General features: G+C 37.1%; 2 protein-coding genes across 3 annotated transcripts; one reads left to right on the top strand and one right to left on the bottom strand.

The window, feature by feature from the left end:
* Window positions 1-18861: 18861 nt before the first annotated feature.
* On the bottom strand, window positions 18862-84766 carry GRAP2 (GRB2 related adaptor protein 2). 2 transcript variants are annotated; one of them, XM_032221535.1, is made up of 8 exons: window positions 84542-84766; window positions 50646-50741; window positions 42311-42402; window positions 39599-39718; window positions 33288-33474; window positions 23460-23582; window positions 22169-22285; window positions 18862-19373 (listed from the first exon to the last, which is right to left on the bottom strand). In XM_032221535.1, the coding sequence occupies exons 2-8, from the start codon at window positions 50721-50723 to the stop codon at window positions 19197-19199; spliced, it is 894 nt and encodes a 297-aa protein (XP_032077426.1). In that variant the 5' UTR covers window positions 50724-50741; window positions 84542-84766; the 3' UTR covers window positions 18862-19196. The 2 variants fall into 2 exon arrangements, with proteins under 2 accessions (XP_032077426.1, XP_032077425.1); XM_032221534.1 differs by lacking the exon at window positions 84542-84766 and adding an exon at window positions 52724-52801.
* Window positions 84767-97130: 12364 nt separating this feature from the next.
* ENTHD1 (ENTH domain containing 1) lies at window positions 97131-136504 on the top strand. The gene is made up of 6 exons (XM_032221148.1): window positions 97131-97570; window positions 99735-99932; window positions 101730-101839; window positions 117537-117663; window positions 131448-131894; window positions 135778-136504. The coding sequence occupies exons 1-6, from the start codon at window positions 97222-97224 to the stop codon at window positions 136383-136385; spliced, it is 1839 nt and encodes a 612-aa protein (XP_032077039.1). The 5' UTR covers window positions 97131-97221; the 3' UTR covers window positions 136386-136504.
* Window positions 136505-137412: the final 908 nt, after the last annotated feature.

Below are 137412 nucleotides of genomic sequence, written 5' to 3'. Positions count from 1 at the left end.
TTCTACGGTTATCTTTAACGAGGCCACTGATGTTGGTTTATAAACTATAATGTGAATTCAGACAACTCTGCCTTGTTCAGTAAACTATGCCAAATATAGAAGTTTACTGTGTTGTGTGAAGCAAAGTCTGTGTAAGATTCACTTTGGCATCTAAGGAAACAACTTGCACCCACGCTAAAACCACATTTGCCTGATAAAACAGTGTTGTGGTTAACATAATATTCACTTGATATCCCTACACACCCAAGGGATTTGTAATTGTAATGGCAAAAAAATCACTAAAGGTTGGACAAATTGCCTTCTATAGTTAAAACAGTTCTTTTTTTTTTAGTATATTTTATTTTCATTTTCATACACTCACATGTATACACCATACAATATTAAACAATAATTGCATCAATTCCTCTTGTCAACAGTGCCCCAGAAAATAAAAGCCCAATATACCTCTTCCATTCTCCATACACCTCTTTCTTCCACCACCCTCCAACTTTCTATCTTCCCTCCATCATCCCCCTCTACCCTACTTCCCCTCCCCCTCTACCACTCCTCTCTCCAGATCTGCTCCCCCCTTTCCTTTTCACCTCCCCCCCACCCTCTCTCCCATCCCTCTCTACCCATCTTTCTTCTTTCCTACTCCTCCTCCCCTTGGTGTATTTCTACTATATGTTAATGTACTTGGCTTATCCTATTTTAAAAAAAAAATTAAAGAAAAACAGTATACATGTGAAGCCACATTGCATTGAGATCTAACACATTGTGTCCAGCCTAATATATATCCCTCCCTCCCCCCACCCGACCCCCCCGACCCCCCACCTCCTTCCCCCCCGACTTCCCAGAACCCGTACGCGGTATAGATTTTTAACAGTCTAAAATCTATTAAGAAAAAAAAAATAAAAAAAATAACATCTCTACATTGATCTTAGCTTCTTCTTGCTAAGCTAACTTTAAACAATTTAAATCATTCTTGATCTTAAGCATAGGCTAACTGGAATTTCTTGGTCCCGTATTTATTTTGTATATAGTCAATCCATTTTTTCCAGTCTCGTTTATATCTCTCATTTGAGTGATCTTTAAGATATGCCGATATTTTAGCAATCTCGGCTAAATTTGTAACTTTCAATGTCCATTCTTGAGTTGTAGGCAGGTCTTCCTTCTTCCAGTATTGTGCCACCAACAGTCTTGCTGCCGTTATTAAGTGCAGGATCAAGTTAGTCTCTACCGCTGTAAAGTCAGTACTTATACCTAGCAAAAATAACTGAGGAGTAAACTTTATCCTTCTTTTAAAGATATTTTGCATAATCCACCATATTTTTATCCAAAATGCCTTAAACTTTTGGCAAGTCTACCATATATGGAAATAGGTAGCATCGAGAGAACCACATCTCCAACATTTGGGTTGTAAATTCCGATACATAGAAGCCAGCTTTTTAGGATCTAAATGCCATCTATAGAACATCTTGTAAAAGTTTTCTCTCAGGTTTTGAGCTTGTGTAAATTTCACATTTCTTACCCAATTTTTTCCCCATGTATCCAACATTATTGGTTCTTCAATATTTTGAGCCCACTTTACCATACAATCTTTAACTAACTCTGTTTCCGAATCTATCTGTATTAATACATTATATAGTTGAAACAGTTCTAACAGCTGTATAAAATACTATAGTGGAATAGTATAGTATGAGATTAAACATGTTTGTTACATTCATTTTTTAGGTATTAATAATTTGGGAAAGATGAAGATGAAAAGAAAAAATTTAGGAAGGGTTTGGTTATGCCAGATTATTAGCAGTTTACATGCTGTTCTGACTGTCTTGGGGAATAAAAGATACCAATGTAGATGAATTAGGAGTCAAAATATTAATGAGGCAGTAAATGAATTTGATGGATGCAGTTTATTGCACTGATTTACAGTTTGTCAGAAAGACTGCTATGTAAATTATTGTTTATACAATAAATATCATGCAATCTGCATTTAGTGTAATTTAGATCCTTTCCTAGTTTTGATTTTTGGTTCACTAGGTTTTGAGAAAGGGTATATTTATTTCTTCCAGAAGGGAAATAATGAATCACTAGTAATTCAAGTGCAATTGCTAATATTTACCATGCTGAATTAAGGCTATAAATGAGGGAAATCATGCATTTCAGTTAATTTATTAAAGACAGTATCTCAGTCTTAATTGCTCACAAGTATTTAACAAAAATTTAGTTTTGTTTTTATAATTATTTTAATATTTTCTAGAAAGCTTTCTTTACCATTGTTTAAATGAACATTTCCAATTTGTGACTGTCATCTATTTGACATGTTTGCATGAATTGAGTTGCTGCAGTTAGTTAGGTTTTGTTGCTTTCTCTTGTGAAATTCATTAAAGGAATCTTATTTCTGAGTAGTTCACTTTTAAGACAGTTTTCTCAAAACCCAGCCAGTTGCTGGGAGTTTCACAAGAAAAGAAGTTAAGAGTTGTTGTTTTTTCTGAATTGGTTTGAGGGAAGCAGAAAGAAAAAGATGTTGTAGGACTGAGTTTGAGGAATCAGATCTAAAACCAAGGAAGGGGAAGCAGTAAGGTAAAATTGGCAGAAAACTTTTATTTAGTTGTCTGAAGATTGCCTTCTGCGGTTGTGGGTTCTTCATAACTGGAAGTTTTCAAAAATAGATTGGACAACCATTTGACTGGGAAGGTGTGAAACTCCTGCCTTGAGCCTTCCTCCCCATGATACTGTGATTGAAAGATTGTTAATTGAAGGATGTTTAAGATTTGTTGTTAGTTCTACTCTGTGCAGCACATTTGATTCTTGGGTATTTTTGAGGCATCTTCTCCAATTCTTAATCCCCCCCTCTTTCTCCCTCCCTCTCTCTTTCCCCCTCCCTCCCCCCCATCTTTTATCCAATCTGCTGGTTTTAGGATGCAAATCTTAGGCACAGGCAATCTATTGCATTAAACAATCCCAACAATATTATTTTTATTCAGAAATCTCTGATAAAACTGGGATGGGGTGGTGCAACTCTCCTAGTGCTTCTTGAACTCTTGGTGGCTTCCAACAACAGTTACCATGATACTCTTTCGAATGAATTTCATGGTTTATGGACCAGTTGTATCTTTTGTATTTTTAATTCTTCCTCCCATTCAAGAACAGATAGGTGTACTCTAAACACATACCTCTGGAGGCTAGCCATGAGATCCTAGGAAACGGCACATGTGTTTTAAGGCATTGCTGATAAATACAACATGATCACCTTTGCCTGCTCAAAGAAGTTGTTTTCATTGAATCCAAGTGTAAAGTACAGAGTTACTCAGTAATAAATTAGTTAACTTTAAAGTGCTATAAAACTTCAACCCACGTTTCAACCCACACATCTTAAAGTTATCAAGTTTGAGAAATATTGATTTAACTCTTCTAAACTGTTCATCAACGACACTTTTCTCAACATTTTCTTCTTTGTCTTCCTCAGGTTCAACGTTGCTCTGGTTGTCAGAGAAATAAGAAAGAATACTGGGAGACAGTGACGTGCGGTAACGGTTACCGTTGGTGAGGCAAGACCGCAGCAGCGGCGAGAAGCAACGTCCCCGGCAATGTGTCCGACAGGCATCTCGCATTTATGGCGGACATAAATGCGAGACGCCTGTCGGACACAGTGGCGGGGGTGTTGCTTCTCGCCGCCGTCGCGCTCCACCGCCTTGCGCCCCCGCCTCCTCCGATGAACAATCCTGCTACCCTCAGCCTGCAGCCAGCCCACCCACCCCTCGCCCGACCTGCTCCCTGGGTGTCCCGGCTCCATCTGAGATGCTTCTCGCCACCGTCGCGCTCCACCGCCTTGCCCCCGCCTCCTCCGACAAACAATCCTGATGCCCCGGCCTGCAGCCAGCCCAGCACCGAGCCTGGACTCACCGCTCTTCTCCTCCTCCTCCTTGTCCCCGCTCGGTGCTGGGCTGGCTGCAGGCCGGGGCATCAAGATTGTTTGTCGGAGGAGGCGGGGGCAAGGCGGTGGAACGTGACGGTGGCGAGAAGCATCTCAGATGGAGCCGGGACACCCGGAAGTCAAGCTGGCACTTCGGCATGCCTTTAAGTGCCGGCTTGTCTTCCGGGTGTCCTGGCTCCATCTGAGATGCTTCTCGCCACCGTCGCGTTCCACCGCCTTGCCCCCCCCCCCACCTCCTCATACAGACAGTCACAATCCTGCAGCCAGCCCGCCCGACCTGCTCCCTGCTTGGACTCACCGCTCTCCTCGTCCCCGCTCGGTGCTGGGCTTTAAAGGGGTCTCCCCTCCCCAGCCAGCCAGCCCACCCAGCCAATTCCTCCCCCCACCACCACTGTGTCCAACAGGCTAGGTGTCTCGCGTTTATGGCGGACATAAATGCGAGACGCCTGGCCTGTTGAAACACAGCGGCGAGAACGTCCCTGCCACTTCCGTGCTCCGCCGCCTCGCCCCCCTGCCTCCTCCGACCCCACCGCTGTGAAGAAAGAAAAAAAAAACACACACAAACCTCACAATAAAAAATTATTTTTTTTATTAAATTACAAATTACAAATTAAATTACAATAAATTTGAACCCCCCCCCCCTCCCTCCGTCTGGTCCACCTTTTCCAGCTGTGGAAACTCTCTCAACTCTCCTCTTGTCCGGCCAACGTAAGCGTGCTCAACGTAAGCTCATAAGGCATGATTCGCTGCTCCCCGATCAGGAGGCGGGAGAATCAGTGCCTCTTTTGCATATGAAAGTGTTCGCTTGTTAACTCTGCCTTAACTTTTAAAAGGCGAACAATTCCTTAGGCAAAAGAGGCTCCGAGTTCTCTCGCCTCCTCCCATAGTTAACACTGAGAGCAGACACCAAGCCACTGTGACTTTGAATCTGGTAGCAACTACCCTGGCTTTAATTATTTAAAAAAAATTATTTAAAATTCTTCCTTTCCCTCAGGAGACTGGTGAGGCCCCGCCTCCCCTGCCTCTAGTGACTGCACGTCCCTGCTGGGAGATAATTTCTTCTTTTTTTTCTAGAGAAGCTACAACATAAAGAGAACCAGTGTGTGGCTTAGCTATGACCTCAGGATATAGAGTTCTGTGGCCTATCTTGTTCCAACTGCATTGTTCCCCCAGTGTTTGCAGAAATAAGGACATTAGCCACAAGAACAAAAATGAACTACTTGTGCCTTTTAAAAACAGAACGTGTGAAACATTTTGGAATTCATGTCTGAAATAAATGGAAGAAAATAACTGTCTATGTCTCCCCTTCTTTCAGATCCTGTCCAGTTCTTTAACATACAATCAACTTATCTCTGTATCTGCAATTCCCACATTGTGTATGCTGGAATTCTGGGAACTGTAGCCCAGCACATATAAAGACCATTTGATTGAGAAAAGATGCAATTTTAGTACAAGCCAGCATAAAATTTGCTGCCTGTTTCCACATTCGTGACTGCACGAAAGAATGTTCTCTGCCTAAAAACCTGTGCAAGTCATGAATTTGCAAAGCTGGCAGCCTTTATAAGTAAGAAATGTTTAAAACTTTGCTCTGCAGATATATTGTCTTGTTTCATTTTTATTTTAACTACCATCATGATTGTTTCCTGTTAAGGCCTACAGCCAGCACCACTGTTTTCATCGAATAAATATACGTTTGAAAATAACAGGTTTAGATATGGGTCTCTTAGGAAGGCAGCAAAAATGTGTCCCTATGGTACCACTTCTATGTCATTCAATTTTCCTTACTGTGAAATACAAATGGATATGAATGAAATGCAAATTCTAGAATCTAGAATTAGCATTTGGCATTAGTGTCAGAAGTGACTGAGATGCCTTTTAAACTGTTGTGATTATTTTATTTTATTTGTCAGTTTTACATGATGCCATCTTCTTGTGATAGCAGGCACTTGTGGAAAAAAAATCAGTATGTCTACTTTAATAACTCAGAAGATGAAACCTATATCACTGAGAAAATAGCTCACTTTGGAATATTAATAATTACCACTGTGTGGTGCACTGTAACATAAAACTCTGGGCTCCAGATTTCTACTGAAACATTGATAACAGAAATTTATGTTAAAGTTTAGATCAGGGAAACGCTCTCAAGTCCTTAACATATAAAACTCCTCTATGCTTTTGTGAGAGTTTCCACTGAGGACAGGTCGAGAAAGGGATTTGCAGTTATCTCTCTTTTATTAAAAGATTGTATAGGTAGTCCTTGACACAGGCACACAATTGAGACCAATGTTTCTGTTAAGTGAGTTTTGCCCCATTTTACAACCTTTCTTGCCACAGTTGTTAAGTGAATCACTGCAGGCATTAAATTAGTAAAGCAGTTGTTAAGTGAATCTGGCTTTCGCATTGACTTTTCTTGTCAGAAGGTCACAAAAAGTGATCACATGACTCTGGGACAGTGCAACCGTCATAAATTATGAATCAGTTGTCAAGAGTCTGAATTTTGATCACATGACCAGGGGGATGCTGCAAAGGTCGTAAGTGAAAAACGGTCATAAGTCACTTTTTTTCATTGCCGTTGTAACTTTGAACAGTTACTAAATGAACTGTTGTAAGTCAGGGACTACCTGTACTAACCTATTTTCTTTTGTGGCCTGTCTCCACATTACAGTTCCTTGCTGATAACTCAGTATAGGTAGAAACTGAATTTGGGGCTCTTATGATAAATAGAAGTACATGGTACTGTACAAGGAGGAATTTCTACGCCCGTGATGGCAAACCTATGGCACGCATGCCACAGGTAGCACGCGGAGCCATATTTGCCGGCATGGCAGCCCTCAGTTCTGGTGCACATGCGCATGCCGGTCAGCTGATTTTCGACCTTCCGGAGGGCCGGGGAAGCCATTTTCGCTCTTCTCAGGCTTCAGGAAAGTCTCCGGAGCCTGGGGGAGGGCCCTGAAAATTCCCCCCCTGCATGGGGTTGCTCGCACATGCACAGTTGGGAGGTTGTGTGTGCATGCACAGGTGGATGGTCACCTTTGTGCACATGATAGCATGCACACACACACAATTTTGGCATACCTTTTAGCCATCACTGTTCTAGGCAGATCCTCCAGCACCTCAGTTCCCTGAAAGTGAGCGATTGGGATTTATGCCTATTTATGCATTTATATCCAGGAACTAGAATTAAATAGGAGGAATAGGGAAGGAGGAAAGAAACACATGTGTATTCAAACAAATGAACAATTTAAATATGTAAATAACAAAGAGGGGAAGAGAGGCAAAGAATTAAATGATCCGTGATTCTTAACCTCCCTACAAAAAGCAGTCATGTTTGGTTGTACAGAGGCCGAGATGCCGGTACTGTAGTCATTGTGGTGCAACTCTGCCAGAGGGCCAAAAGATGGCAGCTTTATCTCACTGTCATAGTTATTCCTTTTCAGAGTCTCCCAGGATTATTAACCTTATTAACCTCCCTGCACTGCTGCATACCTCCTTATGGCAGTCTCACCCTGATAAAAAAGGGCTGCATTTTGAACAATTAATTTAAAGAGTTTATATGGGAGAAAAAAAAGGAGAAAAGTCAGAAGCGTTCTCTAAAAATTAGGCATAAGAAATGCATTTATTTCACACATACACAGGTAAGGGGGGGGGCTTGAATAGACTACCAATAACTATTTAAATTATACTCTGCAACATGTGAAAGACAAATTGAAGAAGGACAAAAGCTGTCACACTAAAAGTTTGACACTAAAAGGCTTTTCTCCCCCAAGTCAGCTTGTATTCTGAATATAAACCTGCACTGACAGGAATGAAACCAGAATTATATACATTTATCTCTTTTGCTTTCAGTCATACATTGACAAATCCACATCCAGAGTGACATTGGATGAAATAGTCAAATATGGGTATTGAAGGCTCAAGTGTAAAAATAGAAAAGAAAGGGAAAAATGCTAATTAATAAAAAGTGCCAGCTAATTTAGTTTGTCATTTTCAAAGAGAGATATTATTCTCCTACCTCATTTTGTATTTGGTTTCATTCTTTAATACTTTTAATCCTATTGCCTTTGACAAGAGCTGTGTTGAATAAAATAGGAAATTAAAAAGGTTCTTTAATGCCCCTATATTATGCTTGATTTCTCTTGAGGCAAAGTTTGTTTTATGTTTTTGGTTTTTTTTCAGGTATATTTTGAAGTCGTTACAGTAGATTTAGAAGTAACAAATGCTTCAGTTTGGAATTTTCCCTTTATACCCATTTGTTATCTTTGAACTTACTTTCATGAAATGTCTCCCATATACATGTTGGTTCCTGGGCCCTAATTACTTCACTTTTTAGGGCTTTGCAGGTCATATGCTATATAAAAGATGTGGCAGCTTATATTTAAGGTTTAATTGTAGCTGTGTTTGCCTCTAATGTGTGTCCTTTGCCAACATCTGCCCCATAATTTCAGTCTCTAAATAGATGGTCTCTTGGTATAGTTTTAGATAAATTTCCTAATGTTTTTTCTCCTTGCAATAGCAGCGTCTCTCGCAAATACGTACTTTTAAATGGTTCCACCACAAATCCGCGAAGCCCTTATCTTTTTTCTAATGTGACCAAAATGCAATATTCCAGGTGTGATCTTACTAAGGATTTATAGAAGTATTAATACTTCATGTGATTTTGATTCTATGCCTCTGTTTATACAATCAATGATTGTATTAGCTTTTTTGGCTGCTGCCGCACACTACTGGCTCATATTTAAGTGATCATCCACCAGGACTCCAAGGTTCCTCTCACAGTTACTGTTTTTGACTCAGGTTTTGCCTAATTTGTACTTGTACCTTTGGTTTTTTCTGCCTAGGTGTAAAACATTTTTCTATACATTAAATTTCATTTTGTTGGATAGGGCCCAACAAAATAATAAACAACAATAAAATAAGAATACTATTTTGATGTAAGTAAATAAGTATATTTCATATTACAGATAATTAATGCATATTACTTTCTTGGTTCACCGATAAAAGGGCGACTGACAAAAGCGCGCCTGACGAAACTGTGGTGACAAAACCGCGAGTTCTAAACCGCGCCAACAAATGAGCGCTGAAGCGCGCCGACAACAGCGCATCGACAGAAGCGCACTCTAAACCTAACCCTAAACCTAAACCTGACCCTGACCCTAACCCTTACCTTAACTTAAATCGCGCTTCTGTCGGCGCGCTGCCAGCGTGCTGTTGTTGGCGTGTTGATGACATCGCGGTTTTAGTGCCGCGGTTTTGTCGGCGCACTTTTGTCATGCGTGCATTTGTCGGGTCACGTACTTTCTTGCATACATACATAAATCAATATTTCTCTTATTTGAGAGAAATCTGACAGAGATGACTCTGGAGAAACTATGTAATGATAGTTACAAAATCATGCTTTAAGCCTGAGAAATGAAGAAAACATTAGAAAACTCAGAAATCAACCTCCCATTGATTTATTAGGGCATATAAGGAAGGGAAGGGAAAACATTCAGGCTTTCGGGATTCTGTTACTGTAGCTTAACTCAATAGAATAGAGTTGCAGCGTTCTTGTGGAATCTGTTTCCTGACCTGGCCTATCTGAAAGGGATAAAAACTCCTTCCTGGTTCTTTCTGTGGTTGCCTTTCTATAAATAATCCTGTTTAACCTGCCCCCCCCCCCATGCTTCTATCATAAAGCAGTTTCATCCCATCTATGTTTGTGATTGCTAAATATTTATTTGTTGTGAATAAACAAAAATTATGATTTTAAAAATAGACAAATATACAGAGTTGATAATGTGAACTGGCTAGTAACTAGCATTACGCACATTGCACCAACCCGTAATAAAACATTTTATGATTAGTGAGCTATGTGAACCCAGCCACTGTTTGTAAAGCATGGCATATGATGTGTCTCTCCCCCCCCTCAAAAAAACCCGGCATTGGTTCAACTCCAAATCCTGAGTTAACCAAGTTACTGCAGAGCCAGTGTTTTCAGATTATAGCAATACAGGAAATGTTTCTTTTTCATCATAAGATCAAGAGCCCTGAAACGTGCCCTCTGTGAACCTATGAGGATAAAAATAATCTTAGTATTACCCTTGCACAATGTTATTGCAGTCTTCATAAGCTTTGTAGTTTGTGAAATATAGTAATCCTAAATGGTGATGATATGGAAATACGATGATTCTAAATAGGTAGCAGAATTTTGGTCACTGTCATCTCCAACTTTCAACATTTCTATTATATACTTCCATGGCAAATTTCAGATGCACCTTTTGTTAAAAGTCACATTTTAAAAAAATGGTTAAAATTAATTTTTAAATACTAAATGAAAACTTAAAACCAAAGCAATTCACACCAATAATATAATATAACAAAAGGTAAAAAAAGTTTTTATATATGGCCCTTCAACTTGGATATTGAAAAATAAATAAAACATCCCTGCCGTGCATCAATCAAAGTATCAACAAAAATAATTCTACTCACAAACCACCTTGATTTTTTTAAAACCAAAACTATAAATAACCATTGCGAGAATATAATCATTTTCTCGATGTGTATTTTGAAAAATATGCCACTTCATGACACCAGCTATGAGATTTTATTCAGCCTTGTCAAAACAGTTAACCAACTAAAGATATTTTCCATTATGACAATATGCCACAAACACTTTTCCCCCCAAGGTAGACCTGTTTTGGGGTTGAAAGACACACAGTTCCATCTCCACATTTAGACTGCCAAGAATAAAAAGATACAGATTCTGTGGCCTGTCTATCAAACCTAACATTAATCTTTGCCAGTGGGTGAATCATGAAGGGCCTAAAAATCTCTGAATGGAAAAATATATATGACATTGTCATTTTAAGTGAATTGTTACAGCAGGTTTTTTTATGTGCCATTGCTCACCAAAACAAATCCAGAAATGCTGATGCAGGTTCAGCCTAAGTCAAATATATGTCCTGTCTTGCTCTTTCCTCTCTATTTATTTTAAGTTTGTCATTGTTGAGAAAGTTAAATAGGTCATAGCTTGGATCTCACTTTGAATCAAGCATAATTGCTTCCAGAGCAAATTAGGCATAAACATCTGTGCAATCGGTGAATTAGAACATGCAGCAAACTTGTCTGAGAACTGCCAGTAGCTGAATGACTCAGCTTATTATGAAACAATATAATGTAGCACTAATATAACATAATGATTATGCATCAAGCATGTCAAATTGTATACAGACATGTAATTGTTTTAACCCTTTTCTTCCAGAATTAAAAGATGTTAGGTCACATCCAAGGAAACAAGGTATTTTGCTGGGTCAGCTCCCTTGTTGTTACCCCCTTAACACTTTTATGGGTCATTCTCTCTAATAAAGGAGAAGACAGAACGTCCTCTCTCAGGCAGCATTGAAATATCTGGAAGGGGAAGGAGAAAGACCTGCTCATTCTGGGTGATGAGTCCCAACATTCCATATTAAAAAAAAAATGCCTTTTGAAATTAGGCAAAGTTTCTATAGGTCTTCCGAAGCTTATATAGGAGAAATGCATATCTTATGGCTAAGCTACTTCAGTAGAAAGAAGGTGTAATTTTTATGGAAAATAAAAATATCAGTAACTATGAATAGAGATGCTCAAGGCATATATCTACTTTGCAGGACATTGCATGATATAGGATTAACAATCAGATAAAGCAGATTAATCCTTATGCTGTTATATACAAAACTTCTATCATTTAGATGTTTTGAGCCGAGGTGGCGCAGTGGATAGGGTGCAGTACTGCAGGCCACTTCAGCTGACTGTTATCTGCAGTTCAGCGGTTCTAATCTCACCGGCTCAAGGTTGACTCAGCCTTCCATCCTTCCGAGGTGGGTGAAATGAGGACCCAGACTGTGGGGGCGATATGCTGACTCTGTAAACCGCTTAGAGAGGGCTGAAAGACCTATGAAGCGGTATATAAGTCTAACTGCTATTGCTATTGCTATTGAGAGATAAGATTTTCTCAGTTAGGTCTTCACAAAATAATATGTCCACAGCATAGAATTAAATTAACTATTTTATCTTTTCATTAAAAAAAAACAGCAAGACAATCTTTACATCTCAATATATACAGTACTGTATATTTAAGCTTTATAACAAGCATTATCTTCAAATTATTAATGTACTCTTAGAACATTGCTATACAACAAGTAATTAAATATCATTATTCCTCTTTTTACATATGAGAAACTGTAAAATATACACTTGTTGTACACCCGCTTCTGTACATTAAAACTTGTGCTATCAATTAAATGAATACTATGAAATCAAAGTAGAATTTCACCCAGTGGTGAAAATATGCAGAAAGCATTAATTCAGAAAAGACAACACAGGATACAATATGTTTCATGGCTGCTCAAAAGGCAGTCTTGAATAGTTTCATCACTGTATTTCTCTTCTCTTCTTTTTGTTTTAAAAACTCAATACAAGCTTGACAGAATCATTACACACTTTGAATCAGACCCCCGATTTGTAATTTGGAAAAAAAGCCAATTTTTAGGGCCCCCAGTCTAGATATCTGAATTTTTGTCACACCCTTTCATATATCAATCTGTACCTTTAACTGTACAACTGTACATGGGTTATTTATACTGATTACATATGGTTTGCATTTATAGAACTAGTTGCTGTTTTTGAAAGGAAAAAGTTTGACAAATTTCCAAGAGGCAACTTATTTATATAATTAATGTGTGTGTTACCTCAGTCACGTTCAATGCCAGACAGGTTATATATCAGAATTAGCAACTTTGACAAACTTATATCTAACAGCACATTGGAAAAAAGGCAAGACACAATATCAAATCTAATCTAATAAGCGGGAGGAGATTATAATACATACAGCCTCTGGAAAGCCATGCCTTTAAAAATTTATGAAAGATTAGTAAATCCATCCCCCAAATCCTGCTGTGCTGCTCAACATGATGGTGGGTGATGGTGTGTTCTTAGGAAGGATGAGTGAAAACCCCGGGACTGCATAGCGATAGTATATATCCCCCAGGCTGATCCCATTTGCCAGTTAAAGCAAATAGGCACCTATATTCTGCAGTAATTATATAGGAAGATGTTAGAGGCAAATTATCGTTTTAGTGACAATGGCAAATGCATCATTTGATATTGCATGGGAGAAAGTCAAGATAAACTACTCCATTTTATTTCCACCCCTCCTCAAAATGTGGATAGATAAGATCACAGTGTCTTTCAAACCTGGCAACTTTAACACATAGGGACTTCAACTCCCAGAATTCCCCAGTTGTCTGAAGCCAAGTTTGAAAAACGCTGAGATAAAGCAATTGTCAATATATTACCACATTACGATCCCCTCAGGCCTGATGGCATTCAAGGTGCTACTGAGAAGAGGCTGATCATCTTTCAGGATATTAATGGTTATATGACAAGGCTACATTAAAGTCTTCAGAACTCATTTAGAAGGAAAACATCAGGTGTTTATTTGAAATCATGAACCTCCTTGATACTGAACTAGTAGAATGAATTTAAACACAGTGGATATAAAGGTTTATACACCCCTGTTAAAATGCCAGCTGTAAAAAGATGTTTAAAAAAATCAGACCAACATAAACTACTTCAGAATTTTTTCACCTTTAATATAACACATAAGCTGTGCAATTCAATTAAAAAACAGACCTTTTTTGAGGGTGGTAAAAAAACCCTTACAATAATGTGGTAGCATAAGTGTGCATACCCTTCAAATCTGCTGCTTTAAAGAATCTTCTCAAAGTTAAAGTGTTTGTTTAAAAGGCAGCATTTTTTCAGGTTCAAACAAACACTTAAGAAAGTTGGGCTTCTTTAATGAATAGTGAAGAGCCATGCTTGTGTGAAGTCCAGTGAACTTTTAATCGTTTTCAAAACATGCTAAGTTCTGCAAGTCTTGTTTTTATTCAGAGTATGGCAGAATAAATTCAGTAGGACCTAATCCAAATTAATTGTGTATATGATTGCAACTGAAAACTCATAACAAGTGAATTAAGTGCCTTATCTGAACCCAGGCAGCAGTTGTAGGTATTTTACCTTGATTTGTCATTCTACATCAGAAGTTACAATAAAATATTAGAGATGTAGCAATGTTTTTGGAAAGATGACATTATTTCAAATCCCAGATGATAATCTCTAGGTATAATCTTGCTCATGCTTTGTGAAAACAACTGGAAGGACTTTTACAAACTGATCTGGAGAGATAGATGCACCCTACCCAGAATGGTATTGTCAACCAGAAATACTGGTTTAGCATGTCAAAAGAAGAATCAGAATTATAATACTTTGAATAAATAGAATTTGGAGTACACACTTATAGAAATACATTTCAAATTCTACTGGCTTGAATTTGTGCTTTAAATAGAATTATAATGCTATTGGGGTGCTATGGTATTAGGGAGGGGACTGTGGTGGTAGGGCTACCATACCAGGCCGCAGAACACCAGTTGATCATTTTAAGTTCCACAATTCTACAGCGTGTAGCTAGTGAAAGAAAGTTCTAGGAGCTGAAATCCACATGCCCGGAAATCACTATGGTGATTTATCTTAGAGATTGACTTCCCTTTTTCTTATCCAATCACAATAAAAATGAAAATGACACCATGCAAAATCAATAAAACTATAGTTTAGAATTGTTTAGAAATGTTATAAAGAATCACTAAAGAATTTAATATATCAAACTAAACACCTAAACATTTGCCTCAATAGTATTTATATATGTACATCCTATTTAAAAATGTCTGGAGTATCTTTTAACGTGGATTACATTTTTAAAAATCCATATAATAAAATAAACAAATAAATACAGTCCATTGGCATCAACATCCATTAGCATCAATCTGCAGTTTAGACAGTACAAACATTAAAGATACTCAAAATAAGAGCAGTTCAATTAATTATAATCATGAAGAAGCTAAAGTAAAAAAGGGTTCCCTGCCCCCTGAGATTTCCTAGCAGCACATCCTGATTAAGGTCTAATGACAGAAGGTCTATCAAGAAATAACCAAATATATGCATTCATATGCATTGGTTTTCCCATTGCAATGTATGGCTGTGAAAGTTGGACCATAAGAAAGGCTGAGTGCCAAAGAATTGAGGCCTTTGAACTATGGTGCTGGAGAAGACTCCTGCGAGTCCTTTGGACTGCAAGGTGATCAAACTGGTCAGTCCTAGAGGAGATCAACCCTGACTGCTCTTTAGAAGGCCAGATTCTGAAGAGGAAACTCAAATATTTTGGCCACCTAATGAGAAGGAAGGACTCACTGGAGAAGAGCCGAATGCTGGGAAAGATTGAGGGCAAAAGAAGAAGGGGACAACAGAGAATGTGGTGGCTGGATGGAGTCACTGAAGCAGTAGGCATGAGTTTAAAAGGACTCCAGAGGATGGTAGAGGACAGGAAGGCCTAGAGAAAGGTTGTCCATAGGGTCGCGATGGGTCGGATACGACTTCACAACTAACAAATGCATTCATAGTCTGGAACCAAAATCAGGGAAGAAGTCTTCCATTGGGGATAACACCAATCTACAGTTTGTGAGAGGGTACCAAAGAGAACCAATGGAATTTCTTCTACTTTTACTTATCCCGATTACTGCATATGCCCAGTAAAACTTGATCTATGTATTACTCTTAACAATAACGTGGTTTGTTTTACTTTAGTTTGTTCAATCTATTAATTTAGCCATTACAGTTTGTAAACTGAGAGAAGAGAGTATCTGTAGCTCAGGATTGAACTGTGGGGTCCTTGGTGTTCTCTGAGCTTGGTTGTTTTCTTGCAGCCACGTCATTTCCAAATTGGGTAACATAATGATAATTTGTGGCTTACTCAGTAAGCCATGATTAAACAAATTATGGGTTAACATAATGAATGAACTTGATTTCTGTATAATGGTGGGTATCCAGTGCTGAATGATCCTTAAACTGGAGGACGGCACCTCCTTCAGGAGCACTATATGGAGGATTTGCATTGGGTTAGGGGCTGAAGTTCTATAAAAGGCTAGGGAAGGACAAGTTTCTGAAACAATTCCTGCCTGCCTTCCTCCCTAACAAAGCCATGAAGCACTGTTACCCAGATATGTTTGGTTTACAGGTCACAGAATTCTTAATCAATTTATAGAAAGCTTTTTAGCTGGGAATTTTTAAAGTCTTAGTCCCAACACAGCAGGGCAGCACTATTTTGGGGAAGATAGTTCTAGTTTCCTGACTAAGCAGGGGGTTCCAACTTTGACAAGTTTAGAACAGGGGTCTCCAACTTTGACAAGTTTAAGATGTGTGGACTTCAACTCCCTTCTGGGAGTTGAAGTCCATGGGTCTTAAAGTTGCCAAAGTTGGAGACCCCTGGATTAGAAGACCTCCAAGTTCTCTTCCAACTCTGTTATTCTATTCTTCATTCTATGTATGGTTTAGGGTTAGGATTAACATTCGGTAAATAGGTATTTGTAAACTGCAGTAAAATATATAATACATCTTTGAGGATTTGCATTCACTTGCAGAACAGACTATTGATATTCAGTAATAGTTTGGGGAAGATGGACACACTGTAGATAGAATGCATTATAAATATTTATTCAGTCAAAAAACAGTAAGGAAACTGGAGCTAATGTTCCTTATCATATAGTGGGACATTTATGCAAGGTATTCTACATTTCTTTAATTGGCTACCTATAAAGTTTTAATGAGTGGAAAGTTGTCTTTTGCTTTTTGCAGTACTTATACTTTATCCTTTGTAACATTTTGGAGCATTATTTCTTCTTAATGCAAGCAATATTTTGACTCTATATTTTGCATTTAAATTCATGGTGAGTCCTTTATTTGTTTGTTTCCCCTAGTAGCTGATATCTACATTTACAGTTCTTTCCAGTTGCTGCTTCTATTAATGTAAATGGAATCTTTTATGTTTCATGCAAATGAGACCACTTCAAAAAGCTTTTACTTACATTAGAGACTCCTCTGATAGTGAAAGGAATAGGCAGTGGTTTGTCAGCATTGTTTACCATGATGATATTGTACTTGTATTTTTTTAAATGATTTTTTTTTGTAATCAGGATGACTTGGCTGACATAAGTCATTCAGAAAGTTCTGTTATCATTCACAAGAGATTACTGGTTATCTATTTCTGCAGAATTATTTTTAAAGTCAGTTAAACCAGTCATCAGAATTACAGTAAAGTAATGCTTTTGTAAAGTTGAGTTGCAAAGTTTACTCCAAGTTTTTTTTGAGAAAGTGGAAGGTTTCAATAATACGAGAAAATGTTCCACCCAGATTTTGCTACAGCAGTGGTAAATATATTTCCTTGCATACAAAGGGTTTTATAAAAACAACAAAACATATTGGTATTTGTACTGGAAGAACAGAATCCAGGGCCTGTTCTAATGCTTGTGAGTACAAGAGACAAGGAAGATAGGAAGAAACCTTAACTAGTATGAATTATGGCCTACTCTATCTAAGTAGGCTAAGAAAACATAGGTGATGCAATTAGAATATGTAGCCCTATCATGCTACCCATTTAAATTCATCATTAAGAGCCACAGTGGCACAGTAGTTAGAGTGCAGTACTGCAGGCTACTTCTACTGCCTGCTGGCTGCCTGCAATTTGGCAGTTCAAATTTCACCAGGTTCAAGATTGACTCAGCCTTTCATCCTTCTGAGGTGGGTAAAATGAGGACCCAGATTGTTGGGGGCCAATATGCTGTAAACCGATTAGAGAGGGCTGTAAAGCACTGTAAAGTCTAAGTGCTATTGCTATTGCTATCATACCCAATCAAGACTAATGTGAACAAAGACAGTATATTTTGGGAATTTAGATTGCTAAAAATATTATTTATTTTTATTGTATACTGCTTTTATATTAAAGTACTTCTTTCTTTAAACACCGTCCATTGAAGCATCTCTTAGCAGCCTAGGAGAACTTATTCAGGTGTTATAACAAATTAATAAGTGTACGATGATTTTTTTTTTTGACATGAACAGCTTATGTAAATATCACTAATAAATATTTTTTTTATCATATGTGCTTGATTTCACTTAGGAGGAGACAGGACGAATCTTAGGTTAATAGTATATTTATTGTAATTGAATTTCCAATATTCTTTGAAGGAAGTTATTACTATCAGATACAAAGCTGAGACATGTTTACTTTGTGGATTTCCCTGTGAATCAGCTATGGAGTTATGTGATGTTAAGAAAGAGACATTATTAGCATAATGGCGACAATTCAAATTGTTCAACTGGTTGCTTGTTTTTTCCGTGTATCAGGAAGTAGAAATTTACTCTAAAATGAAACATTTTTTCCAATTCCATGGCACAATGTTAATATTCTCAGGCATTTGTTCCATGAAATAAGCATGTAGACTTTACAATATTAGGAAGAACAATCAGAGCGATTTTGCAAGCTGTCTTACTAAATCTTACAAAAAGTAGGGAATCATCGTATGGAAAGACAACTCAAACCAAGATAGAAAGAGCACTGTATTTTTCTCAACTGGGCTGAATCAAATTTCTTCAGAAAACTGAATGCAAATGATAGGTGTACAGATCAACAAATTGAATACTATTTAATAATTTTCTTGGATCCCCCCCCCCTTTAAAAAAAATTAAAGTTCTGCATGTACATTTGTACAATGAAATATAGGTAGTTTTTGATTTACAACAGTTCATTTAGTGACTGTTTGAAGTTTCATAGGCACTGAAAAAAGGGACATGATTGTTTTCCACATTTATGACCATTGCAGTATCCCCGCAGACACGTGACCAAAATCCAGGCACTTGGCAACTGGTTCATATTTATGATGGTGCCAGGTTATGTGATCACCTTTTGGGATTTTCGGGCAAGCAAAGTCAGTGGAGAAACCAGATTTATTTAGCAACCATGTTATTAACTTAACGACTGTAGTGATTCACTGAATGACTGTGGCAAGAAAGATCATAAAATGGGGTCAAAACCCACTTAGCAACTGTCTTGTTAGCAATAGAAATGTTGGGCTCAGTTATGGTTGCAAGTTGAGGACTACCTATATCTACTTTGTAAAATTGTAAAAGTACTGAATGAATTTAAGAGTTGAGACAGTGGTCCAAAAAGGACTTTTCTGCTATAATGTTTCAAATGAATCAAACCTACCCATAGCTAGTTTCCTGAAATGTTAGCTCAAAGGAGATGGTGTGTTTAAATAATAATTAATAGTGGTTAAGATTAAGGAGCTATGAACAGTAACCAGATATTTTAAGAGTATCTTCTATTTATACAATGGCACATTCCTATTAAACCCCCATGAGAAACAAAGACAGTTTATTAGTTCATTGGTTGCACATAGTTGGCAGGAAAGAGACCAAGTGTTCCATGTAAACAGCCTTTCCACCAATGTTCATCAGAGCTGTCGACGACTTCTATGATGTCTCCAGTGCAGAATCCTAGCTCATCGCCCTCTGCCGCCTCAAAATCATACAAGGCCCGAACCCATTTTGGCCTCTAGCAATAAAGAGAAAGAAATGCATTAGCCACAAATACAATCTTGGAGATTATAGTGAAATTTGCTATCACCAAATCATAATGACCTAACTTCTTGTAATGTAGAGATGTTGTACCTTATCCACCTCATAAATTGTTCATTTCTCCACCCCCTCAATGTTTTTCCTTAAAAAAACCCATGGACCTCAGATTATTTTCATACCAGTGGTAGGTTTCAAATTTTTTTAGAACCTCTTCTGTACGTGTGGCCGGCTTTGTGGGAGTGGCTTGCCAGCCATGTGACCAGGTGGGAGTGGCTTGCCAGCCATGTGACTTAGTGGAAGTGGATTGGCAGTCATGTGACTGGGTGGGCGTGGCCAACTTGTAAAATGTGGTGAAACTCACTTAACAACGCTCTTGCTTAGCAACCAAAATGTTGGCTCAGAAACTCTGGCATTTGAAGCACACAAGTCTTAAAGCTGTCAAGTTACAAGACCCATGCACCCCTAACTCTTTAGAATAAAAAACCCAGGGATGTTCAAACTTGCCATCTTTAAGACTTTAAGGTTTAGATAGGACTCTTAGAGGCAGGCGGGGCGGTTGGTGAGCCAGCCAATCAATGAGTGGAGGGCAGGGTAAGCGTGGTGCGGATGGGCGGGGGGAGGGAGCTGGAACAGCACGGTAGATTTGTGGAACCTCTTCTATAGAAGAGGTTAAAACTGGCAGGAACCCACCCCTGTTTCATACCCAGTTGCATGTTTTGTGTCCCATATCTCTAATTTCTTTAATTTCTGATGACCATGCCAAGACACCTTCTAATTTTGAGAACACAGGCAGTTACAGAAAAAGAAAAAAGTCTAAACTCTTTAGAATTACCTGTACACCAGAATGTAGATTTTGAAGGAAAAAGTATAGAAAAATCCAGAGCAGATAAATGGAGATGGAATGAGACAGTATAGTTCTGATGCTGGGAAAGAGTGGGTTAAGGAGAAAAAAAATAGATTGTAGTATAGTAACTGTCAGCCTAGGCAAGAAAAAGAATATATTGGGCCATTCTATCGTTAAACAAGTGAAGAGAAAGAAAAAAATAGCAGTTCAGAAAAAATAGTATCAGAGCAGAGGTACCTATAATTTATATCTATTAGTATAGCTTTAATGGAAGAATACAGACGCTTGGTTATTATATACATAAACATTTAGTCACTAGAATAATTGTAATTACATTTTACACTAGGTTGTCATAATAATAAATAGTACTGTGTTTAATTTCTTAGCTTTCTATGTGTCTGGCTTTACACCTATCCATACCCACACTCTGATCCTTCTAAAGATTATAACCCATTGGCATTTTACTAGTATGTCTGTTGCAGAGCTTCTCCTAGCAAGGTGGACTGGCACTTAAGGATACAAAATGTACTGATATGTAGATTTGTTGTAAAAATAAAAACTAAGAAGACTTTACCAAAGAATTCCAGCAGAGGGATCCACAGATTGTGGGAAAAGAAATCACTGCACACATAAAAAATAGGCACAGCTTCAATCAGACTGTCATGGCTGCCAGAATGATGTTTTCCGTCATTTTTGGATGGGGAAGGAGAGTAACTGATAGATTTGTTATCAGGCTGCTTATGACTATAGGAAGTCCTCAACTTCTGTTGCTAATTGAAACATTTGTTAAGTGAGTTTTGCCCCATTTTGCAATCTTTCTCGCCACAGTTAAGTGAATCACTGCAGTTGTTAAGTTAGTAACATGGTTTTTAAGTGAATCTTGCTTCTCCATTGGCTTTACTTGTCAAAAGATCACAAAAGGTGATCACATAACCCTGGAGGACTGCAACTATCATAAATATAAACCAGTTGCCAAGCGTCCGAATTTTAATTACATGACCATGGGGATGCTGCAACAGACATAAGCGTGAAAAATGGTCATAAGTCACTTTTTCAGTGCCATTGTAACTTCAAATGGCCATTACAGAAACTGTTGAAAGTCAAGGGCTACCTCTATGTGAACACTTGTTCTAATTAACAAAGTTAATTGACAGAAACCACAGAATTATCTCTAAGTTTATTGGTCTTCATAGGTACCATATTACCAGGGGTGGTATTCCACCAGTTCAGACTGGTTCAGGTGAACCAGTAGCTCCAGTGATCAGCTGGGAGTGAACCAGTTCATCCCGAGAATCAGATGGGCCCCCCGCCTGCCCACACTATTTCCCTACCTTTATCTTTTCAGCTGATTTGCGTGACAGGCTGCTCTGCCGCGTGAATCAGCTGTGTTACTCTTCCAAAGAAACCCAGAAGTGAAGATTTCTTTGATTTGCAAATTGCGTGATCACCGAACCAGTTGTTAAACTGGGAGGATCCCACCACTGCATATTACATTATAAACCAAAAATTCATACACATACCCAGCTATTTCTGGGTTGAAGGCTGTACTTGATATTTAAGAGCTATGCTTTGTTGCACCAAAAAATAGTGTGTGGGATCAAGACAGCAACTATGATTGACTTTATTTACACTTAAAATGAATAAAATAATATAATTAAAATGCATACCCACCAATTATTTACATTACTTCAATATTGAAATTATTAAATAGCTCCCATCACATTAAGTATTGTTCTTTCTTAGCCATATTGGAAGTTCCTGAGAGCTTCCCCTAAGCTTTCCATTTTGCTTAATGTTATTTTTCTCTTCCAGTGAAATACATAGAAAAAAATAAATTGATCTATTTTTAAAAAAAATAAAAGTTTAGCTATATTACCTGTCAAATTAAATTCTCTCTCTGAAAAAAAGATGAGTGTACTTGTACTTACCTGTACTTGTTGTGCTGGATCAGTGTGTCTCCGGGAAATAGATGTTGCACTTGGCTCTTTACAATCCTTTGGGGCCCTAGGTCGATCTTGAATATCCAAGCTTCTGCCATGTCTATTCTATGAAGCAAAAAAATATAACATTACCACTATGAATATGATCCAAGATGGAATTCAAATTTTCATGGTCACGTATTAAGAGGGTGTCTTGGTACAATATAAACAGAAAACAAAAACAGCAAAGACACTCAAGTGGCCCCATCTATTTCACAGCAAGGCCTGGGAGATAACAAGAACTGCAAGGCTTTTATGGGACAGCAACAGAATGGGAGCCAAACAGACCAGCTACCAGCACAGCTTGCAGAACAGAAGTGTCATATAATCATATTGAAGCATACCCATCACCACTCAAATGTTAATGTTCTGGATCATCTGAAGATTCTGAATGGTTTTCATGTAAAATACATTGCATTAGTGAGTCACCCTTGCATCACCCTTCAGGTGATTAGGGCATGACTGAGTGTCTCAAGGGCCTCCTGATCCAGAAGATGGAGCTGACGGAAGTCTCCCTTGGCCATAGCTGCCACTTCTTTTTGAACAGTAATTCCAAAAAGACCCTCATAATTGTGCATCATTCTTGAGCAGGGAAGTGCTTCTCCATCCAAGAGTATAGATGGAAAGTCCTGGATACAGAGTCCCTAATATCCACAGCTATTCAGGCTTTGTAACATTGAATCAAATTCAGTTCTTCCCCAACCAGGCCTGTGTAGTTTCCAAGTACTCATTTGTCCAGTCTAAAGTAAAAAGATGTAACTGGGTATCATCAACATACTGATGATGATACTGAACGTCAGACCCCTCTTTTAATGGCTTCCTGCACACATTAAACTAGAATGGACCATATTAAAGTCACCTCACATCATAGGGTCTAGGGGACAACCTTTTCTTGCTTGCTAACACTGAATGGAGGAAACCATGAAAGATGAGAATAATCCCTCCCTGCAGATGGTTCATAAGGATACGGTGGTCAGTGGTGTCAAAAACTGCTGAAAGATTAAAAAACATCAGGATGGATGCATTACCTCTATCCTGGCTCTACAACAGTAAAGATAACCGATGCCGAATCCCAAATGAAAACTAAAAACTGATTGAAGCATCCATCTCCCGAAGATAGGTTCGTGATAGGTAATCATTTTTATTGTTATTATTGTTAAAAATTCTGAGAAACAAATCCTTCTTGATATATCACATAGAACTAAATCTATTTTCTGCCTATCACTGATTATTGTATTACCTGCTTATGATGCCAAGATGCAAAAGGATCCTCATATTTATTGTGCTCTGATGATTTTGCATCTTTTATTGATGGATGGAGTGCTTCCAACCCCTTTTTATATTGGTTCTTATCACATGCTTCCTGGAAAGAAACAAATTTTCCCTGTTACACTGCATATTTATTCATAAGTAGTCCTTCCCATAAATGATGCCCTTGTTTTCAAATTAGACTTTTTGGTATGTTTTCCCACAGTCACCAAACACATGAATCTATGATTCAACAAGAAGCAACGAAGAGTAAGGTCATGTTTAGAAACTGGTTTGTGAACTAAACTTTGTGGACTAGAAAAGCTTTTAAGAAAGCTTTATTAATGTGACTAGTCCCATTTATCAGTAAGCAAACCATTGATAAGCCATGCTATTTCTAGCATTTCAAGAGGTTTTCTGTGCTTTTCCTTCCAAACAAAAATCTGAGCTGCAGTTCTTCATTACTTTTTTTTTTTTTTACTTTCTAAGACATTTTTGGGGTCCAGAAACATTCTTGGAAATAAAAGATTATATTTGAGAATTGGATTCTCCTTTGTAGCATGTTACTTTCCCCAAGGAAAAAATTCAGGGCTGCAAAAATACGTACACTCTGACTTTATATATTCTTTACATGGAATGTCAGAACCATGAATCAAGGCAACTTGATGGTGTCCAAGTAAAAATGTCAAGATTGAACATTGACTTTCTGGGAATCAGTCAATTGAAATGGACTGGAATGGGTCACTTCTCATCAGATGAACAATATATCCATTGCAAACAAGAAAGATGAGAGTGGCACTGGAATAGCTGTCATTATTATTGATATTTGTTTAGGTTACAATAAAAAATGATATCAAGACCTCAGTCTGAGTCAAAGGCAAGAAAATCAAAATGATAGTGATCCACGCCTATACTCTAACTACACATGCTAAGGGAATAGAAATTAATTCTGTGATGACATGCGAACCTTGTCCACAAGCATTTAAATAGTCACACTAATTCCTGGCAAATAGAATGCTAAGGCTGGAAATGAAAAGGCATCTGGAAATCATGGGAAAATTTGGCTTCAGAGTACGAAGAAAAGCTGAAGATGAATAAGTTTCTTTGAAGAAAATTCAATATTTATAGCAAATATTGGATGGCAGTACTTGCAATTGAATTTATCTCTGTCTTGGAAGATAGCATTTGAAAAATCATAAAGGATTTCTCTTTTATTACTTTACCTGCTGATCTTTTCCCTTTCTTTATATTATTCTTCTACCCCATTTCTTGTCCTACCTTATTGCTTGAAGAATTGTTTTTTTAACTATTGGTAGCTTTCTTGTTTCATTTAAGAACATTGTTGTTTATACTTTCCTAAAAAACACCTTCCTGGATTCTTCTTTGTGCTCAAATTACTAGCTTATGCCACTTTTAATAAATATAATAAATATATTTATATAATATTTATATATAATACTTTAATTTGCAAGGATCACACACAGACACAGAGGGATCATTTTTTAAACATCTGCTTTACATAAGGATGAAAAGTTACTTAAATACTAATTGACTAGAATCTTTATTCATATTACATATAACAATCACACAGAATATACTCAAGTCATTTGAAGTCTGCCATACAAATAATTTGGAAAGCTATTTTAGGAAATGACCAGGCTGAGCCCATGGAAGAAGAAGAGGTCAAATGTGTCATCAGTCTTGCGTCCTTTCGCACCCACAAGAGATCTAAGTCCAGCCCACCTTGAATTCTGTTGACTCTTATCTACCCCCAATTTGCTTTTACTGTTAGTAGTTCAGATTCTTGTAGAGAGCATAAACTTGCAATAAACTTATATATTCATTTGAACTGCCTGGATTCCTGATTTCTGACACTTGACAGCTGCATTGTGAAATACTGTGAATCCATGTGTTAAAATTTCCTTATCTGGGTTGCAAGAATTGAAATGACCATTAATTTTGGCAACAGAAAGGTTGTTTATCTTTGTTTCCATCTAGAGGTCATCTGGAGTTTTGCAACTCAAATATGGTAATCCTACCTTACTATCATCTGAAATTGACAGCAAGCAGTGAGGTTTACCAAAGCAGCAACAAAAATCTTCAGTTCCAATTGAACTGAATATATTACAAAAAAGTATCTGCTTACAGAGTAGCATAACTATTCTATCTTTAAATCAAATATTTGTTTTTAGAGTATTCATAGCACACATACTGTATATTTATGAATGTTTTTAATTAAAAAGGAACTACTTATTATTTCATGTAGCAACTTGCTGCTATGTCCATTTGAAAGGGAAACATATGTCTCAAAATACATTGAGTAATGGTTGCATTATTTTCTTTTAAATTATGCTCTTTCCAGCAAAATCCCAGAAGCTGTTTTTTTCTAAGCTCATGCACTTTATGTTTAGATATCTGTCAATCTTAAAAACTGAACTTTTTGAGAGAGTGGCTCTACAAATTTCTACACTTTATGCCATCCTGCAAATAATGGAATTGAAGATCCCAACTTTTTGTTGATTTGGATTTATTTAGCTTTATAAAACTTTCAGTCATGTTTTACGCCTGATTTCACTTTGGTGCTTAAACCTGTTGGCACCCATTTATATGAACATACGTTCATTGCTAATTAGTAACAAAGGGATTTTTATAATGCTGGTAAATAATTCAAAACTGCAGAGATTTTATAGCTAAACACTGATTAATTTCTTTTCTTTGTAATAAAAAGGTACTAAGAAAGAGAACAAAACATTAAAGCAGAATTCAGAATATACATTCCAATTTATACTGGATTGTCTCCTAGGACTTTCTTTAAAAGCAAACAAAAAGTTGTGTCAGGTAAACTTTTTTGCTTCATTGCATGACTGGAACCAGTCTTTCTAGCATGAGCTGAAATTATAGTCTGGAATCTCTCCAAAATAACCTATTTTCTTTTGCCTTTTAAGTTTTAAGTATCAGTATAGTGAAAAATATCCCTTTGTTGCAAACCTCAAATCCTTATTTGTATACTTAGATGGATTGCTTTATGGATTGCTCTAAATGTGTTCCACAATTATTTTTTGTCCAGGTGGAAATATACTTCGTATCAGAGGTGGGCTGCTCCTGGCTTTACTACTGGTTTATTTTGCACATGCTTTGCAGAACCGGGGTGGGTATGGCCTGCATGTGACGTATCCTGCCCACGGGCTGTTTGTTTGACAGGGCTGCTAGAGCAATTAGTTTTTCTTACACCTTAGTTCTGTAGATATTTTAAGACATTCTGCTGTATGAAAAGAATACATACAAATACAATGAAATAATCTAGATTGTACTCCTGCATCTGTCCTACAACCAGCCCCAGTCTTTCTTTCAAACTGTTCACAGGTATAAATAGTTGGTTTATACTTCTGACAAACATGTCTGACAGTAGTTGAACATAAATCAAAGAATATTTCATGGAATTGAATCTGATACTATTTGATATAAGCCCTCATAACATACTTTTTTAAAAACCTCAATCATGGCCTAAATAGCCAGCCTGTGTTATAATACTGCAGCTGCCCTGCCAGTCTAAATGCAAGAGAGTTATCTAAGTCTGAATAAATATACATCCTGAGACTTTCTATTTACAGGTAGTCCTCGACTTGCAACAGTTTGTTTAGTGACTGTTCAAAGTTACAATGGCACTGAAAAAAGTGACATGATTATTTTTAACACTTATGACCATTGTAGCATGCCCATGTGATTAACATTCAGATGCTTGTCAATGACTGATACACAGTATATGACACTTCCAGTGTCCCAGTCATGTGATCCTCTTTTGAGAACTTCTCACAAGCAAAGCCAATGGGAAAACCAGATTCAATTAGCAATCATGCTTCTAATTTAACAACTGCAGCGATCCACTTAACAAATGTGGCAAGAAAAGTCGTAAAAGGGGGCAAAACTCACTTAACTATTTTCTCATTTTACAACATAAATTTGGGGCTCAACTGTGGTTGTAAGTTGAGGACTACCTGTATTTAGGAGATTCTCCCAGGATCTCACTGTAATAGAGAACATGTGATGTTCTTTAAAAATTAAAAGCAGAATCTCAGATAATTGGAGAAAAATATTGCTAGGCCTGAGCTGGGAAAGATCTTTCTCTCTGTGTGTGTCCAACTTCTCAATGTTTGCTAAAATCTATGATTGCAAATAAATGTTTAAATACAAACATCTCTTCGATCATTCTGGTTGGAATTACCCCCCAAAGTTTGGGAGGTTTAGGAAAAGAAGCAGAAAATGTTGCTTTGGGATCCAGGCTGTCTTCTAAGAAATCAGTAAATATTTTAGGCTGAATGTACTTTAAATTTTAAATTGTTATTGGTATGTGCAAAAGTCCATTATTCTTACATCTCTATGCTGTAATTATGTGCTTTAAAACAGCCTGGTACATCAGATATGTTCTAGAAGATCTTAGCATTTTCTTTTTTAACACGATAATAAGGGAGGAGCTTGTGATGACTTTGTTGGCAGTAGAGTATTCTATTAGAATGCTCTACTCATTCATGCCAGACAAGTCTTAATGGAAGAATCAGTCTAAATGTATCCATCAGTCCATTTAATATGGTAAGAAAACAGAAAAGAATCTTATACTGGATCAGTCATCACCTAGGTCAGCAGAAGCCAGACTCAAATATTACTGAACAATAATAAACACATCAAAGGCAATAAATAATAGATCAATAATAATAGCAGAAATTGTTAAAAATCAAGTGAAAATGATTAAAAACTGGGTATCTCCTGGAAATAATTAATTCCCTTCAGTGGTGAAATTCAATTTTTTTTACTACCGGTTCTGTGCGCGTGGCTTAGTGGGTGTGGCAGGGGAAGGATACTGCAAGATCTCCATTCCCACCCCACTCTGGGGCCAGCCAGAGGTGGTATGTGCCGGTTCTCCAAACTATTCAAAATTTCCGCTACCGGTTCTTCAGAACCTGTCAGAACCTGCTGAATTTCACCCCTGATTGCATTGCTTTTGGCCCAAATATCTGAGTAGCTTACATTCAATTATAGATAAATAGCTTAAAGAAGTCTTGCATAAAGGAAACATCAACAAATGGTTAATAACTTTTCTGGCAAAACTTATCAGATTCAAAAAGACCTGGCAAAAGGGACATAACAGGAAATGATAGGTCAATAAGATGCTTGCCTGCAATGTTTAAATTACTCATAGGGATAACAACAGACAACATCCAATATTATTTAGGATAAAATAACATGCTTCAGGCAGAACATAAAAGAAAAAGCAGAGGTATAAATGATCAACTTCTGATTAATAAAATTTTGGAGAATTACAAAAGAAAAAAAACAACCAAAACAGTTTAACTGGCTTTTGCTTGGTATTGATATAAAATGGTATTTGATTCATTACACATAATTGGATCATCAAATGTTTGGAAACTGGCATCTGTACAAACATTAGAATGTTTATGGAAAAATAATGAAGCAGTAAAAGTCAGAGTTATTGAAAATAAAAAATATCAACACTAGGAGAGGCATCTTCCAGAGTGATTCATTACCACCCTTCTTTGTCATTGGTCTGATCCCATTTTTATTGATTTTGAAAAAAAAATCTTGGCTACCAAAAAATGCTAATCAAACCTCACCTTTCTTTTATATGGATGGTCTGAAATTGAAATCTTGATTTTGGCTTCTCAAGAGCAAATTAATTGTATCAATGCAAACAAGGTCAGAATGGAAAATGATTCAAAGTGTAGAGTGTGCAAAGAGGCAGAAGAAACAGATCCTAAACTTAGCTTGTGCAAGAAGTTTGCACAAACTGATTATAAACAGTTACATAACACAGTTGACAGAATGTTTCACTGGAATATCTGTAAAAATTATCATGTGCCAGTAATGAATTATTGATGGGAACACAGTGGAAAAAGTAATTGATAATGAGTAGTTAAAATATTGTGGGATGTCTTTTTTTTTATAACACCAGATTTAATTGTAGTGGAAAAATGAAAATATGGATAATTGATGTAGCAATTCCAAGAGATAGTAGAATGGAAAACAAATAATTGGAGAAGATCACAAAATATTTGTTCAAGAGCTGAAAATTGAAGCTGAAAGATTATGGTATAAACTGGCCATGGCAATTCCAGCAGTTATTGACATATTTGCACACCAAAAAATCTTGGATGACACTTATAAAATGTGCACATTTTCAAAATTTTCATCTGTCAATTGCAGAAAGTTGCACTGCTTGGATTTGCACATATACAACAGTGATACATTATTATGACATTCTAAGTTCTTGGAAAGGATTCAGTGCAGATGACGGCCAACATCAGCTAAAGAATTGGCAGCTGTGACTTCACATTGTTGTGAACAAATAATAAACGCAAAGTATTACAGGGGGAATACACAAATAAAACACACATGTAAAGCAGATAGCAACAAGTCCTGGCAATGGCTAAGAGCAGGAAAGTTGAAGAAAGAGACAGGGGTGTGTGTAATTCTGGCTGCACAAGACCAAGCCTTAAGAACAAAGCCAGAACTGAGTAGATAGCAAAAGACAGCAAATACCACATCTTCAAAGAAGCTGAAGAAGCCTCGTCTGCAAGATGACACAGCGTGATTACAAACAGTGGCATAATGAAATAGCAACAGTTGGAATATCTGCAAGAAATATTTATTTACTATTTATACAGCCATGGTGGCACAATGGTTAGAATGCATTATTGCAGGATACTTCTGCTGACTGCCAGCTATAAGCAGTTTGGCAGTTCGATTCTCAGCAGCTCAAGGTTGACTCAGCCTTCCATTCTTCTGAGGTGGGTAAAATGGGGACCCAGATGGCTGTGGACAATACGCTGGCTCTATAAACCACTTAGAGAGGGCTTTAAAGCATTGTTGAAATGCTATATGTGTAAGTGCTATTGCTAGTGTTAAGTACTATTATCAAATTTATTTGCCACTCGTCTTATGTCAAATAACATTTGCTTGAAAGCAAGAACTATTGGGACTACAAAATAGATAAAGTAATATAAAATGAAGAAGCTAAGATGCTCTGGGACTTTAGACTTCAAACAGAAAATAACACCATAGTTTTAACAATTGTTGATAAGAAAGAGAAATAGTCTAGATAGTGGACATGGCAATACTTGGTGATAGCAGAATAGAAGAGAAAGAACTGGAGAAAATCACAAAATACAAAGACTTCCAAATTGATGTAAAACAACTGTGGCAAAATAAAGCAAAGTTAATGTCAATAGTAAAATCCCCAAAAATCTAGACATCACTTGAATACTGTTGGCATTGACAAAAACATCATCAGTCAATTGCAAAAGGCAGTCTTATTTGGAACAGGTTACATCTTGTGACAATAACTTTAACACCATCAAATGCCTAACCTGGGTCCTAGAAAAAATGCCAAATCTAGTCAAACATCTGTCTGACTCTGAGATGAATCATCATCATTAAAGAAAAAAACCCAGAATAATGACATCTTGTGATCAACATAGTGCATTATACTGACAGTTGATTTCACTAAACTTGATTCTTGTTAAACAATGAAAGTTTGATTTTTTATTTTTAAAATTAAAAAGAATTGTTTATCAATAATGTGGTTCTGGTTTAGTTAATCTCTTATGAAATTGATTTGTCTCTCAATATGGGAAAGGAAGGCTTAAAACTTCTAGTTACATGCCTTTACATTACAAGACAAGGAGCTTGCCTTACAGGATTGTTTAATTTTTCTCCTTTATTGCCAGCAATGCAATTTGGATGGTCAAGCCCCTTTTTCTTATAGGGAAAGAATAGTAAGTAGGAAGTTTGGAAGTTGAGTCATGACAACTGGACTTCTTTTCTTATTGGTTCAAAACAATTCAGTGCTCATCTAAGTAGCTTCTTAAACCTGAGCTTAAGGTTGAGGGTTCTACATATGTCCTACAGGGAGATTTCATTTTTCATCTAATATGGCTAGGCTCATTTGGTGAATAGGCAAAGAGTCATTGGGATGTAAATGTTCCAACTCCTAGGTTCTTTACCCTAGGTGGGTCATTAAGTGTGGTGAACCTGGTGAGCCTGTGAAGATCTCTTAATCTTCCTGGAACTGATGAAAGAGCAGCATAAAAAATGGGGGACAGGTTGTGTCTGAGGCCTCCACCTGTGTCGAGGGAAAGATCTTCCACTTTGGCATAAGTAGATTTCTCCAATTGTGTCTGAAACCAACTATCTTCCCTGTCCAAAATGTGAATATTATTGTCCTCAAAAGAGTGTCCTTTTTCTTCTAAATGAAGGTGTACTGTTTTGATTCTGATCCTGTGATGTTGCTTCTCCTGTTCTGGACCATCCTCTTGTGTAAAGGCTGCTTGGTTTCGCCAATATAAAGCTCTGAACACTCCTCAGTGTTCTGGACTGCATATGCAACATTACTCTTATTTTTTGGTATCCGCTCTTTAGAGTGGATAAGCCTCTGTCTCAATGTGTTGTTGGGCTTGAAAAACACAGCTATGTGATGTTTTCCAAATATCTGTTTTAGCATCTCTGATACACCAGCTGTGTAAAGAATGACCAGATTATTCTTTTGAGTCTGAGTACCAGCTCTGTCTGCCATTTTATGTTGAATCCACACAGTGATTTAATAAAGACCCAATTTGAATACCTACAGGTCTTAAGAGCTTTCCTTAGGTGCCTGTTTTCCTTCTTTTGGGCCTCACTGGAATGGGGATGTTTTCTACCCTGTGAGGAAATGTCCTGATATGGTTGGTGGGAGTCACAGCAGCTATTAGTCTCTCTGTATGGGTTTCCTTTAGATCTCTATTACTAGGTTGTCCCAGGTCCCAATAAATGCTGGATAACTAAAGAGGTCATAACAACACATGAAACAGCCATGTCTATAAAACAGCATTTTCCCTTTGGGATTTTGTGATTTTTGTTTTGCTTATTATTGCTATTGAATGTTTCTGGATTTGGCTGCTAAAAGGAGTCTGAATTTGTTGTTTGTTTCACTCATATGGTTAACAAAATCATCTGACAGGGCATTTGCCTTTTTTTCAAATAGCTGTAACCACATGGTTCCTGTAATTAGTATTAATTTTTCACTTCATTATACATTATTTTTGAAACCTCCTACAATCCATTACTTCACCTAAGAATACAGAATACCAGAGTTGGAAGAGATCATGGAGATTTTCTAGTTCAACCCCCTGCTTGAACAGGACACCATATACTGTTCTGGACAAATAGCTGCCCAATCTCTTCTTAAAAACCTCCAAAGATGAAGTATCCACAGCTTCTGGAGGCAAGCCCTTCCACTGATTAATTGTTCTCATTCTCAGGAAATTTCCTCTTTAATTCTAGATTGGATTTCTCTTTTTAAACTTCCATCTGTTACTTCTTGTCCTACCTTCAGGTGCTTGGAGAATAGGCTGCCCCCTCTTCTCTGTGGCAGTTCCTCAAGTACTGGAAGACTGCTATCATATCTGGCCTCGTTTTTCTCTTTCTTAGACTAGACAGAACTGCTCATCATATGTTTCAGCCTCCAGTCCCCTAAACATCTTTGTTGCTCTTCTCTGAATTCTTTCTAGAGTCTCATCATCTTTTTTGTATTGTGGTGTCCAAAACTGAATGCCATAGTCCAAGTGTCATTTAATTTAATGCCCCTCGGGATCCCTGTGTTAAGGCTTCTATAAAAAAAATGATGAAAGGAGGAAGAACCAACTAGAAACGACTAAGGAAAAAGTTGATGGGGTGGCTAATTTCATGGCAAAAGTCACCTTGCTGGCTTACAAGTTTTACAAACTTTACTGGATTACATTTTTTTTCTTCTCCTCTATCATAAAAAACTGACCTCTCTAAGGTTTACTTGTGATCCTTTCTTGGTTTCTTCTCTCAGGAAAATCTGTTTGTTTTTGGAGATGGAAACATTTTTGTAATACTCCACAAGTTTGTTTAGTGATTGAAACTTTTCACTCCATAGAAAATAATGGCTGTTTGTGTCCTTCATCACTTTAAAATGCTGGATATCCTCTTCATGCCTGGATACCAAGGGAGAATACAAAACATTTGGCAATCCAATCTAATTTTTAAGTTGCATTATTCTATTTGTACTCTGTATTAACTTTTACAAATTGGCATGCTTCAGATGAAAAACATTATTTGAATTATTTGTGAAAATACGTATAATTATTATTCTATATCATTCTTCATAAATGGTTCCAGATGGATTATGTTTAAAAGTTTTAAATGCACTAAATGTATTAAAGTTAATGCCATTCACATTAAAACATATTAAATAGCTTACATTTTAAATGATTAAATTATTGAAAGCCTAACAGAAAAGAAAAGTCTGTAGAAACCTAATATCTGCACACTGAGTATTCCACAAACTCAAGGCCTAGTCTCAAGTCACCACTGGAGAAGCTGGTGATTCTGATTCTGGAGATGGATTAATGAGGGATGAGGTTACATGCAAAAAAGACATTTTCTCAGGTAACTGAGGTCTAAGCTATTTAGGATCTTAAAAGTGATAGTCAACCCCTCAGTTGGCGTGGGGTAGGGAGGAAAGATCTGCCCAGAAGACTCTATTTTGTTCAGCACCTCATTGCTCTCTCCATTCCTCTTTACTATCTATATGAAACCAGTTGGGGGAAATTATCCATTAGAGCCGTGGTGGCGCAGTGGTTAGAATGCAGTACTGCAGGCTACTTCTGCTGATTACCGGCTACCAGCAGTTCGGCAGTTTGAATCTCACCAGCTCAAGGTTGACTCATCCTTCCAAGGTGGGTAAAATGAGGACTCGGATTGTTGGGGACAATATGCTGACTCTGTAAATCGCTTAGAGAGGGCTGTAAAGCACCGTAAAGTGGTATATAAGTCTAAATGCTATTGCTATTAGCATGAGGTCTGGTATCAGAGTGACGATACCCAGCTATACATCTTGTCCACCTGCCAGGTACATTGAATTGCTCTCATGGTTTGGATAGAGCGGAACAGATTTTGACTGAATCCTTCCAAGAAGGAGTAACTTGGGATTTATAGACCTAAAAATTTCAAGGAAATACAATTTTTGACTTTGAATGAAGTTGTGTTCCCCATTCAGGTAAGTTTTATTTATTTATATTCCACACTTCGTAACCACCCATCTCCCTCAGATTGACAGTTTGGATGTTCTCCTGGACTTATAGCTCCTGTATGATGAGCAGGTAGCAGTTGTGGCTTGCAAAACTTTTGCACAGCTACTTTAATTGTGCTTCTTACTCAGGCTTTAGCCACCTCCCCACTTCTGATACTGTAATGATCTTTACATAGGGCTGCCTCTGAAAAGCATTCAGAAGCTATTGTTAGTACAAAATATAACCATCGTGACATCAATGGCTATATTCCAAAGTACTTGGGTAATTCCAGTATTTTAAAAGCTGCATTGGTTGCTGGTTGGCTTCATCAGTTATCATCTTTACATCTCTAAATGACTGTGGACTGTTATATTTTGCACTACGTTGTCCCATATTCATCTGTCCATCTGATCAAATCAGATCCCCATCTTCCAGGTCCAGGTCCCATCATTAGAAAATTGTTATCTTATACAATAGCAAAGTTGGAAGGGACCTTGGAGGTCTTCTAGTCCAACCCCCTGCCTAGGCAGGAAACCCTATACCATTTCAGACAAATGGCTATCCAACATCTTCTTAAAGACTTCCAGTATTGGGGCATTCACAATTTCTGGAGGCAAGCTGTTCCACTGATTCTAACTGTCAGGAAATTTCTCCTCAGTTCTAAGTTGCTTCTCTCCTTGATTAGTTTCTACCCATTGCTTCTGGTTTTACCCTCGGGTGCCTTGGAAAATAATTTGACTCCCTCTTCTTTGTGGCAACCTCTGAGATATTGGAACACTGCTATCATGTCTCCCCTTCTCCTTCTTTCTATTAAACTAGACATACTCAGTTCTTGCAAACGTTCTTCATGTTTTAGTCTCCGGTCCCCTAATCATCTTTGTTGCTCTTCTCTGCACTCTTTCTAGAGTCTCCACATCTTTTCTACATCGTGGTGACCAAAACTGGATGCAGTATTCCAAGTGTGGCCATACCAAGGCATTATAAAGTGGTATTAACACTTCACGTGATGTTGATTCTATCCCTCTGTTTATGCAGCCTAGAACTGTGTTGGCTTTTTTGGCAACTGCTGCAGACTGCTGGCAGGGCTTTGAAAATAGTCATTCTAGAGTGCTGTCCCCATTCTTTGGAATTGTTCCTCTTGAAGGTCCAGTCTGCTCCTTTTTTCTTAAGCTTTAGGACAGCAGTCAAGATCTGATTGTTCAGTCTACTCCACTGTGAAAGTTTGTTGTGAATGAAAGTTGGAGTCCAGCAGATGCACCTCAGCATTTTTTGTTAAATTTTGTTTATACTTGAGGGAAATACTCATTACTTTTGTGGGAACTTCATTTATTCTTTATTTTGCTGTAGTAAGACTCTCCACTAGGACTGGGATGATCTGAATTCTAGTGTGTCTTAGGTACAAAGGCAGCTGAGTTGCCGCTTGTCACACTCTCAGCCTTAAGAAGCAGCCATGATAAACCACTTCCAAAAATGTTGCCTAAAAAACCAACAGTGAATATATGATTTGACTGTTCATTCCATTTTCTTAATTAAATCTTATACAAATTTATAGCAAGTTATTTGGGTAAGATTTGGATCACAGAATTCTAGACGACCACTAGAGGGCAGAAAAGAATTACTCTGAAAAAAAAAAGATAATTTCTCTGTTGCCATTTTGTGGTCATCTTGATTTTTGCAGTGGGGGTTACAGTAGCCCACTGCTTCCACATGAGGATTTAATTATTTGACTTTGTAATAAGGTTAAGATGCTTTTGTTTTTTTTTAAATTATGATTTTAAAAAATTATAGCAGCTTGAGCTTCATACAGGTCTAAGGTTGAATGGGTAGGTTCAAACATCATATTAAGTAGAAATAAATTACATTGTAGAATGCACATAATCTTTTTACACTTGGAAGCATCCCCTTGTTCCTGGGCATTTTATCTTTATACAAGAAAAGTCCTTTATGGAAGGAAAAAATAATTGCTGCACAGCAATTTGTGTTTGGGAACATTTGAAAGACTTCAAAAATGAAAAAAAGGTTCTGCCTGAAATCCTGGAAATTCCATCTCATAAGTTTATGAAACCATGATGATAACTTCTTCCTTTTTGTTGTTCCTTTATTCATTTTTTTGACTGACACTTGCATAACATGGCAGGGCGCCAGCCAGTGTAGTGGTTAAGGCACCAGGCCAGAAAGTGGGAGGCAGTGAGTTCAAGGCCTGCCTCAGCCATGAAAGCCAGCTGGGTGACTTTGGGCCTGTCACACTCTGTCTCAGCACAACTCATGTTGTAGAGAAAATAAGAGGAAGGTGTGTTGGATATGTTCTCCACCTTGAGATATTTGTAAAAACAATAAAGGTGAGAAATAAATAATAAGTAACTAAATAAAGTTCCACAGCTTCCAACCAGCCATAAACATAATTCAGTCAAGCACTTAGTTAAATATGGAATTATTGAGCAATATTTGCTTGATGTAAAGCATCTCCGTTTTCCAAATTTTCCTTGTTGGGCCCTTCAGCTATTTCAGTTTGAAATAGGTATAGGTAATTTCCACCCCACTGGTTTCACAAAGTCGGGGAAATCTCTTTTAGCAAGCTCTATCTATTTGAAATAATAAGGCTACTATATCTGGAGTGCAAAAATATGGACGCTCACTAAATAGGAACAAAGACATTTTCACAGTCATCTGGTTGTTATTTTGATTTTTGTAGTTCTGTTGTGATAGCCCCAGAAGTAAGCACCGTGATCATGTATAAATCTGAATTAATAACACTATAGTATTGCCTCTGATAAATTATTTACTCAGCCATTTTGAAAAATTAGTTTCTGGGATTTTCAAAAGTGTAAGTCTAGATAATAGCTTTTTATTTGTCTACAGCAGGTGTGTCAATCTCACGTCGTCACAGTGATGTATTGAGACTTTCCGCCCCTTTGCTAAACCCGGTGTGGGCATGGCCAGTGCGTGATGCATCCGCCCTCTGGGCTGGAAGTTTGATAGCCCTGCTCTACAGGTACCAATGTGGGGTATTTGTGATACAATTGCTCATGCTTTGTGAATGGTCTTAGTGCATTTTTATTATTATTACTACTGTGTTTGTGCCTTCAAGTAAGTTTTTGACTCCTGCAGACTGCCTGGACTAGTCCTTACAGTTTGCTTGGCAAGGTTTATCCCAAATGGTTTTCTACCGTCTCCCATATTCTCCTGAAGAAAATGGTTTCATGCCTAAGGCAGCATTAGAATTCAGAATCTCCCAGTTTCTAGTCTGATGCCTTAACCACTACACCTAACTGGTTCTTGTAAATCATTTTACACTCAATGTAATGTTAATTTTCCCAGTCTGTGTTTAATCTCCACCTAAAAATTGCATTCTGCCTCTGACAAATTAGAGAGTAGGCATCTGCCAATACACGATGTTTCATGCAATAAAGGAATAAACGTTAAATCACAAAATATATTTAATCTAATAAATTGAATAGAATTCTATGTTACATTCTCTGCAATAGATTAATGCAAGTAAATTCATGGAAAGCTTTAGTTTTAAAATATTTGTAACAGCTTCTACCTGTTTGTTTTGAACTGTTTTTCTGATTTGGGACTGTTTTGTATCTGCTTTTGGTATTTTTGGTAAAATCCTATATATTTTTACTTAAGGGAAACTCCATTGAGTAATTTACTTCTCAATAAATAATGTACAGTATAATACTAAATTCTTACTAATCAAGTATTGGATTTTATTACTAGGTTTTGGAAACAGCTCTTTCCAAACTGGAATATTAATATATTTTAAGAGCTACATTGAAAAGACAACTGTTGTGGGCCACCCAGAGGCCATTATGATGATACTGAACACACCTTGAAATTAACAAATGGCCTTTGCACACATGGAACAAAAACCTGTTTTAAAATATCTATCAAATAAATGGATATGTCCATCTTTCCCATATGGAAATATTAATTTTGTAATTAACATCAATCAGAGGATTTGTTTGTCAATAAAGGATTTTCTGACAGATAGGCCACAGTCAGTAAGGATGAGATTTCACCATTCTTCTACTCTGATATTAAGCACAGGAGCCCCACCCTCACCCCGGGTTGTGTGCTAAGCCCCTTCCTTTATTCTTTGTACACACATGACTATACTTCATTGTATAACACCAATGCAATTATTAAATTTGAGGATGAAACAACAGTGGTGGGGCTCATTAATAAGAATAATGAGTCTGCTTATAGGAAGGAAGTACAAGGGCTAACATTGTGGTGTAAAGAAAATAATCTTACACTTAACATCAAAAAAGCTTAATAACTTATAATTGACTTCAGGAAGAAGAGAGACGTACATTTACCATTGTACATTAATGGTGAGGTGGTGGAGAGAATTGGTAGTTTTAAATTTCTGGGCATTTATATCTCGGAGGACCTCTCATGGACCATGAATGCTAACATGCTTGTGAAGAAGGCACAGAAAAGGCTGTACTTCCTGAGAATGCTAAGGAAGATAAATCTATCTCAGCATCTACGTCTGTCCTACTATCGCAGCACTATTGAGAGTGTCCTGACATACAGCATATTCTTGCATGGTATGGGAGCAGCTCTGCAGCAGACAAAAAAGCTCTACAGAGAATCATTAAAATTACCCAGAATATCATCGGGCTCCAGCTACCAGCCCTGGATGACATCTTCGCATCTCACTGTTTGAAGAAGTTGCATTACATTCTCAGAGACTCTTCCTATCCTGCTTACAATCTTTTCAGACTGTTGCCTTCTGGCAGAAGATACAGAACAATTAAAACTAGGACCACACGTCTTCTGAATAGCTTTTATCCCAGAGCTATAATTGCACTCAACAATGAACTAAAGGGCCATCGTCAGTGAACTATTAGACAGCACTACTTGGTCTTTTGTGTGGATGCTTGGGTGGTTTAGGGGCGGGGAAATTTTTTGGTGGTTGGGGGTGTGTTTGGGGATTGTTATGTGTGTTGGGCCTGGTATCTGGGTGTTATGTGAATTTCGTTGTATGTGCATACTGTGTATATATGTACAATGACAATAAAATAAAGAAACATACCTGACAGAGATAGAGAAATCTCCTTGGGCGTTCTGACTAGCTCGGACTATGAAAGCACCAACTCCTTTATCCCTGAGCATCGTCTCAGCCATGTGGCGGGATACTTTCTCTTGGAACCAGCTGTCAAAAGCAATACATCATAAGTAAGTATAATGGAAAATCAATTTGAGAGAGAGTAAGCCAGATTTTTAAAGTATACAAGGGTAAGAGATGCCTCAAAATTTATTCTGAAACAACACAATATTCATCTTCTTCTTCTTCTTCTTCATCATTATCATCATCATCACCACCACCACCACGACCATCACAACCACCATGACCACGACCACCACCACCACCACCACCACCACCACCACCACCTCTTTCTAATTTGTTTCTATCAATATAGCACAAAATAATGGAAGCTCCTGTCAAAATTCAAAGTGCTTTTGAATAAGAAAATAAGAATTTTATGCAGAGCACAGAAATGACTATAAAGTCATAAGCAAAAAATATAAAAGCAGAAGATAAGAGGAAAGAAACATTTGTACTTAAATCTACTTTATTTCAACACTATTCACTATTCACTGTTACTGTTCCATACTTTTTTATCCTTGCAAAGTGCAAACCATTCTTGTTTCTACTACTTCCATATCCCAATTGATAGAATGCCTTTTTTAAAAAAATAGTTAACTATTGTGGCCCAACAGGAGCCGTTGGAGCTGCCACCAGAGTCCGTCAGCGAGGGCCCCTATGAGTCGGCTCTTGAGGATGTGGAGGACCCTGGACAGGGTTCCGACTCCGAGCAGGGCACAGAGAGAGGGGTTGGCCACCAGGTGGCATCTGAGCCTTGGACCAGTGGGAAGGAGACAAGGGACAGTGATCGAGAAGCCAGCAGTGATTTGTTCCTGGATGCACACCATTGAAGAGCTATGAGGCGTCAGGAACAATTACGCAATTACAGGAGGTAATCGCGTTCAGCTGGTGGTCATTAGGCTCCTCTCCAGACTATATAAAAGACTGCTGGTGCACACGGGCCTCTTGCAGAAGTCAACGCAGGATTGAATGTTGGAGGACAGTAATGGGAGCTTGGAAGGCTGGATTGCTGCCAAGCCTTATCTGTGTTTATTGCTGCCAAGGTTTGTCTGAATTGCTGCCAAGATTTGTCGGACTTGCTGCCAAGATCCTTATCTGTTTGTTTGCTTGGCTTTCAGCCACCGAGATTCTGGTCTTGCTATTAAAGGACATTCTAATTAAGCTTGTCTCGGCTTTCGTTACTGGATGGAGGAGGGGGTCAGAACATTAACAAACCACTGTTGCTTGGTTAACAAGAAGGGAGGAGGAAACACCCACAAAACTCATGGTTTTCCTGCTCTAATTTGCAAATTTACAAATGACTGGCTCCGTGTGCTATTTCCCTTCTGGATAAGTAGTGTAATGCACAGGACAGAAAAACAATGAGAAATACAAAGCTGAGGAAAATTCTATTCTATTTTTAATTCTATTTTTTCAAATTTCTCTTTCCTTTCCTCTCAATTAATTTACGGTTTCCATATGCAATATTTGTCTTGCTATTTAATCCTTATTCATTTTCTCTGTGATGAAGACATTTCAGCATGCTTCTTTTCTACTGGGAACTGATTTTTGTGTACACATTCATTTGATATCCATGCATTCTTTTTGTTTTCCACACACACTTCTCAATCTATTTTTATATTATTTGATTTATATTACTCCTTACAAACTCAAATCCCAGTTTTATATAAAAAGTGAAGTGCACTTTTGTAGATAGTCATTTTTGCTGTAATTTCTTGCAACAGATTACCCACTTCGTTTTTATCAGAGTTTATATGTCTCAAAATATCTCCATTTAGTTTCCCAATGTTAGCTAACATTCTACTGAAATCCATCCACTTGCGTTAATTTTTTTCTATATATAAACTTATACATGCTACATCTATTTTGAATGAATCATGAATTAATTCAGAAATTACAAGTATTTTAGAAGAAATTCTGAGTTTTATATGTTATATGTGCAACTTTTTTTTTTGGCTACTCTTAAAATATTCCAACTGGATATTGAAGCATCCGCTTGGAACAGTTCATATTTTTGGCAAATAAGATTGTGTAATTTGGTATGTCAGGATAATATTAATCTCTTCTAGCTTTCTGAATATTTGTGTATATGTATGTTTTTGTATGTGTGTGAAAGTTGCTGAAAAGTCACTAGGAAAGTATTCAGAGTTCTGAATATTTCTGGATTGAACATGAAAGGGAAGATAGCTAAAAATGTCAGAGTTTGTTGTAAAAATCAAATCCAGAAAGCACACATAGATAACTGATTCAGCAGGATTGATTTAAATAAGAAAATTCTTTATATACAAGAATTTATATATATACAATACCAACAGCAGAGAACAGTTTCATTTCATTTCAGATCAGCAGACAAGTCAAGACTAGTTTTGTTTCAGAGCTCAGAGCTTAATACAATTAAGCCATGCCCAAACTTCTTACTTAAGTTTCTGTTTCCAAATAAGCCTCATTGGCTGACCTTGTTATCATGTCTCTACCAGTTCATGAATATTCTGACAAAAAAAAATGGAAAAAGAACTTTTTTCCAGAAATTTGCTTTCTTTTTTCTTTTTTAACCCATTTGTTAAATTATTTCTTAAATGCGTACACAGAAGTCAATATTATAAAACATGGACATAAATGTGTAAATTGTATACTTACCAGGGAACCTGAAAATCAATATAATTCTTTGGGACATATCCCTCCTCATTGTTCAACTCAGCTCTGTACCAATTTTCCTGAGAGCTTAAGATCTGTAAATCAGAAGGAAAACTGTAATTACTTGAAGGTATATGTGTGTCTTCTGCTAGCCTACGTTTTGAAGATGTTATGCCTCCTTAACTCCTTTGCTATGCTTCCTGCTATCAACTCTTATCAGTTTTCCTCCAGAAATCTGAAACATGCTGCAGCCATCTTTTTCTTGAAAATAACTCTGTTCTCTTACCTCAGAACAAATGGACTAGCATAGCAGGTGTGCCAAACCAACTGTTAAGAGAAACTGATAGCTCCTGACTTTCATTTATTAGGCATTGACATGTGCAGGAAGAAAACCTATATGCAAACACTTTCCTTTAAGGGAAAAAAAAACCCTGATTGCACAGAATTTTAGTTTCAGAGTATGCTTCAGCACCTCAAAAAGTCAAAAGAAAAAAAGAGGGTGGATGTAAACAACTATGTAAGCATAACAACAACAACAACAACAACAATTAGAAGTTGTGTTGATGGTTTGGATTCCTTCCCCTACTTTGTTGCTTTGGTTAATTGCTTTATAAAGAATAAGTCTTATCATATAAAATTTATTTGAGAGCCAGTTTGGTTTAGTGATTAATGTACCAGGCTAGAAGCCAGTCATTCTCTTCTCAGCCTAACCCATGTCACCTGGTTGTTATTGTGAAGAAAAATAGGAGGAGAAAGGTAAAAGTAAAGGTAAAGTTTTCTCCTATCCAGTCATGTCTAACTCTAGGGGGCGGTGCTCTTCTCCATTTCTTAGGGAGCCAGCATTGTCCGAAGACATTTCCATGGTCATGTGACAAGCATGACTATACAATGAGGAGCATAGAACACTTATATTACCTTCCCACTGAAGTAGTACCTATTTATCTATTCACATTTGCATGCTTTTTGAACTGCTAGGTTCAAAGTGCTAGGAGCTGGGGTAACAGGAGCTCACACATTATGCCATGCTTGGGTCTCAAACAAGCTTAGGATCTTTAACCACTGAACATCTTTAACCATTGAGCCATCATACCCCCAGGAGGAGGAAGGAGTATTAGGTATATTTGCCACATTATTTATAAAATAAGGATGTCGGAAAAAGGATGTCGGAAGTGAACCATCAGAAGAAACCAAGGAGAAGCCAGAGAGCATCTTATCTGAGGTCTGAGACCAAGGAGACGGGCCTCTGAATGGGCAGTTGCCTACAGGCAACCTAGTGCCCAGGGCCCTTTGGTTAAAGATGTTCAGTGGTTAATAAAGGTGAAATTTTCAACCAAAGTGTCTCTTTTCCTTCAATGTGTGCATGACAGGTGTCCAACATAACATTGGCTTCTGAGGTATTATATTGCTCCTCTTAAAGATCCCTCTTAGAAAGAGATAGTGGATCAATGAAATGACTCTGCTGTCCCTTAAGAGTCTATCTCTGTAAATGGCTGCAAATACTAGCTAGAAGTGAAGTCATCCCATAAATCTTGCAATTTATTATTTATATAATTTATAATTCTTCCTTGTGAGGAAATAACTGTTTCATAATCAAAAATAAAAACAAACAGGGAAACCAAATGGTTTTTGGCCAGGTGTGATTGGATACACAAGGAATTTGTCTTTGATGCATATGTTCTCAGTGTACATGAAAGGAAATAAAGAAAAAAATACATTCATCAAGAATCATAAGATACAACACTTAGTGATAGTCATAGGCTACTAATAAGCAATCAAATCATACTAGGAAACAAACAGAACAAATCATAAAAATACAAGCAACATTGTTAATGTCATAAGTGGGAGGAGATAGATAGCAGGAAATAGGAAATATAAGTAAAAATAAATAAAGTAGTTTGGGAAGATTATGTAGCGTGGATTGAGACTATGGAATTGCTAAAATGATTTTAGAAAACAGTGAAAGCGGAGTTTGAAAATATGTTTATGAAGCAAGCTAATGAATTTATAGTAGAGTTGGGTACATCAATTCAGGAGACATAGAAAATTAGTAAATAAATAAAAAAACAATAACAACATTTGTCTATTCCATGTCCTTGGAAAGGACTTGATAGATGGATAGAAATACCAAATCCATTCTAAATACCTGGCTGACTGTGCAGTGAATCATAACAATAATAAAGCTTAGCTGCTCCAAGAAGATCACACGGACTGAGTATAAGCAATGGTATGACAAAGTAGCAACAATGGTACATTTAACTATCTGCAAGAAATACCATTTGACTGCAAGCAAGAACAGATGGCTACAAAATAAACTAAGTAATAGAAAATGAAAAAAAAACCAAATTACTCTGGGACTTTAGAATTCAAACAAATAGACACTTGCCACATAACATCCCAGACTTAACAATTGTTGATAAGAAAAACAAAATGCTTGGATAGTGCATGGCAGTACCTGGAGACAGCAGAATAAAAAAGAAAGAACTGGAGTAAATCACAAAATACAAAGACCTGGAAATAGAATTAGAACAACTGTGACACAAGAAAGATAGCACCAATAGTAATGTGTGTGTTATCAACAAATATTAAGATAGTAGTAATTGAAGGTTGACAATACTACTACTACTACTAATACTACTACTAATATTACTATTACTACTACTACTACTACTACTACTACTACTAATACTAATACTAATAAGACTGTGCAAACCATTCAAACCACTACATTAGCTGAAACAAACCAGATGATGTATGCAGCAGCCTTCATAACTACCAAAGAATTGGGTTTGAAAACACAAAAGAACCAAAGAGGCAAGAAGAGGAAGCCTAAATGGAAAATTCAGTTGGAATTGAAAATCAAAAAAATTCGTGGAGACTTGAGCAACTTGAAGAACTTAAGGCAAGGTCAGCTAAATAACAAGCTGGTCAAAAGCAGCCTGGAAGCAAGATACGATTTGGAGAATAAAGAGATTGCGATAGTAATTGAAGAACTGAAGTAGAGGGTTGTTGCCGTTGCTGGAAAGATTAAAAGATATGAAAACCGAGTAACTCAATTCAAGGAAAACTCACAGTTCAGAGAAAATCAGCACCAGTTTTATAAAAGCTTAGAATATGGAGATGGAGTAACAACAAATTAAAAACCTGATAAAGAGAAAGCTCTGAAATTCTGGAAGAATTTGTGGGAAAACAACAAGAAATGCAAAATGGATCAAACAGATTGAGGATTCTATTTTTGTGTTCAAAAGTTTTATTTCTTTTAAAACAAACATTTCATCATTCCTCAATCAGTAAGACATCGAAGTACAATTTTTTGTATGTCAAAATAATTCTAGTTTACCACCAAATTCTTGTCTAGCCTAATGCATACCCCTCCTTCCCTCCCCCCAAACCCCCTCCTCCTCCCCCCCCCCCGACTTCACAGAACCCGTACACGGTATGGATTTTTAACAAACACAGTCTAAAATCTATTGAAAAAAAGAAATAAAGAAATTAATGACATTCTACATTGACCTTAGCTTCTTCTTGCTGAACTAACTTTAAACAATTTAAATCATTTCTAATCTTAAGCATAGGCTAACTGGAATTTCTTGGTCCCGTATTTATTTTGTATATAGTCAATCCATTTTTTCCAGTCTCGTTTATATCTCTCATTTGAGTGATCTTTAATATATGCCGATATTTTAGCCATCTCGGCTAAGTTTGTAACTTTCAATGTCCATTCTTGAGTTGTAGGCAAGTCTTCCTTCTTCCAGTATTGCGCCACCAACAGTCTTGCTGCCGTTATTAGGTGCAGAATCAAGTTACTCTCTACCACTGTAAAATCAGTACATATACCTAGTAAGAATAACTGAGGAATAAACTTTATCCTTCTTTTAAAGATATTTTGCATAATCCACCATATTTTTATCCAGAATGCCTTAACCTTTTGGCAGGTCCACCATATATGATAATATGTAGCATTGAGAGAACCACACCTCCAACATTTAGGCTGTACATTCGGATACATAGAAGCCAGCTTTTTAGGATCTAAATGCCATCTATAGAATATCTTATAAAAATTTTCTCTCAGATTTTGAGCTTGTGTGAATTTCACATTTGTTACCCATATTCTTTCCCATGTATCCAACATTATTGGTTCTTCAATATTTTGAGCCCACTTTATCATACAATCTTTAACTAATTCTGTTTCCGAATCCATCTGTATTAATACATTATATATCCTCTTTATATGCATTAAGCCTTGATCTCTTATTTGTTTAAACAAATTATCTTCAGCTTGGATAAAACCAATTTTTTGATCTATCAGATTGAGGATTCTATTAAAGAGCATAAAATGGAAGATGTGAAAATAACAAAAGAATTGGTGCAAAGACAGTCAAGAAAAGTGAATAACTGGAGTGCACTTGGACCAGATGAGTTACATGGCTTATGGTTAAAAGCACTTACGAGTGTCCACAAAAGATTGGCAGCCCAAATGAACCAGATCTTAAAAACACCTGAAAATGATGAATGGATGACAACTGGAAGGACATTTTTGATACAAAAAGATAAAAAAAGAAAGGATTCTGGAAACTATACGCCAATCACCTGTTTGCCAACAACATACAAGCTTCTTACTGGTATCATTGCAAACCAAATTTATGGATACTTGGAAAGAAATAACTTGCATCCTATAGAACAGAAAAGATGCTGCAAAAATTCAAGAGGATCAAAGGATCAACTACTGATTGATGAACTATTCCTAAAGAATTCAAAGAAAAGACGAACTTGGATAGACTATAAGAAAGCATTTGATTCAGTTCCCCATAGCTGGATCAAGAAATGCCTGAAAATCTTTGGCATCAGCAGCAACATACAAAAATTCATGGAAACTTCAATGAGCCTCTAGAAAACGAAGCTTATAGCTAATGAAGAAGTACTAGGTGAAGTTGAAATTAAAAGAGGCATTTTCCAGGGCGATTCCCTTTTACCCCTACTTTTTATATTCTCAATGCTACCATTGACAATCATTTTGAAGAAGATGAACTATGGATACGAACTTGCAAAGAAAGAACTGAAAATTTTGTACTTGGTGTACATGGATGATTTGAAGCTGTTTGGTAAAACAAAAGCTGAACTGAATTTATTAATTGAAAGCACAAAAGAATTTAGCCAAGACATTGGTATGCAGTTTGGAATTGACAAATGTGCAACAATGGCAACCAAAGCAGGCAAGGTCATAGAAGAAAATGGAACAGAACTTGAGAATGAAGAAATGATAAAGGCAGTAAAACCGGAAGAAGGCTACAAGTACTTGGGGATTTTAGAGGCCTCTGACTTAATGCATAATAAAGTCAAGGAATTACCTTCAGCCAAGTATATTCGATGAATTCGCAAAATATTAAAGTCCAAACTGAGTGAGGAAACATCATAAAAGCCATAAATACCTGGGCTATACCTGTGATCCGATACTCTGCAGGAATAATTGACCGGACCCAGATGGAGTTGGACAATTTGGACCGAAAAACAAGGAAGCTTATGACAATGAATCATGCTTTGCACCCTAAAAGTGATGTTGACTGATTATATCTACCAAGAACAGAGGGTGGTTGAGGACTCCTATAAGTAAAACAGACTGTGGAAGAAGAAAAACACAGCTTGAATGATTACATCCAGAAAAGTGAAGAACCAATGATTAAGGAAGTAAAAAAAACGAGGCCTTTTAAAGACAACTAAGTCAAAAGCTGAATATAAAAAAGAAGTAATTGAGAAGAGAGCTGAAAATTGGAAAAACAAAGGTATGCATAGCCGATACTTGAAAAGTATTGAAGGCAAAGCTGACCAAAAGCTAACTTGGAACTGGTTAAGATCAGGAGCACTGAAAAAAGAAACAGAAGGCTTTATTTTGGCAGCTCAAGAACAAGCCTTAGCCACAAACTACATGAAGGCAAAAATTCAACATTTTACCACCAACAGCAAATGTCACCTCTGTAATGAGAAAGTCAAGATCTTGTGGGACTTCAGAATTCAGACTGACAGGCACTTAGCCCACAACACACCTGACATAACAATAGTTGAAAAGAAAAAAAGTATGGTTCATTGACATTGCAATACCTGGAGATGCACGAATTGAAGATAAACAGCAAGAAAAAATCACAAATTACCGGGACTTGCAAATTGAAGTTGAGCGACTGTGGAAAAAGAAATCGTGTATTGTCCTCATTGTAATTGGAGCCCTTGGAGCAATACCTAAAGGGATACCTTGCTATTTGGAAATTTTAAATTTATCAGACTTGAACATTCTGATTCTACAAAAAAACCACCCTACTTGGAACAGCTTATATCCTCCGACGTTACCTTAACAGTTCCTAGGCCCTTGGTTAGGACTCGAGCTCTTGAGCTACCAACCAGCCCCAAAGGCTGTGAATCTCACCAAAGATTAACCAAACAACAACAACAACAACAACAACCTTCTAGTTTAAGTAGAGGACAGAGGAAAAACTATATAGAAAAATGCACACACAACTTACATATGACATGTATCCGTGTGTAATTGAGAATAAATGTTAATATTGCGTGAGCGATGACTCTAAATTCATGAGGTGAGTCCATACACTGTTTCATTACTCGTGGATTTTGACAGTATGTATGCTTAAGAAAGCCAATATCTGTGCTGAATTGTAGAAACTGTGTTTAGCATTATCTCTTCACACTTACTGAATGTTATGTCTTTTCCTAATTACAGTAGATACCATTTTAAATGTCATACACAGGTTAAATGTGGAAAGTCTATTAAATTAGCAAAATAATGACTTCTACTTCAGAGAAATCTGAAAAGAATGCTACTTTTACTCATCTCTGCAACCACAAATTAATATTTCTATAAAGGTTCATAATATTATGTGAAGTTAGATTCCCAAAAAGTAGTGTTGTCCCAGCAAAATTGCATAATTGCAAAACAACCTGCTGATCTCAATTTTTTTACAGCCTATTGATTACAATTTTTTTTCTTCTTCCAGTAGACAAATTGTGAAATCTGAATAATACAAAAACTCATATGAGTACTTCTATAATTGGAATTACATTTCCAGAGAAATAAATAAATAAACAAATTCTCTGAGATAAAGTCTTCAGATAATATCTTTTTGAGAAGAGGTTCATGTAGAGATATAGATTTCTTCCTTTCAGCGGGCCTCATCCTTCCTGATTTGTTGATATCTATATTTTGCCTTTTGAAAGCAATTCTGCATTTTGTAAAGTAGTATTTTTTAATTTAATATTTTTCAGGCAATGTTAGTTTTGTTTAAAAAACGTCCAAACTCCTGAAAATTTGCTGTGAATAAATTTTGGGGTTTTAGTCTTCAGTGTCTCAAAGAACCCTATCAACGTCTTGTGGAACCCAGTGTGAAAAAAACTGTGTGTAAAAAAGGTGTTTCACATTTATGATCATACTAATTTCTTATGAACTCTTACAAAATATTTCACATTTAGGGAACCTCATTTTTCTTATATCAATGTTTTCCCCTGGAAATAAAAGATTGCTTTGCATTTCTTTCAGAATTTGCAATGGAGTAATATCTGGTGCTAAATCCAGTTATTTTACTCTTTACTTCATCTTTGAAATACAAACTAAAAACTTGTAGTAAAGAAGAAAAAAGTTTATTGGAAAACTTATCCTTCAATCTTTTGGCTAGAAATAATGTTTTTAGAATCAATTCTAGTTTATGGTTGTGTCACTGATTATTAACAGTATAAATGTATTATCTCTTCAGAGGAGACACTTCCATATGTAGTCTTTTCAATGTTCCAAAAATCAGCTTTGCATCTATGTGACCTGGCTATCTTTGTTTGGCAGCTGAGCCAATTTATTTCTGGCTTGCTTGCAATGTATTCAGAAACTCTTTTCCCACTGGAAACGATGAAGCTGTTTAATATTTTGGGCATACGGCTTCTCTGCTGGCGGAAACCTGCTGCTTGACTTTTCATTTCAAACCAACTTCTTCCTCTTCCCTACAGAATTCAGCATCAAGCTGTTGTTGTTGCTGATTTTTTTTTTAAAGGTAGCCAAGGGATATTCACTTAATGGAGTTGCAGCTTCCCTTGTTGCCTGTTGCCTCACTGTTTTGGAGAAATTACCAGACAATTAATACTTCATTATTAACACGGGTGAGCAACAGCTGAATGCCACTCTTTGTGCTATCTTAGTAGTCATCTGGAGTGAACAATGATAGTGTTTCAGCACTTTGAGTTCACTGGCAGGGAAGAAAATTATTAGTTTCAAACTGCTTTTGAGGATTTGGGGAATAAAAAAAGGTGATGCTCTGGAAATATCTTTGAAGACATGTTGATTGATACATACCTTCAGAACATCTCGTGCTTGGAAACTTAGCTCATCCTCTCCTGATGCCTTAAAGTCAAATTTTGCAATGGCTTCCATGGTATCTCCTGTTATCTCCTGTTATAGTAAAGTAGAAGATAAATAACATTATTTATAATTTCTCTATAGTCTGATCAATGATAACTTTTGTTATCATCTGTTGTTCAGGAATCTTTGGCTGAACTTGTAAGGCAATTATACTGCCATTTATGGCAAAGTTCCCCAACCGCTTAGGCTTTGTGGACCACTAGGAGTGAGGAGAGAGGATGGTTCCTTGCAAGTGCGCATGCAGCTTCATTTGCATGCGTGGGGGGGCATGTGCATCTGCTGCTCATGCAAGTGGTGTATGCGAACATGTGCTTGCCTGCTGCTCAGGCAAGAGGGGTGCACATGCATGCTCAACCACCACTTCTGTGGGACCCCTGATTCCAAACACCTCAGGGCCTAATAGTGGGCCCCAGGTTGGAGGTTGGGGGTCCCTGATTTATTGTATCAGCCTTAGAAACATTCCAGTCATCTGGTTTCATTGAAGTGGTGGTTTTGCTGCAACCAGTATCAGTTAACACAGCACATTCTTAAGTGTAATTAACAGCAGACTCAATAGTATAATAATCATAGAAACAAAAGCTAAGTGCATTAACACTAGGAGTACTTTCCCAGATTCCCTGAAAAGTATTATTGCCAATCTAATCAGTGTCTTGGCTGCAGATCAACCCAAGGTAAAGGCTAAGCAGTTCCGCTCTGTCATTCGTCCTAATATTATTCTCTTCCATGCGCAATGCACAATGTCCAACTATCATCCATCAGAGTCCTGAATGATGGTGAATCATATTCATGAAACTGTCATGGACACTGCCCTGCAGTATAGGTAGACCTTGACTTACAACAGTTCATTTAGTGACCTTTCAAAGCAGGGGTGGGTTCCTGCCAGTTCTAACCTCTTCTATAGAGGTTAGATCCGTTTAGATCCGGTTCCAGCTCCCTCCCCCTGCCCATCTGCACATCATCAAGATGAAGAGCGAGAGGAGGAATTCTGGGAGTTGAAGTCCACAAGTCTTAAAGCTGTCAAGTTTGAACACCCCTGCGGTTTTTTCCCCTAAAGAGTTAGGGGTGCAAGGGTTTTGTAACTTGACAGCTTTAAGACTTGCATGCTTCAAATGCCAGAGTTTCTGAGCCAACATTTTGGTTGCTAAGCAAGAGCATTGTTAAGTGAGTTTCAACACATTTTACAAGTTGGCCATGCCCACCCAGTGACATGGTTGGCAAGCCACTCCCACCCAGTCACATGGCCAGCAAGCTACTCCCACTCAGTCATATGGCTGGCAAGCCACTCCCACAAAACAGCCCACACCCACAAAACAGCCCACACCCACAGAAGAGGTTCTAAAAAATTTGAAACCCACCACTGGTTCAAAGTTACAACACTGAAAAAAACGACATGACCATTTTTCACACTTATGACCCTAGTAGTATCCCCATGGTCACACGATCAAAATTCAGACACTTGGCAACTGACTGATGTTTATGATGGTCCTGGAATTATGTGATCACCTTTTGTGACCTTCTGACAAGCAAAGTTAATGGGGAAGCCAGATTCACTTAACAAAAATATTACTAACTTAACGACTGCAGTGATCCACTTAACAAATGTGACAAGAAAAGTCGTAAAATGGGGCAAAATTCATTTAACAATCATCTCTCTTAACAACAGAAATTTGGGACTCAACAGTGGTCATAATTTGAGGACTATCTGTAATGCTGAACCTTTACATTCATTTAAATATAGCATTCAGCAATTTCCCCAGCAAAGAATACTGTTAGAAGTTTAGAAAAAGGCAGCTGGCCAAAATTATGAAAAGAAGAAATAAAATTTCTACCAAAACTGTTTTTAAGAAAGATAATTAAGTATAAAAGCTATCAATCTGCATATAAAACTGGAATTTATATTGATATCAGCTACATCAATTTTGTTTATGATGGACCCTATATGCTTTACTACCAATTGTCCTTTTAACTTGTAATAACAGATCAAACGTACAGACAATCAACATATATCATACCGTAGTACTGGCTGAGTGAATCTTGTTCTGTTGCTGAAATAGATATAAGGCAGTCTCACCATTTCCTGCTAACATGACTGTGATAAGATCTGAAAGGATGATCAGAGCCAACTTCAACTACATTTATCTGCTGCACCTCCCTACTGGGGCTCCCAAATATAACACAGGAAGTGGCTCAGTTTAAAGAATTAAAAGCAAAGCTATAGTCTGAGCAGATAAGAAATACACAACCTGTTCACAAAAATCTACAGAAGAAGCCTTTATTTGTTAAAGCATTTCATTCTTTGTCAAAATATCTTTATCCTTTTTACTAATTGATTGCTTTATATAATATCATTAGGCAACTTTTACAGCTTGATCTTACTCATTTTTTAAAAAAATATTAATAATAATCATGCTATCCAAATAATTAATTCTATTGTTTCTTGCAGAAATCATGCAGGAATAGTTTACAGAACAGGTTTTCAGTAGGCTCCCACTGGGAGGAATGTAGCAACTTAGATGCTTAACACATTGATTTTGCTAAAACGGTCGATTACATCAACTCATTCAATTTATATCCGATGATGTATCTGATTAATGTATGAGTGTCAGCCCCATGAGGCAGAACAAGATCATGAAAATGATTTCACAGGATGATTAGGGATATATTTTTTAATGTGATAAGCCACAATAACAGAAGTTTGTAAGTCTGATTGTGCTTTACAGTGCAGTGTCCCAGGGTCATGTGATAATCTTTTATGACCTTCTGTTAAGCAAAGTCAATGAGGAAGTCAGATTTTCTTAACAACTGTGGCAAGAAAGTTTGTAAAATGTGGCAAAGACACTTACCGGTAATTGTCTTGCTTAGCAATGGAAAATTTGAGTTCAACTGTGGTCATAAATCAAAGATTACCTGTAGTGAGCCTTAGCTTAAGTCCACTTTCTAACTTCTATCCAAAAAGTCTGAATATAATTCTGGTGACTTCTGAAGCAAATTATGCAATTTTATTTATGTATTTATTTATTAGATTTTTAAAAATTCTGCCTTTATTACGTTATAAGTAACTCATGTTGGCAAACATACATAAATATCCTTCCTCCATTTTCCACATACATTCCTGTGAGGAAGGTTGGTTTGCAAATGAGTCTATGGCCCAAAATTATTGAACTGGTTTTCACGCCCAAGGTAGAACTAGGATTCACAGTCTCCTGGTTTCTAGGACAGCACCTTAAATTTCTCCACTAAACTGGATCTTACTCTTCTTTATCCTTACACTTGTCTTACTTTTCTTTTTTGAAATATTTGTAAGCATTCTATAGAAAAGCATTGTAGTCTATAAAAATATTTTTTGAAGTAGAGATGAGGAGAAATAGTCAACTTGATTAGTGTTTTATTTTGTATTTTCAAATTGATTATTAGCCACATTTTCATTGATTAAAATAATGCAATTTCTACATTATTTTAATCATAACCTGCATATATGCTTAGAATAGAATAGAGTTTATATCATAGAATTGCAGATAGCAATAGCAATAGCAGTAGACTTATATACCGCTTCATAGGCCTTTCAGGCCTCTCTAAGCGGTTTACAGAGAGTCAGCATATTGCCCCCAACAATCTGGGTCCTCATTTTACCCACCTCGGAAGGATGGAAGGCTGAGTCAACCCTGAGCCGGTGAGATTTGAACCGCTGACCTGCTGATCTAGCAGTAGCCTGCAGTGCTGCATTTAACCACTGAGCCACCTTGGCTCAGTGGTTAAATGTGGATTAAAAGTCCACGTATCAAAGAGCAGGTTAGTTGCAATCCTGGTGACAAAATATTCTGGGCAGCTGGTCTTCCACAATAGCAATCAGTATCTTTTAACCAACCATTTCTTTTTCAGAAGTTAAACTTCAGATCCAGATAATTACTTTTCATTTGTAACTAAAATCCACAAGCATTGGTTTAATGAAGCTGTTCAGTACAAAGACAATAATTGTTGTCAGTAATATATCGGATGAAGGAAAACAAATTGATGCTTAATATAGATAACACAGAAGCACTTCTAGTAGGAATAGGAACTTAACCTATGCAGAATTAATCTTTGCATCATTCTGAATGCCTATACATTCTATTAACTCCAAGTTTACTGGCCAAGAAATGAAGGTAATCCTGCTATACAAATTTCTCAAGATCTGAGCTGTGTATTGTGGTAGAGCTATTGCCAGCCTACTTATCAAATCTAAAAAGAAAAGGAAACCTGACACTAATAATAAATGTTTCCCTTTTCTTTATTTTGTATTTTACATTTTGTATTTTTAAAAAATTGTGGATTAAAGAAAAGGAAACCTGTGTTCTGAACTGCGCAAAGAGGCTCCCTCAAAATCCAGTTGCGCTCCATTCTGCTACAGTTTAAAAGAGCTGTGAAGACCTGACTCTTCACCTGGGGCTTTAGCGAAAAGGAACGAGGCCCCGCACTTCACAGCACTTGCCATCTTTTCTTTATTTTATTGTAATTTCTTTTATTGTTGTGAGCAACCCAGACTTATTAAATTTAATTGCCTAGTGTAGTTTAGCTATATCCTCCATGGGATATTATAATATGCTTGACATTGAACTGTTTTGGAGGCTTTACTAATTCTCCTCTATCAGATTATATAGTGAGTCAGATGAGGAAGAAGAGGCAGTATCAATGTTTTAAGGGCAGCTCAGAATAGAGTGATACATACAAAACTGGGATTGGAAGATGGGTGGAGGGTGGAGATGGAAGTCTGGAGTGGCAAAAGCTACAAGGTAATTTTGTGTTCATATAAATGTTAAAAAAAAAGTGATAATATGTATGTGTACTTAACTCCTTCATGAGTGGGGATAGGCTCTGTCAGATCATCAAAATTAATGCCTTTAACCTGTGTAGGTTATCTACACAGTTTACTTTGTAAACCAGGGGTGTCAAACTCAATTTTATTGAGGGCCGCATCACGGTTGTGTTGGACCTTGGGGGGCTGGGGTGGGCATGGCCAGTGTGGGCATTGCCAGCTTGACATTATTTTTGTTGAGGGCGCCTGTGGTGGTCCAGTGAAAATGGGCTCCCGAGCTCCATTTTTGACTGCAATGGCCTTCTGCAATCCTCTGCTAGTGAAAATGGAGCTCAGGAAGGCTGCACACGGCAGTGTGGGGGGTCCTTCACTGTCAGTTCTATGGCCCAGATCTAAGCACCCTGCAGGCCGGATACGGCCCATGGGCCTTGAGTTTGACACCCCTGGTGTAAACTATAGGTAAACTGATATTGCAGTGTAACTGAATAATCAAATTAAGAAGATGAAGATTAATTGATTAGTTAGCTAGTTTCCTCCAAGGAATAGAATCAAAAGCTGCCTTTAAGTTAATAAAGCTAGTAAAATGAGCTACATTTGGAAATTTATAGTATTTTTTTGCCAAATGATGCAATATTAGGCACTGATTTACAATATTATTGAATGTCCATCTCCAAATCCTTCCTGTTCTGGCACCATAATGTTATCAGAAAACAGCCAATCCTATAATTTGTGGCATGGAAATCTATCATAAAGTTTACTAATTACAGAGAGAACACTAATTGGATGACAGTTGGCTGGAACAAAAGATCTGTCTCTTTTCTTATATATTGGGAGAATAATGAAAGTAAGCCAGGTTTGGGGAACTACCAAAAAGAAATTTATAGCAATAGAAAATGGGGTTAACACTGAAATTTATCATGAAAGATTTCATTTTAAGAAATTTGGAGAAATTAATTCTGAACCAGGAGCTTTAATACTTTTTATATTTCCATATGGGTTACTGATGATCAAACTGTAGAATAGAGTTCTCTACATCCAAAATACAATCCTGTGTAGGTAAAAAAATACTTTAAAATGTCTGTACCCAAATCTATAGGTGGATTGATTTAATATCATTTTCTGGCTTTGTGTTAATTTTAGATTTTGATTTTAGAAGCCCAAATTTGTTTGTGACATTCTGCTAATTCTCTGTTCAGTATTCCTGGGCATTTTATTCTTTTTTTCTCTACTTTAATAGTTTCTTATGTTTCCTTTTATTCTTATAAAAGATGTCATAGGAATTATTAAGCTAAACATGTCCTCTTATATGCCTGCATTCCTCGCTTTTAACCAAAGCATATTCTGTATCAAATCATGGTTTAGATTTTCCAAGTGGTTGATGCATAGACTATGATGCTGTAGGTTGGATATAATTTTGGGTGACCCTAGTAGGACTGTAAAAGGCAAATGCTGTTCCTTTATAGCTACCTGAAGTCATAGAGACTCTCCTAAGAGGACAGTTTGCAGGACATTAAAGAACTAGAATGCAGCATATTGCTTATCCATTTTGACCTGATATAACAGCAGATAAGGGCTTAGGAGCAGAGGTGTTATTCAGTAGGTTCTGACCAGTTCTGGAGAACCGGTAGCAGAACTTTTTAGTATTTCGAGAACCGGTAAATACCACCTCTAACTGGCCCCACCCCTATCTATTCTCTGCCTCCTGAGTCCCAGCTAATCGGGAGGGAATGGGGATTTTGCACTAACCTGCCCCTGGAGTGACGTTGGGATGGAGATTTTACAGTATCCTTCCCCTGCCACACCCACCAAGCCATGCCATGGCCACAGAACCAGTAGTAATTTTTTTGAAATCCCACCACTGCTTAGGAGGATCCTGTTGTTTATTCTGCTTGATATTAGCCAGGGTAATGAGGCTCAATAGTAGCAGGTGGTCATCCCAAATATCACTCTAAAATCCTTGTACAACAATAGGTTGCTTTTCGATATTAACATATAATTCAGGCTAGATACTCATCGAGAGCCCCAGAAGCTGAACTGTTCTGAGTTATCAGGCATATAGCCTTTAAAAGCCTTTATACATCAGATTTTACTGTCAGTAAATACAGTGTACTGTAAATACGCCCTCCTTATGATAATGCCAGTATCTTTTGTCTTCTATGAAGGGTCTCCGTAAAGAGAGAAATATGAGGCATTAAACGTTATAAAGCTTTATCATTTCTTCCAATTCTGATATTAAAATCACCAACCAACTGCGAAGTAAAATCAGGATGTTGCACAATTAGCTCACTAAGCCAGGTTTCAACACAGCCCCAAGAATCATTAATTGGGTTATTAGTTTTGTGGTAAAATATAAACATTTACCAGAACAAATTTAATGGAATTAATTAGGCTAGAGATTGCTATTATTACCATAGTTGGTCACATCTGAAGACAGATATTATCTGGATGTGCAAGGAATCGGGTGGTAGGATACAGAAACACCCTAAAGATTAGCTTCCTTTCAGATATGGGTGGGTTCGTAATGAATGAGACGAGACACCTCTAAGTTGTAAGGATTCAATATCCCGTGTCTCTTGTAGAAATATTATTAAAAATTGATTTATAAATTCTACAATATGGTATGTAGAAAAATTAGACATTTCAAATAGTCTGCACCTGTGCTATTCATAACTGCATTTTTTTTTGTTTCTTACATGATTTTATCTTTATAAGACTCTGGGTGGCTTATTGCTTAATTAATTAATTTTTAATAAAAAACTTAGCCCAGCACAATTCATTAAACAGTTCAATCAAATATGTCAATTATTAATCTAACCACTTGGTTTTAGAAAAACACAATGTAAAAACTTTTAAAAATAATAGCAGCTTAATGACATGGTAGCACCTAAGGCTCAAACACAAAACAGAAAAAGCACCATCTTTGCTATTTTTAAGAAGCTAACAAACACCTCAGGTTTTGTAGAATTTACAAATCAATTTTTAATAATATTTTTACAAGAGACATGGGATATTGAATCCTTACAATTTAGAGGTGTGAGCTACTCCAGCTCTACAAAACAGTGTTAGGAGTTACTGGTACTTTCTATGAGTTCAGATGAATTCCTCTGTATCTTGGCAAATATGACATCTCTGGGCTTTGAGATCTTCAGTAGACACACTCTTCTCTTTAGGGAGGCATTTTTCAGTGAAGGTAAGTTTCTACAGAGGTGGTTATGTTGGCTATCTTGTGCAGGGCTGCTTATAAGTTATGTCATATTTGTCATGATACGGATGAATTCATCTGAACTCACAGTAATTAACTCAGAACACTGTTTTGTAGAGCTGGAGTACCTCACAGTTTTTCTCTGTTATTGTTCCACTTTTGCAATAGGAGTATCCTTGGCTAGATAACTTTGAAATGTTTAGAAATGTGTTTTTTTAAAAAAAGTGATAAATATCATAAAGGCCTTTGCTCCAACATTTTTTTTTCAGCAGATAAAATGATCCCTCCCAAAATAAACCAAGTGAAAGAAAACCAAAATTTAAAAGGGACCATTTCTCCTTCAAGGAAACCAGGTCATCAAAGAACAATGTATCTGGACACCATCAAAACTGACACCAACCAGAGCATAGAAAGACTCAAACTGGAAGATGTGGAGACAGCTGGCCAATAGAATTGCCAAGAGCTGGACTTGACTGAATGCATAACATAATCATCATCATTGGACATGATGATTGAACAAGCTCCAATATCTAACATTTTCCCTATTTTCCTATTCCAAATACCAAAAATTCCCAAAAAATCCACACTCCAAATAGTAACTTACCCCATTTAAATACATATTCTGTATTTCCACTCTGAACTATAAACACATCCATATTTTACAAGTAATCTCACTCTCTTAATATAAACAAAAGACCAAAATTTAATGTAATGAAGAGAAACAGTTTCTCCTTTAACAGACAAGTTCCCCAAACTCCCTTGTTTTGAATTGAAAAAACAATCAGTTCAATGCAAAGTATTTATGCTATAGTTTAAGTACTATAAAGGCAGGATTATATATAGCAACTATAGGCGAAAAGACTTTACACCATATTAAATGCAAACAAATCTAGTATACTACATTTTTCCAATTAGGATATTAATAAATCCAAAAAGAACAACCCAGAACAATAACATATCCCATTTATCCCTGATCAAATAAATTGATTTTGTAGTCATTTTTTCTATACAGAATTCCCCCCCACCCCCAAACATAATGATCTTTCTTTTTCTTATTCAGATAGTTATTGATTCTTGTTACAGTTTCTTTAGCACTTTAAACAGTCCCTTTTGTGAATCTAACAAAAATAATATTTCAATTGTTCTCTGGGATTTTAATTTTTATTTCCTCCTTAAATTTTAAAACCTCATTCAGTTTTTTCTTTATATCTGGTGGCAAATTCATATAGAGTTTTGTTCATATTTTGCTGTACAAGTTGTTTTGTAACGTCTTTGGGATCAGACTGTTGTCAAAAACACACAACCTAGCTGACATTATTGAATCAAATTTTTGACACAGATCTTGGTTCAGTTTGTCAAACATATGTTTGAATGCCATTTTAACTTATTAGTCTTATTGTGTCTACAATTTTTAAAAAAATCTTCCCCATAAATGTACATTTACTCTTTAAAAAGTTTCAAAGTGTTAATATTCAGAGTCCAAAATGCCAAAGTTTTTTGATCCTTTAAAATTTTCTGTCGACATAATGTTGTCATGCTTTTTGCTTTTATTTTAAATTCTTAAGAGTTATAAAAATAGTCTTCATATTCTTATATGGAGTATTGAAGACACTTACCCGTTACTTCCAACCCTGTCATTTTACAGGTGTCTAACCACTTTGAAGCAGTCATCAGCAATTTCCTGAAGTAGTTAGCTGTGAACTTAGCGCCCTTTAAAAGTGCTCCATCTGCAGTTGGAGCAAACATGACAAATTCTCCCATCTCTTGATTCTCCTTGCCTCACCAGAGATCGCTTTGTATGTTCTCTTCATGAGGAAAAGGAACCACAAGGAACAACAGCTTGGACCATCTCATCTCTCTCTCTTTTCTCCAGAGAGAAACATAGAAAACTATCTACTCATCATCTACCTTGTTAATACTGCAAATGTTGATTCCACTTTTCCATGGAGCTGTCTTCAGCCTGCCATCTTCCATATGCTATGACAGTGATGGCTAACCCTTTTCAGACCGAGTGCCCGAAGCGTGTGTGCCCAACCCCCAAAATGCAATGTATGCACCCCAATGCATGCATACGTGCCCCTACATGCACCCTTCCCCCCTGCACATGCATGCATGCCCCTCTGCATGCATGGCAGAGGCCCAAAGAGGCCATGCTGCATGTATGGCAGAGACCCAAAGACCAGCTGGCAGATGGGAGGCAAATGTGTATGCACGGCAGAGCTGAACTGGGGCATGGCTCGCATGCTGTCACAGAGGACACTGTGTGCCACCTCTGGAATACGTGCCATAGGTTCACCATTACAGTGCTTTGATATCTGAGTGGTTATATGAGAACTTAATTGGAAGGGAGTATGCATTCCAAAAAGAGAATAGAGAATCTCCATACAGTGGATACAGCAACTGTAGATTGTCCATCTATAACCCGGATCTTAAACATTTTTATGTTATCATTTTTATTTAAAGAAGTTTTCAAGCTCAATACTTGGCATTGCCAGACTACCTAGAATACGCAGTCTGAAATAGAGGAAAGCACCATCTCTCAATGTCAACAATTCTCAGGTAGATGGTTGACTGAAAATAAGGCAGCGTCTTATGTGCAAATATCTCTGTAGCAGTGACATTTTTAAAATGATAAATGCCCCAAGTTGAAAAACATGAAACATGAAATTAGATTTGTTAAAAGGAATAGCTTTGGGTAAACACTAAATGGTGAATTTTGCTTAGAAAAGGTTGATTTCAATATTTACAACCCCAGTTGGAGTCTGTGAAACAAATCATCCTCAACAATCTGATGGATTAATTTTTTTTGGTCTTCTGCCAAGGATTGGTTGTATAAGTAATAGAAGCATCCTGTGTCAAATTTTAAAATCTCATTCATTTCTCTCTTTATATCTTTGATTTGATTTGATTGATTGATTGACATTGTTTGACTGACACATCGTTGTTAAATTTTCCCTTTATGAACATGGTTGAATATTTTTGGTTAGGAATTTTACTTATGAGACACACCCTATATTTTCATCATATAAAGTATAAGCAATTTGTAAGATTTTCTTATATTTCCCAGTCATCTCTGGGCTCACCATGAAAGCTTTTCTGATAATGGTTCATTCTTCTTTAAATGTGTGGCAATGTTCCCTGATGTTTTTAGAGACTGATTGCTCCCTTACATTTATCTTACATTTTTCAGAAGCTTTTTATCTTTCTGGATATTAAGGCCTCTTTCAAACTGTGAATGAAATTATGCTTTTTGTTGGCAGATATAATTCTATCAGCTTTGAACGGCTCCAAAAATATAACTGATTGATAGTATGCTATGTTTAGCTTTGTACAGAAACTACTATTATTTTTCACAACTAGCATAATTTACAAGAGTAAATTACCTAAAGGGCATACAAAACAGTAAAAATAAAGATTTTAATATTAGATTATATACAGATATTTTTGTGATATGTAGGTACACTAATGGATACACTTAAGAAATTATTTTTGATACACCTATAGTTACATTATATCACACTGCACCTATCAGTTCTCCTCCTAACCTAAGTGACTTTCCAGACAATGATTTTCTCATGGCACCAATATAGGCCCTCTCCCAGGAACGTGTCCTCTCATAAACATTCCAACAAGAAAACATAATAATTCTTATTTTGCACTTTCCAAATCACTTTGTTTGCATACTAGTCCCTTCCCCTCTGAATTTATCCATGTCAGGTCTTCCACCTATGGAGAAAAATCTATTTTGATCAATCAGTTGTGATTCAAGTATGGGTAATGGTTTTTCTTCATTGTCCAACAAGAATAGTTATTTGTTTCTGAATTTCTGTTCCTATTCTAGCCCTTACCACCTCATTTTTGCCATGTCCATAGGAGAGTCTGACAGATGTTTTTACAATTCAGCAGCTGCTTAAATTAAAAGAGAAAAAGTCTCTTTCAAATCAAGCTTGCCTCGTGGTGATTTCCAAGTAGTTCTTGATAATAATATGCATTGCCAATTGTTTTCTTCTTGGATGTTCCCCCCTCCCCCATATTTCCAATTTAACCTGATGCCCTGAGATTTTCTGAGATTTTCTGATAAAGTTCTCTCTTAAGGTTCAGTACTGTACAAACATGAATTATCTCATAGGAGAAGACTTAGTAAGGACTATAAGGAAAGCAAACATTATATCCCAGATGTCAAACTCAGTTATATCACGTGATGTCACATGACATATCACAATGGGTTTTGCCTTTGTGGAGCCAGGGTGGGCATGGCCTGTGAGCGATGCATCTGGCCCGTGGGTTGCCAGTTTGACACTCCTGGACCATTAAGGTATTCCAGAAGCATCCCAGGATTCCTCCTCCCTGTGGCCTACCCCCCAAAGAAAAGATTCTGAAGTGCAGAAGCTAAAGAGAGGCATAAAGTACTGCCTTTGGTTTTGATTCCAAATTTACAAGATTTAGACAACTGCATTTTTAGTTTGCAAATAGTCTAAGACAGTGATGGCTAACCTTTTTGTTATGTGCCAAAAGCATGGGCCACAGCGGCCATACATGCTCACACCCATAATTCAATGCATATGCAATCACCTATGCCCCCTGCCCCTTACGCAGGTGCATGTGACCCTCATGCATGCACGCGTGACCCCTCCATGCTCCCCTGCTCCCCATGAATGCTCCTCCCCCATACCCAGTTTTGGCTTCCAGGTTGGTGCAGGTGGTTTTTCAGGCCCAAAATGGGGCGCAGGGGGCCTTGTGCGGTGCCTCCGCACCCAGTTTTGGCTTCCAGATTGGTGCAGGCCTCCTGAATCATTTTTTTTTCCTACAGGGCAATTTTGTCCAGGAATTAGGGCAAGAAACTCAGGGGAATGGAATTATTTGCCATCAGTCTCCATTTTGATGAAGGTTCTGCTGCTATTCTATTTCGTTAATCGTTAATCCCTGAACTGTAATAATAAATATACTTTAATATGATTAAAAAGTGCCAGTCCCTGAGTGAATGTACAGTTTTGCATTTAGTAATAACTTGTTGCAATTTAATTTAATAGGGAGAGAGTTAGTATGGAAAAAAATAATAATGAAAGTCTCCTTATAGGATATTGATCAGTTTAGTGAAACTTGTTTCAACAAATTATGTAAATTAAACTAATAGACTGGATGTAAACCGTTTACTTTTTATAATGCAATAGATTTTCAAGCACTTTCATTTTTATGACTGTATTACATAATACAGACTTGTGTTCCCATCAAAATTATTAGAGTCAAGGGCAATACAAATTATGCAGTGATACATTGATTCATCCTCTGAAATATCAATTCCTTTATATTTGGTTAGTCAGCCTCTCATATTCTTACATCTAGCAGCTATGTTGGGATTGCAATTCCAGAATTCCCTTCAGCTCTGCTAGTGGGGAATTCAATTTGAAAATAATGGCATTACTACCTAGAATTTCTTTTGACAAATGTTAATCTATAGCTATAAAACTGGGCTAATAATATCTTTATACCACCAGTTCTTTCAGAGCAGTTTCCAGGATCTCGATTTCTTGGCAAACTATGAACATCTGGAGAGAAGCACTTTGCATGTGTTGCTTTCCACACCTTCAGTTCTCTGTCATGAAGTATAAAATAATCATAAAAATGTAGGTGGATTTGAAGAGTAACAAGATTGGAACTTTTGTTCAGCTCTAATTTAGTTAGCATTTGAGGTTAATTGGGGTTTGGCTCTGGCTGGTTTTTTCACACTTAAACTGGTTCAACCTTTTCCTAATTAGTTTGGCTCAAGAAAGCAGTGCTGTCAAAAACTGAGGAGACGGTGCACAAGAAGGTGTAACCTTGGCATGGAGGAGAGTTTCAGTTGTCATGTTTTGTAGTGAACGTCAATTAATCAACCAGTGGATGAGACTATAACTTCACAAGAAGGGGAGAGTTATGAATGGGAGCTGTCCAGTTTTCTTAATCTTCCATCTATTTCTGTCTCAGATGTGTTACACATAGAGCAATTCATCCTTGTGCCTGACAAAAGACAGGTAGTTTAAGATATATGTAATGGCAAGTCATTAATATGGTGTTATTTCTTTAGAGAAGCATCAACACAGGGCAGGTGTACCTTTCTTTACAGAATCTTACCAATATATCTTTGTCAACACTTGCTGAGCTGCTCTGATCAGGTTATTTCCTCAAATCTATATATCGCTCAGGTTCATATAATGCATTTATTTGTACCAGTCACTGTACTGCAGTAGTATGTGTATTTAGCTCCAACATTAGATATAATGCTACAGCATTGTAACCCTCAGAGTTAAGTCATCCTCTTTAATTTTTAATAATAATAAACTCAGTTCCATAGATTTTAGGGAGGAGAAAGGAAGATTTTTTTGTATCTTATAAACCACATGCGAACACTACTTCTGTCCATGAATAATGGCTATTATGAATAAGAAAATGTCAGAAAATCCTGGTTATCTATGGCAACAGGGAAAAAGTCTTGGCTAAAAAAATGTGAAGAAGATGAATGACCAGGAATTAACATATGTATTGCTTCAGGTTTGATGTTTAAGAGAAAAACAAATGCTTTTAATACTTATGGTTTTGAAATTTTATTTTAAACACATCCAAGAACAGGCACAAGAATCTTCTTGCATTCTCTATTAAGGATTACAAAACATTGTTTTAGTATGAAATGTTTTGAATTTGAAACAAAGTTTTCTGACCGTTGCATTGAAGGGCTTTCGCTTTTAAAGAGCTTTGGTTTGAATTCAAAACAAGTTTTGCTAACTTGTTTAAATTTGAAACATTTCATGAATAAATTGTAGAATAATTTGTTTTAGTTCTGAATAACAGTATCTTGTTAGGTGCTGACCAAGTTCTCTGTGGTCCTATTAGGCCCAACACAAGTCTGGAACACTGTGGTCTTGTGGTTCACCAATCCAGTTACTATGGTGACTCTTTTAAAATAAAATCCGACGCGATTGGCTATATAGTCTGGGTTTAAACCTCAGTCACATGTCACATCATTATTTCCCCAGATATACTCTGGTAAATGAGGCATCTTGGTGAAAGGAAGATGCTGGATGTGACTACAGCTTTGATCATGCTTAAAATTCCTCTGGAAGTATATATATATTTTAATGTACAACTGTGGTGGGAGAAGAATAAGTACTGGGACAGAAAAAGTGGCGAGGGAAGGAAAATTTACACATGGGGATTGGGGAAAAGAAAAAAAAGAATGACAGCAAGCACTGGGATAAGAGATTAGAATAGACAAGGCAGGGGTCCAGTGGTGGGATTCATTTTTTTTTACTATGGTTCTGTGGGCGTGGCTTGGTGGGCGTGGCATGGCTTGGTGGGCATGGCAGGGGAAGGATACTGTAAAATCTCCATTCCCACCTTACTTCAGGGGAAGGTTATTGCAAAATCCCCATTCCCTCACGATCAGCTGGGATTTGGGAGGCGGAGAATAGATGGGGGCGGGGCCAGTCAGAGGTGGTATTTACTGGTTTTCTCAACTACTCAAAATTTCTACTACCGGTTCTCCAGAACTGGTCAGAACGTGCTGAATTCCACCTCTCCAAGGGTCCCAGAAATAGGAGTAGTTCTGTTCTAACCCTCAACCAGAGGTATTTTCAAAGAGGCAAAGGTGGTCGAAATGAGGAAAGCAGAATTATGATATCATAATTCCCGCTGCATTTCTATGTCCGTCATAATATCCCACACAAATCCAAAAGGATGCAGTTTGTGGCATGATATTGCAATGCTGCCTTAGTCATGAGGACCTGTAGTTGTACTTCCCTCAGCCCCAGCAGCCCCTTTAGGTAACCCTCCAGGAACTCTTCAAGGATTGCGTACCTGCTTTAATAATCATTATTAATAAAATCATACTACAGAAAAGCCTTGGCTTTATTGGTTAGGTTTCCCTATGTTAATGATTGAGAGTTCATTGTTTATAGAATTATGTACAGTTTTTCACCGTACATAAAATAAAAAGTGGTTCACTCATCATATTGGGTCATGGCTCATTTTAACCGGTTTGTAGAATAAACTATTATATCTGAATTTACACAATATATTAAGCCAAAGTGAATCATCACATTATGGCTAGCTATGATGTGTGAACCAAACCAATATTTTCTCAGTGTTTGAAGTTCCATTTTTTAAATAGCAGACTGATAGCAAAGGAGAGGAATCATTAGAAAGAGCGAGTAATCTTGTGCTACTGTTTTTGCGGGACAAAGAAAGGAGGAAATTTACATAAATAAGAGTAATACACATTAAAAAGAATATATCTATTACCAATGTGAAAGTCTATGTATTTCAATAGTGACTGTGATAGTTTATATGATTTTCCCTGATTAGCTTCTATTAACCTAAGCAAGTGAGAAAATTGCCAGTAGAATACCATTAAAATGTGCTACATGGGTGGTTGATTTCCTTAGTAAGAGAGAGAGAGAGGGAGAAAAACTCAATTGATCTAAAATTCTAATGAGACTCATTTGATCATACATTAATTTTCGGGATGCACACTATCCTTTTGATAGTATTCCAGGAGATCTTTTAAGCACCAGAAAAGAATTTCTCCTAAATCCCATTTCTGTTTCTGCTGGTTTTAATGATAATCTATTTGAGTCACTTCATGTGAATGTTTATGAAGCACCTTAAGCTACTTAATCTATGATGGGCTTGTTTCTAACATCACAATGCATAACTTGCTATCTATTACACGAATGCTAATTTAATAGGCACGGATCTTTAATTAATGCTATCATGGCATAGTTTCCTTCTCCACTTCCCCCTCTCCTTGAAATTAGATAACAGACAAACATAATGGGTGCCTTGGGACTGTGAAGATCTGAATGGATCAAAACAAGATCAGATTGGCTCTGATTGTTTAGAGATTAATCCTAAAAGTTATAGTTCCTGTTGTTGGTGATCAATCTGGCCTTAGCTCAGTTGTAATATGGACTCTAGATGGGGTCACAAAACAACTTAAGAAAAGGCTCCACTGTCTGGGGATCCTTCTGAGCTTGCTAATCTTTCTACAGCCACAGATAGAGGCTGTGGCCAGAGGGCCTTTATCAGTTCTGGCTAATGTGTCAGTAGTGGATCTTGGAGCTGGGGCACCATGGCAAAATAACTCATGCACATCATTTTATATATAGATTCTTGTAATGCACCATACTTGGGTTGTCTTAGAAGATGAATTGGAAGCTCTATGTGGTCCAAATGTAGTCTGCTAAAACAGCAGAGTCAACAGTGTTATATATTTGTTGGCAATTGTTGCACGGATTACCAGTTCAAGACACTGGACGCTCCCCTTAAAGCCCTTCAGGTTGCCCAGGCATAAATGGGATCACCTTTCCTGACTTGATTCATTCCATCCTATGTGATATATAAAATATGTTGCCTCAGCCTTCTCGGAGGATTTGTTATTCTCTAAGACAGTGTTTTTCAACCTTTTTTGTGCAAAGGCACACTTTTTTCATGAAAAAAATCACGAGGCACACCACCATTAGAAAATGTTAAAAAAAATTAACTCTGTGCCTATATTGACTATATATAAAGTAATTTTCCCACGGCACACCTTACACTATGTCACGGCACACTAGTGTGCCGCGGCACAGTGGTTGAAAAACACTGCTCTAAGATAAGGAATTTCCCTCCTCCTCCTTCATCTTCTAGCCTTCAAAAAATCCCTCTTACTCCACAGCCCATATAGGCACTGTTGGGTTCCTTTATATACAAAAATATTCAAATAATGTTGAACAATGACATTAAAGTTTTGACTGAGGACAGAGAATGTTTTAAGTTAATATTGTTTGATCTGGGTGCAGAAAAAGGGAATGGAAGTATTTTTGGTTGTCTCTTGGAATGAGCTCTAATTTCTATTCCCGCTTTTTATTTTACTACTAACATACATATATTTTGAAGAACAGTGTCAGCGTTCTGGAAAATATCACTCCAATGATACTCCGAGACTGGCATTTTCTCAAAGCTCCCATTTATTAGAATAGGTATACAGGCACATCTGGGAAAACCCGAATCTGAGATTTCTGGGCTTTCCCTTAGTAAATCAAAAGTCCAAACCCATCCCTTCACCCATCAGTCTATCACCTCATCCAATCCCAATCCATCCCAACTCGAGACATCACTCCAACCACTCCTCCTCCAGATGCAGGAATACCATGACTCTGACCGAACAGAAGAATGCTATTTTGTCTAACTACATTCCCTCTACTAAATCCCTCCTCCTATTTCCCGAAGCATAAGAATGTGGCAGCCTGGAAGCGTCCGGTGTTAATATGGCTTCCAAAGCTGACAAACAGAAGCTGGTTCTTGGTTCTATTTTTCAAGTGTCTGGTTTATTTATTCCATTAAAAATATGCTTAGATTTTAAAATGAGTTTTTGTTTCAATGTACATCTCTGCACAAACTTAGTAGTGTTAACTTAAACTTAACTTAAAGTTATAACATAGTTTAAAATCTACTGCACAGGACTAGAAGAAAAAGCAAAGACCTGGGGCAATATGTGTGTGTGTGTGCATGTGTGTGTGTATTTATGTATGTGTACATAAACACACACACACACACACACACACACACACACACACACACACATATATAATGGAATGGTTTGCAATTGCCTGACAATACATGAAGACAAGGGTGGTCTGGTTGTCATCTACCAGCTCAGCTAGTTGTAGCTTTATTGTGTAACTCAAGCACATGCTACAGAAATAACCACCAATCGACCATTTTTATGAGAATTTTATCTGCTGAGGATCTACAGCAGGGAGCCACAAAATCTTCTGACCTATTTGTTAGAGTGCATCTAACAGTACTTGGAGCTTTGTGCAAAGTGTATAAATGAGTCATTTGACAGTTTCAGGTTGACTGAAATAATTCTGCTACACTTATTTCTAAACCCAAAGTACTATTCACAAATTTAACACTATAGGAAGAAAATATTGTATATTATTACTATTCAGTGGGTGTAAACTAGTTCCAAACAGGTAGCTTTGGAATTTTGAGAAGTAATTTTGAGAATTGTTTTTTAGCTTTTAGCTGTTAGGAAACTTTGGAATAATTTCTATAGCATCAGGTGAGCTTCCTTCAATAATTAGCAAAATAAGTTTTAAATATCAGTTTAAGGACTTCAAAAAATCTTGTTTTGGAATAAACAGGCAAAAGGGTATTAAACATTGATTTTAGAAACAGACTAGGGATCCAGATGGATTTGAAATAAGATTTTAAAATTAATTATAAAAATGCTTTCTGTGGGAAAATGTTGATGTTTTGAATTCTTAAAAAAATGACAGAATGGGACTTCGAAGGTTGGACATTAGATGGAACCAGAATACTACAAATAAACAAGAGCACTTAAACGGGACTTACTCATACAGAACGGAGCAAAATATTTAAAAATTGAATGTACTGAGGGATATTTGTGAACCTACATCCCAGAAATTAACTTTAACTCTGACTCTATAGATAGACTGCGCTTAAAAAATATTATGGAAGAAGAATACACACTAAGATTGATTTGAAAGTAGATTTAAAATGACAGATCACAAGAATGATATAAAATAAGATGCTATACGGGGTATACAAATGAAATTGGCTGATGTCTTAGTAATTAAAAGGGATATATAAATAATAAACCAAAAAAGTGACCTGGATAACTTTCCTACATTGGATATACAAAAGAAACTTGTTAAAGTTTTGAAATATTTTGTGAGAAGAGACAGAGAAAAGAAATGAAATCAAGTCCTACAACATTATTTGAAGGTATTAAACATCAAGATTGTTAAAAGAGGAAGACATATGAAGTTGGTTTATTTGTAAGGTGAGCAGATGTCCCGATTTCAGCGGGATGGTCACGCTTTATAACAATTTATCCCGTGTCCCGGGCCGTTTTAAAAAAGTCCCAATTTTCTGGCTTCATGTTGAAAGCCCAGTGGATTTGCTTAAGAAATCCTAACTGGCGCAAGACAAAAGACACCCTGTCTAATCCCTCTCTGTCTCTGTCTCAGTACTTTCAATGAAGATATTAAAACATTAAAGCAACAAAACGGACCCCCCCGCGCCTCTTTTATTCACTTTTATAAGAAAAAATGACCAAGTACCATAGAGCTCCAGGAAACACTTGGCTAGAGAGAGAAGCGACTGTTACTTCCTGGATTTTCCGGAGGGGAGGGGCACGGAGGTTGGAGATCTGCTCCAAAATGGTGGCAAAGTTTCTTTGAAAAATATTTCCCTGACTAATTTCACCATTTCAATTTGCTCAGTTCTTTGTATTAACATCTACATCATTCTGGGTTGACTTGTAGTGCAAGCCTGCTGGTAAGTGAGCTGGGTTTTTTTCTTTTATTTTTTTAATGTATTTTAAAATAATATTTTATTTATTGTGCATAGGATTTTTTAAAATTCTGTGTGGATTCTTTTTTTAAATTGTCTTAGACTATTTAAAAAAAGATTCTATCCAAAATAAATTGAAGTGAAACCATGTTTAAAAATTCTATGCACAATACTTTGAAATATATTGTGCATAGAAAGAATAGTTTGAAATGTTTTACTTCAATTTATTCTGTGTGGATTCTTTTTTTAAATTGTCTTAGGCTATTTAAAAAAAGATTCTATCCAAAATACAAAATATCAGCTGCAGTTATTCACTTAAGAACTGTGGCAAGAATGGTGGTATAATGGGCTTAGTGACCAAAGTTACAATGGCATTGAAAAAAGTGACTGATGACCATTTTTCACACTTAGCGACCATTTTCACACGTAGCGACCGTTGCAGCATCCTCATGGTCACGTGATCAAAATTTTGATGTTTGGCAACAGTTACAATTTATATTTGTAAATTGTAGTTATGTTGAAATAAAAAATATATTACAATACTATTTTTGCGTTGTATGAAAATTTTTGTTGCTCCATATAAAATTTTTAATCAACACTCCCCCCTCCCCCGGTCAAAGATGTCCCTCTTTACCAATCTGAAAATCTGGTCACCTTATTTATTTGATAGTAGTGTTTTCCATTTTCTCCTGACATAATTCTCACCATGGAAACCATTTAGTCAGCTTCATCAACCTAGCTGATGAGACAGTCAGCGATTTGGAACTGCCAAGGTTCTACTGGCTGCTTTAAGGTTGCTGCAGAGCACTATTCTCCATAGCCATTTTTGCATAGACTGCATCTGCCTCCCTAACAGTCAACACAACTCTACCTAACTAATCTATACCTGCCATTGTGATAATTCATTCTCTGCCATCAACAGTAAGACTCAAAATAAATATATAAAGAAAGATTGACAGGAAGTCTCTCCTTTTGCCGTAACCACCACTTTCCCACTCAACATTTCTTTTTGCTAATCTTGGTTAACTGCTGCGCATTTATGTCAGAAGCACCAAAGCATTTCCAGGTTGAAAGGATTAGCAGGTGACATCACCATTGCCTGGGGGACGCCCAGTTGAGGGTTCCTTTCATGTCCCTGCCAGAAGCTGGAGTAAAGGAGAGCTCACTCTGCCTCAGGCTGCATTCGGGTCTCAAACATGGGTTGCTAACCAGAGGTGGTATTCAGCAAGTTCTGACCAGTTCTGGAGAACTAGTAGTGGAAATTTTGAGTAGTTAGGAGAACTGGTAAATATCATTTCTGACTGGCCTCTCGCCCATCTATTCTCTGCCTACAAAAGTATCAGTTGATCAGGAGGAAATGTGGATTTTGCAGTATCCTTCCCCTGGAGTGTGGTAGGAATGGAGATTTTACAGTATCCTTCCCCTGCTATGCCCACCAAGCCATGCCCATAGAACCAGTAATAAAATTTTTTGAATCCCACCACTGTTGCTAACCTCCATCCCAGCATCCTAATCAAGTAACCATTGTGTTCCTCTTGGCTAACTTTATCTATATTGTTCATAATGGGATAGTGACCAGCAAATGCACCAGTGGTGGGTTTCAATTTCTTTTACTACTGGTTCGCTTGTGTGTACACTCGTACTCACACACAATGCTTCTGCATATGCGCAGAAGCATCTGGGTGGGTAGGCGGAACCTCTTGCCATCGCCACTACCAATTTGCCCGATCCGGGCCGAACCGGGAGCAACCCACCTCTGAAATGCACTAATAAGGCAGTTAGCTCCATTCATCTTTAACACTGTGAATTATTTAAGGAGTGAGGAATTGTTCTTAAGTAAAAACTCATCACGCTTAGTTGAATTATTTAAAATCACCAGGATTTAACAGTATTTGGGAAACGAGAAAGGTTCTGATTTGGAAAGTTTAGTGCATTAAATATAGTACTATTGTTTCCATTGCTTTTGATCAATTGTTATTTTGTACCATGATATATCAGGTTTCTTTCATCTTTTATGTAGCCTTTGATTTTCAACTTATAGTTCTCTGAATGAAATCTAACAAAGTAAAATTGTTTTCTATATTTGCATATTAAGCTGAGCAACTGTGATCCACCCTACCTATTTTTATTCAAAGATCTGCTTGACTATTTCAATTCATGATGATAGTCATGCTGAAAAATATTATACCGCAGAGCAGGTTCTATAGTGTAAATAAATTAACACACAGTATGGATGCCAATTCATTTGCATGAATTGCCATAAACTATAGTCATGTTCATTTTTTAGAAACTGAAATGAGAATTTTAGAAAGGATGCTTCTATTCCATTCTTTTTGAAATCAATACATGTAATCAAGCATTTTTCAAAACGTATTAGCAAAAGGAATTCCAGTCTACAGCAATAGTAATAGCAGTTAGGCTTATATACCACTCCATAATGCTTTAAATCGCTTTGAACAGTTTAAAAATGTCAACATATTGACCCCAACAATCTGAGTCCTCATTTTGCTGACCCCAGAAGGATGGAAGGATGAGTCAATTTTGAGCCAGTCAGGATTGAACTCCTGGCTGAGGACAGAGTTCGCCTGCAATACTGCATTCTAACCACTGTGCCACCACAGATTTTATCTGTATGATTGTCTTTATCTATTATATTTCTATAATTGTCTATGTTGAGACTTACTATAAATCCTGGATGGGACATTGTCTGAACTTATGGTGCCAGAAATATGATGACAAAAACCTTTCTAGTTATCTTTGTAAATACTGACTACAATTCAGCCAAACCCGAAGAAAGTTTCAAGATGTATTGATAATATCATTCTCATTTGGTAATAATGAGAAATTACACCGTGAATTTTACGCATGCTTGTTCAAAAGTAAATTCAATTTTGATGATTAGAATTGCTTTCAGAACAATAGAAAGCAAGGGTACACAGAATTGTAGTCAAAGGTAGTAAACCTGTAGTAAGCTCAATAGGACTCTTCCCTGAACATGCATTCATAAGATTCTGTTGTAAAGTACATATTTAACACTTAGTTATAGAAATCTAACATAAATCTTATCTGGCTGAATTATTTATTTCTTTGTTTATTTATGAAATTTATTTGCCACCCATCTTATGTCCAATGACATATTCACTTACTATTTTTTTCTCAGTGAAGACTAGATAAATTAAATTAAGCTATATAGCACTCTAAAGCTGATTAAGATTGAACTGTATTACAAAATATATTTCATACTTTTTCAGTCAACTCTAATACAAAGAAGGATCAATGAAAAGAGGTCCTTGAAGGGCAGTTTATAGATAATTAATTGGTATGTGGAGAGAAAAAAGATACAATAGGTAGTTCTGTAATTCTGGAAAGCTTCAATGCCATTTTGTGTTAAATTTAGATTTGCCTTAGGCTGCTTCAGCCTGTTGTAGTTTCCCTTGAACATAGAATGTTGTGATATATAGTATTATTATATCTATATCTGGGTATTTTTATTCTCTTAGATATTTTTTATTTCATGCAATGTGTTCAAAGCAATGTGGTTGCTAAGTGAGACATGCCCTACTTTTCAACTATTTTGCCATAGTTGTTAAGTAAATCACTGCAGTTGTTAAGTGAATCACATAATTTTTAAGCAAACCTAGCTACCAACATTGAATTTTGTTGTTGGAAGCAGGAAGCAGGGCAGGCCATGCCATGCCCACCAAGCCACACCCACAAAATTGGTAGTAAAAAAAATTGAATTCCACCACTGGTTGGGAAGTTGACTTTACTTTTTAATTTAATTAGTAAATGTTTTAGAAAAACTTTTTTTAAAAAAACTGTTTCCGATTGTATAAATGCCACACATGTAAGAATAGACACATCATTGTAAGTGTAGTAAATGCAAAGAATCTGCTTTGGAGGAAGAAATGGCTGACTGAAGACGGCTCTGTGAAAAGTGGAGCTGACAACCATAGCAACCTGAAGAGCCAGTAAGTAGAAACAAGGAGAGGATGTGAGATTGCCCACTAATGCTCCAGGCAGCTGCTCCTTTTGAGACCGAGATAGCATTTAGAGCTCAGAGAGATAAGGCAATAGTTATCTTGCTCAAACTGTGATCAGAACTTTCGCAAGGACACTGAGTTTTCATGCTTCCCTTTCAACTCACTTTCAACTCACTGAAAAGATGATTAACTGCTTTTCAGCTATTAGGAACCTTTGGATTGACAAATTTGCCAGCATTGGATAAATTTTCACTTCAATCCTTTATTTAAAAAATTAATTACAATTTTAAGAACTTGTTTTTTTAATATCTTCATAATAAAGAGCAAAAGGATGATTACAACTTTGATTTTAGAAAGTTACAGACTTAAGGTTCCACTAAGGTATTGAAGTAATATTTTGGAAAGAATGGTAAAGAAAGTTTTCCATGGGAAATTATTTTATTGTTTTTTTTTAAAGATAAGATTTTTAAGGATACTTAACATTACAATTAAACGAGAAGAACTTTTAAACTCAACATAGGACACCCCGCTCCTAATCCAGCATTCTAGGGAAGCAGAGATATGGGCACATAGTGCCAGCAAGTTGTTAGTTTCGTCTCATCCAATTAGCAAGCAGAAACATTGGAAAATTGGAAGAAGTATAAAAGTCTTTTTGTTTATTTCATCAGCAGCCTTATCTCACAAATATGGCTGAGCAGTGTAAATAATCTTCAACTTAATTAGTCAGTTGCACAGTGTAGAACTGGTTACAATCGGTTTAGTATTAAAAATATAAATTGACACAGGGATTTGCTCCCCAGCTCAGTTAGGATGCTCTCCATCTATTTGTTGTGAGCAGAAAATTAAACAGTATAGATCTTGCTGCTCTCACTGCCAATCCCAATTGCCAATGTTCTGGAGGACAGAATCCTCATTCCCCATTCAGAGTGTGCTGAGAAAAGAGATTTGTGGATCATTTTAGTTTGATTGCTTCCCCCATTCTCAACATCACCAGCTGGCAAAATAAACACATCTGCTATGAATGTCGGTGGTTTTGACAAATGATTTGACCCAGGAGATTAACAATCTGTCAGAAATTGACCCTGCTCCATGGACAAGGTTGTCTCCATTGACCTACTGTATGTACAGCCCAAGAAAAATTAATTACGCCAGCAGCTTGTAAGATTCTGGCAGATCGAGAAAGGAGAATCCCCTTTCCTCTAGTATCATGCTTTTTTGTGCTTGTCAACTCTTTTAGAGAAGAGGAGAACCAGGCGCAGCCAAGGGTGGGAGCCAAAAAGTCCCATTCCGGAGGGTAGAAACTAGCTAAATAGTTTCAGTCTGGCTCCTGCATTTTCTAAACCACTAGTAAAGGACTAATTCTCTGAGTTGTATCACATCTGATGTGGCATTCCACTATTATTTTTCGAGCAAGTAATCTAAACAATTACTATAGATAGTCCCTCCAAGAAATGATTTGCAATAATGAGTGTTATTCATATTGTACTCTGCCCTTATAATATTCCCTGAGGGTTGTGGGAGATTATTTAGATTGTTTATGACAAGAATAGTCCATTATCATGCAAATAATTTGTACAGATTTAAAGATAGGATACACATTTTATGGGAAGCTGACATTCAAAATAATTTTATATTAGTAGTCAAGAAAGAAGCATGGGGTGAAAAACTGCTGGCATTGCAAGAAAAGATACCCATTCTAACTTTATCCTGAACTGTTTAGAAAAGACAGCATTTTATAAAATGTTAAAGCTATTTGCAAACAACATGTGTTTGAAATCCAGAGACTGTTATATTTTCTCAGCAATGGGATTTGGGCTGTCTCCTAATCTGTTCTCTTAGTTTTAGAACAGCTGCTCTGTGATTTTTGTTCCAGAAGAAGGCATTTTTTTCAACAATCCTGCGAGATTAACCATTTCTATTGCTGTCTTTAAATAATTCTCAGAACACCCGTCTAATCTGATTTCAATTACACTTTCAAAAATGACTGAATTGCTACCACAATCATCAATCACCTCTACAAATATTTAAAGGTACTGCAGGATTTCAATTTTTCAAAGACTGTTTTGTTAATGATGCTTTTCTACAAAAGAAATTGAATCACAACTGTTTTAATTATTAGATCCTATTTCACATGATAGCCACAAGATAGAAACTATCCTAGATCATCTCCAAGTATCATTTTGGAATTTCCCAATATAAACTTGTAACAGGAACTCACTCTTATATATATAACTGACCTCATTGTATTACAATGCATGAATCATGAATATGCAACACACACACACACACACACACACACACACACACACCCCACACACATCATATACTGTACATATTTTATGCATGCATATATGTTAATTCTAAAATTATATTCTTTAAATCAGAAATTAAGCTATTACAAATTTCTGCCTTGGCCTCAAACATAATAGCAACTTCTTTTTTTGTACTACTAAAAGTGAGGGGTTTTTTCAATGTTTTGTTTTCCTTTTTAATTCTAATTTAAACAAGAGCATCTTCCCTATTTTATTAGCAAATCAATTCATTTAAAAGCTTTGTTTATCTAGGTTTTTTTTTCATTCCAGAATCATAGGCTCACATTTAGGCCATCAAGCCTAACATTCTATTCAGTGCAGAAGTTCAAATTAAAATATCTGAGCCAGATGGTTCAATCAAAGGCCTATCTATGTGCAACATATCTAAAAAAGGGGTAGACTTTCAACTGTTAGATTGCAAGTGCTATTTCAACTTTCTGTACCTTCCTGAGAGTGCCCCTGGATTCTGCCACCTGGATAATTGGCAACACTGCAGAACTACTTAAACTGTTAAAGACTTGTATAATGTTATCAACATTGATTTCTTTTTGTTCCTAGGTTCCATTCAAAATATAAAATTAGTAGATTTTATAACTGTTCTTGTTGTCTTTTAGAAGTTTTTGGAGAATGCTAAACTCCTTTTCTTACAATTATGTAAACAATCTAAAGGAATAAACAAGCACTACAAATTATTAGCTGCTATTCTCTCTCTCTCATACACACACACAAACACACAGATTTTATGGTAAATTGTCTGAAGTGGGGAAAAAAGAGAAATCCTATCGATAAAATGCTGAGATAAAATATTGTAAATATATTTTACAGTAATGTAGGAAATGTTAAGTGGAGACATTCCTTACTCTTTTTGAAAATTAGATTTGTAGATTTTGTTACTTCAAAAGAAAAATTCTCAGAAAGATCTGTTAGAGCTTTGCAATACAAACTGTGGTCTGAGATTTTTGGCCTTGTACATTTTAACAGCAGTATTACTTTCTGTTACTAGCATCTGATTCTCTGATTATTCTTGTGCTTTGCCTCTTTAATCTGCTTTTTTATTTAAGAACAAGGAGATCTGGGATTAGTAATTTTTTAGAGGGCACGTTCACAGGTGAAAATATAGATCTTCTAAGCAGTAACCCTTATTTTAATATGAGCACCATGCTTTATTCTAGCTGAAGACTTTCAGCAACTCTGGGAACCATTTTTACACTGCCTTTGATTAGCTAAACACATTCATAAATGTGGGTGGTATGAATGTGAAATACCATGTTTTCCCGAAAATAAGACAGGTTCTTATTTTCTTTTGCCCCATGAAATATGGCCTTGGGGTTATTATAGGGGAGGGCTTATTATTTTCTGGGGCAGGTAAGAAGCGAGGCGCACCTTTTACCTTTCCAGCTCCATTGTGTTCCTCACCATTGTGCTCAGGAAGCGGCTGGTAAAAAAAAGCCCTTCTCGCAAGTTCAATCAAACATCTTGAAATCACGGCAAGGGGTTTTTTTTAAACCAGGGGCTTCCCTGAACACAATGGCGAGGAACGCGACGGAGCTGGAAAGGTAAGAGGCATGCCTCGCGGCCCAACACTGCCCACCTCGCCCCAATGATAAAGGCAGCCTGCCTGGTTCCCTTCCCCACCATCCCTTTAACGAGGGGTGGCAGGTGGGGGGGAAAAGCAAGGAACACTTCTTACCTTTCCAGCTCCGTCACGTTCCTCGCCCTTTCGTCCATTGAATACCCTTGTGAGTTTTTTTTCAAGGGGATTCAATGGGCGAAAGGGCGAGGAATGTGACAGAGCTGGAAAGGTAAAGGCACGCCTTGCTTTGCCCCCCCCCCACCTGCCAACCCTCGCTAAAGGGACGATTGAGAAGGGAACCAGGCAGGCTGCCTTTATCATTGGGGCGAGGTGGGCGGTGTTGGGTTGCGAGGCGCACCTCTTACCTTTCCAGTTCTGTCGCGTTCCTCATCCTATCGCCCATTGAATCCCCTTGTAAAAAAAACCTCACGAGTTGAACTCATGAGGTTCTTTTTACAAGGGAATTCAATGGGTGAAAGGGCGAGGAACGTGACAGAGCTGGAAAGGTAAGAGGCGCGCCTCGCTTCTCCCCTCCCCACCTGCCACCTCTCGCTAAAGGGACGGTGGAGAAGGGAACCAGGCAGGCTGCCTTTATCGTTGGGGTGGGCGGTGTTTTTTTGCGCAGGCGGGAGGGGGTGATCGCATTGCTGGCCTGCCGCTGTTTTTGCAGTGGGCTCTTTGTGAGTGGGAGGGAAGGGTGGTGGTGGGGGGAGTGGAAGCACTTTGCTTTGCCTGCTGCTGTTTTTGCGGTGAGCCCTCTTTTTGCCCCGCAAGCTGTACTGGTAGGTGGTACAGTGGTAATGGCGGTGACCGGTTGCACATGCACTTAAATAGTTGGGGTGGGCTTATTTTCAGGGGAGGGCTTATTATGGCACATGCTCTGAAAAGCCCGATTGGGCTTATTAGCAAGGCATGTCTTATTTTCGGGAAAACATGGTATTACTTCATTTATATTTAGAAATAATTTTCAATCTCCTTTAATTCAATCAGAATAGAACTGGAACGGACTTTGGAGATCTTCTAGTCAAATCCTCCTGCTGAAGAGGAGACCAAATACCATTTCAGATAAATCTGGGAATTATAAACACCCAAGGCCGTCACATTCTTTTTTTTTAACTTGTGAAAAGCTTTACAATTTCTCCTATGCCTCCACCCATTTATTTTTGCCTAAAGGCTTCTTTTTATTATGTGGGAAGGAGTGTCATACTCATGTCCCAGCCTATAGTTTGGGTGGGTGTGGGTGGGTGGCAGTGGTGGGTTCTAGATCCCGTTCCAACCGGTACGGCCTGGCGGCGTCCACATGGACATGTGCAGTGCACGCATGCATCTTAGTGACTCCACAATGCTCCAGTTGCTCAGCGGAGCATTGCACAGGTGCTGTGCATGGAAGCGTTGTAGATTTAAAAGACCAGTAAGGAGCTCGGGCGGGCGGGCGGTCCCTCCAGAGCACCATACCAGAACAGTATCTGGTGCTCTAGGCAGGCTCCAGTACGCCCATACCGGGGCATGCCGCTTGCAACCCACCACTGGTGGGTGGGCTTGTATCATTGGGTACTTGACCTCTCCATATGCCCTGCTTTTTATGCATGTGAGTCCATCAACATGACTTAAATTGGAACTATCTTCTGGTTGTGAGTGCGACTTGGCATTCTTCTCCAAAACAGAAGTACCCTTTTCTTAGTAGGAGTCTTTGCCCTGGCCTAAAGAGCTTACATGAATCTAAGAAAAGTGGTGTGCATCCTAGCTAAAAGTATCAACCTCACATCATCCCTCATCACTACTCTGACAGAGGAAATGACAGACATCAGGACTGCAGTCAAAATAACCAAAATTGTGTGGTTGTTAATTATCTACCAAAGCGGGCAGGTCAGGTTTGTGAATCTTTTAAAGGTCATTGCTGTTTTAACCTAACCAACAATGAGAATTACTTTGAAGCAAAATGAGCCAAACTTAAGACTCTAGCATCTTACATCTCCCAAGATCCAGAGGGATGGAACTGGTCTTGGCTCACATCATGGTTACCTGATTTGGAATCCCAGGGAAGAAATGTTGTTCAAAAAATTTTATTTATATTATTTGCCTTTGTATTAATCTTCTTGGTCATTCAATGTCTTAGATTTGTTTTCCTAAAATATTGTACTTTCAAGCCAACTAGACAGCAAACCTACTGGTTAATTGTTTTCACTGTTTGGAAGTTTCTCCTTAATTCCAGGTTGCATTTCTCCTTGTTAGTTTCCATCCATTGTTTCTTGTTCTGCTCTTTGGTGCTTTGAAAAATAAGTTGAACCCCCCTTTGTGCGTTTGTGTGTGTATGTGTGGGGGTAGCTCCTCAAATATTGTAATGCTGCTATCATGTTCCCCTTCGTCTTTTTTTCTCTAGACTAGCCAAATCCAAACCCTGCAACCATTCTTCATGTTTTAGTTTCCAGGCCTTTAATCATCTTAGTTACACTTCTCTGCACTTTTTCCAAAGTCTCAACATCTTTTTTGTAATGTGGTGACCAAAACTGGATGCAGTATTCCAGGTGTGGTCTTACTAAAGTTTTATAAAGCAGTATTAATGCTCTTCTTGATTTTGATTATATGCCTCTGTTTATACAACCAAGGATTGGATTAGCTTTTTTGACTCCCTCTCATAGTTACTGTTTTTGAGCCAGGTTGAGCCAAGCAATATGATCATCTTGCTTGCTGCATTTTGCACAAATTTAAGCTTGCTTCAAAGCAGGATGTAAAATAGGTTTCAGAGTAATTGCCAACAACAATAAAGCAATAAAAATAAAACTATATCAAACGAAAGTACATTTGAGTACTGTATGAAGATGGTGACAAAGTGTGTTGTCCCTAATTCAAGGCGTAGCCTACTAATCCACAGAATTGGATTGACAATTTCTTGGCCAATGATAGCTTTCCCTAAGAAAATTTCCAGGGAAAATATACAGTATTATAGACTGGATTAGTGAAAAACATTCAGTTTCCCAACTAAAGAAGAAAGGGGATGGGGGTGGTAAAGAGAGGAAGAAGTAATTCAGCAAATACATGCTTACAGATTTTTCCTCATAAAAACAAATGAAATAGCCTACCTGAGAGCAACAAATAGCTTTTAATTAAATACTAAAATGTATGTGCAGTAAACATTTTGGAGACTTAGTATGGGCAGTCATAATTTCCCAAAGCACATACCGTATATTCTAAACAAATTATAGGATTTCATTCAGTGAATATGTTTCCATAATGAATTTGAAGCACCAATATTCAACCTCATTTTCTTCTTCATGAACATGACGTTACAGATCAAACTGGGCAAACTAGGTCTGAGTCCTAGCAGGAAAGATAGTTCCATCTGCTTATTCATGATCTGAATGAGCTTACTTCATCACTCTAAATACTCCGGAGTATTTTTTGGAGTATAAGGCACACCTTTTTTCCTCAAAAAAGAGGCTGAAAATCTGGGGGCATCTTATATACCAAATACAGCATTTTTTTGCCTCCCAAAGCCCCACCCCTTCACCAAAATGGCCGTGCATACCCTTATGGAGGCTTTCAGAGAGCTCCTGGGGGCTAGAGAGGGCAGAAATGAGCAAACAATGGGCCGTTTTTTGCCCCCCCCCAGCCCCCAGCAGCACTCTATAAGCCTCCATAAGGCTATGCATGCAATTTTTTTTTTAAAAGAAATGGGCTTGTTTTTGCGAAAAATGGGGCGTTTTTTGCTCGCCCCCCCCCTCCGGAGTACTCTACAAGACACCGCAAGGCTATTCATGCTTTTTTTAAAAAAAAGAAAATGGGCCCGTTTTTGTGAAAAATGGGCCGTTTTTTGGAGATTTGCAGAGTGCAAAAACTTTTTTTTTCTTTTTGGAAAGCTCTTTAACTGATTGATGAGAATTAAATTGATCAAGTGCTGTGCCAGCAGAAACACTTACCTATCTACTGTATTTCTCTCTATTTCTCTCTATATATCCATCTACCTACCTACCTACCTACCCACTCATTCTCTCTCCCTACTTACCTACTGTATTTCTCCTCTCTCTATCCCTCTACCTACCTACCTACCTACCTACCTACCTACCTACCTACACACACTCTCTCCCCATCTACCTACTGTATTTCTCTCCCTCTCTATCCCTCTATGTACCTACCTACTTTTTTAAAATTTGGCTCTTCAAAACCTTGGTGCGTCTTATACTCCAGTACATCTTATATTCTGAAAAATACAGTAATTTATCTTGTGAATGATGTATCACCTTTCTTGAAGTCATGCCATTTATAAAGCTTGCAAGGTCACTTTGCAAACTGCCCCTAACTTTGTTCGCCTGGGGAATCCTTGCAAAAGGCATGACTATTGTTTTAGAAAGAGATACTTGGTTCAAACCTGCATGTGCTACAAACCACTGCTTTCAATGACTTTGTGCAGAACTTTAAATTTTGAATTGCCTAAGTAAGTTTCTATTCTCATGCTTCTAAGATGTCAGCTATTCTATGACTTTGTTCCATTTAATATAAACCATTTATTCTATTGTTTTTATTTTAGAGTATCCCAAAGATGCTTTATTTCAGATAATATAAAGATGCATAATATTGTCACATATCATATAAATGGAGGTGGAACCAAAAAGAATCTTGCTAAGAGAGGACCTGGGTGCTTCCATGGCAGAAATAATGGGAAAGATCAGCCATTAAACTAGTAGCAGAAAGAATTTATGTCTTAATTTTTCAAATGAATTATAGAAGAAGAAGAAAACCTATGCAATAATATGTCTGGCTTATCTTTTGGCTTGTAAGATGCAAACGTGGAATGCACAGTTGATTTTCAAGCATACCAGAACATACAGTATAAAATACATGCATAAAATACAGAATGTTGTCTAGCAGTTTGAATTTAGAGCAATTATTTATTTATTTTGTGAATGTGTTATAGTATTTATCTTCAAATATATCAGAAAGAAACAGTATTAATTGTTCTCACTGCTAATGTGTAGCATAAAGTAGAAGAGGATGAAAGTATGATATATTCTTGAATTCACTAAGACTAATGAATCATGATAATGAGACTGTACCAACGCATAAATCAGAATGTTACAAAAGCATTTTCTTCTTTGACTTTCTAGAATTAGAAAAAAAATCAGCAAGAATTTCTAGGTTTTGTACTAACTGTATTTTTTAAATGAAGCTGTAAATCTCATGGAGTGCATTGACATAAAGTTCTGAACATCAAATAAACCTCATGAATAGCTTCAGAGACTTGGACAAGAGTTAGTAATATTAAGAGTTAGCTTATTAGTCAACGTCTGGATCAGGAGTGTCCAATCTCTGCAACTTTAAGACTCGTGGACTTCAATTCCCGGAATTCCCCAGTCTATATAATCAAAATTGCTCCTTTTCTTTAAACTCTATAAAAGCTGAGGAGGAGTAAAAGGAAGAAGAGAAATAGCAGTGGCAGTTAATTGTGATCCAAGCATGACAGAATCACCAAAAAATTGAGCCGGAGTTCTATCCTGAAATAATATTTTCTAGAACCTTACTCTGAAAGAAGGAATAGCTGTCTGGCTAAACAACAGAGACTCTCTGTACTGCAGTATTTCATTTAAGTCCTATTACTTCTATTTTAAAAGATGTTACACAAATATTGATCACATACCTTTAGGAGAATCTTGGCAAGTAAATTTGTTTCTGCTTGTTAGATCCCACATACAAAGGATTCAAGATGTCAAATTATGCTGGAGTTGTGTTCCATAACAGATAAGAAAATTTCTTGCCCCTGACTAATACCTTTGAGAATCATTCATGAGGCTTTTATCACTGATATGTCCCTCCAACTGAAACTTCCGCCTGTCATACAATTAAGATGCAAGCCACAAGGCATGGAAGAATTCAAGTGTTCAGTACAGGCTTGGTTAAAACTTGTGGTTTTCTTTCTTTCTTTTTCAAACAATATGTCATTTTGCAGTCTTGTGTGATTGAGAAATTTCTTTATGCCCAGAATTGCATTATGTTCTGTGGTTTCCTATTTAGAATTTCCTCTTATGCAATGCTGCACAATATAATTAAGACCTTAAGGAGCATGGTGGCTCACATGGTTAGGACGCTGGGTCAGAGGTTAGCAAGTCTGCATTTGAGACTCCATACTCCATGCTGTGTTGGTGGGGTGAGTTCTCATCCTTTGCTCCAGATTCTGCCAGGGACATGAAAGGTGTCCCCAGATGTGCATCCCCTGGGCAATAGTGATATAACTGCTAATCCTTTCAATCTGAAAGCATCTTGGTGCTTCTGACATGAGTACGATTAAGACCTTTAGATAGAACAGATTTCAAAATAATCTCAGCTATCCTATTTAAATAGTAGGGATATTCCTCCTTATTCCCAAAATAAAGGAAACAATATATTGCCAGATAGCAGTCAAGGCAATTGGATCCTGTCCAGAGGTGTTATTCAGCTGGTTCTCTCTGGTTCGGCGAACTGATAGCAGCGGCTGCGGGAAGCTCCGCCCACCCACCCTGACGTAAGCATTACGTGCACTCACATCTGCGAACTGGTAGGGAAGGTAAGTGAATCCCACTGCTGATCCTGCCTCTGATTCTCCAAAAGTAATTTGAGCCTGGGGTGTAAAGTGTTTTCTTCAGAGAGATTTAAGTGATATCTGCTTTGTAGCAAAATTGCAACAGAAATTCCACTCCCAATTCCCCAACACAGGTAAATTATCTCTATTAAACAATAATCTCAGTTGCTCCCTACTCACAAGTAAATATGAATTTACTAGAATGATCATTGACTGTTGTACCATTTAAGATTATTAAAGGTAATATATTACAAAGACTAGCTAAACAAGAGCCTGCATAGTTAAAGTTCTGATTTTTTTATTGTCTGTTATACAAATAAGTATACAAATACTGGCAAATAAGTAAAGGTTGGTTACCAATGCTTCATTATTATGGCATTTCAATCACACAGAAAGAATCACAACATATAAATGAGGAAATGTTACACACACACACACACACACACAATTTTATCCAAATTTGGAATCTTGTTTTAATTGTTGGAAGAGAAATATAATTATTACATTAAAACACTTTTTAGCAATTAATGTTCAGCTATTCAACTACTAACTGTTTGCAAGTAAAAGTTCCCTTTACTTTTTTTTTTTTGCAAATAGTTAAGAATTGAATATTAATTGCTAAAACAATACCCAAGCAGGAGAAGATGGGTGTATGTTTAGATATATGGTTGATCAGTGTGGAAAAGGATTGATGGGCTAGATAGAAGTTTGGTTTGTTCCAGTGTGCACAGTTTGTTCTTGGGAAAACTGTGTTAAATAATTTGTGGGTAATACATGTTGAAAGAGAAAATGTTAAGCAATGCCTGTCTGCTCTCTAGTCTGCCTTCTCTTAGAGAACTAAGGTTCTCTTAGTGATTTTAAAAAGAAGTTAGTCATGAAAAAGATCAAGTATCTATGTAACCCCGAGCAGTGTTATATTTCTAGAAAGTGCATAAGCAGGACTTGAAGGTAACTAACCTAGACTATTATTTGTTCTTTATCTTGAGAAAGAAGGACACTCTTGATAGTTTGGAATAAATGAGAGGCAAGGAAGAAAACTTCCAAGTGATATGGTTGCTGTTGTTTTAAAAATCCTCTTTATGAAATAATTTAGAGGCTTTATCAATGCTTATTCATGTTGAGGTTGTATTGCTTCTTTAATGCATTTGTATGCATTTATATTTTTCAATTGCTGATTGGCAATGGGTCTTCGTGGAACTAATAGCAACTATGTGAAAGAATACAGCAAATGAAGAAGAGATTAAGCCTTTCTGTAATCCTAATCCTTCTTTCCACTCTTCTCAAAGCTGCTATTTACCTGATTAAAATTAGAGATAGTAATTACATTCATATATGTAGCCACTTTTGTACAAGGACTCTGTGGCAGTTCAAAAGATGCTCTGGGACCACATGATCTCAGAATTTCACTCCACTTTTACCTGACAATTCATAAACCATTTCAGCATCTTCAGTGCTGGCCTCAAAATTCTAGGATTAGGCAACTGATCTTTCTAGCTAAGCAATAAGAAGCTCAAAAAATTGGATTTAATGTCCTACCTCTCCAAACTATGACAGCTCCTACGATGCTATCTGCCTAAGTAACAGAAATTATAAAATGAATAGATTGTTATTACCTTTCCCCCAGTATATGCTTTGATATGCATTGTATGTTGTTTGCAAAGCAAAATGCAGGTCAAGTTGTAATAGGAAAAAGTCAACCTCCTATAACACACCATTCCTCCTGTTTCTATTTAAAACTCTGTTAGTTGGAAGAATAGCTCTAGCCTTGCTTGTAGCTTGTAGTATAGAGCTTTATGCAAATGGAGCAGAGGCTGAGAGAGAAGAAAAGCTCATTTCAGCTGAGAGGTAGAGTGGGCAACAATTCTATGCATACTGCTTTATGCAAGAGCAAATATAAAGTTGGGAAATAATTATGCTAGGGAAATTCTAAAAGATTTGATTAGTTTCATGGCTAAATACTGCTTCTTCCCATTTCTCATGGTGAAATCTTTTACGGATATTGTGAAACTCACTACGAAGTTATTGCAATGATTAATATCCTGTTCCCTAGTTAAAGTTGCTTGTATTTTTTCACTAGAAAAGTAAGCCTTAGCAGACATTCAACAAAAACGTAAGTGTGCTCAAAGATTAGGAAATGATAAAGGAAGATTGAGCTAATAAAAAAACAAATAGCCAATACAGGACTTCGAGGAAAAGTTCATCTGGTGGAGTCATGAATTTGGCGAATGACCATAGTCTTCTTCTGGGCCATCTGCAAAGATTGGAAGCATTGCTTTGCAGCAGCAGCAGCAACTGGGCAGTTCCAGTTGCTTTGATGAGGGAGAAAAGGTTGAGCTCCTGGGCAGTTCAGTGTGGGATGTTCCAAATAGTCCTGAGTGGGGGAAATTTAGTTAGATTGAACTTAAAGTGGTTAAGAAGGAAATAATAAAGTTCTCTTTTGTCTCTCCACTTTTGAATTTGTTTAAACATGTTTTACATAATGGGGAAATTGTTTACATTTAGATATGGGAACTTAGGAGGGTAAATTTTAGAGAGAAAATGTTACAGAAACGTAAATGCAAAGTGATGACGAGAGGCTGATCTCACAAGACAAACTGGGAGTGATGTTTTAGCTTCTATGCTGCACAGCTTCATCCTTACCCAAGTCAATCTCGTCACAGGGTTGATATTGCAGCCTCCTAGATATCAATATGCTAATGATATTTGATTTGATTTTGATTTTATTAACATTTGTAGGCCGCCCTTTTCCCTGAGGGGACTCAGGGCAGCTCACATAAAATCAGGGAGGGGAAGTACAAACAGTAACATAGACACATATAATAAAAGTAATAAGCAACATACATTCATCATTCGGGAGGGGCAACTATCCTTGTCCCCAGGCCTGACGGGCTAGCCAGTTCTTGAGGGCTGTGCGGAAGGCCTGGACGGTGGTGAGGGTACGAATCTCCACGGGGAGTTCGTTCCAAAGGGTCGGGGCAACTACTGAGAAGGCCCTCCTCCTTGTAGTTGCCAGCCGGCACTGGCTGGCTGATGGAATACGGAGGAGGCCCAATCTGTGTGATCTAATTGGTCGCAGGGAGGTGATTGGCAGGAGGCGGTCTCTCAAGATATCCAGTTATACATCATTACTCTGGGATGAATAAGGGATGCAATTGAGGTCTTGCCGTGATCAAGGTATCTCCCTGCCAGGGAAGTATATAAAGTATAATATAATGTTGCTAGGTTTTATACAGCAGCACATATGATGAACTGTGCATAAACTAATCTTAATGAACATTTACTTCATCATTCTAGATGTTTTGTATCAGACATCCTCAAACTATGGTCTGCGGGCCAGATACGGCCTGCCAATGCAAAGTATCTGGCCCATGGAGTGGTGGATCCAGGGCTGGATCCATGTGATCCAGGGCTGATGGTTGAGTAGGGAAGGGGCTGCTTTTAAAGTAGCACTTTAAAATTGGGTGGGTGTGGGGGGGCACATGTCTCCACGTCTCCTAGATTTTTCTTTTTTCTTTCTTTTTTTTTTAAATATATTTTATTCATTTTCACATTCCATTTTACAATCACTTATATACAGGGTATTTGCTATAAGAAAAAAAAAATAAAAAAAAAATAAAAAAGAAAACACAACTCATCATTCACAACCCCACCTGACACTTCCATCCTCCATACACCCCATCTACCCCCTCCAACTTTCCTTTCCTCCCTCTAACGCTCCCCTCCTACTTCCCTTTCCCCTCAAACCTTCCTTCTCCCCTTACTCCCAACACGCCCTCCTTACATTCCCCTTACTCCTTCCTTACTCCTCCCTCCTCTTTCCCTCTACCTCCCTCCTTGGTGTATTCCTTTATTCAAGTGTTGTTTATTATAATCTAATAAAAAGTAAAATAAACCAAGGAAAAAAAAATTAAAGAAAGAAAAGAGAAAAAAAAAGGAAAAAAAAAACCGTATATAAGTGCATTCTTGTTCTTATTGAGACTATGTTAACACCCACCCACCCACCCCCCATAAATCCCCATCCCTACTCCTCCCGACTTCCCAGGGCCCACACCTGGCACTGCCTTCTATCTAAAGTATCTTATGTTCGTATGGATTAAAAATAAAAGCAATATATTAAAGGAAAAAGAAAAAACCAAAAAAGAAAAAAAAGAAAAACAAAAGAAACTCTTTGTGTTAAGCTCAGCCCCCCATCTTTATATATGCTTAAATAGTGTAAGTCATTCTATCTATATTTTATTCTCGTCTCTTGCTTCTTTGTTATTTACCCCGACCTCCTGTAGACTCTCCCATTCCTCTTCCTTAACCTTGTATTCAGATAAACATTTATCCAAATTTGTATAGACATCAATATACAATCTAACTCAAAAATAATCCCTTCTAGTAAAATTTAAGCAGCGTGGATCATTCCACATATTCAAATATTACTTTATAGAAGAATAATCAAACTTTCCCTTTCTTAACCTTAATTTCAAACAATAATTCAAAATAATCTGACCAAACTTTCCCTTCTTAGTAAAGTTTAAGCAGCGTGGATCAAGTATTACTTTACACAAAAATCAGTTTGCATTCTATCTTGAAATGATCCCGACCAGCTTTCCCTTCTAATAGGATTTAAACAACGTAAATCATTCCGCATGCATTTTGCCCTCATCCCTTGCTTCTCTGATATTTACCACTATCAAATTTATGCGGACATTAGTTTAAAATTTAGCTCAAAATAATTTCACCAAGCTTTCCCTTCTAATAAAAATTAAATAGCATAGATCATTCCACATATTCAAATAATACTTTCAACAAGAATCAGTTTACCTTCCGTTTTAAAATTATGTCATCCAGCTTTCCCTTCTAACAGAATTTAAACAACATAAATCATTCTGCATTCATTTTACATATATACATTCAGTATCACCCCACCAATATACGTAAATCATTCCGCATGCATTTTACCCTCATCCCTTGCTTCTCTAATATTTGCCACTATCAAATTTATACAAACATTAGTTTAAAATCTAGCTCAAAATAATTTCACCAAGCTTTCCCTTCTAATAAAAATTAAATAGCATAGATCATTCCACATATTCAAATAATAGTTTCAACAAGAATCAGTTTACCTTCTATTTTAAAATAATCTCTTCAAACTTTCCCTTCTAACAAGATTTAAACAACGTAAATCATTCTGCATGCATTTTACATATATACATTCAGTATCACCCCACCAATACATTCCGCTTTTTCTGCCGGAGAGAGGTCGCAAACCCCCATTCAATCCACAGCTTTGGTGAATATTTTAGAATGTCTAAATCCTCAAACTCCGCTTTTCTGCTTCTCCGAGGGAGGGGGAGCTACCCCCTCCATCTTGCAGCCATGTGGTCTGTTGCTTGCCTTCTCCTTCGGCTTGTCTCTCCTCTTTTCCAAGTGAATCAGGAAGTCCCGCCTTCAAAGTCTTGTAATAGAAATCTCGAGCCTCCGAAACAGAATTGAGACGAAGTCTTTGATTCTCAAATGTGACTGTAATGCCAGCTGGGGCCTCCCATTTATATTGAATCTGATGATTTCTAAGCTCTTTAGTTAAAAAGGTATAGTCCCTTCTTGCCTTTAACATCTGGAAAGGTATTTCTTTGAAGACAGTCAAGTCCTGGCCATCAACTCTCAATCTATTATTGTAAAATTTTTGCATGATCGCGTTTCTGGATTCTTTTGTGGAGAAATATATGATTATGTCCCTCGGGAGCTGTCGCTGTTCCACTACCAACGAATTCTGGCGATAGATTTTCCAAATCTGCCAATCAAAGTTAAGTCCCGGGCTTCCCACCGCATGGCTGAGGGCTTCAACAAAGGTCTGTTTCAGATTCTCTCGCTCCTTTTCGCGGAATCCTCTGACTCTTATTGCGAATGCCTTCTTATTAAAGTTTATCATAACGAGCTGTTCTTGGGTGTCTCTAATTTTTTGTTGTAATATTTGAATATTAGTAGTCAAATTAGAATTAGCCTCCTCCAAACTTTCCAATTTATTCTCTATTTCAGCGGTATAATCTGACAGGGCAGACACGGCTGCAAACGTATTCGCCTTCATTTGGTCAATTTTAGACTTTAAGTCACCATATAGCTCCAATACAAATTCCTTAATTTCTTGTTTAAAATCATTAAACATTTGAAAAAAAAATTCCTGTGTTAAGAATTCTCCAGTAGAGGGCGTAGGAGACAAGGGCTGCGATTCCAGTGTAAATTCTTTAAGCTCATTCACAGATTCTTTAGGCACATTTGTAGAGAGACGCTTCGATTTTGACCTGGGTGCCATTATAAATAAACAAATAAACAGTGCTTTCGCTCCCCTCTGTTTCCAAAAAAGACAAAAAAAGTTATTTTGTTAAGGAGCGGTCTGCAGGAAGGTAAAACCGGCTACGTACATCCCCTATCAGTCACCAACTGAGAGAAATCGCCATTTTGAAGTCCGTTTAAACAAAGAAGCCTCTAAGACAAATGGTGCTGGTATTTAAGATAGTAATAAAAGCATAAATCTCACAGGAGTGGGACCCGCCCGTATTAATCCTAGCTTCAAACAACTTTGCTTTGTCCTGGGGGGGGGGATCGCCTGTCTAGGGCTGCAAAAAAAAGGCAGCTGAGAAGAACTGGCTGGAGATAAAAGCTCCGCTCACGCTGGATCTAATCTCTGTCCACAGCCAAAAAAAAAGAGAAAGGCTGTGAATTACGAATAGACCCTAACCACAGAGCTACTCCCTGCCCCTTTATAGCCAAAAAGGGGTAATATCTATGATCTTATTTAGATATACAGACCAGATCTCTGAGAGAGCTCGGTTGAGCCCTCCTCGGTGACAGGCTCCGCCCCCCCGGAAGCCGTCTCCTAGATTTTTCAAAATCAGCTGAAGTTGGCTAACACTAATTCAAATGCAACCGCAGTATAATGCCCGAGGGAGAATTCACCCACTGCTTTGATTCTTCCCATATATAAAGTACATCCACCAAACTGGTTGCTGAACAATTTTTGTTTATAGTCATATGTGTATATACACATGCACACAAGTGAGGCAAAAAGCAAATCAGTTTGTGAATTCTCCTCCAGTCTTAAAAGACCTTTAGCCCTGTAATCCAAAAAAACAGGCCCACACTTTCCATTTAATAAGTAGTATATTTATCTTGGTTAAAATTATTCTTCATTTTAAATATTGTATTATTTCATGGTTTTTTTTGCACTACAAATAAAGATATGTGCAGTGTTCATAGAACGCATATTGTGTGGTCATCTGAAACATATGATCAGGAGTTATTTTGAAGGAAATCCTGTTTGTTTTATTCTTTTTTTAAAGGTCTATTTTAAGGAGCCTGAAACTGCTAATGTAATGAAGTTAGGCAAGTGGCAAGAAAGTTTGCACTGTTTTCCCCTTTTTGGGGTGTTTGTGTGTCTTAAGTAAATAGATTCCTTAGATTGAGCAAGGACAACAAGGACAAAGGCAAAATGGACTGCTAAATTGGCCACACCCACCCAATTCACATGCCCACCTAGCCATGCCCACCCAGCTGCTCTGGCCCCCCAGCAGTGTGAGGGACTGTGAATTGGCCCCTGTTCAAAAAATTTGAGGAACCCTGCTTTGTACTGTGATAGATTTAAATTGCCATATGCTCTCCTACAGCTCACTAATGCTCCTAAATCCTAGATTTCCCCAAAGGTGTTTTTTTTTTCCAAGAGGCAACTAGACTTTCTGGGTTTTTTTTCCTTTCTTTGAAGACAATTTGCTTCTCATCCAAGAAGCTTCTTCAGCTGACATGAGATTGCCCTTGAAGACCAGTCGGAACTTGCAGCTGATTCAGCAGTATCCCAGGTAGTTATAGATACTTTGAGATCTGTCCATGTGACAGTTCTACAGCAGGAGCTGCTTTGGATGCTGGCTACCTTGTGGGTGTCATTTCAGATGTTGACTATTACTTTTAAAACCCTACCTAACATGTGGCTTGGGCATCTCAGAGAAGTGCGGCTAAAGTGGAATCAGCCCGTTTGATGAAAACAGAAAAAGAAAGTATATAAAGGGCCTTTGATACTGATGGAATCCTCTCAGAGATAAGGACTGCTTCTTCTCTGAAATCTATTAAAGATTTGTCTCTTCCATACGTTGGAGGAAGAGATGAAATGTTTAATTATTCCCAAAGCATTGGTGCCTTTGCTGCTTTAGAGAAAAATATATGTTGCGAATATTTGCTGTTGCTCACGGTTTGAATGATTTTCATTTTAATGCTTATGTGAGGAGACTGTAAGCCACTCAAAGTTTTCTGATTTTTTGGCATAGAAACTTGAATGGGCAAATAAACAAAACTGTGAATTCCATACAGTAGAAGATCTCAATAGCACACAAATACATGATTAATTAAAACATTATTTATTGATTTAAATCAATATCCAAGGTTTGCATACTGTGCTGCAAAATAGAAAGTAGATGTCCTCAGCCAACACACGGATATTTATATTTTATAGAAAGAAAATTGTGTCCAGCGTAAGATTGGCTACTTATCACTGTTATGATAGATAAACAGAACAGGTTTAATTTCCAAAATTATTAAATCTAAATCTCTATCTAGTACTTTATATTCTTTGCCAAATCTGTCTCCCATCTAAAAGCAACACTACAACTAAATTTCTGTTAGTAAGAGTTACATATACAAATACATTTTATTGATTCTTCTACAAAGTGAGCCACAAATTTCATTTAGATTTGCATTCTAGAAATCATACATGAGTTTCATGATATGAAATGAAGATAAATCATGGCTAACAAATTATACAATCTAGGTTATACGGTAGATGCAAGTGGCCTCTTTTATTGCATAAAGAAAAATAAACAGTTCTTTGGAAACAGTGACTGTTTTTTTTTAAAAGCTACAGTTGGCAACCAGTGGCTTAGATAAATGATAGGCCTAAGGACAATAATTGTCCTGGTGGAAACCTCTTTGAAACAAGGAAAGGGGTGGGGCTATAGTAGGAACATTCTGATTGGTGAAGTAGGTGGGTTCTGCAAATGATTGACGGCAGTTTAAAACACAGATGTAAATGGCTTAACTGTCACAGCTGAATTGTTTCCTCAGGTACAACAGGATAAGATTAATAGAACAGAAAATTTTGTATAGGATTGTGATTAGTAGTTTGGAGACAAGATGTAATCTCCCCTTATGGACCTCCATTTGAAATTATATTGGGTATGTAGCCTTATATTTTCCTTTTGTGATGTAAGAAATATTCATCTTATGTCATGGATAAATAATAACAGCACTGTACAATAGTTTTGTATTAAAACTATTACTTCATACATAAAGGGTATATAGATTTGGAAGGGGGGGGGCTGGGATAAAAGATGTTATCTCTTATTTTAAGACATTTTGATATCTTGAGTAGAGTGCCTCTGAGAGTATCTAAAATTCAAATAATTTCTAATTTAGCTCCAAAATTGGATACATCTTTTCACTTTCGTTTTTTTAGGTGGACCATTAAGTCTCTAAAATTCTGGCAAATATGTTTTAATGGGATGCTACAGCTGCAGTTAGAGATTGTGACTATCATATATGCTGCTGTTTTATTTTTAATTGATTTTATTGCATTGATTGAATTTTGAATGGATTGAAATCCAGCTTTACAGTATTATGCTACCTAGTGATTGGTGGAGCAGATTTGGCATCAATTCCATAAAAGGAAATCAAAGCTGTTGAAAATCAAAACAGGTTGGGAGTGACCAAAACAGACACACATACAAAAAGCAAAAGGTTTCTGTTTATACAGTATATGATGATATCACATTAGTTATATGCAATTTGTGGAAAGAGCTCTGATCAATATTTTCTGCTGTGTAATGTAACCAATGCCAAAGTAAGTCTCTCTCGGCAGTGAGAAATTGATGCACATTAAAGCAAATGCAATTTTTTTGATGGAAGTTTTAATAGATTTGTTGAAATACATTATCATATATTTTTTTGTCTATGTGAGTAATACAAAGCAAAAGAGACTGTAGGTGAGGTACAGATAAAAAGAAAAATTGGCAAATGATAAAATGGTTAGTGCTAATCAATAAACTCTCCTGCTTCATGGAGCTGGGGATTTACCTTTGGCAATGTTGATTTTACATATTTTTGAACTGTTTTATACATTATTTGATTAAAAAGGATCAAAATATAAAAAAGAATATTTTGATTTCTTACTTCAAATTCCTCTGGATTTTGATCATAAACCATTCTTAAACAGCACTTTAACTGTCAGGGCAACACTATTATGATATGTGAGGTAGAAAAGGAACACTTTTATTATGAATTGTAATATTTGACATTTGGGTGTGTAAAATCTGATTATAAATTTTGTCTCTAACCAAGGCTGGTGCTTGTCAGAGCTTGAAATCAATTTGATATATGATTATAGCTACAGAGATTTAGGAACTCTTTAGAGACTTACACACCTTGATGCTAATTAATGAAGAGAGGGAAGGAAGAAGTAGTGAAATTTTCATAAAGATGTGACCAGATAATTCACAATGATTTAAGCTGTTTAAAGGCTGCAATGTCCTTGAAGGCATCATTGTAGCACAACAATGCTCTCTGCTATGCTGGCACTAACTGTGATTCCAATTATTAAGCTAATCAGCGTAGATTAAATATTTTCATACTCCTGCAGAGGCCATCAGGCAAATGGGCTCTACTTTTTCTTCTTTCTTCTTCTTTATTTTAGAGCGCCTCAGAATATTTAATATTTCTGCAGAGGCACAAATTTTTTCAGCATTTCTGCTTGAGAATTATAACTCCTTGATTCATATGCCAATATTTTTTTTCCTAACTGCATTTTTAAAATTGTAATTATTTACTAGGGCATTAAATACTGTTTTTAACCAGTAAATGTGCATATGAATAAGTCACCCAGCAGCCAGTAGAATTTTAGATACTCTTTTGTGTCTGTGCCTCTGTGTATACACTCAGAGACATACTTTCTGATCTACTAAACCATTGAGAATATGCCACAGGTTTGTTCCTTCTACAACTACTACTGGTTAATGGTAATCCATATTTTACCTGATTTGGGCATAAAAGGGACATGTGAATAAGAGAGGAAGAAATATCTTGCACCATTTCAGCACATTCCCATAACCTTTTACCTTAGGATTATGAAATGCGCCAAATGTATAGTGTTGATTCATATCAGGAATTTAAGATTAAACATAATTTTACATTCTATTTTTTAACTCATATGTAACCTGGGGACTTAATACTTAAAACACAGAATAAAACCAGTATCATGCACTCATTCAGTTTTTATTTTCCATCAGTTGAACAAGCTTAATTATAGCTTTTGTATTGGACTTCTGATTAATAGTTGGAAAAAAAGATAAGTATTTCATATTAAATCTCTTGGAAAATTTTGTATGGCAGCAGTCCCCAACTTTTCTGGTTCCAGGGACCAGCAGGGCCGGCGGTGTGTGTGTGTTTGTGTGTGTGTGTGTGAATGGTTTTGTATGCGCACTGCACAATCTGGTTCCCATGTGCATAATATGCTCACCTGCTGCTTGTGCAGCCCGATTCCCCACAGACCTCAGACTAGTACCTCAGGGTTGGGGACTCCTGTTGTATGGTATGATTCTGATTGGTGACAATTTTCTGCTATTTTACTTACAGAATTCTAGTGGTTACTGCAGTGGAAAATGGAAAGAGCGAAAGCAATCATAGCAAAAATCCTTTAATGTTTCCCATCTGTTTAATAACACAAACAATTTGCTACATTCATGGCACTCAGAAGGCATGTAAAAAACCTTGTGAAAAATTATTCTGAAGCTGAGATAAAAGTCAGAGAAGCAACTTCTAATGACCCTTGGGGTCCTTCTAGTTCTCTAATGTTAGAGATAAGTGACCTGACATACAACACAATTTCCCTTTCTGAGATTATGAACATGATCTGGCATAGGATGAATGACCATGGGAAGAACTGGAGGCATGTTTACAAGTCTCTTACACTCTTGGACTATCTCATCAAGAATGGATCGAAGAAAGTCATACAACATTGTCAAGAGGGTTTCTTTAACATTCAGATATTAAAAGATTTTCATCATCTAGATGAAGCGGGAAAAGATCAAGGTAAGATTAAAAGTACTTAAATATATCCATTAAAATTAAATGGATGTGTTTGTCGTTAGCATTGGGTAGCCAGATGTGAACTGCAAACTCCCGGAGAACCACTAGATGGCAGTAAAAAGATAGTGTTTTCTCTATCCTTTTGTTATCTAGTGGTATTCCTTGAAGGTAAAAGATAAGAGTGTAAAGGTAGGTTTGATGCCTAATAGTGAGAACAAACACCTAAGATTAGGTCAACAGCTAGTGTCAGCTAAGTACCAACTGGTAAAGTAGTGGAAGGAATTACACATTTTATATTTCTGGACTTAAAATTCCACACAGATGTTGACAACAATATAAAACAAAGATTTCTGTTAGGGGATAAAATCGAAGATAAATCTAAGCAAAATATTAAAAGTGTAGACATACTGCTAACAAAAGTATGTACTGTTAAGGCTCTGCTCTTGCCCAGACAGTCTGAAAGGTTAAATGAGGAAAAAAAATGTCTTTGAATTATAGTGTTGGAGAAAATGGTCGAGAATATACAGCAGGATAGCAGGAAGGTCAAATCATTTGGTACTAGTTAGTAAGATAAGACAGTTCACTGAAAGCATTAATAATGAAGTTAAGGCTGAAATATTTTTAATGCAAAAGCAAAAGTTCTTTGGAGAAGTGAAACCAATCATGACTAGGCTTTTCAAATTTGTGCAAAAGTATAATTGTCCTGCTATGATCCTTCTCTTTTCTCTTCCCACTGATCTGTCTTTGTGTGCAATATTATATCTTTCTCCTCACTACTTGCACCCCCAAATCTCATACATCATTCAAGAGATTATAGATAGTGAAAACTGGTTTAGTTTTTTTGCTGTTGTCATCATCACCTTACAAACTGCATATATGACATTGATTGGATTTATAAGGTTGGCAGGCAACAAGGCATACAGACTAATTAGGCAACAAGTAAACTTAAAAGAAAGAATATTAATTTTTAATTAACAGCAAAACCAGTCAGATCTCTGTATTATATAGCAAACATGATATTCTTAATTTTAGTTTTTAGTAATTAATTTTAATGATTTAGGTATGTCAATTATTTTTATTTATGTGGTTTACAAGAGAAAAAAATCCATATTGTAAAACAAAAGAACAACTCCTTTGTTTATTTATAACACTAAAGCCATGCACTGTATTGTTTTGTTTCCGGTTGACATAAATGACATAGTGCCTTTTAAATAAATTATTGCATTGTCTTGCAAAATGCAATAGCTCTTTAGTTTCTGATTGTTAAACCTGATCTATAAATAATTATGTCAGGATACTTACTTAATAACTATTTCAATAAAAAAGCTTCATTTCTTATCACCAAATTTTAATTATGCAAGTCTATGATATTCTGCTTTGGTTGGGTTACAAACTATAGTAGACGAATATTCACTAATTCATGCATGTGCATTTTACAGTGTTTATGATACCATGTAATATCATGTATAATGTTTAGGATACCGTGTAATAGATAGGAGAGATAAGACACTACCTATCTCCTGTCTACAAAACAATCTTTTTGGCAGTTCCAAGATTCCACACCTATTTGTACTCTTATTGAGGTGACCTTGTGGGTATAGATAAACCTCCAAGTGGCCTCAGTAGTTTCAGAGAGTGTGCTAAAGATCAGTTGATTACAAAGAAATATGTTCCTTCCACCTCCCAATCCTGTCAGAATGAATCATTCCATTCCCCCCTCCCCATCATCTTGCCAGAACCAATTAAGGTTCATCAAACATCTTCAAATGTCTTCAAGGAAAAATAAAATTAAGAAAGTCCAGTTGCCTTTTGAAAAAACACCTTTGAGACACTAGCATATTACTTACAATACCAGAGAATAACATTTCAAGCTCTATTTGCATGACATTCCCTATTTCTGAAAATGGCAGTTTCTCATAACACTACTTCAGCTAAGGAATCATATAATCCTTGGTCTAGTTTAACAAATGCTTGTAGGAAAAAAAAAACAGTTTTTATTAGAGGCAGGTATATGATGTGATTATGATTTGAAAAACAAGATAATTGCCCTAGGTATAAAGATCTTTATATTTCAGCATTTTCCAAATCCATAAAGTCCTAACAAATATAGTAATCATAGAAGGCATTAGTAAGCTTTACAAATTTATCAATATTTCCTTTTCAACAGGTTTCCATGTAAGAGAGAAAGCTAAGCAAATTCTTGCTATTTTAAAAGATGAACAACTGATGCATAATGAACGTGAAATTGCGCGCCGGACTAGACGGCGCATTTCACATGCAATGCTTTTCTCCCAGAAGCCTTCTAACAAAGCTACGCTTGGCTCAGATCCCATTTCAGAACTCCCTCCATCAGAAAATGTCCAATGTAAGCAGTAAATATTTACCTTGCTATCCATATTTTTGCATTTGAAAGTTTCAGCAACTTCAGTTTGATCAGAACCAGGTGTCTCTTAGCTAAGTCATCCAACCAACTATATAAAAGCATTCTAGGTTTTCACATTAAATTGAAAGTCCTCTATTTGGTTTAAAAAGCAGGATGTTAAGATGGACCTTTGGTCTCATCCAGAAACACTCTCCTTACATTTGTATCCTCTTTTGTGATGAATAAAATGGCTAAAATGATTTAATAGTTGGTATCTAATGGAAAAACACTTTCAAGTGTATCTTTTCTTCCTTAGAACAATAATAAAGCTCTGGCATCTATCTTTTCAATGTTTTCCCTTATATTGATCTTGTGCCAAATGGGTATGGCTTTAGGGGAATTATAACCAATGTACAGCCTGGAAAATCACTAAGGTGAATGAAACCTGAATAAATAAACGAACTGGCTAGGTGTAGGAGATGAACACTTAAATCTGAATTATAGATTTTTTAATCAATTGGCACGAGTATATAAGATACTGATTCTTCTAATAAGAAATATATAGGTTTGCATAAATTGCTGGTAAGTTAGGAAATACTGCTGACATATCCCCACTAGTCCTTCTTTTCTCTAGACTAGCCAAACCCAACTCCTGAAACCATTCTTCATATGTTTTAGTTTCTAGGCCTTTAATCTTAATTGCTCTTCTTTGCACTTTTTCCAAAGTCTCAACATCTTTTTTGTAATGTGGTGACCAAAACTGGATGCAATATTCCAGGTGTTGCCTTACTAAAGTTTTTTAAAGCGATACTAATACGTGATTTGATTCTATGCCTCTGTTTTTTGGCTGCTGCTGCACACTACTAGTTCATATTTAAGTGATTGTTTACTAGGACTCCACTAGTTACTGTTTTTCAGCCAGGTTTCACCTAATATATACTTGTACCTTTAGTTTTCCTGCCAAGGTGTAAAACCTTGCTTTTATCCATATTAAATTTCATTTTGTTGGATAGGGCCCGTTTGTTGGATAGAGCTTGTCTTCTGGGGTGTTGACTATTCCTGCCAGCTTAGTGTTGAAAATAGCAACTAGTATTGAAAGGAGACAGTTACTTTAGTCTAATTATTGCTACATATTTCCATCCATTCTTGATTACAAAAAAGTCTGCCTCAGGGTTGTCTTTCAGAAGTTCTCCGAAGTCCTTTTCAGTAACTTTGATGTAAAATATTTATGTGCCATGCTGCAGTAATATTACTTTGTTTAAATAGTGTTTTGGAAATTTACTATAATTTGCATTACATTCTAATCTTAAGGAGAATGTTTAGAAAATAATGTACTGTCACCAGAAAAAATAGTCAGAATTTATAAAGGTGTTTCAAATTTATGTTGGAAATATAAACAAGAAGTAGGGTTATTTTATCATGCTTGGTAAATGTGTAAAGTGCTAGAAAATTTTGGACTCACTTTAGTGGCAGGGATGATACTGGACCTAATTTGCTGATTATTTTCAATATATTTTTCACCCCAAAAACTATAACTTTGTTATATTTATATTTATATTAATTCTATTTGTTGGGGGTGGGGGAGGAAAAAAGAGATCAAAAGCAGAGTTAATGGTAAAGTTCAGCAGAGTTTATGGAAATTTCAATTCTGTCTCGGCATGTGAATTAGCTTAGCCACTGTTGGAAATACTAGGACAGCAACTCTTGTTTTTTTCGGAGGTCTAACTAACTTTGGAGAGGTTTTTCCTTTTTACTCACTCTCTCTGTCACACACTTACAATATATTTATTTCTTTGGCAGGTTTGCTGCCTAAGGCATTACCTGCAGCAGAGCAAAACCAGCAGACATGCAAAACAGAAATAGCCCAAGAAGCAACAGTACTGAATATCATTGCAAAGAAGTCATCAGAGGTAATAATAGTATTATTGGGCTCTTCAATTTGATAAAGAATTCTTGAAATTTTCATAATTCTTGTGCACAGGAATTTGTATGGGTATCTGCTTGAAGTAAATACTCTTTAAACCAGATATCTTTTTTAAAAAAAAGGTAAATGTGGACATTCTGGCAACATGTTTCTTTTCTTCATCTTCTCCGTCGTCCATGACAAAGGCCAACTGAAATTGTCCTTACCTCTATTAATATTAAAATAGTATTTTCCTCTTTATTCTTATATCATCTAAGGGCAGATAATGGCTGGGAAGTGGAGAAAGGACCAGCAATGGAAGCAGCAGATTTCACGCCAATATAATGTTCTGCTAACTGAAGAATGATTGAATAAAATTTCATGAAAGCTAATTTGCTAGCAGCAGTTACATGAGCAGTAGATGGTCTCTTGGTCTCCAAGTAGCGGATCTTAGAAATAAAAATTGTAATCTGTGATTACTCTTATGCCTTGTTAATAGCTGTTTAGAGATATCTAGTAGTCATTGTTCAAAATCAAATATTGGACCTTTCTGTAATTGCTCAAACAATTGTTCTGAACAAATCATCCAACAATAACTTACTGTCTCCCATTGAATGAGTGCATGCATCCCAGATTAAGTCATATATTTTTTAAAACGTTTGTATTTCAGACTAATTCAATAAAGAAAATTACCTACATAAATAGAATTAATAAAATAATATGGCACAACATTTATCAAAACAAACCAAACAAAGAGGCTGAGCAAGCCAAGCAAATTGATCAAATTGCTTAAATGTTGTTTGGCCTTTTGTTGGAAAAAGTCCTCTATTGAGATATCAATTATATCAGAAATCTACAAAAGCAACTGGGAGTCAGATAAGGATGTATACTAGCTCTCATTTTGTTTAATTAATGATATGCAAAAGTCCTAGATAGAGAGATAGATAGACAGACAGACAGAAAAATGAACATGTAAAAACATTCTGCTTTTGCTGAATGATGCAATGCAATTCTGCAGAATTGATGTCATAGACCCAGGTTGGGGTGACTGCTGTACAGATTTAGTTCATATTGTGCACTCAACTACCTGAACATCAATAAGGTCAAGGCCAAGGTACTTGTTTTGAGAAGAACTGGACTAGGTATATTGCAGCCTGCACAAAGAACATAATGATCATGTTAAGATCTATCTATACTTAGAAATTGTTTCTGCAGAAGCAGATTCCTGGCTCCCATATTTTAAGAGAAGTTTTTAAAGGGCTCCAGCCTATGTCAACCCCGTAAGACAACTGACTAACCATTGCTTCCCAGGTTCTCCAATTCCAATCAAAGGGGAAATAACACCGAAATAGTGATTATATATATCATGAAGAATTGTAGAGATATACAAATGCCCTTTTATTGGAACAGATATTTTGTTGAAATGCATCTTGGGGATGTGTGAATAAATCTATACCAACTCCAGCAGTAAGGGCAAAGTTGATTATATTCCATATACCAAGCCATCTAGTTATTAAAGAAGTTAATTGGATGAAGATCTTATTTATGGGTCCAGCTAGATTACCCAGGCTTTGTTCTATATAGCAGTTGCATAACATGCTCCTCATGCTCGGGCTGCCCAACTTTCAAATGTCATAATATGGATTTTATTTATTTATTTATTTATTTATTTATTTATTTTGTCAAGCATGTATAAGATATAACAGGTATAAGTATAAACATGGACATGGAAATGGGTATGAATATTTTTTTTACAAATAAATTTACTTTTTATTCGTAAATTTATTTACAAATAAATAAATTGGATTTTTCATCCAATTTAGTCAGATCTGAAGGCCAACAGATGCTTCAAACAACAAAGGATCATTAATGTGTCTGCTTAAGAAGAAATGGCTGGTTGAATACAAATAGGCTCCTTGGTTAAAGAAAGTATTTAACAACTTACATGCCTCAACTCTTTAGAAGAGCTTTTTCTAGAGCTTGTTTTGAACTAGATTCTGTGGTGAGATATAGGAGGTTTCATGGAGTTCCATCTGAAGAAAGATTGCATAATTGTGGTACACTAGTGGTGCAACACATTGCACGTAGCCTCCTTAAATGCAGATTGTATTTTGCAAAAAGGTCTGCTTACCTTTCTTATTTAAAACCTAAAAATTGGGACACCCAGAAGAATTTGTCATACTTTTTGCAGGGAATGAACCTGCATATCACTAGTAAGACTGCACTCTCTATATCAAAGGCCATTTTGAAGAGGGCAGACCATATAGATCAAATTGGGGTTAACTGTAAGGGCGACAACTTATTATGAATATGTACTATTTTCTTTATATTTACTTTATATATACAACAAATTAAATTCACTTTCATCATTAAATGCTCAAAGAAATGCTGGAGCATCTGTCAACATTCATTTATGTAAAAATATTGGATTTCTTCTTTGAGCAGCTTCCTAGGAATTGTTAGACTGAATTAAACAAAAGAATCTGATCCACTGTATTTTAGACCCAATGGATTTGCTCCAATTTATAGAGTTATCAGATGGAGCACTAAGCCTATGAATTAGTGAAATGAAATAAGGAGTGCAATTTTCTGACTGATTTATTAAATGGAATAGATCAGCACATAGTGGAAATTTATATCCTGCATCTATCTCTTTACTGCATACCACATACCACCACTGGGATAACTTTGGCTTTATTTTCCATATCCTTTCAAGTTTCTCCTTCAGACCCCAGTACTTCTCCAGCTTCTCATATTTCTTCTTCTTGGTGTTGCTGTTACGATCACTATCACTATCCCAGAGATTCGACCAATATTCCATCACTCAGGCTGGGGGGTCAAATTCTACACCCCTCAGAGAGGGTTCGCAACTTGGGAGTCCTCCTGGACTCACAGCTATCGTTTGACCACCATTTAATGGCTGTGACCAGGGGGGCATTCGCCCAGGTTCGCCTGGTGCGCCAGTTGCGACCCTACCTGAATCGGGAGGCTCTCACAACAGTCACCCGGGCCCTTGTGACCTCTAGGCTGGAATACTGCAACGTGCTCTACATGGGGCTGCCCTTGAAGAGCATCCGGCGACTTCAGCTAGTACAGAATGCGGCCGCGCGAGTGATTGTGGGTGCACCTCGGTTCACCCGCATAACACCTATCCTCCGCGAGCTGCGCTGGCTACCTGTCGATCTCCGGATGCGCTTCAAGGTGCTATTAGTCACCCATAAAGCCCTACATGGCAGTGGATCTGGATACTTGAGAGACCGCCTTCTGCCAATTACATCCCTGCGACCAATAAGATCACATAGATTAGGCCTCCTCCGTATACCATCGGCCAGCCAGTGTCGGCTGGCAACTACAAGGAGGAGGGCCTTCTCAGTAGTAGCCCCGACCCTTTGGAACGAGCTCCCCGTAGAGATTCGCACCCTCGCCACCGTCCAGGCCTTCCGCACAGCCTTGAAGAACTGGCTCGCCCGTCAGGCCTGGGGACAAGGATAGTTCCCCTCCCGAATGATGAATGTATGTTGTTTATTATTTTATTATATGTCTTATCTTAATGTCTGTATCTCCCCTTCCCCGATTTTATGTGAGCCGCCCTGAGTCCCCTCAGGGAAAAGGGCGGCCTACAAATATTAATAAAATCTCTCTCTAAAAAATCATGATGTCTGGCCTTCTGTGTGGATTTGGAAGTTCCATAGGAACGTAGCCCTGTTTTCCACAATCTTCTATGGAATCTCCCATCTGCACTAACTCTTACACTATGCAGTTGTTACTATACATATAATTCCAGCTAGTGCCATTGAATGTATGCTATTCCTGCCTGCATCTGACACCCTGCCACTATGGTGGTCTCTCTCTCTCTGCATAGTCTGTACCTTGGGTCCTATTTAATACTCTTGCTTCTACAGATCTGGTTCCTAGTGCCTGTTGCTGTGCTACTATGATCAGTGTCTCAGTGCTGGCTTTTAGTCCATCCCTTTTCACCCAATGGTAGAATTTTCCAATGTCTGCTATCTCAGCTATCTGTCAATGTTATATCACATGCAACGTCTTATCTTGCCAGGGCACTTTCCCTGTTTGATCTTCCTCCCATGATTGCTAGCGTCTCAGATATTTTCTCAGCAGTTCATCTTTTGGTGCCATATACTGATATATACTCTTGAATGCTCTAGGTTTTGTCCAGGATAGTGGCTTTGACACTCATCTGATCCCATCCTCCCTCTTTTCAGCTGGTGTATAGTTTCTATGTGTTGGACTTGGGATGGTAACCTCCAAGGTTTTTGGAGTTTTTGTTTCTTCACATCGGTATCTTCCAATAGGTGTGGATCATGTCTGGGCCAGGTGCTGTCCAGCTCTTCATATTCTTGACCCTCTGTTGGATGTCTGCTACTGTGATTGTGACTGATTCCCATTCTGGTAGATTGGTGTGGTCTGCTCTCAGGTCCTGCAGCCACTTTGCACTGATGGTTGTATGCCATCTCTTTCTTCCATATGTTTTTCCAGGACTGCTCCATTTTTGTCCTTAGCCTGGTAGCCAGTGCTTTAGCAATCTCTAGGGCTTTCAATGGAGTCAGGCCTTTGCATGTTGTCAGTAGCTAAGTCTTATCCTTAATCTTCACATTTTTATGTAAATCATTCTTTTCCCCCAAGCTTAATCCCTGGTATTGCCATGGGTTGATGCCTTTGAACTGTGATGCTGGCGTAAATTACTTTGTTTACCGTGGTCAGTCAAAATAACTAACAGAAGGGTGTTATAAAACCAGACACATCACTGAAGACTATATCTGATTCACTTTGGCCATGTTATGCATGCAAATTTATTGGAGAAGGCAATGATGTTAGGAATGGTTAATGGATAAAGAAGAGGCAAGCAAAGAATATGCTGGCTTGATAATAGCAATAGCAATAGCAGTTAGACTTATATACCACTTCATAGGGCTTTCAGCCCTCTCTAAGCGGTTTACAGAGTCAGCATATCACCCCCACAGTTTGGGTCCTCATTTTACCCACCTCAGAAGGATGGAAGGCTGAGTCAACCCTGAGCCGGTGAGATTTGAACCGCTGAACTGCAGATAACAGTCAGCTGAAGTGGCTGCAGTACAGCACTCTAACCACTGCGCCACCTCGGCTCTCTCATTAAATCTGATGCAAAGTTGAACATATAACAATTGAAGGAAGCTGTGCTTGACAGGGTAGCATGGTGAGCACTTGCCTATAAAGTAGCCAAAATAGCAATAGCAATAGCAGTAGACTTATATACCGCTTCATAGGCCTTTCAGGCCTCTCTAAGCGGTTTACAGAGAGTCAGCATATTGCCCCCAACAATCTGGGTCCTCATTTTACCCACCTCGGAAGGATGGAAGGCTGAGTCAACCCTGAGCCGGTGAGATTTGAACCGCTGACCTGCTGATCTAGCAGTAGCCTGCAGTGCTGCATTTAACCACTGCGCCACCTTGGCTCATAAAGGTGGACAAAACTAAATAATTAAAAACAAAACAAAATTGCCATGTGGAGGAAACAAACATTCGGTCCGAAACCATGAGAAGCTGCTATAAACAAACACTTTATTATCACGTATCAGTATTGATGCTGAGTTGGACAGACAAATGGTCTGTCTCAGTTCTACTTCTCAACGATTTCTTGTTGAATGGTGTTGCTGCTTTGGGAAGAAGCTTAAAATGGAAAGGTACTCTACAGTACCACTATACTCCTGTGAAATGTCTCTTTGTATCAAGATTAGTAGTATTTGCCCCAATCCAACTACAGAGATTATTCTGTATGAGAATACATGGAGATTTCATACAAGTTGTGTTGTTATGTAAAATTTTAACATCAAAAAACAATAACACATTAGTGGAAAACTGAAAACAGCTGATCTTTATAGTTGCAGAAATTAACATTAACAAAATTTGCCAATAGTACCAATGTTGAGACAAGCTATTTAAATTAATTGTGTTTTAATTAATATAATATTGATTTCAATCCTATGCAATATTTTCTCATTTCCTCCTCCTTCACTTTTCATAGTTAATCATATTTATCACTTATGTGAGTGCCTCATGGTTTCTAGCCACTGTTGTTGACTAATTAAGCATCACTTTAATTGTCATTAATGTCAACATTTACTCAGATAATGTACCGTCTCATAATATTTGAGATGGTGGATTCATTTCTTGTTCTATAAATAAGGATTTAACAATAGCTGCAAGTGTATGAGCTTACTTGTATCTTTCTTGGTGATTCAGTATACAGGCTTACTTATTGTAGGTGAATACACTGTGTAAAAGTTTAATAGTTGTCCACTTGAGTGCTCAGATTTTTAAAAAAATTACCCAAGACTATCAAAAACTATTTGGGAATTGGCAAATCTTCAGATTAACCACTGCTGTAGTGGTTTCTGTAAGATCATTTGCGCACAAGGAGCTTATAGCATCTTCATTGCATCATCACTGAACTAAAGTGACCATTTTGGGGCAATTTGGGGTGACTTCAGAAAATCCATAATTACTTCTGCAATTGTAATTTGTTGGACAGAGATTATGGTAGTTTGAGACAACAAGTTGCAGAAGGCTCCTGTAAAGGTTTCTGATCTTTTTATGTGAAAAGGTCCTGAGATTTGCTGAGGGGAAAACTTTTGACTATGTATAGTTGTAGTGGGGCCAGAGTCAGTAGTGAGTGATGAATCGAAAAAAAGAGAATTGGTGAGAGTGCATCTAATTTCTTTCAGGCCTCCTTTCTCTGTTTTAACCCCTCCTTTTGAGTCTAAGGTCTATCACATTTAGTCTAATATGCAGATTGCAAAGGCATGAATAATTACAATCAGATCTGCAGTAAACAAAATGAATGTCATTAACCTCTCAGTTATACTGATCATTATTACTTTAATATGGATACACTTGGCACCCCAGGTTGAAAAGGATGAATGCTCCAAGGTACTGTAAGTGGATGTAAGCAAAAAAACTTTCATCAGCATCTTAATGAAATTGGCTCAGATTGCTGTATGTCCATATAATTCCAGTCATGTCCTTCATAAATATCTACTTATTATGCTATGGCAACTAAAATATTTGTTCCAAGGGTAAGATTTTTTCTTATAAATGTGTCCTCAAGTATAGTCACAGTGTAGCTATCCTTTCTTCTTTTCTATGCTTGTACTGATCCTTTCTTTTTTCTGGGAAAAATTCAAAGCACAATAGAAACTGCAATGAGAAAATTAGCGAATGATATAATGAGAGTTTAGGCAAATTATGTATTCCTTATCCTTCTAAAGGTCTATTCACTTATCTATATGCAAACTATTTCATTAAGAAATTATTAAAGTTTTAGGCTGGCTTTGTTTTATTATCATGATACAAAAACAATGAGATGGAAATTGCTTTTCTAATTTACTTCCATGTGCTTTGGAATATCAGATATACTTTCCTCTTTCTAAATTCAGGTGTATGTTTTTTGTTTTTTTTAAATCTAAAGACATTTACCACATCTTTTATTCTGTAAAACTCTTGCAGGACAAGGCAGAAATACCCAGTGAAGAACTACCCAATTCCTGTCCACTCCACAGTCACAGTGGGAATGTAACAAATCTGTTTTTGGTACATTTTCTCTAGATATGTAGCTGACTCAATATCTGAAATTAAATCCAGTGCACAAAATTGCATTAGCTAATGCTAATGCCCTGCTGGTGGAGAAGCTAAATAGCCTCTTCACCCACTTTGAGGTCAAAAGACAGGTCTGTGGCTGTAGCCCAAAGGTCATCTAACCCCCAGGATGAACATCACCCTGGATGATCATCAAGTGAGAGCTTTGCTGAAAACTGTAAATCCCAAAAAGCTGCAGGTCCAGATGGGGTGCTGGGGAAAGTGGTAAAAACCTGTGCTGACCAATTAACAGGGGTCCTGACAAGGATTTTTAACATCTCCATGCAAAAAAGCTAGAGTCTCATCATGCTTGAAAGCAGCCACAATTACGCCAGTTCCAAAGAAAGCAGCCATGAACAGCCTGAATGACTATAGACTGGTCTTACAACACCTCAGGTCCTGTCTTCCACCAAATTTCAATCAACACCAGTTGCTTATAGAAGCAAAAGGTTGACAGGGGATGCCATCACCACTGCTCTACATATTGCACTGAGCCACCTTGAGAAATCTGGGAATTATGTCAGAATGCTTTTTGTAGACTATAGCTCGGTCTTTAGCACCATCTTACCAGGCACTCTCATTGAAAAGCTGACTGACCTGAATTTCCCTCCCCTCACTTGTGACTGGATCAAAGACTTCCTGACGGATCATCCACAAACAGTAAGGGCTGGATCCTTTATATCTTCCAAGCTGAAGCTCAGCAAAGGCTCCCCTCAGGGCTGTGTGCTCAGCCCCTACCTGTACACGCTGTACATACATGACTGCATATCCTCTGATCCATCCAACATCATAATAAAGTTTGTAGATGACGCAACAGTGCTGGGTCTCATAACTGAGGAGACAAATCAGCATACAGGGAAGAAGTCCAGAAGGTATCTGCATGATGCTTAAAAAACAACTTACATCTAAATACTAGTAAGACAAAGGAGATGGTGCCAAATTTCCAGAAGCACAGAGAAGAATCTGCCCCACTGTATATCCTCTTTTAAATTCTTGGGAGTGTTTATTAGTTAAGATCTCACCTGGAAAAATAACACATCCCTGGTGATTGGCAAGACCCAACAGAGACTTCATTTCCTTAGAGTCCTGCCAAAAAAATCAGGTGGAACAGCGGCTGATGACCTCTTTCTATTGGTTCACAATAGAAACTGTCCTCACATATTGCATTATAGTATGGTACACTGGTTTAACTGCTGCTGACAGGAAGGCACTATAGGGAGTGATCAACTTGGCACAAGTAACCATTGGTTGCCCTCTAACACCAATGGATGACATCGCCAGGTCTTGCTGCTTTAGCAGAGTAAGGAAGATACTCAGAGATGATTCACACCTTGGTCAGTGTCTCTTTGCACTTCTACCATCAGGCAGAAAACAACAGAGCATAGCCAGCCAAATAAATAGGTTTAAAAATAGTTTCTATCCTGGGCTGTCAGACTCAAACACAACCACAATCACTCCACGCACACACGGAAACCTATGACTAGTTTTTTCTTTTTCTTTCTTTTTCTTGTTTCTTTCCCCCTAATTAGTTGCATTGGGATTATTCCTTATACTATTTATATTGTTTGTATTTGTTGTCATAGATTGCACCAGTGAAGCTGAAACCAATTTCATATTTATTTTGTACAATGACAATAAAGGCTATACTATACAAAAGACTATTGGAAATCCCACATTATAATTCAAAATATATCCCCAAGATCGAAGCATTGCCAGCCTTGTGCATGGAAGGATACGTATTCAAAGCAAATACAGTCGGAATTCCTTGACTCTATAAATCAGAAGTTTTAGTCTTACCCCTTGGTATGTTTTTATGATTACATATGGAACACACGCCCTATTGATGAAAAAGATTGAGCCAAAATAAGAGATAAGCCCTTCCAACTTTCATTATCTTTTAACATTTTGTCATCTTCACTGAGCAGCTAATAATTCATTTCTCTTCCGTTTAATTTTAGCATATAATATTCTTAGCATTTATCACAAACCTCTTATCACTGTGAGCATTAGCATTTCTGATACCATCTCTGCAGTTCCTGGCTATCTCTGTATTTCTAACCTATCTGTCAAAGAATCACAGAATGCAAAAGGGTTGGAAAGGACTTTGCAAGCTCTTCAAGCACCTGCCCGGTGCAATAAACCACTACTACAGCATTCCTAAGAATTGCCTCCATTTTAAAAAAATCAAGCAAAGGAGCATCTACCACCAGCAGCACATAGAAAATTATGGAGGGAACAAATCATTACATGGTATTTTGAACTGAAAACCTCTCTGAAATATTTTGAATGAAGAAGCAATACAAGTTTAAAAGAAGAAATATACTCTGTTCCATCTGAGGAGAATAGGCAGGAAGATTTACATATATGTTTCTTAGGTCATGATAATTCCCACTGCAACTCATAAAAAATAGCTACTTGGCCTCTGGTGGTAAATGAAAATATGACTTTCCCAATGTTGCAAATATTCCACTTTCATGAATAATAAGAAATGTTTAGGGCAATACGACCCAATCCTATGTTTCATTTGCAGAATAGCACATTGGAGGTTTACTGTGATTTTACAATAGTAAATTTATATACTTGAAAATAAAGCTTAAAGCAACAGGCATGTCTACTTCAATGAAATGGCAGTTCTCAATTGTTCTGCCCAAAGAGAAGTACTTTTTCTCCAAGCAGGTTGCTTATTTAGGTAGGCTGTTATTACTAGTAGCTGTTTTTTCAGCTCTGAGATAGTCAGTCCATCCTAACTTTTAACACCAATCTTTCCCAAATGTTAGTCTTTTATTAGCCCATGTGTTTTTATCAGATAGCATTTAAACTGTAACTTGAAAATAGAACATTGACATTTCTAGTTCTACTTCCAAGTCTTAAATCAGTGTGTCCTTTTCTATTTTCAAAACTTTTTGTTCAGATGGGTTAGCTTATGCTCCTGTTATCCTCACTGAGGTTTGCCTTTGTGCTTTTAGTGTCTCCTTTAAGAAATTCCCATTTGTCTTGGGCTTCTTTTCCTATTAGCTTTTTCTGTCCTGGCATCTCAATTATCATTGCTATGAGTTCATTAAAATGCAGTTTCTGGAATCCAAGTTGCATATTTACTTAAAATACTCGGTTTTATTTTTCAAAAACCAAGAGTCTGAGCATTACATGGCTACTTGTTGTTCTTATTGCTTCCATAAGTAATATCAAGTCAAGAATAGATGATTTTCTGGTGCTTGCCTCTTTTTTCTGGAGACAGTGGCACCAAGCAAGGAGGGAATTTTCTAGTAAGACCATGTTTACCAGAGTATCTTCCAACAGATATCAGGCTCATCAAAAACCCCTATTACAGTTATTTCATCTCTTTTTTAAAGGAACTGCAGTTTGCTTTTCTTTCTTCTTGATTGATGGACTTGATTTTTACTTAACAGTAAAAATCCTCTTTCCTATTGCTTTTGTCTGTTTTGAAAACTTGCATCCTTTACAAGATTTGATGTATCCCAAATTGACAATGTAGTTAAAAAAGAAATGCTTTCTCATTCTCAGGTAGATGTAATAGGACAGTCCTGTTACACGAAGCAAAAAGTAAATCTTGTAGCAGCACTTTTTACTAACATATTTTATGAAAAGGCATAAATTTTTGTGAATTGCAGCTCCATTTAGCAGATGCACAAAGTCACTAGACTGATGTAGGATTTAAATTGAGATGAAACTGAGGGGCAAATGGAGGGAAAGACAGGTTGGTTATGCAGATTTAGGTTACATGTGAGACAGATTATAAGAACCAAAGCAATTGACTGTTGGATTGAAAACCTGTTGTATTTGTTGAGACCTTTGGTTTTTAACACATTACGGTGGTTAAAAATATAACTTTATCACTTTAACTTTATACCAGCATCCATATGTCAAACTGGAATTATTACATAAAAACTGATATTGACTTCTTCTAGTTTAGTTTTAAAGCAAAAAGTGTAGGTTCTCCAGTTTGATAATCCACTTTATAAATTAAGGTATTTCATTGAGTTTAAATTCTCTAACGACAAACTCTTGATTTTGGGATGGGTGAACTTGATTAATATACACTAAAGACAAACCAAATTTATTTTGCATTGCTCTGTAGGTGATGCATCTCTATGTGTTCCATGGCAAATCACTCAGCAGCCCTCTCTCCCCTAACTAAGGCTATGGTTTTTAAGATAGAAGAAAGGGGGGAAAGGAGGATTACTTGGCCACTTTGTTCATGCTGCAGCAGCAGAAGACTAGGCCCATCAAGGTGTCCTTTCACTGCCTCAGTCACCAGCAGTCTCTCTTCCTTCCACCTATACTAATACCTCTGGGGAGTGGAAAGCTTCCTCTCACGCCCCCATTCAAAGACTCACAGTTTCTCTTCTCAGAAAGATCTCCCCAAAAGAATGCACTAAAATATAGGTTATTACTAGATGGCACAAAGAGTTAAAGAATTTTCCTGATAGTATATACCCCTGAGGGCTTTGCTTTCAGTGTATGGTATTGCTGCTGAGGAAATGACTGGTTTGGGAGTAAAACAGGGGAGCATATAGAACAGCAGTGACTGCAACATCTCCCTTCCTTCTCCCTCCCCTCCCCATCTCTCCCCCCTGCTTCCTTTTATATTCTTCTTCTTACAAATTCCTATTGGGGATCTACGCTTAGACTACCATGCCTGAGTTGCAAAAATCTGTATGATGGCTGCAAAAAAGTATAGGAGATTCTCTTTGCTATTACAGAGTAATTGTCTAGATGTTTATAACCAAGATCTCTGTTCCTACCTGTGCAATCAGATTTGTTGAATGTGTAGGGGCAGATGGCAAGGGAGCTGCTTTGTAGCAGGCCTCCTATGTTGCAGGTCCCAAGGTGGCTGTTTCTCCCCCTTCTCTTTATTTATGCCTCTAGGATTGCTTCAAAAGCTGTGGTTTACAAAGAGCTGAATTCAGTTTCCCCGTAGCTATATGTGTGGTTAAAATGTTTTCTGTACCAGACTGAGTGCTGCTTTTAACACCTGTTGTTTTTCTACTTCAGAAAACTGTTTCAAGCACTGTTTGAAACAGTTTGTTAAACAGTTTGCGCTATGGTCTTCATACCAACTTTTGTAACTTCTGATTTTCCTTACAAAGAGTAGAGAGAATTTTAAATATATCAGTTGTGCAACATTTGAGGCTGTGAGGTTTTTTTTAATGAAACTTAGGTAATGTTAAATGTAACACACATAAAAGATTGGCAATAAATACTATTTTTGACTACAAAAGCAAATCAATGTTTTATTTATTTTTCCATGTACATGTTAAAATGCATACATACATATGTATGCATGTATCTTTGCAATAGATTTCCAAATAGCTAAAAGTGTATGTTTTGGGGTCATATAACTGTATAATCAATCAAGCACCATTATACATTAATTTTGAGATAGATTTGTTATACATCTAATCTTGTTTCACTTCTTTATATGTAAAGTATTTCTTAAGAAAAAATGAACATAATCATAATCTTAAGATTTGATGAAAATCCTTAGTTCAGCTGGTCTGCACTAGTTGAAGTTAGGTTACAATAGAACAGTACAGAAATAGGGAGCATTTAAGATTTTTTTCTTGAGAGTTGTGAAGTGCATTGTGCGCTTTTCAATTATTAAATGTGAAATAATAGCTCTTGATTTGATTTGATTATGTGTCATATAGCCATTTTTGACTCTCAGAAATCACACAGATTTTCTCCATGACATTCTATTCCTAATCTAATCTTTCAAGTCTCCCAATAGTACACTCGTTGAAGCATATTTTTGGCTGTCTTCTTTTATTTCTTTCCACCTTTCCCAGCATTAGAGCCTTTTCCAGAGAGTTGGGTCTTCAGATAATATGTGAATAGTAGGATGATATCAGCCTGGTCATTTGTGCCTTTAGTATCTTCAATACCAGTGTTAAGGGTTGTTGCTTTACATGTTGGAATTAGTTGGTCTTCCTTATATTTAATTTTACTCCTATTTTTGCACTTTGCTCCTTAACTATTTTTACTAGAGTTTGCAGATATATTGCATTTTAAGCTACCAGAGTAGTGCAATTAGCATAGGACAGGTTATTAGCTTCTTTTCAGAATATAAAACCATGCTTATCTTCTTCAGGTTTCCTTAATATATATTCAGTACATAGGTTGAATAAATAAGGGGAGAGTATGGCAGCTCATCTCCTTTGCCAATCAGGAGTCAGTCTGTTTCATCATGTTCTATCTGTCCTGACCTGTATATAATTTTCTCATGAGGACAACTTATTAACCGCAGGAACCACCATTAATATAACAAGCTTAAAATATTTAGAAGACATATGTTATCCTAGAACACAACATATTCTGTGGGAATTTTATGAAAATTAGGATGAGAACTGGTTAGGAAAGTTTTCTTACTTTAAAAAAGGAGATTATATATTTTTTGATTTGTTGTGCTATTCCCTTTTTGAGTGGTGAATTTCAGTTTTCTGCAGGTAGCAATTCTTTATATCTCATGGAGTGCTTCCTCCAGGTCACTGGAAGAGGGTTTGAAAAGCCCCCAGTATACAAATAATACTCTATTGAATGTATGGCAGGCTGCAATCATTGTGGCATATTATAGTGTCACAATAGAGTCTCATAAAATTCTGGTGGTCTATAGTAGATGATATCAGGATTTCCTGAGAGCAGTTAGAGTGTTTGAGGCTGCAAGATTGACTACCTTTAGTTTCAGCTCATAGAAATGAAATTAGTTTGATCTAATTCTAATCGGCTATTGCCCAAATACTTCAACTCCTTACAATTGCTTCAGGAAACTAATATAAGATTTATTCTGTCAGCTTTACTCTTGAGAGAAGGAGCAGCAACAACACAAAAATCAAACTTTGTACACGGTAGATGATAAAATGATTACTTGTCAACAGTCTATGAAATGCTTGGGGAAACTCAGATGATCTAGCAACTGGCTGCGATATCTAGATAAGAAATCTTTAGAACTACTTTTCTCTGTAGTTATGTATTTAAACAGGAATTTTAAAATGAAGTCAAGGTAAAGGATATTCTAAAAACATTTAAAATATACACCTATCAGTGGATAAAAAAACTAGGATTTGTAAATAACCAATGTTTATTTTTAAAATTAAATCTGAGTTGGCAAAATTAAACATTTTATTTAGAAAAGGAGGCAATCTAAGAGAAGAATTCTCAAGCAGGAAATTTGTAGTTTAGTTACTCTAAAATATATTTATTTAGAAAATGTATATGGCTGTTCAATTTATGTGAATAATTATGGGTTCACCAGTGGTGGGATTCAATTTTTTTTACTGTTGGCTCTGTGGGCATGGCTTGGTGGGCGTGGCATGGCATGGTTTGGTGGGTGTGGCAGGGGAAGGATACTGCAAAATCTCCATTCCCTCCCCACCCTATCCCACCCCACTAACCTGCTTTCCAGCTCCATTCTCCTGTGCAAGGGCAACAAAAGAAGACCCAGCTGATCAACTGGGACTCAGGAGACAGCAAATAGGTGGAGGCGGGGCCAGCCAAAGGTGGCATTTGTCGGTTCTCTGAACTATTCAAAATTTTCGCTACTGGTTCTCCAGAACTGGTCAGAACTGGCTGAACACCACCTCTGGTTCCCATTGGATCAAGACATCCAAATTTCAGAGGAGAGGCTGTTGCATTTCTGAAATAACCAAATGTAAGAAAAAACTTAGAAACCTGCTTTTTGTTTCAAATTATTTTTCATTTGGAAGCCAGTTTTTGCCTGAAGGTTTAGGGTTAGAATTACGATTAGGTTGCTTGAAGAGTACTTATCAATGAATAAACTGTGTTCCAAACATATATTTTACATATGTGGACTTATTTTTTCAATAAACAATATCTTTCATTGATAGGAAATTTATGTCTAAAATAAAGTATCATGTACAGTAGGAAAGCTGAAATAGATCTGTATATGAAACCCTAATATTGATTCATTTATGCAATAGTAGTTTTTAATTTCCTGTCCATTTGGTTGAATGTTGCAAAATATTTTCTCCTTTTTACACTCTTCCAAACTGCTTTCTAACTCTTGCTAGACTAATTCCCAGTTTTCTTTTGTATAAGGACTTGATCACCTTTAGCGAGGATGAATCCTATCTCGCGGCTGTGGAGTCAACATTTCCAGCTACTGTCTGTAAAGACGAATTGACAAAAGATACAAAGGCACCTGCTAATAATTCCTGGAATACAGGTATGTAGAAAATAATCTAAGTTTGTACTAAATCACATGTTCAGTAGTAAAGAAGACAATTGGGAGTAAATGATTTATTATTGCATTACATGTATCTCCCATTTTTTTCCCTGGAAGCTTTCATGAAATCACTCCTCAGGTTATTCTCTCGGCTGCAACCGAGATAGGTTTTGTTGAGAGAAATAGCAAGTGAATTCCATGGTTGCATGAAAACTTGAATCTGTTTTTCCCTCATCCTAGCTTCACACATAAGTACACAGAAAGATATGGTAGTTCAAACTGTGTTAGATAAAAATGCTTTTACTGTTATATATTTGGCTTTGAGGTTCTACAGTCACTCATGGATAGGAATATTTTTATCTGAATCTAAGGAGTCTTGTTGTACTCATCCGAAGGCTAGCAATAGACTGCTTATTTACAGCATACACAAATGACTAATGGAATTTAATGCATGAAAATGTTCTGATGAACATTAGCTTTGCTTGGCACATTCTGTGCTTTCAGAAATGGTTGCCATAGAAACAACAACAAAAACCATGGTACTTCAGCTGTGTGAAGTTATTAATAGGGAAATAAACTGTTGAGAGGGTGAATTCAAAAGAGATAATTTTATTTTCATATCAGATCTTATGTCTAGAAGATAAAGGACATTTGACCATAGATCTGAACTGCCCATAAAAATAAGTACGTGATAGAAATAGATATACAGATATTAATGTGACTTAGAGCATAAATTCATCATTCTGAACATGAACTGGAAACTAAATTTTTGTCTCTTCGCTGCCGTGAATACAATAGCAAACATTCAAACAACATACAGTTGAAAAGTAATGGGCTTCATGGCATATTTTTCAGTAGTTATCTTGTCAAAATAATAACCACATACAAATTTGTAGTCTAAATTAATATAGAGTTATTTTAGGACAGAAATTAAGCCAATTTATATTGAAAATGGAATTTGCAGCTGGGCTTTGCCTATTCCCACATTTGCAAATGTATCTTTGCATGTTTTGCCTAGTACAAGAGTTTCTAGTGGTTTATCTCTGAAGATAATTTAGTACACATCTTAGAAATTAAGTAATACCAGTATAGTTTTTTTCTAGAATGACAGCATTATTCAGCATATGGAAAATGTTAAAATAAATGACAAAATTAATGATGAGAAAATTGTAAATTTAATGAATGATGTTTTCTACTTCTATAAACGGTCTGTCTAATAAGGACTAAAAAAATCCAGGTTGCTATCTATATTCATTTTCATGTACAAAGGTAGTTCTGAATGTAAACCTGCATCTAACAGTAGTACCTATATATTAAATTTCACTGCTAATTGTGCAACCCCTACTTCTTATTTTCACTAGACTAGACATACCCAATTCCTGCAAACATTCTTCATATGATTTAGTCTTCAGTTCCCGTCACCCAATCATCTTTGTTGTTCTTTCCTGCACTCTTTCTAGAGTTTTATTTTGTGGTGACCAAAATTGGATGCAATATTCCAAGTGTGGTGTTACCAAGGCATTATAAAGCTAGCAGTATCACTTCTCATGATCTTGATTTTATCCACCTGTTAATACAGTTTAGGATTGTGTTGGCTTTTTTGACAGCTGCAACACATTGCTGGCTTACATTTAAGTGATTATCCATTAGGACTCCAAGATCCCTCTTGAAGTTACTGCTGTTGAGCCAAGTTTCACTTAGTCCCATGATGGCGAACCTATGGCACACATGCCCAAAGTGGCATGCAAAGCCATGCCATCCCGCATACTTAGCCTTGCCTGTTTGTCTTCCGGGTTTCTGGCATGCATGCACACATGATGATCTCCTTTGCACACATGGCAGTGCTGAAAACTGGTGTGCGGATGCATGCTGGCCAGCTGATTGTTGGGTGAACATGCACGCTAGAACCCGAAGTTTGACTTTTCTGGAGCATGCACGCACAATGTTTCCACATGACCGTTTTGGCACTCAGTGCCGAAAAGGTTCACCATCACTGACCTAGTCTGTATTGCTATTGAGCCAAGTTCCACCCTTTCTTGCCTAAGTGTAAAACCTTACTTTTTTCTACATTTGAATTTCATTTTGTTAGATAGGGCCCAGTGTTCAATTCTATCAAGAACTGTCTGATTTTGAGCCTATCTTCTGGGGCATTGGCTATTCCTACTAGTTTAGGATTCATCTGCAGATATGATGAGATCGCGTACAGTTTAAGCCAGACATAGAGTGTGAATTTCATATAAAGAAAAATTAATGATATACAGAAGCTTTAATAAAGTTGTGTCATAATTGTTTTCTGGAAAAAGAAAGTTCACAAATACATGCAGGGCTGCTGTGAGGATTATTCTAGGTATTTCTTGGATTATCTGTGAAATAATTTCAGTTGTACAGTAAGATTTCAACTCAAGTGAATCTGAACAACTTTATAAAGCACTATATGGTACAGGAGGCCATCTTTCTGCAATTGTTTCTGCTCATCCCACACATCTAGCAGAAAGGACATGCTTTAGATAGTGATGGGATTCAAAAAATTTTACTACTAGTTCTGAGGGGGTAGCTGGGTGGGTATGGCAGGTGAAGGATACTGTAAAATCGCCATTCCCTCCCCAATCCAGGGGAAGGTTACTGCAAAATCCCCATTTCCTCTTGGGCAGTTGGGAGTCAGGAGGCAGAGAATAGATGGGGGCAGGGCCAGTCAGAGGAGGTATTTACCGGTTCTCCAAACTACTCAAAATTTCTATTACCGATTCTCCAGAACTGTTCAGAATCTGCTGAATACCATCTCTGGATTTAGATTCCTTTTATTAATCAATTGAATTGAATACTTTATTTGGCCAAGTGTGATTACACATATAAGGAATTTGTCTCCAGTACAAAAAGTACTCAAAGTACATGCAAAGCAACACAATAATCATAATTATGTCACCTTGGTGGACCTAGGAATTGTGTTTTCTCAGTGGCAGCACCTGCCTTGTTGAACAGCATCACCCTGGATATCTCGACTCTTGTTTTCCAAGACATCTGAACCAGGAAATTAGGCAAAGTCTGTTGTTGATGTGCTTTTTTAATTGGTATGTACTATTTACCTTGGGCATTATGGGCTTGCAGCTCTTGAGTTTTTAATTTTTGTACATCACAAATTCACTCCTGTGAGATGGGAGGCCATATAAATTATTTAAATTATACATACATACATACTGTACATACATACATACATACATACATACATACATACATACATACATACCAGAGTGGGTTCTGGCTTCTTCTACTGCAGGTTTGCCCTTGATGCGCAGTATGCATGCATGCGCAGATGCAAAAAACAAGATGGCTGATAGAACCGGTTCGGGGGCGTGGCCAGTCGAGTTACTACCTACTTAGCCGAACCGGTCCGAACTGGTAGGAATCCACCTCTGATACATACATAAGTTTAAAAGTATAACCTTACTTCATGCAGTTAAATAGGTTGTACATGGAAGATTTTTCAATTGACTTGACAATGCCTTCCTCACAATCCATAGAGGTGATACATATAATAACTGAAGAAAGAGTGTAGGCTTCATTTTATTTATTTAAAATATTTATATAACTACCCATCTTATATTGAACTCTGGATGATAACCAATCTATAAGGAAAATGCATACTGAACTCTCATCCTATAAATTGTGGTGGTTGGGAACATCTGTTCACTTATGAATATTGTACTCAGAAAGGTCAGATAATACCAAGGAGCCATTTTTCGCGTATTCCTCTATGTACCGTGTGAAATGTAAATAAATCATACATTTACAAAGTAAAATTAAACTTAAAATAAGTATTCCCAACCCAGTGAGCCAATTTTCTCTACTAGCTAAGGTCGTTGGACTGGGACTATAGAAACTTTAATTTAGTCCTGTTTTAGGCACCTTGCCAGTTGGTTGACTATTGAGCAGCTAGTCTTAGCACAAATGAGAAGCAACAGAAGCTACCTCTGGAAATGGTTCAAGAAAGCTCTAGATACTTGTCCATGGAGTTAAGTCTGATTAGAAGAAAAGGAAATTTGATTCAATATTATTCATATGTTGAATGTTGTCTAAAAACTTCCAAACAAGAAAGAAATTTTTCTTTTGGTAATGACCAGCATACAATAAGATAAACTATGGTAAAAACAACCAAACGAACAATAAAGAAATCTGTATAAATGTGACTAAAGTGAATAAAATATATTAATCATTCTAAGTGCAGAGATAGTTTACCCCCTGTGGTGCACTTCTGGATAGTGCATGAACATGAACTGAACAGACTAGCAGTCTTAGGCAGCCAAACAGCTAATGTGTATTAACAATGTAGGCTCTTGGCTAATGTGTTACTGCCAGAATAGGCAGCATTTAGGAATGGACATTCTACAATAAATCAGTGTGTAATGTTGAATCATTTGGGAGAGAAATATCATTTTCTGAATGAAGCTCTTTTTGTTGCCTTTATCGATTTAAAGGCAGACTTTGACTCCATTCTCCAATAAAATGTTTGAAAGAAATTAATTCAACAATATTTTTCCTTGCATCTTTATTTTATTTATTTTATTTTATACACTTTATATCTGTTCATCTTAAATCAAATTCTGGGAAGCTTCCAATCAACAAGACAAAAGAATATCAATAATAAATTGAAATGATACATTTATATGTTAAAACCATAAACATTAAAAGATTGGCACCAAAGTCAAACTTCCTTCATTAAATCTTCTCATTCACTTCATTCTATCCCAGTGCTTGGAATAAAAGCCAAGTCTTAATGTTTTTCAGGAGGCTAGGAGAGTAGAAGTCTGTGAAATGTTTAGGGGAAGGGTGGTCCATAGGGCAGGATCTGCCACAGAAAAGCATACAGGATGGTAATATTTAAAGGTAGGTGCTAGGAGCGTACCTACCCTATTTGATCTGATGGGACAGATAGCTGTCTTAAGAGAGAGGTAGCTCTAGGCATAACTTGGCCCTGTGCCATATTTTAAGTCCTGGAATCCTAGGGGAAAAATTATAAGTTGACAGTCAACTCAGTCTTCCGCTCTCTATTCAATATGTTTCAAATAGTTGAAGTGCTCAGACCAGATTTGGCAGCATATGATAAATCATCCTCAAAATGCCAGTCTTCCATATGAGGCTTTTCTACAGTACGTGTCTGCTCAAATATAGAAGTTGAGTTTGTTTTGTACATCCTTTTAAAGTGCCCTCATTATACATGCATTGTCAATTAAAGTTAATACACCTGCTCCTTTGTTTGCTAAATTCCAATCATGATAAGAAGATTGAGGTGTTCTTATATAATAACCAATTCACATGTGTTTCAAAGGCAATAGCATTTTTTATTTATAGTCTTAGCTTATTGAAACTATTTCACCCCTATGCAATGTTAACTTGATAGGTTTCTCCCTTTTAAATTTATGTGAGTAGGTGTGTACTTGTATCTATATTAATGGTGCGTGGTATTTTTTGATTCTGTGATTTGATGTTATACTGCAAGTAAAATCTTCTCACATGTCATATTTCCTAATGTAATAGTACATGGGAATGACCTTGAGAGACAGAGAAAAAGATACTGCCTAGTGGATAAAAGTGTGTGTGTGTGTGTGTGTGTGTGAGAGAGAGAGAGAATGTGTCTGTGTGTGAGCTGGCAGCTGCATAACAGGTAGAGAAATAAACAGTCCTTTCTAAATTATTACACTGTAAAAAAATTGTGGGAGATTTGTACTTTCAGCCTTGCAAGATTCTGTTAATGTAGCCTTACAATAAAGTACAATTAACTCATCTGGTCCATTTCCTGTCTGGCCTACCTGGGGAGGGTAATGCTTATCACTTTTGAGGATTTTTTTTCTATCTGAAAATTGTACTCTGTAATAGGTTTTGGAATAAAACTGATATACTGATTTCTTGGAAGAAAACCTCTGCTAGATGATTAGCATTTAAATAGGATAGGTAGTCTTTAAAGCTATATTATATTCACTAAATCAGTATACAGTTTAAGCAAGAAAGATTTGAATACAGTATTATTACAGCTCATAATGACAGATATAAAGTGTAGTTACAGTGATTCGTTATAAGGCATCACATGAAGCTAGCCTTAAAATAACAAGGTATCTCCAGGTCAAATTCATTTTGAAGTGGCAAAAACTTACAGCAAATCACTATGAATGATTATAGGACATAATTTATTGTAATAAAGAATTATCTATTGAACTTCCGGGGGAGGGGCCGGCGTCGTCGGCAGCTTAACAGAGCTGCCCCAGAGTTCTGGTTCGTATATCTATTTAACATCTATAGATATCTCTTTTTTCAGGCAAGAAAAAAGCAGGGAGGGACCCAGACGGTTAGATCCTTCTTTGTAGTTTGCAGTTTGTTTGTTTTTTTGGCTGTAAACGGAGAAGGAAGATCACCTTAAGCTGAGTCATTTACTCCGGCCAGATCTTCTCAGCTGTCTTTTTTTCAGCTCAAGGGGAGGAACCCCCCCCCCCCTCAGGACATTCTTTTGAAACTAAGCCATTGAAAATAAATACGAGCAGAGACCAAACCTGTGAACTTTTCTTTATTTTTTTTTCCTATCAAAATACCAGCTTCAAAGTTATAAAAAACTCCTTTGTTTAATTGTTTTTAAAATGGCGACTTTTTAGCTTCCGCATTTGCAATAACGATATATCTCCAACTTCCTGGTACAGAATCAAAGGAATAACTTCTCACAATTTAATTAGCTCCCTTGAAGATTTTTTCTTATCAACCTCTAAAAATTTACTGAAATTACTTTATTTGAAACTAACGTGAGCAGAGACTTTGTTTGCTTCCTTTCTATTATGGCACCAAAATCAAGATTGGGGAGACGTCTTCTTAGTAATACATCTCAGGCATTTGCTACAAGGTCGCAGCCCTTGCCTTCTACGCCCCCTACTGGAGATTTGTTAACGAAAGAATTTCTTTTTGAGACTCTTAAAGAATTTAGAGAGGAGATGAAGCAACTTATTACAGACTTATGTGATAAGCTTGATACCAAGATTGCTCAAACAAAGGAAGATATGATTGGATTTGTAACAGTATTGACAGATTATGTTGCTGGAATGGAAGATAAGTTGGAGCTCCTGGAGGAAGCCAACACCAACCTGACATCTAAAATTGAAGTGCTGCAACAGAAAGATGAAAATGCAGAAAAACAACTTGTTATGACAAACTACAAAAAGATGGAGCTTGCATTAAGAGTTAGGGGATTGCGTGAAAACGAACAGGAGAACTTGAAACAGATTTTTTCAGAGGCTTTCAGTCGTTTGGTGGGAAGTCCAGGACTCAACTTTGATTGGCAGATCCAAAAAATTTACCGTCATAATTCGTGGGTGGCAAAACAGAGACAGCTCCCGAGAGATGTAGTTATATATTTTGCTACAAGAGAATCCAGAAATGCGATATTACAAGAGTTTTATAATACCAGGCTGCGAATTGACGGACAGGACTTGATTGTTTTCAAGGAAATACCATCCCAAATGTTAAGAGCCAGGAGAGACTATGCTTTTTTAGTTAAAGAACTCAGAAATCGTCAAATACAGTACAGATGGGATGTGCCATTTGGTATTATAATTACATTCGGTGAGCAAAAATATCATCTCAACTCTGTATGGGAAGCCCGAGATTTTTATTATAAGACCCTAAAGGCGGGACATCCTGAACCACCTGGACCCGGAGAAAGACAAAGAGAAGGACAAGAGAAACAACAAAACACACAATCACAAGACAGGAAGTATCGCTTTCCCCTCCCGGAAGAGCAGAGAACCAGAGAACAAGGACCTAGCCATGCTCCTAGACGAATGGAAAATAAGGTGGATTGCAGCAACATCTATGATTATCAGCCATTGATTAAGGAGATATCTACGAAACCATTATAAAAGAGAAAGTAAATATTTTGCTATATCAAACAGCTCAAAAACGACATAACTTTTTTGTAAGAAAATTATATTAAATTAACTGATCCAAAATATTTGCTTAACTTTGAACTTGGCCAATATTTTGTGACTTTTGTTTTGCATAAAATGGTATAGTTGTATACCGATGAAGAGACATTTAGGCTGAAAGAACTGATGCTGATCTCTTTGGAAGATATATTGTATGGGATCTAAAAAGACTTGATGGATAATTTCGAATTTTTATATAAATTACTGATGATTTACTTTCCAGGGTGAGGAGGGCGGAGATCGTGGTGATTTTCCTGGATCGCGGCCCAGTTCGGATGGAGTTGGGAGGTGTGGTGTAGACGGCAGGGTAGTAGAGGTCGAATGAGAGCTTATTTTGAGATGGAAACTTTATTTATTTTTTTTTTTAAATATATTTTATTCATTTTTCACATTCCATTTGCAATCACTTATATACAGGGTATTTACTATAAGAAAAGAAAAAAAAGAAAAAGGGAATAAAACGAACAAATAAAAAGGAAACACAACTCATCATTCACAACCCCACCTAACCCTTCCATCCTCCATACACCCCATCTACCCCCTCCAACTTTCCTTTCTCCCTCTAACACTCCCCTCCTACTTCCCTTTCCCCTCAAACCTTCCTTCTCCCCTTACTCCCCGGACACCCTCCTTACATTCCCCTTACTCCTTCCTTACTCCTCCCTCTTCTTTCCCTCTACCTCCCTCCTTGGTGTATGCCTTTATTCGAGTGTTGTTTGATCTGATAAAATGAACCAAGGAAAAAAAAAAAAAAAGAAAAAAAAGAACCGCCGTATATAAATACATTCTTGTTCTTATTAAGACTATGTTAACACCCCCCCACCCCACCCCCCACAAATCCCCATCCCTAATCCTCCCGACTTCCCAGGGCCCACACCTGGCACTACCTTCTGTCTAAAATATCTTGTATACATATGGATTAAAAAAATAAAAGTAATATATCAAAAGAAAGAAAAACAGAAAAAAAAGAAGAGAGAAAAGAAAAGAGAAAAAAAAAGAGAGAGAAAAAAAGAAACCACTCTTTGTGTTGATCTCAGCCCCCCATCTTTATCTATGCTTAAATAGTATAAATCATTCTATCTATATTTTATTCTCGTCTCTTACTTCTTTGCTATTTACCCCAACCTTCTGTAGATTCTCCCGTTCCTCTTCCTAAACCTCGTGATCACTTCCGATAAAATTTAAGCAACGTGGTTCATGCCATATATTCAAATATAACTTTACAGACGAGTAATCAAACTTTCCCTTCTAGTAAAATTTAAACAGCGTAAATGATCTTTCTTAACCCCCTTTTCAAACAGTAGTTCAAAATAATCTAGCCAAGCTTCCCCTTCTTAGTAAAATTAAGCAGCGTAGATCAAATATTACTTTACACAGGAATCAATTTCTATCTTAAGATAATTCCAACCGACTTCCTCTTCTAATAGGATTTAAATAACGTAGTTCATTCCACATGCATTTTACCCTCATCCCTTACTTGTCTGATATTTACCACTATCAAATTTATACTAGCATTTGTTTAAAATGTAACTCAGAGCGATTTCAACCAACTTTCCCTTCAAATAAAAGTTAAATAGCATGGATCATTCCACATATTCAAATAATACTTTCAGCAAGAGTCAGTTAACCTTCTATTTTAAAGTAGTCCCTTCTAACAAAGTTTAAACAACATAAATCATTCCGCATTCTTTTTACACTTATCTTAAGATAATCCCAACCAGCTTTCTGTTCTAATAAGCTTTAAACAACGTAAATTTTACCCTCATCCCTTGCTTGTCTGATGTTTACCACTATCAAATTTATGCTAACGTTAATTTAAAATCTAGCTCAAAGTAGTTTCACCCAGCTTTCCCTTCTGATAAAAATTAGTCCGCTTTTTCTACCGGAGAGGGGTCTCAAACCCCCATTCAGTCCTCAACTTTAGCAAGCATTTTGAAATGTCTAAATTCTCGATCTCCGTTTTTCTGCTTCTCCGAGGGAGGAGGGGCTACCCCCTCCATCTTGCAGCCACATGGCCGGCCGCTTGCCTTCTCCTTCCGCTTGTCTCTCCTCTCTTCCAAGCGCGTCAGGAAGTCCCGCCTTCAGAGTCCTACAATAGAAATCTTGAGCCTCCGAAACAGAGTTAAGACGAAATCTTTGATTCTCAAATGTAACCGTGATACCGGCAGGGGCCTCCCATCTGTATCGAATCTGTTGACTCCTAAGCTCCTTAGTTAAAAAGGTGTAGTCCCTTCTTGCTTTCAGCATCTGAAAAGGAATATCTTTGAAAACAATCAGGTCCTGGCCGTCAACTCGGAGACTGTTATTATGAAACTTTTGTACAATCGCATTTCTAGATTCTTTTGTAGAGAAATGTATAATTATGTCCCTCGGGAGCTGTCGCTGTTCCGCTATCAATGAGTTCTGGCGATAGATTTTCCGAATCTGCCAATCAAAGTTAAGTCCCGGGCTTCCCAGCGCATGGCTGAAGGCTTCAGCAAAGGTCTGTTTCAAATTCTCTTGCTCCTTTTCACGGAATCCTCTGACTCTTATTGCAAATGCCTTCCTATTAAAATTTATCATCATAAGCTGTTCTTCATTGTCTCTAATTTTTTGTTGTAAGATTTGAATATTGGTAGTCAAATTAAAATTAGCCTTCTCCAGACTTTCCAATTTGTTCTCTATTTCAGCAGAGTAATCTGACAGGGCAGACACGGCTGCAAACGTATTCGCCTTCATTTGATTAACTTTAGACTTTAAATCATCATATAGTTCCAATACAAATTCCTTAATTTCTTGTTTAAAGGCATTAAACATTTTAAAGAGATATTCCTGTGTTAAAAATTCTCCAGTAGAGGGCATAGGAGACAAAGGCTGTGGTTCCAGTAAAAATTCTTTAAATTCTTTAGACACATTTGTAGCAAGACGCTTCTTTGACCTGGGTGCCATAATAAATAAACAAGTAAGCAGCGCTTCGCTCCCCTCTATTTCCAAAGAAGAAGAGTTTATTTTGTTAAGGAGCGGTCTGCAGGAAGATAAAACCGGCTAAGTACATCCAGTATCAATCATCCACGGAGAGAAATCGCCATTTTGAAGTCCATTTAGACAAAGAACAAAGAAGTCTCTAAGACAAATGGTGCTGGTATTTAAGATAGTAATAAAAGCATAAATCTCACAGGGGTGGGACCCGCCCGTATCAATTCTAGCTTGAAAAAACTTTGTTTTGTCCTGGGGGGGGCTAGCCTGTCTGGGGCTGCCTAAAAAAAAAAGGCAGCTGAGAAGAACTGGCTGGAGATAAAAGCTCCGCTCCGGCTGGATCTAATCTCTTTCCACAGCCCAAAAAAAGAAAAAGGCTGTGGCTTACGAATAGACCCTAGCCTACGGAGCTATCCTCCCTGCCCCTTTCTTAGCCAAAAAGGGGTGCTATCTATGATCTTATTTAGATATACAGACCAGATCTCTGAGGAGCTCGGTGGAGCCCTCCTCGGCAACAGGCCACGCCCCCAGGAAGTCGAGATGGAAACTTTATTGATGTTTGTAAAAATTGTTATCTGAATATACTGTTTGGAAGGATACATCCAGGGAGCTTGCAGGAGATTTAGGCGGAGCATATATGAGAGGAGTACGGATGAATATAAAACATATGTATGTGTATGTATATGTGTGTGTATATATATATATGCATATATATATATATGTGTGTGTGTATGTGTATATATATGTATATGGATACGGACAGAGGCAGGGACGAGAAGAGCTGGAAGAGGAAATCGAGAGAAGAATTCGAGATGTGTTTAAATTGTGTCATAGAGGAAGGAGGCATAAAAGGGATAAATTAAGGGTTTAACAGACAGATATTTAGATAAAGAGATAAGGCCTCTAGCTAGAGAAGAATTCTACTTGGTTAACTTACTTGGTTTTAACATAGTCTGAAAACCTGCAAGTAATTAATTAATTGAGATTAGGACTGTTCAACTTTTTGTAGTGATAAGAAGCTGAGCTCAAAGCAGAGAGTTTATTGACTTTTTTTCTTTCTTATTCTTCTTTTCTTTTACTCTTTTTTTTTTCTTTTAACTTTTAACTTACTTGGTTTTAATATACTCCAGACTGTGTTTGATAAAAAGTTATACCGGGTATGGGATCTGGGAAGTCGGAAGGGGGGAAGGGAGGGGGGATCATAGGGGGGAGGGGGGAAGGGGGAGGGGGGAAATATAGTTTATGTCAATTTTTAAAACAATAAGAACGCACTTGTATACTGTTGCTTTTTTCTTTCTGTTAATTTTAGTATAAAATAAGAAGCCGAATACATTGATGAATAGTAGAAATACACCGAAGTGAGGAGTAGAGGGAAAGAAGAGGGAGGGGCAGAGAGGGAGTGAGAGGGGAATGGAAGGAGGGTGAGATGGAAGGGAGGGGGAGAAAGGAATGTTAGAGGGGGAGGGGAAGTAGAAGAGGGGAATGTTGAAGGGGAGAAAGGAAAGTTGGAGGGGGGAGAAAGAAAGGGTGTATGGAGGGTTGAAGCGTTATGTTGGTTTTGTATTTTGGAATATAAGAAGAGTTATGTTTATTGCTTAATGTTATATGGCTTTAATCTTGCACAGTATATATGTGATTATATAAAATGAAAATGAATAAAATATTTTAAAATGAGAATTATCTATTTAACTGTTGTCAATGGGCTTTATTTATTTATGTACTGTATATGGAAAGAGAGAAAAATAATAAAATTAAGAGAGAGAGAGCAGGGGAGGGGAGACACTTAAATTTTTTTAAAAATGTGGTAGACAAAGTGAAAAAGAATTCCATTAAATAGCCTGAGGTATTTTGTAGCTTTTGAAATCTTTAATAAAGCTATTCTGTCAACATTTTGATTTCTTAAATAATGGACCAGTGTGTCAAGATTTTTTTACAGCTAAAGTCTGCAGTCTTTTAGTTCTTGGGCCAGCATCCCACAAACCATAAGAAAGATATGCTTATTCCCCCTGACTTAGAAAAAGATTTTAAATTTTGAATGAAAAACCCTGACAGTATAATAGTTTCCTACCTTTGATATTTTTTCTCTGGTAGAAAAATGCATGCATCTATGAACAAGTCAAATATTTTGAATCCACACCAGGGGTTTTCAACCTTTCTGTTCTTTAAATGAAGATTTGATGGTATATTCACCTTTTCCTACAAGTTGCCTTCCTTCTGTTTATATGACGGTTTGCCAATGACATAACAGGATTGGCACTCCTTATAATTTCAATAAAGTAGTAATAGATAGCTAACAAGAATGATAAAACCATAGAGATCATATAGATAACTTAATGATTGGTATATGCCCTTCTATCTTTGAAATAGCAAATTGATTAATTTTTTATAGATTTTAAAACTTGAAGATAAAATAACTGGTTTCTGTCTTTCTTTAAACATGCCTTCAAATTTGCACAATTACTCTGTTTTAAAACCCAAATTAGTTGGACTGCAATTGTGTAAAAATGGGTTTATACCAGTTTCTTATGTCTATATTGTGTTTATAAGTGTGAAGAAATTGTTGCAACCTGACTATTTCATCTAATATCATTATAAATTTAGTCACTTAGTCATCATTATAAAGATTCTTCTTAAAAACTTTTCACTGCACAAATAAGCATAGTCATTTTCTTTTATCTGCAACATGTGTGAACTTTTATTTTGTTTTCTATTGTTTTTGTTACTATTATCAAGCTTTATTTTAAGTCACCATATAACTTGGCAGTAAGGAAAATCTAGGTAATTAAAATTCAGGGGAAAAGGGCGGCATACAAATGAAATAAATGAAAATGAATGAAATGAAAATGATTAACCACCGATTTCTAATTCCAGGTATTGTTTTGAATCCATCAGAAAGAAATCCGCTCCCTTTGCAAAAGTGGGATTCAGGCAGAAAATCGAATAATTCGGTTGTTTCCAGAGTTATGCCAAAATCTTCTCCAAAGAGGCCATCAAGCATAAATAGTCATCAAGCTGCCACAACTTTGCTTGATCTTTGGTCATCCAGTCCAGAGGAGTTTGTCACTATTAACAAACAGCAAGTCCCCAAGTCTGATTTGGCTTGTTGTCATACCAAGGCCTCTGTTGAGACCATTTATAAGTCTCCCACCTTTCAAACCTTTGATCCTCTAGGAACCCCTATGACAAACACCCTGAAAGCCTCTCCAGCAACTCAGCAGTACTGTGGGCCTAATGTAGCTAGGTTACGAAACCTCTACTTTTTAACACCAAGCATTGTAGAGGCAGTTGGCTTGAGTGGTGATCCTGCCCCCAGACCAGGTGAGTTTTTCATTTCCATGTTTAAATATGGTGTTTTTGGCTCCCAGTCTTGCTTTAAGTTTTCCAAAACTGTCATGCTTTTTAAATAATACTAGAAAGCAGAGGAAAATTTTCTTACTAAGTGGCACACTTGTTGTGCAATGTCATGTGATGTCAATTCTGGTTGTGGTTGTTAAGCAAATCACCAGTGGTTTTTAGGCATATCACAAATGCACAACTTGCGACTTCATGCTGGCTTCTCCTTGAACTTTGCTTGTCAGAAACCTGCGTAAGTTGCAAACAGCAATTGTGTGATCACAGATGCTGCAACTGTCATTAATGTGTGCTGTTGTCAAGCATTGAACTACCTCTAGTTAGTTTTTTTTGTTTTAGTGGTCTCCAGCTAAGAATTCCTTTCAGTAGCAAAAATGAGCTACAATACCACAAATGGACAACTTGTAAGTTACCAAAATCTGGAGTACCATGGCAACACACAGGTATAGAAAATTGCTGACATTTTATGGTCATCTGAATTTTTGCAGAACAGTTCTAGTACCATTTTCAGCTACATAATAGATGAGATTTTTTTTAAAAAGTTCTTGAGTATTGCTGATGTAGTGGGAAACCTAAAATCAGATCTTTCAGAGCTAGGATTCATTTGGCCGTGTTTTCTAAATTTCTGTTCCTCTATCAGCTTGTGAATAGTGGGACATAATTATGAGTAACACATTGACATTACTTGAGCACCTATGACTTGAGGAAGGTCTTAGTAATAATACAGGTGAAATTCAAAAAATTAGAATATTGTGCAAAAGTTCATTTATTTCAATAATGCAATTTAAAAGGTGAAACTAATATATGAGATAGACTCATTACATGCAAAGCAAGATAGTTCAAGCCTTGATTTGTCATAATTGTGATGATTATGGTTTATAGCTCATGAAAATCCCAAATCCACAATCTCAGAAAATTAGAATATTACATGCAATCAATAAAACAAGGATTGTACATAGAACAATATCGGATCTCTGAAAAGTATAAGCATGCATATGTACTCAGTACTTGGTTTGGGCCCCTTTTGCAGCAATTACTGCCTCAATGTGGCGTAGCATGGAAGCTATCAGCCTGATTCTCTATGGGGTTCAGGTCAGGCGAGTTTGCTGGCCAATCAAGCACAGTAATCCCACAGTCATTGAACCAGGTTTTGGTGCTTTTGGCAGTGTGGGCAGGTACCAAGTCCTGCTGCAAAATGAAGTCAGCATTCCCATAAAGCTTGTCTGCTGAAGAAAGCATGAACTGCTCCAAAATCTTCTGGTAGACGGCTGTGTTGACCCTGGACTTAATGAAGCACAGTGGACCAACACCAGCAGATGACATGGCTCCCCAAATCAACACAGACTGTGGAAACTTCACACTGGACTTCAAGCATCTTGCAGTGTGTGCCTCTCCATTCTTCCTCCATACTTTGGGTCCTTGGTTTCCAAATGAGATGCAAAAGTTGCTCTCATCAGAAAAGAGGACTTTGGATCACTGAGCAACAGACCAGGTCTGTTTTTCTTTAGCCCAGGTAAGACACTTCTGACGTTTGTTGTTCAGGAGCGGCTTGACAAGAGGAATATGACATTTGAAGCCGATGTCCAGGATCCGTCTGTGTGTGGTGGCCCTTGATGCACTGACTCCAGCCTCAGTCCACTCCTTGTGAAAGTCCCCAACACTTTTGAATGGCCTTTTCCTGACAATCCTCTCCAGGCTGCAGTCATCCCTGCTTGTGCACCTTTTTCTTCCACACTTTTCCCTTCCACATAACTTTCTATTAATGTCCTTTGATACAGCACTTTGGAAACATCCAACTTCTTTTGCAATTACCTTTTGAGGCTTTCCCTCCTTATGGAGGGTGTCAATTATGGTTTTCTGCACAACTGTCAGGTCAATAGTCTTTCCCATGATTGTGATTCCTACTGAACCAGATTAAGAGACCATTTAAAGACTCAGGAACCCTTTGCAGGTGTTATGGCTTAATCAGCTGATTACAGTGGGATACTTTGAGCCAAGAATATTGCACCTTTTCACAATATTCTAATTTTCTGAGATTGTGGATTTGGGGTTTTCATGAACTGTAAGCCATAATCATCATAATTATGACAAATCATGGCCTGAACTATCTTGCTTTGCATGTAATGAGTCTATCTCATATACTAGTTTCACCTTTTAAGTTGCATTACTGAAATAAATGAACTTTTGCACGATATTCTAATTTTTCGAGTTTCCCCTGTAGTAGGATACTACCATAACTTTTCAAAGAGTGGTTTTAGGAGTAGGTAGTTGTGAATTGAGTCATCTTCCTTGTGTAGTGGATGAACTAATATCTTAGTTAAATGATAATTTCAATCATTCCATATAATGTTTATATATAATTGTCTTTAATTCTGTTTTTATTTTGGGTAGTACAGGGATTAATGATATACTGTATAGATGGTGTATAAAATAACTCTTAAATCTTATTTTTAAGGGAGGGAACCATAAGAGTCCTGTTTTTTTTGACAGAATTCAGTATTGATCCTTGGTGACCAGATAAGCAGATTTTCTCCATGATGGTCTGTCCCTACCTTGGACTTTGAAATCTTCCAATAATGCTCTCACCACCACAATAACTTGAGTTCATCCACCTTTGGTCCTCCTTTTTCCTCCCATCTTTCCCACCAGTAAAGCCTTCTCCAGAGAGAAGACTTTAATGCATAATGTCTCCAAAACAAGCGTATTTGACCCTGTTGATATGTACCTTGAGTGAGAACTCTTGGTTGATTTATTCAATTATCCATTTGTTTGATTTCTTAGCTGTCCAATGTGTTCTCAGTAGTCTTCTTAAAGTAAGTTCAAAAGAGTCAATATTCTTCCTATCTGGCTTCTTCAAAGTCACCTTGTTCACATTATTTTGAACTTTATAGGGACAGATACATCATGTCATCTGAATATCTTTTCAAAGGACATCTTGGCTGCTCTTTCATGTGCTAGTTGGCAGTCTATTTCCTGACTGCTTGTTCCTTGTTTACTCTTGATGGTTGATTCTCAAAGTCAAACCACTTCTATATTTTCAGTGTCAACTCAAAGCAGAGTTATTAGGATTTTTAATTAATTTCCCAAAATAATGTTTATTGGTAACAATTTTAACTTCTCTCAGTTGGCAACAATTGTTTATTTGACTTTTGATATAGTAATAAATTGTAAAGCATGGAACATCATTTGGAGGAGATGTAAGGAGTATTAGTTGTTCACTTTACAAGTTTAACACAATATTCAAAGCCTGCTTACTCTCCCACCTCTTTCATTGATTTCAATCTTTAAAGTGACCCAGGTGCATCTTTGCATATGGGAGGTAGAAGAATTTTAAATAGGGATTGGATATCATTGCAGAGCCTGATCACTTCCAGGCATTTTATAGCCAATATATTGCTGTTTCAAAAGAAATTCCCAGGTACTTTCTTCAATTTACCTGTTCAATAATACAAATAGATATGCCCCTTGCATCTCAAGATTATCCACTGAGGATAAAAAATATAAAGATATAAATATTTTAAATTCCATATTTTATTGTTTTAACTTAATCGTGTGGTCCTTGGTGCTTTCTGAGCTTGGTTGTTTTCTTGCAGATGTTTCATTATCCAAACTAGGAAACATCATCTACCAAGCTCAGAGAGCACCAAGGACCCCTAATTTCAACACTGAGCTATAAATATTCTTCTTTATTGGTAGATTGGTAGATTAACTGTGTTATTTTATATAGTGTACTGTAAATTAAGGCACTTAGATCTATAATTAATATAACATAAAGAAGTGTTAAATATGAATACATAATTTTGGCAAACAATGATCTTTTTTGTATCAATGTATATGTCTATTTTTTTAGATTCTGCCAGCTCCATCGAAACAACTTCTTCCTTTTCTACTTTCTCCATCTCATCCCCAGAATCAGCTGTACCAAACAACACCCCTCAGCCCTATTCTGTTGCACCCCATGGACCCTACTTGCCTTCACCACATGGATTACCTTCTGTTTTCTTTGAAGATCTCAAGGAACGGATTGCACATTCTTTTTCTCCTTGCCCTGTGTCTGATGTAGATGACAGTGCTAGCATTTTAAGTCTACTACCTGATAATTCAAAATGTTCTGTTGAGAAAAATGATAGCTTTAGGAGCAGAACCTGTCATGCTGCTGGTGAAAGCTGGGCAAACAATTTAGTGGAGGAAGTATTTGCTGGATCTAATCCTGTACCTCCAGCCACAAATCTTCCTCCTGACCCAGATATTTTTCCTTTGAGTGCTGAGGAAAAAAATATGACCATTTTGGAAGAAATAAAAAATGCTGTTTGTGGACTAAGAGGGGACTTCTGCTGTGTGGCACAGGAGTTACGTACTGTAGGTAGTGAATTGGCAAATATGGTAGTTTCCGTTCAAAATATGAACCAATTTTTTGTAGCTCCCCAAACTGCTAAAGATGACCATACGAAAATATAGAACTCAAACTGGCTCACAAGATGTATAAGATGAGTTATATATTCTATTTTACTAATGTGCTTGACATATTTTGAAGTTTACTTGCACAAAAGTAAATGTCTTTATATATGTATATATATATCTACACACACACACTAATATATGTACCTATTATATTTTTGCTGTGGAAAATAAATTGTGATTTACATCTTATTTGTTTACATGGTTTTCATTTTCAAAAAATAACTCCTTGGATATATATCGAAAGTAGTCTAAAACAAGACATTCATCTTTTTCTGTATGAATGTCTCTAAGTGTTCTTCAACGGAGTAATTAGGATTATTTAGACTGAGCAGTCATTAATATCCTAAGCACTACCTTTCTGTTATGCCCCACATATAAATGGTTGTACAAGGTTATGAGATTTATTTGATCCTGCCTGCCTGCCTGCTTGCCTGCCTGCCTGCCTATCATTTATCATCTATCTATCTATCATCTGTCTATCATCTGTCTATCATCTATAATCTACCCATCTGCTTAAACAATTTATATGGCCATTTAATTGCCTTCATTTAATTCTCTATTTTTACTATGTGTTTTTTTATTCCTTATTGTTACAGTCAGTTGCATTTGTTGCTTAGAGTCATTGTATGAAATGAATGACAATATAAATGGATATATAATTAATGGATTACAAATGAATTAATAATCAACTAATATATCTTGTTTGGACCCAAATGAAGCAATCCATGGAACTTGCTGTCCATCCTCTAGATTACTCCCTTTGCTATCTCAGCAAGGTGAAAATGTATGTTTTCACAGTTAGTCAGTTGCCTTGAAAATCCTTTGAAAAGGTCTCAAGGAAGTCTGTGTCTATATAAACCATTCTCTCCCCCCAAAAAAGATAATAAAAGCATATTATTTCTCAGCATCCTCACAATGTTGATCTATCTGCTGCTAGCCCAATAGATACCATGCATAATTAGAGTAACCAAGTGGAATGTGAAGTGGGAAAGACAGCTTCTTTGGAAATTGCTGTTTTATATCC

Source organism: Thamnophis elegans, chromosome 7 (genome assembly GCF_009769535.1).
Source record: "Thamnophis elegans isolate rThaEle1 chromosome 7, rThaEle1.pri, whole genome shotgun sequence".
Lineage (NCBI taxonomy): Eukaryota > Metazoa > Chordata > Lepidosauria > Squamata > Colubridae > Thamnophis > Thamnophis elegans.
Note: the sequence above shows the minus strand (reverse complement) of the source record. Positions and strands in the feature narration are given on the sequence as shown.

Excerpts from the sequence above, each read along its gene's own strand:
- GRAP2 (XM_032221534.1), bottom strand. The coding sequence starts at position 52,798 with ATGTTAGCAGGAAATGGTGAGACTGCCTTATATCTATTTCAGCAACAG. Across the intron at positions 50,742-52,723 it reads TTCACTCAGCCAGTACTACG|GAGATAACAGGAGATACCAT; the intron begins GTATGATATATG and ends TTACTATAACAG. Across the intron at positions 23,583-33,287 it reads CACAAGTAAACCTTAGAGAG|GAAGCATGTGATAAGAACCA; the intron begins GTCAGTTTTTTA and ends GTTTCTTTCCAG.
- ENTHD1 (XM_032221148.1), top strand. The coding sequence starts at position 97,222 with ATGGCACTCAGAAGGCATGTAAAAAACCTTGTGAAAAATTATTCTGAA. Across the intron at positions 97,571-99,734 it reads TGAAGCGGGAAAAGATCAAG|GTTTCCATGTAAGAGAGAAA; the intron begins GTAAGATTAAAA and ends CCTTTTCAACAG. Across the intron at positions 101,840-117,536 it reads TTGCAAAGAAGTCATCAGAG|GACTTGATCACCTTTAGCGA; the intron begins GTAATAATAGTA and ends CTTTTGTATAAG.